A 106713-nucleotide genomic window follows, 5' to 3' on the forward strand; every position below is an offset into this window, starting at 1 on the left:
ACCATCATCTTCTACTGAGTCACAAGTGTTGAAAATTTTGCTTAATTTAGTAGGTCAGGCAACTGAGATTGAACCAGTGAGCTCGGAGCCACACGTAAATGTGTTGTCTTTCAAGAGATAGCTACCCCACTTAGGATCAAGTCCTCGGTGCAATGGGTACTCATGCAACTATACTCCTAAGATACAATTGAGCTTTCGCCTACTCACGAAAATTAAGTCCAAGTCTTGCAATGGGTGAAACTGATCACCTTGACACAAATCACCTTGAACAACCACTTGACTTGGAAGGAATGATCTAGGTTTGAAATGGTTATGAATCCTAAGTTCAGATATGGGTATAGATCTAAACTGCAAGTGAGTATAGATTCAAACAATACCCTAATCTGGATCGCAATTGGATCAGAATCTTAGTAACGAATCTGAACATTTACTAAATTTGAGGTTTATATAGGCCCCAACCAAAGGCCACCAAATAAAGAGGGCTTTTTAGAGGCTCAAAATGACCAGCTTAATGGGTCATGGTTGGTCAAAGCGGTCAGCTATAAAGGCCCGAGCCGTTGGGAATAGAGGGATGCCAAACAAGGTCCCAAATGACCCTGAAAGGTCTAGGAACGACCTTGACTAAGTCAAAAGTCAACAATCAAACTGATAAAAGATAAGGGCAGTTTTTGGACTGTTAAGACCAATAAAGCCCCATGCAAAAACATTGGGCATGGTTTAACGGATCTAGATAAGATCCAAAAAGTTTTGAAGATGATTAATACAAAGTCAAAGCCAATAAATAGGCTAGTCAATGGTCAGTTTTAGACTTGGAGATTAAATTCATCCCAAGTGCTAAAAAGATAAGTCAAAGACCAAACCCAAAGGTCAAAGCCCAAGGTCAAAAATCCAAATCCAAAGTTCAAGGTTAAGGGTCATGGGTCATGGGTCAAAGGTGTAAATCAAAATCAAGGTCAAGTTCAAGATCCAAGAATAAAGTGATGCACAAGCCCAAGATTTAATGCTCTTAAAGGCCTTGCCCTTTAATGTACCACCCCTCTATATAAGGATAATAGGTTTATCAAAATCCTTCAAAGTGGGATTAAACTTTTGTAGAGAACCTTACCCAAAAAACTTAGAGAAAATTAAAAAATAGAGGGAATACATAAGGATAGTTTTGATTCAAAATCCAATAATCCGTCACGTGAATCAAAACTATAGAAGAAGACTCGAGAGATTGTTCGCAAAGATTCAATACATAAGTGAATCTTTTGGGTCTGAATCCCCACATTAGTATTACTTAGTCTTAATCAGTCTGAGATCTCAATAGTGTTAGCTTTGAATTGAGAATCTTAATTGACCTTTTAGACACCATAATATATATTTTCACTTCAAATGATCATACTGTGTCTATCAATATATAAAAGTTGCACATTAAAATTCATGTGTTATATCCCAATTTCATGAGTGCTCTAGAGACAAAGTCTAAGTCTTATAGAAGGTGACCCCTACCTTCACACTCATATAGGTAAGTCTATTAAGGGTGTAAACCTATTTGAAACATCTCAGTCATAATACCTATGGATTTTATTAAGAGTTAAATTTGAACTCAACCTTCGTACATAAGTTTCGAGTACTTGACATCAAGAATGAAAAAATTATTAAGTGCTCAATCTAATCACTTAGAGACTTGTTCTTTCCATTGAACCACTTGACATGGTTTTACCCTTATGATGTAGTTGAGTTTTCATCAACGGTGATTACTTTTATAGACTTTAACACCATTCTTCTCGATGTCTTAAATACAATATCTCAAGAAAGTCCCATTGTCAACGGATCTATTAAGTTTTGACAAGATTTCACATATTCAATTGTGATTACTCCTTACTTGAGTAAACTATTCATATAATTATGCTTTAGACTATTATGTCTAGATTTTTCACTATAATTATTACTTCTTGCTTTATATATAGTTGCTTAATTATCTCAACGCATAGCTATCGGGGGTACTGACTTATCTCCTAATGGTATCTCCATTAAGAGATTCTTTAACTACTCAGCTTTCATACTAGCTGATACTAATGCTATCAATTATGCTTTCATTGTAGAATGGGTTATCATATTTTGCTTCTTGGATCCTCAAGCAATTGCTCCAGATCTAAAGCTAAATATTCAATCACTTGTGTATAATGACTCATTGGGATCAAATTTCAGTTTACATTATTGTACCCTTTAAGTGTAGCGGGTTCTCTCTCATAAAATATTTCATATTCTAGAGTTCCTCTCAAGTACTGCAAGACTCAATATATAGCATCTCAATACTTTTATCCTGGATTGCCGGTATATTGGCTCAACTTGCTCATGCTGAAAGCTATGTCTAGTCTAGTTCTATTCATAGCATACATGAGGCAGTCAATAATACTTGCATACTCTAATTGGGATATGCTTCTTCTAATGTTAATTGGTAGCTTAACAATATGATCAATAACAATAGATTTACAATCATAATGATTATATTTTATCAATGTAGTGAGATTGAGTTAATGCATAACAATTTTCATGTCTAATCAGTTTAATACCAAGTATGACATTAGCTAAACTCATGTCTTTCATGTCAAATTTAGATAATTGGTATTATTTATGCATTCTACATTATTACTCATTAGTATATCATCCACGTAGAGATAAATAATTATAACATAATTACCTTCTACTTTGTTATATATGCATTTATTAAAGTCATGAATTCTAAAACCATATGAGATGATTACTTCATCAAATTTCTCATGTCATTGTTTAAGTGATTGTTTTAAACCATATAATGACCGTAACAGTTTACAAACTTTATTTTTTTGACCTGGTGTTATATAACTTTTTTGTTGTTCTATATAAATTTCTTCTTCTAAGACAACATTAAAAAACAGTTTTGATATCCATTTGATGAATTTTAAAATTATAAATTGATGCCAAAGGAACCATGGTTCTAATAATGCAATCCTACTTACATGAGCATAGGTGTCAAAATAACCAAGTGTGGTTTTTGTTTGAAACCTTTAGCTACAAGTCTAGCTTTAAATTTTTTAATAGAGCCATCAGTTCAAAGATTTCTTTTGAAAATCTATTTGCATCCTGAAGGTTTAAAATTTGGGGGTAAATCAATAAAAATCTAGGTTTTATTTTTTATGATAGAATCTAATTTACTTTCTATAGCTTATTTCGAATATGAAGTATGAGGAGAGGCCATAGCTTCCGAAAAAGAAACAGGGTCTCTATCTATCATATAGAGATGAAAATCAGGATCAAAATCTTTTGGTTTTATTGATCTTCTACTTTTTTAAATTTTAGGATTTTCAAGCTCACAAATTATTTTTTTATGATTATTTTTAATAACTTTTGAAGCTTTAAGTAATTTTAAAGTTAAATATTCTCTAAATTCGGCTTGGATAGATTCTAAAATTATTTTTGTTTTAATATCCATAAACATGTCTTACTATTTTGAGAATATCCAATTATGACACATGTTCTTATTTTTTGACCTAGTTTGATAAATTTTGGTTAAGTAACCTTTACATAAGCAATACAACCCCAATCTTTTAAATAACTTAAATTTGATTTTCTACCTTTCCAAACTTCATACAGTGTAGTGTTTGACTTAGAATATGAAACTCTATTTAGAATATGACATGAACTAAGCAATGCATCACCTCATAGATTATAATATATACCATAATTAATAAGCATTGAATTAATCATGTCAATTAGACTTATATTTTTACGTTTCGCTACACCATTATGTTGAGGAATATATAGACCAGTATCTTTTCTATGTATTCTATAAATTTTACAAAATTTAATAAACTCATTTGAAAGATATTTTTCTATTAAATCTAAAACACTTTATTTTGCAATTATGAAAGTTTTTAACCTCTGCTTTGAAAATCTTAAATTTTTTAAATAATTTGTCTTTTGTTTTTATGAGATAGACATAAGCATATTTTATTAAATCATTAATAAAGATTATAAAATAATTATTACCCTAAGAGTTGGAGTAACTTTTTAAATCACAAACATCATTGTGTATTAAATCTAATAATTTGGAAGTTATTTTAACACTCTAAAATAGTTTTTTCGCAAACTTTGCATTAATACAAACATCATATTTTTTAAGATGTCCAGGTTTGCATTTAAGAATAAGTCTTAAGTTACATATGTTTTTCAAAGACTTATAATTTACATGTCCTAATCTAGCATGTCATAAATCATATATGAGTCAACCATATAAACAGAAGCAGAATCGACTTTATTCATTAGATTGAGCTTTAACAACTCATTGGTGGCATGGCCTTTGGGTACAAACTTGTGATTCTTTGATAGTATAATACTATCAAATTCTATTACAACTTTGAAACCATGAGTTGTAAGCAGATAGACAGATACAAGATTTTTCGTGACGGTAGGTACGCGATACACATTTTGGAGGGTTAAACATTTTTCGAAGGTGAAATGAAGTTCCACACTCTCTTTTTCATGAACTTCAGCTTTATATTTATCTCTCATATAAATCATATGGTCTTCCTCATAGTTTCATATATTTTAAACATACTTCTATCATTACAAAAATAAATTATCGATCCAGAATCTACATATCACCTTTTATTTGAATTAAGCATAAATATCTCACTAACTATAGTCACTAAGTCATCATCGAGTTTACTAGATTTATTGTCATAAAATTTCTTCCTATGTTTGCATTCTCTCACATAGTGACCCAGTTTTCCATAAATATAGCAGGAAACAAAAGTTCTCTTCTTAGCAATAAACTTGGATTTCTTGTTCTTGTTCTTAAGTCCAGGTTTGAACTTTGGTTTGTGTTCAACCATGTTTACCTTAGCATGAACTTCTTTTACTTCATCTTTCTTATCTTGAGATCGAGTTTCCTCCTCGATTCTAAGATGTTGAAGAAGTTGTTTTAAGGTAAACTCTTCATTCTTATGTTTCAATTCATTTGTATAATCTTTCCAAGATGTGGGCAATCTACTAATGATTACAACCACCTAAAATGATTCATCAAGGTTCATGCCCTTAGACTCGATCTGATTAGCCAAGATTTGTATCTTATGGACTTGAGGTAGCAATGGATTATCATCAAAAAATTTGAAATTCATATACTTGTTAACTAAAAACTTATGAATTCTTGCATCCTCCATTTTTTACTTGCTTTCAAGTGCTTTCCACAACTTCTTTGCAGTGCTAACTTCTGAGTAGAAGACAAACAGGGTGTTAGAGAGTACATTTAGTATATATTTGCGACACACGAAGTAATCATACTTCCACTTTTGTCTTCTATGGTTTTCAACTATAGTTTCGACCTCTCGTTCTTCGAGACAGTCCTTCGTGAGAACATATATCACATTTGCAACTATAAGGAAGATGAACACCTTATGTTGCCATAATTTGAAATTGGTACCATCGAACTGAGACAACTTGGATAGATCCTGATTTTCAACCTTTACAACCATCTTTTTATAAAACTGTCACTTGAAAATTATTGAAATTTCTGCTTAATTTAGTGTGTCAGGCAACTGAGATTGAACAAGTGAGCTCGACGGCATGCATAAATGTGATGCCTTTCAAGAGATAGTTGCCCCACTTAGAATCAAGTCCTTGGTGCAATGGGTACTCGTGCAACTATGCTCTCAAGATACAACAAAGCTTTCACCTACTCACAAAAATTTGGTCCATGCCCTCTATTTTGCAATACCAATCACCTCGACATTAACCACCTTGAACAACCTCTTGATTTGGAAGGAATGATCTAGGTTCAAAATGATTATGAATCCTAGGTTCATATATGGGTATAGATCCAAACTACAAGTGGGTATGGATTTGAACAGTACCTGAGTCTGGATAGCAATTGAATCAAGATTTTAGTAATGGATTCGAACATTAACTAGATTTGGATAGCAGATGAATCTGGATTTATATCTGAATTGCAACCAGATTTGAATTCAAACTACAACCAAATTTGGATCTCAGGATTAGATCCAAACTTAAACCGAATCTAGATCTGAAGTACAACTCTAAAACCAAAGAGGAGAGAGAGAGAGAGAGAGAGAGAGAGAGAGAGAGAAGGAGCACTTAAGATAGGAGAGAGGAGAGAGGTGAGGATGAAAAAAATGAAAGAGATCTAAGGTTTATATAGGCCCCAGCCCAAGGCCACCAATTAAAGGCCATAAAGGGCTTTTAAGAGGCCCAAAACTGCCAGCTTAATAGACCATGGCTAGCCAAAATGGCCAATCATAAAGGCCCAAACTGTTAAAAATTGAGGGATGCCAAATAGGGTCCAAAATAATTCTGAAAAGCCCAAGAATGACTTTAACTAAGTCAAAAGTCAATAGTCAAACCGATAAAAGATAAGGGGTAGTTTTTGGATTGTTAAGACCAATAAAGCCCCATGCAAAAACGTTGGGCATGGTCTAACGGACCCATAAAGTTTCGAAGAGGATTAATGCAAAGTTAAAGATACTTGGGGATTAAATTTGTCCCAAGTACAAAAAAAAATAAGTGAAGCCCAAATCCAAACCAAAGGTCAAGGGTCAAGATTTAAGATTCAATAATAAAGTAATACACAAGCTCAAGATCTAATGCCCTTGAGGGATTTTACCATTAAGGCACCACCCCTCTATATAAGGACAATAGGTTTTTCAAAATCTTTGAGAATAAATTTTTGTAGAGAACTCATTACCTACAAAACTTAGGAAAAATTGAAAAAAATAGAGGAAATACATAAGGATAACTTTTAGCCAAAATCCAACAAGAGGCACCCACCATCCAACCACCCAAGTCTAGCTGTGAACACATAAGCATGTAAAAAGCAACATATAAACTTAGATGGATAAAATCCAAAAAGATCAAAAGAAAATTAATGCAAAGTCAAAGCCACTTGAAAATTAAATTTGTCCCAAGTACTAAAAAAATAAGTCAAAATCCAAACCCAAAGCTCAAGGTTAAAAGACAATGGTAAAGAGTCAAGATCAAGGTCAACATCCAAGATCCAAGAATAAAGTGATACATAAGCGCAAGATCTAATGCCCTTGAGGGTCTTGCCTTTTAAGGCACCACCCATCTATACAAGGACAATAGGTTCCTCAAAAACCTTGAACGTGAGACTAAACTTTTGTAGAGAGCCCATTACCCACAAAACTTAAGAAAAACTGAAAAATAGAGAGAGTACATAAAGATGGTTTTGAGCCAAGAAGCATGCAAAAAGCAACATATAAATTGAGAAGGACCTATACGACAACAGGGGCAGGGTGGGGGCACCCTGTTATAATAGAAATCAATGTCAGGAATAGAGGAGGAAGACATGATCTTTTGCTGCAGGAATGAGCTGCACTATCTGGCCTGCTAGAATTGGGCCCCAGTGCTAATCAATTTCATTATTCCAGGAGTTTACTAAAACCTGAGTAGCTTCTTTTTTCAATGACTACAGGACACTTCTCTGTTACTTTTGGGCCTTTGATGACCTTTTTTACTATGATAAAGTATTGAAGTGCCCATTGCTTAATGTAGATGATTCATGGCTTTAGTGAGTCATGTATACCACCCAGTGAAAACGTTAAGAACCAACTACTCTGAGTTATTATTGAGCATTACCTGGCTTACCAACCGAATCATCCACTTGATAGTGTTCCTGGGAGGCCCAATTGAGTGCGCCAAGTTGAGCCAAACTGTTCTTCAAATCTTTCTGCATCATGGTTTTTGGAAAATATTGTGCATTGTGACATAGTCTCAAGACCAGTATGTTGTAACTCGTTGTTCTGCTTGGGTACAACACATCTGCAATTTACTGGCAATGTATATATTTTTTTATTGGCAAACATCTTATCAGCTAAGTTTTATAAGTGAAAAAAGTAGGGAGATAATTTAACCGGCCTATACATGTAAACATGAACATACATACATCCAGGTAATAAAGCTTAACTGAAAAAAGTCAGAAATAACAAAGTGAGGTAAAAGATTGTAACCTCGGAGGTTGCTCTACAACAGTGGCTTTAGTTTTCTTTGACTAATTTTGAAGATGAGATTAGATGGTCTTTGATGAATGATGGTCAGTTTTTCGTCACCTCCTTTTACATGGCATTGGGTTCACCTGCTCCCATCTCCTACCTGGATGCCAAAAAAGGTTTTATGGGGAGGGTTACCATTAAGAGGTTCTCTCCTAGCTTGGCTCATGATTTATGAAAAAGTTTTAATAGAAGAAAGACTAGTGTCGTGGTTTTCAACTTGCCAGCTGATGCTCTTCTTGCTTGGCAAATGAGAAAGATATTCAGCATTTTATTTTGGGAGTGCTCGGTTTCACAGTCCATCATTAGAAGTCCTTGGAGAGATATCAATATTCCCTGGTATGAGCCTTTTTTTTTTCTAGGAAGATGTTGATTGCAGACTTCCTCAAATCTAAAAGTCTAAGGTGGAAGTTTATTTGGTTGGAGTGTAACAAGCACATATTCAAAGATGAGATCTCCAGAGAAAATCAGTTTGTGCAACAGTTGAAATGGTAAATTCTCTGTAGATCATGCAGGAAATGGCCTGGAAAGAATCTGCAATGGATTGGGAGAGACAGGGTGTACTCTGATTAGTTTCTTTCTAATAGGTTCTGCATGTATTCTGCTTCGTTTGTGAGGTGATATCTCATCACCACTGTTCTGTAACTCTGCCCACACAACAAGAACTTTTCTGTTGTGTCTTGACTGATCTTAATAAAACACAGATTTTTTTGTCAAAAAAATAAAAAATAGAGAAACGTGAAGATTAAGATAATTTTCTGTCAGAAGATAAATATTAAGATAATGGGAAGTATATTGAAGAAGAAATGGAGACATGTCACTTCTAGAGAGATTACTGAACTCTGGCTTAAGCAGAACATTATTGAACAAACAAAGGAACAAATTGTTGAATAATATGGAACAATAAACAAGAATAAAAGAGTATCAGTGGAGAAGTTTTATGTTGGTAAAAGCTGGTATCTTAACAATTATTTTGATGTACCCCACTAGGAGTTTTTGGCTGATAATAAGATTAAACACTGTGGTCTTCAATTATTGCTGAAAATTGGATTTTTTTAGGGTGCAGATAATTGGAAGTAACGAGAATAGATCTAGGCCTCCTGGTTTATAGCTGCCTTGGTTTTTACAATTTCAGTGAAGCCAGCTTATCACCACTTTATAAGCATTTAGGATAAAATAGAGGACAACTATACAATATTAGATTAATAAGTGGTAATGATAGGGTGCTCCCGGAGTACCTACTCCCACTTAATTGAAGTTTTAGATTTTTAATTTTCTTGAACTTTTTTTTTGTTCCTCAGGCCCTATAGATATGATCTATAAGCATTGTTTAGTATAAAACAAGTTTAGGATATGTGATTATAGCATATATATTTTTTAAGACCTTTAAAATTCAACGGCTCACAATGTATCAAAATTTCATGACTTAAAAAATCTTATTTTTATGTTAAAAAAACATGATCCAAAGCATGATTTATAAAGTATGTTGAGTACATTCATAAGGTTTGATTGAGAAGATACAACCTACAACCATGATTTCTAGTACGCCGAGCATTACTGATAATTGAATTCTTTTGTTGTCATCTCCATAATCATCATTATTAGCAGCAGTGTTTCTTAATTATGTTTGGAAACTGTACCCCAGGATATGCCATCAAAATAAGCTGTTTCGAATGGAGCAGATCCGGAACAGCTAAATACATGGAGAGCGTGATCCGAAACAGCCAAAAATTGCAAAGCCTCCATCCTGGATCCAATCCATTTGCATCCCTAGCAAGGACCTTCTGCACGTTGTCACAAAAGATACGTACGACCCCGTACTTGACTCGAGTTCAACATGTAAGTTTCAAAAAAAAAAATTTAAGTACAAGGAAATGGTTTTTTTTTAATCAATAAAAATTGTTTTTTTATTTTTAATGTATGAGAATGTATTTTTATTGAAATATTATTAAAAGCATTAAAAATATTAAAATAATATCTTTACATGTTAGCATCGTGACAGCATGTCATAGCGTATCCCACTAGTGTCATCCATGACACGCGCCTTAGATGGCGTGTCAATGTGATATAGCTTGTAGGTACGCCCACAGTAGCAGTGCTTACAAGGGCTCCACTTTTCTAGCTAAGGGTCACTGTGATTTGTCACATGGCATGTGAAGACCATGATTCGAAACCCTAGGGCATAGAGCTGGAAACAGGACAAACTGCTTCTAACTCAGCTTATAAAAAGCTCGTTCAAACTCATGAAATAAGTTCAGCAAGTCAAACACAAACAATGAGTATTAGGCTCAACTTGACTGGTACAGAGTTAACTAACAATAAACAAATTTTATATCATAGTGTAGATGGATGAAGTGTTTGGCTTGCAAGCACTGAGTTAGAGTTCAAACCGTATTGCTTTTTTTTTATATTTACAGGAAGAAACCACCATCAGGATATAAAACTCCACGGGCTTACTCTTGCCCCAAGGGAGTTGCCACGCTTCGACTTAGTAAGGAATGACATTCATGAGATTTGAACCTAAACCACCTTCCTAGCATCCTAGGTCTCATCCCACTATGCCAAACCCCTTTCGGGTTCAGACCATATTGCTTGCAATTTTGAAACAATATATTTATTTTACAAATGAACCAATTTGTACTTGGATCAAGAGTTTTAGAGTTCAATTAAAGAGTCGTGCCCAAGTAGGGTCCAAAATACATGGAAATACACAACCCAACCCAACTTGTACACCAGTTGGGCCTAAGAGTCCAAAAGACGGGTATTCTAACAAACATTGGACGTGGCGGACGTGCACAATGTCGGCCGCTGCATCCAAAAAAGAGCATTATTTTCGTTCCATCTCCTCTGTTACGAAAATAATACGAACGGAAGAACAAATTAAAAAAAATGCCTCGACGGATCCGGTCTATCGTTGCCCTCAGATGCCATGTTGTTGATTGCTTTGGTTCCTTCCGATTTCTTCCATCTGTGAAAGGTTTGAGGATGGCCACCGAAAAGGTTGATCTATCGAACAATCTTGTTGCTGTGAAAGCCCCTGACAATGTATGGATTGTAAAAGGTGATTTAGGGTTTTCTAGAACTGGTTTTTCGAGCGTGCTTGGATTTTTTGTTTTTTGTTTTTATTCATTTCATATGCTTTTCCTAAGGCAAGATTGAGCATGGAAGATTTAAGAATTTATCTTTTTTTTTTTTTGTTTTTTTTGTTTTCCTTTGGAACCATTTGATGCAGCTTTGTTGCCAACATATTTGATCTCTAATGCATGGAGAATTTGTGTTTGTTGGAATCAATAACAATATTATAATGCAAATCAGATTACAATACAACATGATATGCATATAAAACAATTGATTCAAATCGTAATAGGGTTCAAGCATGTCATGTTCAGTTTTAAACCAAAATTCAGACAAGAACAACAGATCAAACATATATATAGAACAAAATAAAAACAATAATAGAATCATGTTAATATTCTGCAATAGGCTAAGACGTATACAATACTCTCCTTAGAGAAGATTTGCTCCCACATATGGTGCAAAAAGGGTATGGCGTCCTTCCCTCAGGATACAATAGCCTCGACGATCTGGATTGGTGCACTTCGATGGTAGATCATCCTTCGAAGACAACCTCTATGAACAACTGCTGCAGAACGCCCCTTTTCGGGAAACACCCACAGGGAAGCAAGAGAGAGCAGGGAGAGAAAAAAAATCGAGAGTCGCTAGCGTCTGTCTGTGTAACCGCAATCCTCTAACCACATTTTATAATCCCTGAACGGGTAAAGAGATCCGTTACCGGTGTTACGAAGTGACATGACCCGTCAACAGAACGATCCGTTATCCATTGCTTATTTTCCTTTATTTAATCCAAATAAAACAATTAACGCAGGATAAAAACAACATTGGACTTAGATAATGGATATGGCCCTAAAGAGCCAATTACCCGAACCCAGCACGACGGGCCAGCGTGGGCGCACGCGTGTGTATGGTAACCATCCCATCTCATCTCCTTGTTCTTTGGAACACGTGATAGAATCTTCATGTAGGTTATAAACCCCACAACCTTTTTTAGATTCTTCAATATGGGACAATTCCACATCATCAAAGTCCAAAAATAACTTCAAAAAGGAGTGGTCTCCAAATTGTTTTCTCCTTTGAATTAATTCATCATCTCTTCTTACATCCAACATTTCTCCACAAATTCAATGAATGAAAACAGAAGAAAACAAAGATGTAAGATTGAGTAATCTGCAACAGTTAATATCATGCTTTCAGTAATGATATATTCTGGTTTGAACCACTACCTTAGTTAGCTAACTTTACCATACATGAACGAAGTGAACTAAAGTCTTGAACTTGAACCTTTGGTATAGGAGTATCCATTAGCAACAACATGATAAAGGTTTTGGTTGTAATCTTTAGGGGCCGTTAATGGCCATGCGCTCGAATCATGTTTCATGAGTGACTTCAGGAATAACCCAATTCCTTAAACTGCGGTCATATAGTCACACTCACATAGGTAGACTTCTTCAGAGATACATTGCTAACATCTCGCCTAAAAGGCTTTGAACCCATTTAGAGTTTTCACTCTTTCTTTATTGAAAGCTAGAGCACATTTCCAGAGTAATCAGAAGAAAAGATACAGATACATAGTATCACATTAAGAAGGTCCTATCCAGTTCACCCTACAGCTTGTTATTACCACATTGAATCTACTTTGTGGGATCTCCACTCAGATAGGTTGAGTTGCCACTATAGATAAACTACTGATGGGTTTCAGTCTCATCCTCTCTCTAGATTTCAAGACTAATGACTTATCTAGTCCTTTTGTTAATGGATCAGTTGTGTTTTTTTTGGATCCAACATAGTCCATAACAACCACTAACTGAGACACCGGTTTTCTTACAGATTTTATTCTGACTTGGATGTGTCTTCTCTGCTTTTTATTATATTTTATGCTTTTGATCTTTGCTATTGTAGTCATATTGTCACAATGCACATATATTAAAAGAATTGGTTTGTTCATCAAAGAAAGTTGCTCTAGAAGTCCCTTTAACCATTCAGCTTCTATTCATATAATATCTAAAGCACAAAGCTCATCCTCAAAAGTAGACCGTGACAAGATGGTCTGCTTCTTTATGTTGTACTCTAGGACAAGTACATTTGCAAGACACCCCTACACTTTGAGGTATTTTAAGCTAGATTTCTTATTTCTTTAGAGTTCAAATGATCTACTATCATTAAGCTTCTTGGGAACTCTATTCAGAATATGGCAAGCTGTATTCAGAGCATCTCCCCACATATAGATAGGTAATCCAGAACTCCCAAGTAGAGCATTTATCATGTCAGTTAGGGTTCTATTCTTTCTTTCTACAATCTCATTAGATTGAGAAAAATATAGAGCAGTAAACTCATGAACTATGTCAATGAATTGCCAATATTCATCAAGTTTGTTAGACGTATATTCTCTTCCTCTATCAAACCTCAATCTTTTAAGTTTTCTACCAGTTTGTGTTTCTACTTCATTCTTAAAAATAAGAAACTTATCAAAAGCTTTATCTTTTGATTTTAGCAGATACACATAACAGTATTTAGTGCCATTATCTATAAAAGTGATAAAGTACTTTTTATGATTTTTAGTTAACACTCTATTAAACTCACAGATATCTGTGTGCACCCAATCTAATATTTCAGAATCTCTAACAATCGTATGGAATAGTTTCCTACATTGTTTTGCTTGCACACAAATTTCACACTTATTAGTTTTGCCTATGAAATATTCAAGAATCATCTTCAAGTTCATCATGCATTTTACAGAATTGAAATTCACATGACCCAATCTATTATACCACAAATCAAATGATTCTATATTGTAAGCAACATTAGACAATGGATCAAAAGAAATATCATTCTCTAATTTATTACTGCAAACATGTTCAACACAAAATTTAAATAAACCATCATTTATATACCCCTTGCCAATAAATGTTTCAGAATGTAAAATAACAACTTTATTACATTTAAAGTTGAACTCAAAACCCTCTCTACCTAGATATGAACTACTTAAAATATTCTTTTTAACTACAGGCACATGGTGCACTCTGTGTAGAGATAGAATTTGTCCTGAAGGAAACTTCAGGTCCACGCATCCAATCCCCAATATCTTTGCAGCCGTGAAATTGCTCATAGTCACAGATCTGCCTGCAACAGCCCGGTAAGAGACAAAGATAGACTTATCAGTCACCATATTGACTTGAGGAGTATCATTTGTGGTCCCATGAGCCTTGACCTTCTTGAAAGGACATTCCTTGGCCCAATGCCCAACCAATCCACAGTTTCAACAAGGTTTGTTCTTTGTCTTTTTCTAGATTTTGGCCTTAGGTTTGAATTGATTTTTCATTGCAGGTTTAACTTTTTGACCCTTGCCTTTAAATGATCTGGTCATCATATTCACTTTAGGTTGTTTAGTTGGCATCACAACTTATTTCTGACTCCTATGCTCTTCATCAATGGCTATGGTTACCATAAGATCATCCAGGGAGATCTTTCCTCTACGGTGCTTGAGAGACATACCAAAGTCTACCCAAGACTTAAGAATTTTTTTCCACGATGGTCATGACTTGAAACTTCTCCGAAAGTTTCATATCAGCCTCAACCAAACTATGAAGCAATAGCAAAAACTCATGTGCTTGTTCAGTGACCAACTTGCCCTCAACCATCTGATATTTCAGAAACTTGGCAACTGAGCTGAGTACTTCTCAAGACCTTGGTCTTCGGTATTATACTTTTTGTCAAGTTGATCTCATAGAGCTTTAGTAGTGGTAGATGAGGAACTGTATACGTCGAATAAAGTGTTGGACAGAGCCAACAGAATAAAACCACGACATATACCATCATTCTCTTTCCACTCTACAGTCGTAGTAACAGCGGCAGGATTAGGATCAGTCTCAGAAACTGAAGGGCATTCGAACTCTAGAACATATAACAAGCCTATAGTCATCAACCATATTTTCATGTGTTGTTAACAACGCTTAAAATTCTGATCAGCAAATTTTTTAGGCATACCAGACATGTCTACTTTCAGTATAAAACTAGATGAAATCGACATGTTTTGAATCTTCTCAAAGACTGTTGGAATCAATAACAGTATCATAATGCAAATCAGATTACAATACAACATGATATACATATAAAATAATTGATTCAAATCGTAACAGGGTTCAAGCATGTCATGTTCAATTTTAAACCAAAATTCAGATGAGGGCAACAGATCAAACATATGCATAGAACAGAATAAAAACAATAATAGAATCATGTTAATATTTTGCAATAGGCTAAGGCGTATAAAAATACTCTCCTTAGAGAAGATTCGCCCCTACATACGGTGCAAAAAGGGTCTGGCGTCCTTCCCCCAGGATACAATAGCCTCGACGATCTCGATCGGTGCACTCTGATGGTAGATCATCCATCGAAGACAACCTCTATGAACAACTGTTGCAGAACTCCCCTTTCTAGGAAGCACCCACAGGGAAGCAAGAGAGAGAAAACAAAATTCGAGAGTCACTAGTGTCTGTTTGTGTAACTGCAACCCTCTAACCATGTTTTATAATCCCTGAACGGGTAAAGAGATCTGTTACTGGTGTTACGAAGTGACGTGACCCGTCAACGGAATGATTCGTTATCTATTTCTCATTTTTTTTTATGTAATCCAAATAAAATAATTAATGCGAGACAAAAAGAACATTGAACTTAGATAATGGATATGGCCCTAAAAGGCCAATTATCCGAACCCGACACGATACGGCGGGCGGACGTGCGCCCGTATGGTAACCATCGCATCCCCTTGTTCTTTGAAACAAGTGATAGAATCACCATGTAGGTTATAAACCCCACAACCTTTTTGAGATTCTTCAATATGGGACTATTCCACATCATCAAAGTCCAAAAATAACTTCATAAAGGAGTGGTCTCCAAATTGTTGTCTACTTTGAATTAATTTTTCATCTCTTCTTACATCCAACAGTGTTTGCATCTGATTTTTAAGGTTTCAATTGTCGTTCTACGATCGTTTTTGTTTAGATGTCCCACAGGGAATTCATGTTTCCTTCCTTTTTTGTCATTTTTTTTGTTTGGGTTATTTTTTTGCCTACGTTGCTTTCGATTTATTTTGCAGTATGAGGTTATGGTGATTTTTTTTTCTATTTGCCGAAGTTTGTGAAAATGACAATCTTCTTGGAGGTATTTGTGATGATATCTTGGCCTTTTATTTTGAACTGGGCACTATTTTTTGTATATTTTACCTCAAATATGACATGTTAAAATCTTATTTGTGATGATATCTTCTTGAAAGTATTTTCATAATTAAATCTAATATTATACTGATTAAAGCATTCATATATAAAAAAATATCAATTCTTTTTTATCAAATGAGCTAAATTTTAAATATTTTTTTGTTTTTAGATCCAATCCAATATCTATATCCGAAGTTAAAATCCATAATAAACATGTTAAAATACTCGTATGGTTAGCTAGCCAATCAGGTCATACATTCTAAAATGAATCCACTGTTATCGAAGTTGTTCTCACTTCATCATCAAACAATGAACATTTTAAACACAGCATCTGAGTACAGTCCAAACAAACATTAGTGGTGAAGTTATTAAAGAAGTCACACCTCTTTTTCTTTTTTTTATTCATTTTATGCAATCTTAAACAAGCCATCAAACGTACCCTAAACCTAAAGGAGCGTGTTTTCTAAAAAGCAATTGCACGAAAGCAACTTCCATCTTGATTACAAAGGCATGAACAAAGTCAAAAGAGGATATACACGTCAAATTTCAACCCAACCCACCTAGATCTGGTCTGATAATAATGGCGCCCAACCTGAAGACGATAGGATTTGGGTTGCGTTTGGGATCCCCTTAGTCTAGGTCGGACCTGTCAAGCAATTAACGGGCCTCAAGTTGGGGTGTCCCAACCCGACCCAATACCCACCCTTGGCCAAAATCCAACTATGTGTGAAACTGTGAATACTTGGTAAGTTCCCAAGTTAGGCTTTGAATTTAGTTTTCGATAGGTTCGAGGAAGGACCCAAAAGAGCTCTTGCAAATCTTACCAAACCCGTGTCACTCATCATGGGACAAGGGACCCAATCCGAATCCATATAGAAGTAACTAGAAGTAGAAGGTTCTATAGTAGCAGGGAGGAGGCTTGGATGGATAAAACCCTCTGGTGCACCATTTCTGCCCTCCTTGTCGTTTCATCCATCGCTCACTGCTTCAAGTTGTTGCATATTCTCTCTCTCCTTCGCGGCCTGAGAGAGAGAGCACCCGCATCAGCAAGGTGGTAGACAAAGAAGAGAGTGATGGCGACAGCTGCAGGGTTCCTTTTCTCAGCTCCCACATCTTCTGCCTCTGCACCCAGAACCAACTTTCTCACACCCACGCCAATCCCCCACAAGAACCCCACCGGTCTCTCTCTCTCTCTCTCACACACACACACACACACACACTATTCAATTTTGAACATTGGTTGGGGTTTGTAGCAGGTGGGTTGCTCAGGTTTTCTAGGATGCCCCAAGTTGTCCCGAGAATAAACGCCATTGTCAAGAAATGGGACCTTTCAAAGGTCTCTCTCTCTCTCTCTCTCTCTCTCTCTCTCTTGTATTGAATTTCTGGTGTTTGAATGGGCAGGTTGTGCCTCAAGCGGACAGGGTTCTGGTTCGCCTGGAGCAGTTGCCTGAAGTATGTATGCTTATTTGTACTTTTCTTGTTTGCAGAAAATCTCTTTCCCTTTTCCTTTTTTTCCCCTTAAATTTGTCTCCCATCTCATCTTCTGGATTGTGGTATAGATTTCTGGGTTTGTGTTGAATATAATAACAATACTTTCTTAACTCGGAGATATAGCACCACCAAGGGGTAGTTTGTGTCATCTAAGCATTCCGTTCATTGTTAGTTTTCGCTACCCTCTTCGCCTTTTCTTTTCCTTTTATCAAGAATTGAGCCCGCGACTAGTCGTTGGTTTGTCGAAAAAAATGTTTTGAGCATGTGCATTTTTACTTGGGGTTTCTCTGCTTTTCTCTTAGACGAATCCTATTTTATTCTTAAGTTGCGGGGATTGCCAGTTAGAGCATAAATGGTGCGCCATCTTGGTTGGTTTGCCTTTTGTTGTATGATAAGGTTATGGCAGTGCCAATCCCTAAGCTTGTTGCTTATTACTGCATGTTTCTTGCAAGCCTCCTAATGTTGTTGGAATTGTGTGTTATTCCTGATTTATAATACTTGAAGAAAATTATTTGTGTGTCATTTGTGATGCCAGCTACTTTATTCTTTCAGAAGGATCTGGCCAGGGATTAGCCCATGGTACACCATGGATGACAGTTTGATAAGAGTAATTGCATCGCATAATTATGTTTCAAACGATCACGGTGTAGCTTGTGATACACCTTCATTGCATTTCTCATGAGGGTATCAATAGATTAGCATAGCTGTTGCAGGCATATGCATATGTTCTTTCACCTTTTGAATAAGGTATAACTATTTTGGTCTGATTTGGAGATACTAACATGTGCTAAGTCTGTGACTTTTCAAAAATAAAAAATAAAAAAAGTGAAAAATCTGTGATGCACCTTCTAGCATGTTACAGCTTTCCTCTTTTATTATTGTCGCTTTCTCTCCATTTCAATGTTCAATCCTATTTTGAATCCCCTCGGTAGTGTACTAGTGCCTAGTTTTGCAAAGCCACATTGACAGACAGTTGTCTAACTGACCTTATAGTTGCATAGAGTTGGTCAGATAATGAGGCATGACCAGGAGAGAGAATTTTTTTTATAGAAATAGAAAGTGGTTCCTCTGACACATGCTTACGGCCTGTTTGATTAGACCTGAATATCCGAATAAATTGGATACTAGCAAAAATAAAAAAACTCTGATGTTTTTTTCCAGATGTTTGGCTATCAAATTTAGATAAGTGAAAATCGGATTTTTTTTAAAAGTCATGAAATTCGTTAATCCAATAGATAGCTGGATTTACAAAAACAGGAACTTTTTCTAATTTTTTTTATCTAAAAACACGGGCTCATGACCCGCCCTACCATAGTCGGTCCTCTTCCTCCCCTTCTGCTACTCTCTCTCTCTCCCCATTAAACCCTAGCCATCATCTCTCTACAGCTCCATTAAACCCTAGCCATAATCTTCAAACCCCAACTTTGATATTCCTTCCCCAAATATGGGAAATCTCCCCCTGAATGGTGGTGAAGACAATTTGTTTGCTGATCCACATATTTTGATGGACTCTTCTTGATCCAATCCCCTAATTTCAGATTTTGCGGTAACCTTGTGTGAGCTTCTGCCTGCTCTTCTCAAGAACGGGATCCAACTTCTATTGCCCTATTGTTGGTTGTGTGGCTTGAGGGATTTTTAGATCATTCCAAGGGACTGAACAAATTTTTTTGTCTTTGGTTCTATTTCATGTAATTCTTGTTATCATATTTCTGTCTTTATTTGCTTTTTCTGTATTATAATCTTTGTTCTGAAAATAATTGAATCATAGAGAGATGGTTCTTTTTTTTGCCCATTCGGTTGATGTCTTCCTTTGGTATATTTTTCTTGTAGAGAAGAATAACGCCAATTAAGAGGGGAAGTTGATAAGCAGAGAGAGAGAGAGAGAGAGAGAGAGAGAGAGAGAGAGAGAGAGAGAGAGAGAGAGAGAGAGTTTCATATTTTCAAATGAATAACCAAACAGTGAAAATTTTAAAATCTGGATAATTCTTTCCAGATTTTCAGGTTCATCCAAACACTATATGTTTCCTGAACTTAAAAATCCTGAAGTCTTAAAAATTTGAAAAGCAAAAAACCAGAAAATTTAACTTCTGGATTTGCTACCAAACAGGCCCTTATGGTAATTAGTAAGAATATTCTTATATTAAATTTTTCTGTCTGGAAACATTGGAAATTTTTCATGAGAAAATTTGGTTGTACATTTTAATTGGTAAACTTTTAAAGCATGTACCTAGCCTTATATAAATATATAAGAAAGGATTATCCACCAAGATGAAGGAAGGAATACCCAAAAAGGCTATAACATGAAAAGTAGATGGTTCTGCATGTGTATGTTCCCCCATTTGAAATGCTTGATCATGCAAAAGAAAGGTCCCATCGACGACCTACATGGTTGCAGAAAATCTTCAAATTTACTTGCAATTTTATCAGCTGAAGGTGGAGGTATGGGGGCAGCTTGTTTTCAGTGATGGCAGCACTTCTTGTAGTTTGTTAATATGCATTTTGAAAGTCTTGGAAACATGGAAAATGAAAATGGGATTAGCTTTGATGCTTGCCCTGAAAAGGGAGGATGAGGGAGGGAGATGAAGGTATAATCTAACTGTCTGTATTCTTACCAACTTCTGGATCACAGTGTATTTCCATTCTTTCATTTCCTGGTTGATTGCATTAGATATCTGCTAGTTGTTTGAATATAGAGGCCTTGATATGTATATTTACTCTTGTCTCATCATTGGTGTTTTCTTTAAGAAAGTCTTGCTATGTTACTTCTTTTTATACACTTCATAACCCCAGTGAAGTCTGATATAGTGGTCCTTGAATACTCTCATATCACTGCTATTATAATTAGTTAATTACATATCAGTGTGGAACTGAAAGATCCATCTGTGCCTTTGATGGGTCAATTTGTGTATCAGTGACCAACATTAGCGTCAGTTTCCATTTATGCTGATCAAATTAGTTTTATGATGCAGAAATCTTCTGGTGGAGTTTTGTTGCCAAAATCGGCTGTCAAATTTGAACGGTACCTTATGGGTGAGGTGAGTCTTTGAAAAAGGTTAAAATTTCTCTTTGATAGAAAATATTGAGGGTTCATTTCAGTCTCCTTGATTGTATCAACAGGTTTTGTCTGTTGGAGCAGATGTCACTAATGTTGAAGCTGGCAAAAAGGTAAGCCTAGCTTTTGTTAAATAGTTAGCAGAGTAGTAGACGTCATTTCAATGTTGCCTGCACTCGAAACTCAGATAGTGGTGACTTGTTGAGTCAATCTCACCTGTTGAATTAAGTTGAGATGTTTCATTAGAGTAAATCTGGACACTGGAACTGGACTTTTATAGTTACAGATGAAAGGCGAGCTTGCAGTGCACAAGATGCAAATACGTATGTGACATGTTAGGTGGTTGAGTCATGTGTAGGTGATATGGCATGGCATGAAGTGAAGACTGTTTTTTGGCATATTTTTCCATCATTCATTGTTTTCACGAATTTCTTATCTTCTATAATGATTTTAAGTTGAGACTAAAATGCTAGCTTAGGCTTGCTGAATTTGAGTCTTACCTTACCTAGTCTTTCATATCTTTTCGTATACATGAATATCAAATATATAATGTTTTGTGTGGAGATTTTTGAAGTTATTGTAACCTGGCAACCTATCCATAACTGGTGGTGAGAAATACTAAATTATGTAGTCAGTTTTTTAACCAACAAAGCTTTTCTTTCACTTGCAGGTTCTCTTTTCGGACATCAATGCATATGAGGTCAGTATGCTAGTGTTTGAATTCTCAAACCTGATTTATAGCTCAGGGATTGAACCCGCTTGGTTGTAGCCATCAGCAACTCAGCCCGATTCAATTACATTGATTATGATGTTTGTTCAAGCCCTAAATTGCCATGGATTCAAGCTACTTTTTTTCTGAGTCGCCCAGATCCATTGGCTTTCTGGATTGAACTAAGATTTTTAATGTGCCAATTCTTGAGCAATGCATGCTTTTTACCAACTCAACCAACTTGCAATTATCCCAATGTTGTTCTCCAGTTCATTAACTGATGTGCCAAACTTTAGCAATTCTTGCTTCTTAGCAATACAACCAACTTGGAACTCCCCCTTGAGGTCTGCAGCCACGTCCAAGTACATTACTGGTTGCCGGAGGCCCGAGCAACCTGTGCTTGTTGACAACCACACCAACTCTTTGGGGTTTCCCATTCAAGTCTAATTGATAAATATCTGTCTGACGATGTCGCTGGTTTCGAACACTTGTCCAGGATGCTTTGCTTCTGGTTGCTATCAATGGAAGTTGGGACTGGGTATTTGATGGTTAGCTTGTTTTGTGCAGGTGGATCTGGGAACTGATGCCAAGCACTGTTTTTGTCGATATGGAGATCTATTGGCACTGGTTGAGTAGGCATGTGACCGCTCTGTTCCAAGGTGGCCAGTAATTCGTTTTCTTAGATTATGTGATCCTGATGAGTTCCGGATTATGCTGTTTTCCCTTTTCCGTCGTCTGAAAAGTTTTGTATGGAGCGTAATTTTTGATCCACTATAGCATGAACAGTTTTCATGTGGAAATCTCTCTCTCTCTCTCTCTCTCTCTCTCTCTCTCTCTCTCAGGTTGCAGTGGTGGGGGTGGCTGTTTACTGCTAGAGGGACGATAGAAGAGCAAGGTGGTGCCAACACACTTAAGGGTGTCAACGGGTCTGGTTTACCCGGACCCAACCTTAATCAAACCCCATAGGGCCTGGTGATAAATAAGATGACCCCATTAAGACCCAAGTCCAGACCCAAAGGTCCTAATACATGGACCCAGGTATACTTTGTGAAATTTTATACAAGACCCAGACCCAACCTGAGTTCCAATTAAGACCTGCAATTTTTCAATGTAAAAGTGATTAAAAATATGGTTTTACTGGGTATGGTCCAGGTCGGGTTCATGTAGTTCTTATGGGTTTCAGGTATGGTTTTTTTATAATGGACTTGATTAGATCCAGGTTCAGACCCGATACCATACCCAAAAATTGGGTCCAAGTCTGGTTCCACCTGGGTCCGAACCAAACCCTACCAGTTGAGATCCCTAATCACACTTGAGAAAGCTCAAGTTTGAGAAAGTTTTCTTCAATTTTATTTGTTTAGGCAATCTGGGGTGGGCAGAACACCCCCCCAACACATACACCAGTTATCCAGCCGTACCATTGGGTTTCGAACCTGAAACGTCCCAATACAAGGTGACTTGCACTAGCTGCTCTTACTAGGCAACTGGAGTCCCCCATGGTTCAGGTTTGAGAAAGTTGGGGCATTCTCAAGTGAGAATCACGATCGCAGCTTGCACTTTATCATGTTTCTAAAAACTCGAGAAAGTGACGTGAGCGTTAACTAATTATGACAGCGCAACGTGCCCGTAATGAGAATGCAGGAACAGACGACCATGCGTGGGGTTTGGTGCAGTGGAATGGGGGCTAGGCCGTTAGGCAGTCTAGGTTCAAATCCCATGGGCGTCACCCCTTACGCAAGCCAAACCGTGGCAACTCCCTTGGGGCAAAGGGTAAGCCCACAGAGTTTTATGTTGCTATGGGAGGCAGAGCCAGCACAACTAGGTCTGATCCCGAGGGCAGTTTCTCCGTGTAAATATAAAAAAAAAAAAATCAGCTTATAAATTAAACTTTTTAGTTCGATCACCATTGTTTGACGCTCAGCATGACTTTTAGATTTGTCCTGTTTTCCTCTGAGCAATCGTACTGTGTCCCATATTTACAATAGCAATCAAGGCACAACATAACGTGAGCCACTGATGGCGTGCCTGCCACTGTACATGCAAAACAAAGCCTCCTTTGTGAAACTGACCAAGGGCCATATGGGCTTGTCTAACTTTGATCGTGGATTCTTTAATAGTTCCCATTATGGTTAATGGCAGAAACTTAAAAGCACAAAACAACTTAGTTTGATGAGCCATTGATATTAGTTTATAGAATTGATTTACGATTCATCGTACTGTAGTCTGAGAAATAACTCTTGTATAAAACAGCAGAATTGCATAGACCCTGTGTAAACGACTCATCCAACGTCTTGAGGTTGAATCCAGGACATTTCCCCATATAACCTTGCAAACTAGCAAACCAATCAAAACAAACATGGCTAAGATAAAATGAATATGGTGCTTTGATTAAAATAGCATCACCAATAGTACGATGGGTAACTTACCAAGGACACTAAGGTAAGTTTCGAACATATGCACTTGGATCGATGCAAGAGTTTAAAATGGTAACCAAATTCAAACAAAAGTAGCTAGCTGAGTGCCACAACCAGGACAGGCAAGCCTTAGTTGTATATGTAACCCGATTTCTCAATCCAAGACAGCCTAGTTGCATCTTTATTGGCATGAATCTCTTTATTCTCTCACACACACATGCATGCACGATTGTAGACATGCACCAGGCTTGACAGAGACCCAAACTTGAAAAGGGCAAAAAGCAAGAACAAAACCAAAATCTATGAACATATATTTATATAACAAACCGTACCAAGTAAAAAGGGTGCTGGTGGCTTGGAGTGCAGGGAGCAGCAAGAATACACATTCTAACAACTTTTTTACCTAAACACATTTTGGAGTATGAGGTTTTGTTAAAAGCCGAGCAAATGGGGCCAGCCTGCCCTGCCACAGCAACTGTACATAACTTTCAACAACCATGGCTGCTCGCGCGACTGTAAGGCCGCCAGCACAACCCATCACAGCACTGCATTTATAGACTGCCTCTCATGTCTCCGCCTGACATATCCAAGACTCAAAGCCGACCATCTTCTGCTCGTCCAAGAGACCAAATTGCAAGCTTATGTTTATATATGGAACATGCTCACTCCCCCCTCCGCACATTGGTAATTCTCAAAACAACAGAAAACTTTCAAGTAGGGTGTGGGGTTATCCTTTCTCAGCTCTGGCTCTGCTGATCGTGGCTTACCGCGTTTCCATCTGCAAATCTTGAATTGCTGAGCCTGTCATCCAACTATACGGCCCACTCCTAGTTGAGAGAAGCAAATGAACTCGAACAGCGGCATCACAGACACATGAATGCAAAGAAGCAGACATGTCAGCAAAACCAAAAGGCTGATCTCAAAGAGTATAACCCATCTCATGGTCAGGCCCCATGTTGGCTCAGCCATTGTAGTGGAGTTTCTGGTTTTGGCCGGTTTGGCCCTGCTGCTGTGCAGCTTGCATGTTTACTGGCTGGCTGTTGTACTGCGTGAAAGGCTGGGAGTAGAGAGGATTCATAAGGCCCTGCAAACAGCTCCCGTCATCAGTCATAAATCTGAGAACTCTGCTCATCGAGTAGACAACTTCTCACAAGTCACATGAAAGCCCCAACAATGGAGCCACCGATTAAGTAATGAATAGTGGCTTCCACTAATGCACGTAATATGAAATACTTTCATTAGCAATACAACCAAGTTTGTGCTCAAGCCTCAATCTTGAACTAATGAAAAATACCAAGTTGAATATCGACAAGAGTACTATACAATACCTGAGACTGAAGAGGTCCAGGTCCAGCAACTCCAAACTGAGCTTGGGAGGAATCATCTTGGGATGGATCATTAAAGCCAACTTGAGTAAAAAGACCCTGTGTTCCATGAGACATGTAGTCCTGTGAAGATGTAGAAGTAATGCAAAAATAGTTAGACAATAGACACACATGTTTGTTGACTCTACAATACCAGTTTACGGCCTTGCCAGGGATGGAAAGAGAATATATATATATATATATATATATATATATATATATATATATATATATATATATATGTTTGCTGGTATGAATCGATATTTTCATAGTTTTTTTGTAAATCTAACCATGCAGATGCATTCGGCGTGGTCCATTTGCTAGGAATCGACTGTTAGATCATCGTAATTGGATCAAGAAATGTGATTTTTATGCTTGAATATTTATGAAAATTCTAATCCATTGATTTTCAACCTTAAAAGATCCTTCTTATACATCGTAATCGGATGATCCAAGAGTGTTTCTATAAAACCAAGTGTCTAGATCACATCCGTACTGTGAAATTTTCGAAAAAAGGAAAAAACCCTATGAAAATCTTGGTTCATACTTCATACCAGTAAACATATTTGGTTAGTAAACATATTTTAGTTACCCTATATATATACATATATATATGTGTGTGTGTGTGTGTGTGTTTTAATCAGACCCATGTCGTTCCTCTTAAGCCCTCTAGGAAAGCCAAAGAGGCATGTCTATGAAAGTCCTCATGCATAGGCGGCTCTCCAAGCCTGGAGCTTGGTCGGTTCAACCCTCCTTCCTCTAGGGCTGGGTTGATCTAACTCGGGTGAAGTTATTTTTTTCCTTTTTTCCTTCTGTCTTCCACACTTTGAAAGCTAAGCCTGATAGCCCAATACAGTTTCAGGCCTGTGATGGGTTTCTATCCAGCACGGTTTGGAAATGGAAGCCCCTCTATTAAGAAAGAAGTGGTTCTCTTTGCGGTGTCCAACCGCTCAGAGTCCGACCACTAATCTGTTGTATGCTTGTGCGGCCAGTAAACCACTTTTGGGGCCCTATCTATTTCATCTCTCCTGATGGAGGTTCTGAAAGAATTCAATGATGATGTAGCCTCTCTCCAGAAGGCCTATATATAATGGTAACCATGATACCATATGGTGGTCACACTAAGTTGCAAGGATCTAGCGGACACATGTCAGATCCAACCATACAGACAATACTTGGTGAAAAAAGAAAAAGTGTAGATTCATCGAACCTGAGTGATGAAGTCATTTCCAGTTCCCAAATGAGAATAACCAGTCTGTGAATTCTGATTCAAAAAGCTCCCAGGAAACCCGCCTTGCGTCCCTTGAGTGACGTAATCAACACCATATGCACTTTGAGAAGCCTGAAGCAAAATGCAGAACAGAAATCAAAACTTGAAAACCAAAGTCAAATTGCAATAGCCAAGCTAGCATTTCAGTCGGAAATGAATGACAAATAAAACTACTAGGAACCTTACCTGCCACATGTTGCATATCATAATTCAAGAATCAAATATGCAGAATTTCCATCAAATCTGGTGGTTTTGCCATCATAAACAATACTAACATTCAACCAATATTTTTTATCTATGAAGAAAACGCCAACTTCAGGAAGCAGCCCCCTTACCCCAACCAACCAAAAAATAAAATAAAAACTAAAAAATAAAACGAAAAATAAATGGAAAAGAAAACGAAAAAAATCGCTTATAAGGCCCCTTATTTTATTCAAGATCATCCATAGCCTTATAGTTTCCATTCTTAGAATGTATTTACATTTATTTTTTATATTGAACCAGTTAAAAGCTAAGTCACAGGGATTCGGCAAAGCAGGTGCCGCACCCGCGTCGACGCGACGCGGGTGAGCGTGCGGGTGCGGCACCCGGTGCGGTCAACACGACCCTGGGTGCAGTCAACGCACCCAGGATCATTTTCGTTCAATTTTCGAATATAAAAAAAACATTGCCTGACCAAAAGGGATGCGAAAGAGGATTAGGGCAAAATTTTTTTGCCCTGATCCTCTCCTCTCCCACGCAGCTCTGCTCTCTCGCTCGCCTCTTCTCCTCTCAACGTCTCTCAGGGGAGCCCGACGACACCTCCTCCTCTCCCGCGTCGCAGACCTCCGACGATCGCTGGCGTCAACCACACCCGCAACCTCGACGACGCCCCGGAGCCACCTCCTCCTCTCCTCTCAGGTAACCTCTCCCTCGTCCCTTTCCTTCTTCTGATCTTCCCTCACGTTGTACCCTTCACTCTCTCTCGCTCTCTTGTTGGATCGGCAGGGAAGGGGCCGAGCCTCCCTCACTGCTCCCTCTGATTTCAGGCCCTGCTTCCCTGTTTTCGGCAGGGAGGAGTCGAGCCCCCCTGCTCCCTCTGATTTCAGGGGAGGGGCCGAGCCCCTCCCTGCTTCCCTGTTTTCGCAGGGGAGGGGGTGAGCTCCTCCCTGCTCCCTGTTTTTTCGACAGTCAGGGGTGGGGCGAGGCCCCAACCCTTCCTCCCCTCTTCGTTTTCCCTGGACGGGCAGGGAGCTGGGCTCAGCCTGACAGACCGAGCCTACCCCTCAACCCTCCTTTGTGAGTCGGAAGCCAAGAGCTAGACTCGATATTATAAATCTTGAATGTCTGAATAATTGATTTTAATATAATTTTTTTTGTGTTTTCAGGACAAAAATGACGGATAAAGGGAAAGGACTTGCGTCATCCTCATCCCCACATGCGAGTTATGCTGCTAGTTTTGTTGATAATTGTAGTTGGAGTGATGATGTGAGACCACTATGGGTACATGTAGATAAACTTGCAAAAACTGAAGAAAGATGTGGTGGAAACAAGAGATTTCGATGCAAGCTCTGTGAAAGAAATTTTGTTGGGTCTTACACAAAAGTGAAGGCTCATTTGTTGAAGATACCAGGACATGGCATTTCAGGATGCAGAAAAGTTAATGAGGCAATGCGAAAAGAATACAAGAAAATACAAGAAAAATATGAGAAGAAAAAGACAATGCGTGATTCTTGTGCAATTAGTGTGTCATTTGGAAGCCACCAAGAAGATGCTGAAAAAAAAAAAGTCAATGTAGGAGGTAGAGGAACGATACAAGCAGCATTCAATACATATGGAAGGGAGGATATGGATAGAAAAGTAGGGAGGTATTTTTATTCTAGTTCACTCACATTTAATGTGGCTAGAAATCCTTATTAGAATGATTTAGTAACATCTTTGGCAAATTATAATTTGAGTGGCTATGAGCCTCTAAGCTCAGAAAAACTACGAACCACACTTCTTGCAGAAGAGAGGGCAAATGTGGAGAGGTTGCTAGAGATTAAAAAATATGCATGGGAGCAAAATGGAGTTTCTATTGTTTCTTATGGATGAAAAGATATTCAAAGGCATCCACTATTCAATTTCATTGTTTGTTCGCTTAGTGGCCCAGTATTCTTGAAAGTAGTTTATGCATCTGAAGAATATAAAAATGCAAAGTATTTGGAGGGGTTGTTTATAGCAAGGTTTTAAAACCCGTGACTCGGGACTCGACTCGTTCTTTATTGACTCGTGACTCGGCGGGTCACCTCGGTGACTCGGACCGGGTTTTGTTAACTTTTGATTTTAAAAGAAAAACAATTTATAATTTGTCTCAAACCATGTTTTTCAGTAAACAAGAGATCCTTGGGTTGTGTTAAGGCATGTAATCACTCAAACTGGGAGAGAGATGTGACTCTTTCTTAGGTTGCTTTTGAACTGATAACAATTGACATCAACTAAATTAGCTTGGTTTTTGCTTGTATTACTTCCTGGGTTTGTCATTTTCTAGTTAAACCATTCATAGAGAGCAGTAGTAGCATTGAAAAATGCATAGGCTGATCTCTGCCAGACTATTTCACAGGAATATTCCCAACTTACCAGTTACCCTTGTGTCATGCCTCCTTATACTTTATTCTTAATGAAAAATTGAACAATGGCATGCCATGTGTCCTTTTTGTTGTCCATGTGACCATATATAAATGTACATCCTTGACAAATGATCAAAGGTCATTAAAAGCAACTAATGGTGTAGCAAAAAACTCTAGGATAGCCTGATAAATAGCCTTCAAATTTCTTTTTTAGACAAAGGACTATGGAGTAAGTTGAAGAATAACTATGGTGTAAGTTGAAAAATATGAAATTAAGTGGCATGACAAAAATTCTCGAAAGAGATGCAGCATATAAAATCCTGGTTGTTCACTCCCAAATAGAGCTAAAACTCTTTTCCCTATGAACACTGGCTCCTAATGTTGTTTCTTATGAATTAGCGGGATTTTTGTATTTTGATGGTTCTGTGCATTGTCAAGCAATCAAGAACTTATGTGAAGCTCTGTTGACATTTGTCTTATTGGTAGAAATTTATGGAAACGTTACGAATCCTCTCTTGAGTGACTTCTAGCTACTGGCTACCACAAGGCCAATTACCAGTTTCCAACATATACTTAGTTCCTTAATTTTATGCTTCTGATAATACATGATGAATATTATAGTTGATTATGCTATGATAGTGATACCTAGTACCTGTTACGAAGTTAAGACACACAGGGAAGATCCAAGAGCACACATACCACAAATCCAATGAGCACATCAGTCCACCAAATCAGCCAACACAAGGACCACTAAGGACACACTCACAAGAGACCCTAAGGGTCTGTCCAATCAATCAGACAGACCCTTAGAACATAACAGACATAACATATGTTCTGTCTATAACAACCGTACTTCATCCCATGTTTGTTTCAACTCAAATAAAAAATCAAATTTCAAACATCCCAGAACTCGCCCGAGTAAGGCCGAGTCAAGCCGAGTGAGGCCCGAGTCTTGGCAAGCCGAGTTTGCCTTGCCGGGTTGACTTGTTGGAGGGTCGAGCCGAGCCGAGCCGAGTCAGCCGAGTCAACGAGTTGACTCGGCGAGTTTTAAAACCATGGTTTATAGAAGTCATAAAAGAAGTGGGTGATCAGAAAGTAGTACAAATCATTATAGACAACGCTCTAGTTTGTAAAAATGCAGCGTTGAGTTTGAAGAGTGAGTACCCTCACATTTTTTGGATTCTCTATGTAGCACACAGCTTAAATCTGCCCCTAAAGAGCATCTGCAACCCCAAAAAAGAAGAAAATTCACAAGCATATGCTTTATGTTCATGGATTGAAGATTTAGAAAGAAATGTCAAAAGCATTAAGAATTTTGTTGTCAACCACCATCGTGCTAATACTATATTTAATAGGCATTCTAACCTGAAATTATTTAAGGTCGTTGAAATACATTTTGCGTCCATCATTGTTATGGTAAAGAGGATTAAAAAGTAAATAATGCTTTTGTTAGCATGGTAACTGATGAAAATTGAACATTCTATCGTGCAGATGTCAAGGCTCAAAAAATTAAAGAATTCATTGTTGTTAATGAGTTTTTGGACAGAGTGATATACTTCAATTTACGCAACCTATTTGGGAAATGTTAAGAGAAGTTGATAAGGATGAGCTCATGCTTCATAGAGTTTATGAAATATGCGATAATATGATTGAAAAAATATAAGTTGCAGTTTTCAAGCATGAAGAAAAAAATCCTGCATTGGATGATTCAGAATCTTTTAACCATATTCATTTAATTTTAGTTAGAAGATGTGATAAGAGCAACACTCATTTGCATTGCATGACACATTCTCTTAATCCAAAATATTATGCAAAACAGTGGCAGGCAGGTAGGTGGTATTGGTCGTGTCTTCTAAATTTAGACTCGAAGCTATCAAGACATAGAAATATGTGTATAATAAGACTTTTTCCATAAGCATATCTTATAAATCAAGTCACACAAGAGTTTGAAAATTTTTCATCTTCGAGATCATATGGACAGGCATTACTCGCGAGAGAAGAGGATAATATAGATCCTACCATATGGTGGCCAACATTTGGATCGAAAACACCTCTTCTCCAACGTCTTGCATTAAGATTGTTATCGCAGCCTGCTAGTTCATCTTGTTGTGAAAGAAATTGGAACACATATTCTCAAATCCACAACATGAAGAGAAACAAACTCAATAGCAAGCGTGCAGAGGATTGAGTATATGTTCATTAAAATCTTCGACTACTTTCGCGAACCAATGATAAATACAGATACTAATTTGCTCTCTTAGTTATTTGATTATTTCTTAGTTTTTCATTTAAATGCACTTGTATTGTATTTAACATTTTTAAATTGGGTTTGTAACACAGACAAAGAACATCCAAATTTTGGGATGTAAACCCAGAAGAGTGTAACTTCGAGGGAGAGCATGATTTCAACATGACAAACATGGATTTATCTGAGCACAGTCTTCCCTCTAATGATGCATTTGATGATGATGAAGAAAATTATTAAGATTCATTAATTCCTCATCATATACATTGTAGGATATACTTTTGGTATATGTAAACACCCCAAATTTTCCACCTTCGCTCACAAACCCTTTCCTCTTGCCACTGGGACCCGCTCTCTAAATCTTTCAGGAAACCAGTTGGTCGACATCTGAGCCAGGGCTAATTCAGAGCTCAAATTTTATCCCAAATTCAAATAATTCAAAATTCAATCTATTTTGGCTCAAAACCAATCATTAATTTTGCCTTCGAACAGAAATGTTCAATTCTTTGTCTCCACCAGGGGTTTGGGACTTCAAATCTCATTTTCTAATCATTTCACATCATTTCATGTCATTTCATTGCATGGCATTTCCGAGATTCAGCACTCTGGTTCTTCAAAATCTTCAATCCAGATTCGAGTTTTAAAACCCTATTTCAAAATCAATTTCAAAAACCTGGGTTTTTAGATCGATATTTGCCTTTTGTTAACCCCCAGGATCTTATATTTCAAAATATTTTTCTTAGAAAGCGATCTGGATTCATTTTAAACTCAATTTTAACTTATCTTAATTCTCAGATGAGACTCATCTAGGTGGTGTCACTTCTAGATCCCTTCTTTAAATAAAAATTTCTCAAATTTCAGAGTTTTAGTTGACTTAAGACTCTGCCTTTTCACCTTTTTGAACCTTTTTAAAATTTTGTTTTGGTTTTAAGTCAGAGGCAGTCCTATCCTTTGTCCATTCCATTCATTTTGGTCAAAATCTCAAAGTTTCAGTCAGACTGCGACTCTATCACAGAGTTTCAGTCGGATCAGGACTTTACCTTTCACTTCTGTTTTTACCTGTTTTCAAGAAAATCTTTCAAAATCTACCGAAAGAAGTCAAAATGCTAGGGTTTTAGTCGAATCAGGACTTTTTTTCAGAGTATCGGTTGGATTAAGACTCTAACCCTGACTTCATTTTTTTTTTTAGAAAACCTTTCAAAAACTTCTTTATTTATCTTTAAAATAATCGAATTTCAAAATTTTAGGACATCGTTGTAGAGTTTCAAAATTTTAGGACTCTGTCCCAGATTTCTAGTCGGTTCAAAACTCTACTCTGATTTCATTTTTTTACTTTTATTTTACTTGTTTTTCGAAAATAGACCCAAATTTCAAGAGTTCCAAAATTTTAGGACTTTGCCTCAGAGTTCCAGTTGGTTCAGAATTTCATTTTGATGTTATTTACTTCTATATTGCTTGTTTTCCGAAAATAGACTCATTCTCAGAGTTCCAGTTAATTTAGGACTCTATTTTTTAGTTTCGAAATTTCAGGACTCTAACCTTGATTTCATTCTTTTGTTCATTTTTATTAATCTCTATAAAGATCTTTCAAAACATCTTCGTTTATTCTTCAAAAACCCAAAATTAAGAGTTTCAGAATTTTAGGACTTTAGTCAGTTAGTTGGTTTAGGACTCTGTTTTCAAAACTTCTTATTTTCATCTAGTGATTTCAACTTTGTTTCAAAACCCTTTTCAGTCTTTATTTTAACTTTTTCAAAACCCTAACGTGGGGCCCACACAGTTGGCGCACATCTAGAAGAGTTTCGATTCAGTCAGAACTCTGGTTGATTCAAAACTTTCAATTTCAAATTCATTTTATTTCATTCCCGTTTGAAAACCTTATTTTTAACCGTTTATTTTCAAATTTCAAAATCGTTTTCTGAAAAAACAAGTGGGGCCCACACCAGGCGTCGTCACATTTGAAAGTACTTTGGTTAGCTTAGGATTAGTCAATGTTCTAGTTAGGTTAGAAGTTTAAAAGAGTCAAAATTGATTTTAAAAATCCATTTTCACTTTAGTGTTTTTAACTTCCAAATTAAAAGTTTTAAAAACCAAATGTGGGCCCACAGTAGGTGGCGCCACATTTGAGTTAGTTTTAATTCAATTGGGACTAAATTAGGTTAATTAGGGTCTAACTAGACAGGTTGAAAAGTCAACCCAATTAGGAAAAACCGACCCCCCTAATTAATCCAATTACGAGAAGTTTTAGAAAAAGAAGAATCTTTAATTGAGAGTTTTAAATTTTTTTATAAAGTGGGTGCATAGGATTAATTTAGGACTCTATTTTTTAGTTTCGAAATTTCAGGACTCTAACCTTGATTTCATTCTTTTGTTCATTTTTATTAATCTCTATAAAGATCTTTCAAAACATCTTCGTTTATTCTTCAAAAACCCAAAATTAAGAGTTTCAGAATTTTAGGACTTTAGTCAGTTAGTTGGTTTAGGACTCTGTTTTCAAAACTTCTTATTTTCATCTAGTGATTTCAACTTTGTTTCAAAACCCTTTTCAGTCTTTATTTTAACTTTTTCAAAACCCTAACGTGGGGCCCACACAGTTGGCGCACATCTAGAAGAGTTTCGATTCAGTCAGAACTCTGGTTGATTCAAAACTTTCAATTTCAAATTCATTTTATTTCATTCCCGTTTGAAAACCTTATTTTTAACCGTTTATTTTCAAATTTCAAAATCGTTTTCTGAAAAAACAAGTGGGGCCCACACCAGGCGTCGTCACATTTGAAAGTACTTTGGTTAGCTTAGGATTAGTCAATGTTCTAGTTAGGTTAGAAGTTTAAAAGAGTCAAAATTGATTTTAAAAATCCATTTTCACTTTAGTGTTTTTAACTTCCAAATTAAAAGTTTTAAAAACCAAATGTGGGCCCACAGTAGGTGGCGCCACATTTGAGTTAGTTTTAATTCAATTGGGACTAAATTAGGTTAATTAGGGTCTAACTAGACAGGTTGAAAAGTCAACCCAATTAGGAAAAACCGACCCCCCTAATTAATCCAATTACGAGAAGTTTTAGAAAAAGAAGAATCTTTAATTGAGAGTTTTAAATTTTTTTATAAAGTGGGTGCATAGGGTCGACCCATCATAACTTCCTCTCGCCTTTCTTGCTCCCTCTCTCTCCTTCTTCAAGCCTCCCCATCAAGCAAGACCTCCATTGTTACAGCAGCCCAAGGTAAGGTTTTATCTCGTTATTCTTATGGATTTTATTAGTTTTATAAGTTTTTTTTTATTACTTCAACCATTGTCGCCCTTTGCACGTTGATTTCAACCATGCTTTCCACTCGAGAATCATGAAGGCAATTCAAGAAGATTATCTAATGTTGTGTGAGGGTGATTACCACGTTTTTAATCCGTTAAAATAGATGGGATTATTGCTTTTTTTGTTTACGGAAAAGAAAAGATGAGATTCGATCCCTCTATGGATCGAATCCTTCATTCAATGGCTAAATCGAATTCCAACTGTGTTTTCCCAGATTTTTTTATTATTTCATATTGCTTATGTTTGTTTTACTTATTCAAGCATCGAATCCAAATTTTTTGTGCTATTTACAGATTTTTCTTTATTATTTTTCACGTTTAGATTAGAGTCATTCATGCTTTATCGATAATATGTGAATCTCGATTCTGGGCATGCGGGAATGGCGTTATTTATGTTCATTTTTGTGTCATTAAATTCTGATTTTTTTAGGGTTAAACCGTGCATGTGTCAGTGATTTTCCATAAAAAATCTGGATTATTTTAGAATTCGTAACCCTGCTAAAAAATAAAAAACCGAACTCTGATTCTGGTACCGTGAGAGCGTTGTACAAAATCAAGTACGCTTTGTCGAAGCGATATCTCCCTCATCAGAGATCCGATCGACGATTCATAAGTTGCAGTGTGTTCATTATGATGTCTAGTATATCCTGTGAAAATTTCAGATTTTTCCATGGTTGTTTGCTACTTTTACTCTGTCAGAAATCAAAATCTGTTTCACAGTGATCGTTATGCATCGTTTAAGCCCTAGACCAACTTGCGTGAATCGTATTTCCCAAACCGAAGATCCGATAGATGATCCGTAAAAAGTCACGGATTCAGCAGCATGTATAGTTTTATCAGTGTGATTTCTGTAATTTTTTAGCATTGTTTTCTATTTTTATTTGAACCGAAATCAGAATTGTCTTTTCTGGAGCTGTTACGTATTCGTCAGAATCAAGCGTATATTGCCGGAACGATATCTCCCTAATCGGAGATGCTTTTTCCAATATGTAAAATGAATTTTTTTTGTTAATCTATCTAGTTTCTCTCTGTACATTTTTACAAATTTCTATGGTGGTTTGATACCCGATTCGGGTCTGACATTGTGACAGGCACGTGCCCGCGGGCAAAACCGCATATTTTCATGTTTTTATTTAATTTTCATATCAAAATAATACCAAAAATATTTTTTTTATTGCACTTTAATTTCAGGGTTATTAGAAGTGTCCATGTCGATTTTTGTGAATTTTGAAATTCATTCGATGCATTATTTAGTTAAATCATAAAAACAGGATGCTCAGGGAGTCCCGATTCAACTGAAACACGGCCGCAAACTGATATTTTTATGATATTTCAATTTTTTTAGGAAAAGCTTTATATTTTTAGGGTTGAATCATGTTCATAATCATGCTAGGGTGCTCCACACCTGATTTGGTGTTGATTTGAATCTGTTTGATCCCTGAATTAAAAGTTTTACAAAAATCTTTTCTGGAAACCCTGATTTCAAGGCCATAATCTTATTTTCAGGGGCATTCTGGCTATTTTTTCAAAAATTCTAAATTTCAAAGTTGTTTATTTTTATTATTTATTCAATTATGCATCATCTTTTATTATGTTTATCTCAAGGAAACATGGAAAAAGGCTTATATTTGGATAAATCCCTCAATTACAGATATTGTTGGATAAATCCAGAAAAGCCGACATATCTTCACTAACAAGTTTACTAGTTTTGCAGGGACACTTAAGACTGTATTTTCTTTGTTTCATTTTCTTTATTTCAATTTATTATTGATGTAAATTGTAAACTTTGGAATAAGAATTTAATTTTCTGCTTAGAATAGGGTTGCAATGCATATAGTTTATTTAATTTCGATAATATAATTGTATGATGGATGATGATTCATGCATATTCAAATCCATCATGATCTACAGGAATGGCACGTGCACTCGCTTCTAAGAAGTTAATAAACTCAATTGAGTTCGTATTTGTGGCCATAGTCAGAATACGAACAATATCCAAATTTATCTTCTTTTAAGCCACAAATGACCTACACTCTTTGGCATTTTCAGAAATCATTGCATATTCTCAAAAGTTTTCTAAGTATTTTCCCCTTTTAAAATCAAATGAGATATATTTATGGCATATTCGTGGCCATAGTCAGAAATATGTGCTTAGTTTATTTCATCTAAATTCTATAAGGCACAAAAAATTCTTTTATCAATGATTTTCCTCAAAATTTCTTCAAGAAAATATTTTCTCAAATTGCATTCATGCATCATTTAGGTTAGATCACATCATGAAAATATTTCACAGGGCCACACGCCCATCCTTTGGATCAATTCCAAAATCAATTTTCTCAAAACATCAGGATTTTTCAAAAATCAATTTTCCTTTCTTCAAAAATACTTTCCCAATGCAATTCGTGATTTTCAAAGTGTCCTTTTTTCCAAGTATTCCAAGCAAACATCATGTTTTCAATATGTATTTTTCTAAAGTTCATAGCACATGCCTGATTCTTTGTGCATTTAGGAAATAAAACATTGATTTAGACAAGTAAAGTAAAGCACATGATAGCTCCTTGGTTCGATTACGATTGAACCTCGTACTGACAGGCGAGTCTCATTCTTCGAAATTATCCTGCATTTTAAAACGGAGGTGAGTTATTTTCAAAATCTTTTCAAAGGTCAGTTTGACTTGCAAAAGTAAAATTTTGCAATGATAACAGTATGTAATTTAGTTCTTTTCAGTTTTACTTATTTGATTGATATTTAGGTTGATTTATGTAATTGCTTTACTTATTTGATTGATATTTAGGTTGATATATTGCATGCATAATGAATGATATTATGACAATGTTAACGGTTAAAACTTCAAAATTATATATATAATTTTTTACATTTTTGCCCTGCCGCACCTCCGCACCCGCACCCATGTGACATAGGTTAAAAGGCATCAAATTATTTGCAGTGAAAGCTAATCAAAAGAGTATTTGCCTATAAATTAAAATGGAACATCAATTACAAAACAAGGCATCCACGCAACTAATTCATTTATCAAATCTACATTTGAATAAATGTCATTCCATTTGAATAAATGTCATTCCAGGGTTGATGTATCAAAAGCATGTTTTTTATTTCCTTGCTTGATAAGTTATACACGCAAAAGTTAATCATCTCAATAGTAGAAAATGGACAAAGGAACCTAGTTTTTTTTTTAAGATTTTGAAAATCCTTTGAAATGTAATAAATAAGATGATGCACACTTGGTATCAAGTTGGAATAGGCTTATTTCACTGAAACCAAAGCTGCTGACAGCTAATTTTTGAAGTCTCAAGACTCTCAATCATTGCCTATGAGAGTGTATCCCGCACTGGTTTACACAGATACATTCGGGAATTCCATTCATACTCACTTTTCCAAAAGATTGTCATCTTCAGGGAAGGGTAAAGATCGATAAATGGACAAAGGAGCATCCCTTGAAATGTAACAAATAAGATGATGCTCAATTGGTATCGAGTTGGATTAGGCTTCATTGAAGCCAAAGCTGCTGACAGCTAATTTTTGAAGTCTCACGACTCTCAATCATTGCCTATGAGAGTGTATCCTGCACTGGTTTACACAGACACGTTCGGGAATTCCATTCATACTCACTTTTCCATAAGATTGTCATCTTCAGGGAAGGGTAAAGATTAGGAATAGCAGATGGGCCGCTATTCAAGATATAGGAATTCTAGATGTAATCAAGCTACCAAAAATGGCAACGAGATCCAGGTTTTGTAAGGGTCTAGAAGGTGTTTCCAATGTAATGTGCAACGACCAGAAAAATAGATCTTGAGAGGAAATATAGGCAGCAATTTACTGTTTGCTCCAATTTCCTTGGCCTTTTGAAGTTGCCCAAGTAAAATCAGGTGTGGCAACCAACCATATTTTGTTCTTACAGACTGTCATCAACACCTAGGGTTTTTGCAGATTAGTTTAAGATTCAATTTTTTCCCCATTAAGCAGAACAGAGTGAAAGGGTGACAAGGAATCATCCCAAAGACAGGAAAAGAGATCAAGAAAACAAAACAAAAACAAAAAGGGAAAAGAGAAGATCATGAGTGTGGAGACAAGCTTGCTCTCAATCGATGTGATCTGATCCAACTTTTATCTTGTCCGACCATTTGATCTCAGCCCATGTCTTAATTTGTTATTTGAATACATCAAAAAGATCTACTCTGCATGATGACAAATGTTGTTACATTTTTTAAATATAAAAAATTGTCACCATTTTAACCATTGTTTTTTTAATGGAAACATATCATGACCTTTTGAAAACGGCATGATGTTTCTAAATGAAAATATCATAATTTTATCATATAATATTTTTCTTTTTATCATCCAAAACTTGGAGAAATTGAATTTTTATAATCACATATATTAACATGAGTGCATGCTTATCAAGCCCAGATTGTTTCCTAATAACCAACTTATTCAAAGGAACAAAAAATGCAAAGCAAAAAGAAACTGATTCAAACTCATAGTTTCCCCCAGAAAAAAATCACATGGTTATTGCATCAAAAAAGAAAGGCCAAGGAAATATTTATAATCAATCTTTATTGCAGTTATTTCTGTATATGTATATATAAGCGCATTCATATCTAAGTATCTTTGCAACTACTGGAAAATTTGAGTTATAAAAGTCACTTGAATACATATGATGCCATAAAAGCATCTAATTAAATAGAATCAAGCCTCTCCGTGGCCAGAGGATTAGACCCAGCATGAGTACAAGAGATCCACCTCACAAAGCAACCAAGAAAGTTGAACCAAATTACCATAAGAATTTTTCAGCCATGACCAGAAGAGATTGCACCCAAAAAAACAAAGTTCAGTAATGATGACAGTTGATGACTAAAGTACAGTTCAAACAGTTAATGAAGCAAGTTTAAGAAGAAATCTACATAAATAGAAAGCACACGCACCTTTAACTGCACAAGGCATAGAAAAATAAAATAAAATAAGTAGAAAAAATGAGCATCTTATACCTGAGTTGAGAAATCAGCAACATTATAAGCAACATGAGATCCTTGACTCTTGAAGTCATCGCCAAAGAAATCCTATCAAAGCATGATGCCAGGAAATAAATGGCAACTTCCTGCTAAACAAATAATTAAATTGAGAATAGCAATGCTAAGTACCTGAGACATTCCCCCAAGAGAAAATCCATCACGAAAGCTCTGATTCAGTCCTTGAACTGGGGGTACCTATTAACCATACAAAAATAACCTGACTCAGCAGTCCTACTTCAATTGAAGCATGAAAACTGGGTTCCAATAGATAATCAGACAAACCTGACTTAATAATCCACTCTGGGATAGTGGTCCACCAACAGAAGGCTGACTGTTTTGGTTATCCAGAGAAGGGAAATTGAATGAAGATCCAATATTTCCAAGAGGTTGCGGTGATCCTTGCTGATGAGAGAGATGACCACCAATAGGACCACCAGCATTTCCACGTCCAGCACCAAAGCCCCTATTGCCAGCCTGAGGAATCTGAGGCACAGCTCCAACAGGTCCATGAACTGCACCACGGGTTGGAATAGCATATGGTTGTGTGTGGGGACCTCCTGGAAATGGAGGAAGTGGGATGCGAGTAACAGGAAATCCCCCAGGATGCAAGCCTGGTTTATGGTTTCCATTTGGTGGACCAAACGGCATATATGAATGGCCTGGTCATACAGGAAACTACAAATTAGAACATTTAATGTCAAAATAAAATATAAGAATATAGATGGTTTCCATAAGAGACCAGTCCCTCGACAATTTGTGATGGTTCAAAGTTTTCATAGTGGTGATCCAGTTGAGTTTCAACATGGCTCCTTATGCTAAAAAACAATATTGTGCAAAGCATATTATAGCACGTAGCAGGACCTCAGATCTAGATTTACTTTATCATACACTATTGCAGTCATGACAGAGAAAATAAGTTAAGATTTCAAAAGAAAAATCTTTAAAATTTTAAATATGCTATTTGAGTACAAAGATATGTAACTAACAGCAAATAACACCTGAAATCAACAATAAAGATGGCTAGAATTTGTGATAATAACAAGATAGTTGGTTCATCCAACACTGAAAAGGGCAAGAAAATATATGGCAAAGTTGGAAAAGACACCATGTGAACCTCTGAATATCACTAGCTAAATGTTTTCACCAAATACTGCAGAGGTGACAATGAAATGACAGGTTCTTTACCACAAAATGCATTTCCTTCCTCCCTGCCTCCTCATCTATGTATGGACCCACATTTATTGTGGTATGTGAAAGGAAGAATCTAACAATTTGGCTAATGACTCAGAAAAACTCATACTTGAAGCTGGGAAACAAAAGGCAATTAGTAGGTACACAAGCACCACCTGCTAAATAATAATAAAAAATTTAGTATTAAAATATTTCAGTTGAAAGAATTTTAAAACAGAGAACATATAACCCAGTAAAGCATCATCTTTCCAACAAATTTCTAATAAAGAAAACTATATTGAGAAATCAAAAGGAAAGGAAAAATAAAGTAAACTCAAATGTCAGTTTTCCATGCTAAGATTTATGCAACATATAGATTCATATTGATCAAAGTGAATGTTAATCGTAAAAGTCAGAAACAACCACAGAAAATTTACCTTTGCTACGAGCCCCTCTTTTATCAGAATTGGGGCCTGAAGATCCAATAGGTGGAAAGTTATCACCAGGGACAGGTGCTGGCACGCTGGCAAAGATAAGTCTGCGATCATTGTAGATCTGTTGCACAACATTGCACAAAAACATTGAGAGAGGAATTCTCCAGTACCAATAAAAGCATTCCAGAAAGACCTTCCCTATTCAGAGTTACTAGGAAACTTCAATATTCAAGAAACAGCAAAGAAACACGGGTAGCAAACCTTCTTTGGCTTCTGGAACTGAACCATACTTTGCTTCAAATTATTTAAAGGTCCTTCCACCAAACACTCATGCTCCTGCAAGCAAAAAATAACTCATAGCGATCATCAATATAAGCAAAGGGTCAAAGTGTAAATCTATTTAAATTTGATTGCTAAAGCAGCGCTCAAAGAACCCATTTGAAAAAAAGTGCTAACCTTGACCTACATGTATTACTTCCCAAACTTCCACTCCAAAAATAAAAAAAGTCACTATATGTGAATATTCAACCCATACTGCTAATGTATAACCAATTTCTAACCTATGTCACATGGGTGCGGGTGCGGGGATTTGGTACTTCCAAAAAACCCGGGTGCAGGGGTGCGGCAGGGGCAAAAATGTAATATATATATATATACATATATATATAAGGGGGTCGGGGGTTCCCCCAGCGCGGGTCCCGTTCCCTCACCATTAATGCCCGTCATGATAACCCACCGTACCGCCCTCTTGTCAAGTCCCCTCACGTCCCCTGCCCATTCACATCGCCACCCTACCCCTTTGTTGATCGTAGACCCGCTTCACGAACTCCCTCTCCCCTCTACTTAAACCCCGCTCCCATTTGATCTCTCTCTCTCTCTCTCTCTCTCTCTCTCTCTCTCTCTCTCTCTCTCTCTCTGCAACTCCCCTTCTCCTTCGCACTCGACGTTGGTCGGAACACCACCATTTGCTGCCACCGCACGACCACCTCAGTCCAACGCAGCCTATATCCACCTTATTCCTCTATTTCACGACACACTCCATCGCCTGAAAACCCCCCTTGAGTGTCGCCGCCAGCATCCACCATCTCCACCCACTGCACTGGACCCGACTGCTCTCTTTGGATTTTTGGACGCCAGTCCCAGCCAACCCGATGTCACCCACTGCCATTAACCGGACACACCACCGAGCCGACCTCCTCCCCTATGTCCTCTGTTTTTCAGCAAGGAGGGAGGCGCCCCATCTGTTGCTTTTCTCCTTTTGAGATCCCGCCGGGCAACAGAGAGGTCGGTGCCCCTCTGCTGCCTCTGTTTTTTCGACAGACCGAAGGATGCCGCACCTCCCTGCCTGCCCCTTTTTTTGTTACGGACGTCGAGGCTGCAGTGTCGCCGTTGTAGTCCCTGTTACCGCGCAATAGTACCCATCGACGTCGAGGTTGCATCCTTTTCCTCGCACGTTGGTCATGACCCCCGCTGAGGCCATAGCCCGGCCAGCCGAGCTCACGCCATCGTCGTCGTGACTATCTCCGTTTGTTGACTAACAGGATACTCCTAGCTGCACCTCAGCCAAGAGCGGGTCGACACCCCCTGCTGTCGCGGCCACCGTACGGCTGATGCCTCAGGATTCATGAACCTCAGGCATTGTGCACCACATCGGAACCGCAGGCGTTGCCTTGCGTTTCACATCATTATTGCTCTGGAGTGTCTTCACCGTATTTGGATCATTGGTGGACACATTTACTTTCGCAAATTTCAAATTCTGTAAAAAATCTACGCTAACTCTCATATTTCAGATTTTTTTTTAAATTCCGCAGCCCATTTGGCAGATGTTTTTTAAAAAAAAAATCAAAAAAATGGACCGAAATGACCCTGGGTGCAGTCAACGCACCCAGGGTCGGGTTGACCGCACCCGGTGCCGCACCCGAACCCGCGTCGAGTCGCATCGACGCGGGTGCGGCACCCTGCTAGCCGAATCCCTGTTACATAGTTTCTAACAGATAAGACAGTGCACAAATGAAGAGCAGAACACGCACTACATTACTATAAGGTTAACAGTTTTCACTTGAATGTATAGGATCACGATATACTCGCAAACATGATTCTAAGGGCAACATCAACATGTGAAAAACCTACACACACCCAGATCATGCTTTAAGGCATAAGGTTGAGACATGGGCATGCAGCATGCTCTTCACCCTCATGGCTTACATCCCAACCTGTCAACTGGACAGATATGGCCTGGCTCCATCATGATTCAGATCTGATAGGACCAAGCCAAGGTTTAAGCATAATGTAACAAAGTCATGAACCAGATCTGATAGGACCAAGCCAAGGTTTAATCATAATGTAATAAGTACAATAGCTATTCAGGTCAGCCGCACAAGGTCCAAGTAGTATATGTCCCCTTGTATGGTTTAAGGAATTCCATAGTAGACCCAGATGAGATCTGATATTTTCCAATGGAAAAAATGCAAAAAAAAATGAAATGTCAGCTGTTCTAATTTATGCCATCTATATTTGGACCTAGGTGGGATCATGCCTATGCTAAGTCTGGTCATAGACACAAATCTAGACCCATAGGGGCCTGTGCAGATCCAACCTATTAACATTCCTAATATCTCACAATTAAGAACAGAACAGTTTCATTCTTGCAGGCTTTCTAGCGTTGCACATTTAACATTTCCCCTCCAATAAAGTTGAAACACACAATAATCTCAAATCATTCTTATTGAGTATCAAAAGTTTGTCAAGTTTGGTCTGAACCAAGGTTGCCAGACTAGGAAGCGGGAAACGATACGGGAAGCGGAAGCGATGCATTTTAAAATGTATAGGAAGCAGGAAGCGAGGAATAAATTATATATATATAATTGAATGTGAACCAAAATGAAACACAAATAAAAACTAAAATAAAAGTGACTAATATTAAATTTCATGATTTTTAAAAAATTTAACAAAATCTAAAAATGATGATTACCAATTTAGAGAAAGCACGTGGAAGTGAGTGAGAAGAGTGAAAGAAAACAAATAAAAAACATGAAAAGTTGAGTAAGAGAACATATAAGATGAATAAATGAAGTGTGTGGAAAGCGTTGGGGAATCGAGGTTCTCATCAAGTTTCGGAAGCGAGGAGTATCGCGCTTCAGAAGCGAGTTCCGGGAAGCGAGCTTCCCACCTATCTAAGAAGCTTCCGGTAACTCTGGTCTGAACAGGTTATCAAATGTTAGATTTAGTTTTCGCTCATGTGTTCAAAATAGCCAACTTACTATCTTGGTAGGCTTGACCAATGTCATAATATAATCAAAATTTTGGGACAGATAAAAACAATGGTCAAATTACACTCATACAATCTTACTTGTAAAATAGTTCCTAAACATCTACTTGATTCAATATTGAGATACCTAAATAGAAAATAAACCATCCTGAACCCATACTAAAAGGCTAGATCTAGCACTCGTTAACCTCATTTGTGCAAAAAGCAATCCAACTTAAGTTGGCAGGGCTCCCTAGTTGGATGGATGATTTAGTCATAATCAACTGGAAAATTAACTGGATCCCAAATCAAAGACCAAATCATTTAAACAAAATAGGTGCAGCCGGTAACAATCTAAGATGCACCCACCACCTTAAAACATCAGTAAACTGAATACTGGCACTACAAAAGAGTATTGTCTGAACATCTTCCTCAATGCCACAAAATAACATAAGAGAACACCCCGTCAAGTTTGTTTTTCATAAAAATAGCAAATTAGGCCCTGCTTGGAAACTCGGCATCAGAGGGCGCTGGAGTGGATCTGGGGAATACCCAGCGCCACAGACTGTTTGGGGAGTATGGAAAAAAGGAAAAGAGGGAACTGGGGTGGCATTTGCCACTTCCAGTTCCTCATTTCAGCTACCACCTTAATGAGGTGGTAGTTGCCAACTATCACCCCGGTTCCCATGCCGACAGAGCTTCCGGCTAATCCAGTTTCTCTTCCAATACCCTTCCAACATTGTAAATGCAGCATTAAAGTGGCATTCCAAACAGGCAACCGGTTGGAAGTGGTAAATTTCCATGATAGTTATACCAATGGCCCTAAAAATGAGCATGGATTTGCCAAAACCATGAGAACTATGGATTCCGTATTTGCATCCTTAGCTGACACTGACGCCGAGCTTCCAAACAGGGCCTTAATGTTGTTTTCTCAACATGTTCATAAGATCACGAAGGATGGGAGGCAATGAGAGTCAACATGATGAAATGTGAAGGACCCAAGGTTCAGTCTTTGACAAAAGAGTTGAAAACTGGGCTTGCGTAGCGAATACAATTAATTAAGCAGTTTCCGCCCTTTACATCTTTTCTGTTATACGGTTTGACAAAAGAGTAGGAAATTCAGCTTGTTGAAGATACAAGCCTCAAGTTTGCAAGCCACATGACTACGACTGATTACAAGGCAAACCACAAGTGAACTTGAGAACCTGAAGTCATTGTAAAATTTAGAATTTTATGATTAATCTGAGATGCAAAGATAAAATTTGAAGCAAGTTTGTAGCTTCAGGAATGCTATGAGAATGGGTGTATCACCATATGCCTGTCTTATGGCATGAGCGTAACAGCAACACTTTTACATATTTTGTTATTTTGAAATCATTCAGAGAATGATGGATCTAGATACAGTATGTGCATCAAAATTTGATAATTGTTGAGGAAATGCCATATTTTTATTTGTGTGTAATACCCTTCAATGTATCTATTTGTACATGCATTCCATATTCAGGGTATTTTCGGAAATTAGCTTACCCACTACTCCACTAGATTTTGCCTTGTAGTGGGTTCTATGGGGGTCGACCCCCCTTTTTTCCTTTTTATATGTTGTAACTCATTTGCTTTTCTTTAATGAAGCTCTCTCTTCATTTCTCTCTTTATTCCTTCTTTCTTCTTCTTCCTCTTGTATGTGCAAACTCCAACATGCTATCAGAGCCTACCGAGGAGAGGCTCCATTCTTGTTGATGTTGGACTGCACACATCCCAAGGTGCTGACATCAGCATCGACTGTACAGCTGCTCAGATTTTGTGAGTCTGAGGTAGTAATCTGATAGCCCTTGATTTTAAAAGTCTTGGGAATCAAGAATCATCCTCATCGGCCAGGTATTGGATTTTTGGGTGATTTTTGAAATATTGTCTGGTTGTCGAGTTTTGTTGGACAAGTTTTGAGAAATCAGTTGATAGTGATTGTATCAGTGGCTTTTGATCTTGCGAAATGGCTACTTTTGGGTTGTTTTTGGTAGTGAACCATGTTGGAAGTGATTTAATAAGCATCTATGGAGTGTTTTGTGAGTTTTGTTGAATCTTTGTGGAGTTCTATAGGGATGGTAACTTTTTTTGGGGGGTATTCTAAGGGTATCAGCTGTTGTAGACTGCTCTTTTGTGTTGCTGAACTTGTGGTTGAGTGATTAGGGATTGTTTGCTGTGCATCTAATCACTTCTTGCTGGCTGGTTGTCACTCCCACCTGGATGTCGTTGGTTTTCTTTTGCATATTGGCTTGGTTGTTTTGGTAGTAGTTGTACGGCAGCATTGTAGTTGGGGGTGCTGCTGCGTATTATTGAGCATAACACATCACCTTAATGGTATTGTGCTATTTTGGAGTGTGTGGCACTTGTTTATTTTCTCTTATAGTAGTCAGCATTGATAGCAAAGGACTAAGGGGCTTTCTTGATGGGACTTTAATGAAAGCAGTATCAGTTAATGCAAGAATTGAGAGCATTAAGACAGGGAGGCAAGTCAGTTGAGGAGTATCATTCTGAGATGCAACTACTATGGGATTCGCTGACCTTGATTGACAACATAAAGAAATGTGAGACGTGCAAGAATTGCAAGACTTGTTTGGAGGTAGAAATGCAATCCAGGGAAACAACAAGAGTAATTGAGTTTCTTATGGGATTGCACTCTGAGTTTGATAATGTCAGAAGTGTTTCATAGAGTGTTCCTTCCTCAAGTCACCCAAGCTCTTTCTAAAAACATTGTTGAGAAGACTAAGATAAAATATCTTCAGTCCTCCTCCGGTGATTCTATTATGGTGGTAGCGAGACAGTCTAGCAGTTTTGGTGGGTCAAAGATGGGATTCCTGAAGTATGATATAAGTAATGTGTGTTGTCATTATTGTAAGAAAATGAAGCATATGAAAAAGGCATGCCCTGTATTGAAGAGGAAAAAGAATGAAGATTGGAGGGAGTACTGCAGTGTTTGGAGTTGCAGGGGGAGAAAAGAATGTGGTAAAAGAAGAGACTCATGTTCCTATTGTAGTTTCCACTGTCACTCCTGATGCATAGGCTTTTGTCACTTCTAGACTTGATCAATTAGCTCAACAAGTCCAACAGCTTCTTTCTTTGTCTGGTTCTTCCCGTTCTTCTAGTTCCATTGGTACATCTGGTTGTGCCTATGCAGGTATTCCTATGTTGACTTCGGGATGGTTGATAAACTCAAGAGTGTCATATCATATGACTGCAAATGAGTCTGTACTAACTAATTGTAAACTATGTAGTGGTGCCTTTCACACTGCAGATGGTTCCTTGATGCTTGTTTCAAAAGTTGGTTCTATTACCCTTGAGTCTAATCCTTATGATAAACTTAATGATCCCGAAGTATTTCATGTCCCTTCTCTTGCCATGAACTAGTTTTATGTTGGTAAAATTAGCCAATATAATTGTGATGTAACCTTCACTCTTGATGGTTATTATGTACAGGATCGATTGTCAGGGAGGAAGAATGGGATTGAGCATAAGCGAGGGCATCTTCACTTTTTGGATCAGTTGGACCAGAGTCAAAGGGAAGATGATGAGAATAGAGTTGGTGTTGCAGTTTTGGATTGTTCAGTGTTCTAGCACCAACGAATAGGTCATGTGTGAAGTTTAGACTTCAACTTTTGTTATCTTCCGGTCTGCTTGGATTTTCTTGTAAGCATAGTCTCTAATGATGTAAAGTGTTGTGAGAGTTGTAGGTTGTCTAAGAGTCATGCGCTCTCATTCAGTCTAAAGGAAACCAAGTCTATGAGTCCTTTTGAAATAGTTCACTCTGATGTATGGGGTTCTTTTCCTATAGTGTCTAAAGGAGGATCCATGTATTTTGTGAGATTTATAGATGATTTTATCAGATATAGATGGATTCATTTTATAAAAAAGTCTATGTGTATGTTGAGACTCAGTTTGCAGCAAAAAATAAGAATCCTACATTCTGACTCAGGGAGAGAATACATGAGTAATGAGGTACAAGAATTTATAAAAAAGTCTATGTGTATGTTGAGATAAAAGAATTGTGCATCAAAGGTCATGTCCTTACACTCCATAACAAAATGGAGTAGCGAAGAGAAAGAAGAGACACATATTGGAGACTACCAGAGCATTGATATTTAACAGTGAAATGCCTAAGGAGTTCTAAGCAGAAGCAGTGACAACATTTGTACATTTGATAAATCAAATGCCTTCTAAGGTAATTGGGAAAATCTCTCCTCATAAGAGACTGTTTGGGACAGAACCATATTATGATATGTTGAGGGTATTTGAAAGTACATGTTTTGTTCTTGTTCCTCATCAATTCAAAGACAAATTGTGTCCCAAGGCAGTAAAGTGATACTTTATAAGATATTCTGAAGGATAAAAAAAGGATATAAATGCTTTGATCATGGAAGTAGGAAAGTGTGTACCACAAGGCATGTAGAATTTCGGGAACACGTGACATTCTACACTAAAAAAGAGAAAGAAAATTATGGAGTCTACTTTGTCCTTTTTGGTGCCCTTCCCCGATATCCTCCAAGTCGATCCATGAGTCAACATCCTTGTTGCCTCTCGTTCCTCAGGTGCGTAGGAGTTCTAGATCTTTTGTTCTTCCTTCTAGATTTGTTTCCTATGATTCTTTTTCTACTACTCACTAAGCATTTCTAGCTATGATTCAATTCTATATTGAGGTTGCGTCAAATCCAAAGTGGCAAAAGGCAGTGGTAGAGGAGCTGGAGGCTTTGGAGAAAATGAAAGCATGAGAGTCGATTAAGCTGCCAACTGGGAAAAATGTAGTTGGATGCAAGTGGGTGTATAAGATCAAAACTAAGGCATTGAACGATATTGGACTCGTCTTGTAGCAAAGGGATATAGTCAACAGTAAGGGATAGACTTTGTTGAAACCTTTGCACCTATGGCTCACATGACTACTATTAGGACCATGCTAGCAGTGACTGAAACAAGGGGATGAAAACTGTGGCAAATGGATGTGAAAAATGCCTTTCTGAATGAGAATTTGGAGGAAGAAGTGTATATGGAGCTACCTCAAGGAATTGTTGATAAAGAAGGCAGGGTGTGTAGACAGAAAAAAGCATTGTATGGGTTGAAATAAGCCCCAAGGGCTTCGTTTGAGAAATTCAATGTTGCAGTGGTGAGTTTGGGATTCAGACAAAGTTATCATGAGCCAGCCTTGTTTGTGACATCTTCTGATAAAGGCCAATGTCTTCTTTTGTTTTACGTAGATGATATGATTATTTTTGGTAATGATAAGGCAATAATTGCCAAAGTAAACATGAAATTAGCTCAAATATTTAAAATGCCAGAGCAACGATGACATAATGCATGGTACCATTGAAATATCCGATAATCCTCATAACTGCTGCCAAATGAGAGGATCTAAGGACACTCATGAACTGAATCGCCACATCAATTGCAAACATAATATTTGGCAGCAAAATGGTCAAGTAAATCAAACTCCCAATTAGTTGCCTATAAACTGTAGGATCATTGAGAAGTTCACCAACAGTATGCTTTAATTTGCAATTAGCTTCCATAGGTGTATCCACTTTCTTTGTATCATTTGCAAGTCTTGGCTTCCCAATTAATTCTACTGCATATTTGTGTTGAGTCAACAAAAGTCCTCATATGAAGTTGGCAATCACAAGACCCAAAAAATATTTTCAATTTTCATAAATCTTTCATTTCAAATATTTGAGTTAATTATCAGATATGATTCTTTCGGCTATATCACCATTGGAGTTGAAAGCACGCTGTGATGTAGATTTTAGGGGAGTTGCTTAGGATAAGCATTCTACCTCAATTTCATGTGTGTTTCTAGGAGAATCATTAATATCATGGAAGAGCAAGAAGCAACAAAGGATTGCTTTGTCCATTACTGAAGCAAAATACCGTACAATGGCTAAGTGATTGCAGAAATCATTTGGTTGAGGTGGTTATTGCAGGACATGAGAGTAAACATAGACACGACAACTACTTTGCATTGTGACAATCAGAGTCCTATTCATATCGCCAAAAATCCAGAATTTCATGAGAGGACTAAGCACATTGAGATAGATTATCACTTTACTCGTTAGGCATATCTGAATGGAGTTATATATTTGGCATATATTGGAACTCAGAACCAGATAGCTTATTGTTTTACAAAAAAATTACCATTGAAGATTTTCCAATCATTCTTGTTGCTTGGGTTGATTGTGTTCTCATCACCTCAAGCTTGAGGGGGAGTGTTGAGGAAATGTCATATTTCCATGTGTGTAAAACCCTTCAATGTAACTATTTGTACATGAATTATATATTAGGGGTATTTTTATAAATTAGCATACCCACTACTCCACTAGCTTTTATCTTCTAGTGGGCTTTGTGGGAGTCGACCACCCTTTTTCCTCTTTATATGTTGTAACCCTCATTTGCTTTTCTTTAATGAAGCTCTCTCTTCATTTCTCTCCATGTTCCTTCTTCCTCTTGTATGTGGAAACTCCAACAATAATAATTATAATCTTTTGTTTATTCCAGCCATTGTGTGATCCCATGACCGGTCCTTGCAGAGATTCCAAGGCCTTGTCATTTCTATCGCTATGTTTTACTTTTTCATCTTTCTTTGAAATGCCACTTATTTTCCTTCCCCTAAGAATATGTTTTCTTCAAACAACCTTCCATCTATTGGGCTCTCTTTCCATTAAGAGAATGATGGATCTAGATATAGTATATGCATCAGAATCTATGTAGTCAAAAGCGTCGACTAGGCACCTAGTCGGGCTAGGCGTTAGGAAACCTAGGAATCGGTCAAATTCCTAGGTTTCACAAAAAAGGGTACCTTTTTTGCCGAATACACGCCTAGTTGGTGCCTAACCTACCCTCACCTAGGAGTGAGGGCAGTTTCTTTTTATTAACGATAACATGCGGGAAGGGTTATAAATCTCTCTCTCTCTCTCTCTCTCTCTCTCTCTCTCTCTCTCTCTCTCTCTCTCTCTATCGTGCGCCTCTTCTTCTTTTTCTCTTCCCCTTCCTCCACCTATTCTTCATCTCCTCCTCCTCCCCCCCCCCCCCTTCATCTTCTCTCCCCCTTCCTCTCCCCCTTCCTCTTCTCTCCCAGTCTTTGTCTCTCTCTCTCCCCTTTCTTCTTCTTCTTTCTCTCTCCCCCTTCCTCTGCCTCTTCTTCTTCTCTCCCTATTTTCTATTGTAATTGCTCCCTAGTTCTGTAACTTCTTCTCTCCCTGTCTTTGTCTCTCTCTCCCCCTTCCTCCGCCTCTTATTCTTCTTCTTCTTCTCCTCTCTCTGAATTTTACTATGCTTGATGATAGCGATATCTTATACTTAAGCATTTTTTGATTAATTTTATTTTAAGAATTCAGATTATGTTTAGATTGCATAGCTTTTGTTGATGTTGACAATTGTTTGCTTGTTTATTCAATTCTTCTTAATTTTTGGGCATGTTTTGTAATATAACATGTTTACTATGCAACTATGCTTCACGATAGTGGTATTTTGTACTTTGTGCATTTGTTGATTAATTTATGTTGGATACATCTTAGATGTTGGTCCTAATAATATTTGGGCAGATTGTGTAATGTAACATGTTTACTATGCTTGACAAAAGCAATATCTTATGCTTTGTGCATTTGTTGTTGATTAATTTTACGTTGGATACATGTTTGGCGTTAGTTTTAGCACTTTATTTTAGGAATTTAGATTATTTTTAAATTATTTGGCATTTGTTGATAGTTGTTAGTTGTTTGCTTTGCTTATTCAATTGTTTTTAATATTTGGGCAGGTTTTGTAATGTTCAACATGTTTGTTTGTTTTCTTATTGTTGATTGATTTTATGTTACATACATGTTTGTTACTAATTTTAGCAGTTCATTTGCAGATTTTTTACATATACATTTTTAATTACGGTACCGACTAGTCCACCTAGTCCCGCCTAATCTTTTTAGGGGTCCACCGAATAGGCACCGCCTAGTGCTTTTGACTACATAGATCAGAATTTGATAATAATTATAATCTTTTGCTTATTCCAGCCACTGTGTGATCCCATGGGTGGTCCTTGCAGAGATTCCAAGGCCTTGTAACTTCTATAGCTATGTTTTACTTTTTCATCTTTCTTTAAAATGTCTTATTTTTCTTCCCCCAATAATATGTTTTCTTCAGACAAAACCTTCCATCTCTTGGGCTCTCTTTCCATTAATGAATCCTAACAAAACAAAAGTTGAACAAGGCTGTTGCACCTATTAAACACTGATGTGCTTGTTGAACCCATCATTGTGCCAAACACCAACAGGGGAAAGAACTTGCATGCAGGCCTTTGCCAGTGGTGCAACCTCCCACATTGAATCTGTGGATTTCTCAGCTACAATTGCTGTTTTTGCTTTATATGGATGCTTTTATATCAAAATCCAATTCCTGACATGCAAACTACAAACCCTAACTGTGCCATAATCTGAACCAACCTAGATATATTAAACTAGCACATCACCACTGGAAGATTCACCCACCTGTCAGACTGAATTTACCATGTCAAAGGCGGCTCACTGTGCCAAAAGGTGGACATGCCAGTCACCTACATAGTTGCAAATCTCAATAGCTTGTGATAATAGATGCTTTCTATGAATAGACAAAGTAATGAAATGAAGAATATACATTGCATGGATCTGATCAAGGTGCAAGTCAACTACCACCCAACAACTAAACAGACAAGTGGAAAGCAAGAGAAATGCAGAACAAGTGAGTTTCTAATGGAAGACATGTAACTTTAGTGATTAAGTTTATATAAGAGGAAGATAACAGCATGTTTCGCACGCAACAAATATAGAAGACAGACTTTTTCCATCGATTAACTGGCTAAAGCACATGCAACAACAGTAGATATGACATCCAAGTGAATCTATGAAGTATGAATTAAGCCAAGTGTACAATAATACCAAACCCCACAATGTACAAATGAAGTAGAAATTATTTTCCAAAGAATTAGATCAAGATGATAAAGAAAGCCAAAATCAAATGATTTTAAGGCCTGGGCCAATTAAACATAATAATTCAGTGTGACAGAAATGAGGCACGTTTAAGTACAGAAACTTTCATAAACACCAAAAGAAATGTGCATACAGCATAAAACAAGATACCTTAAAATGGGTCAATAAGCTGTTCCACAATGGTTGCTTGCTCAAAACCTTAGGGTTTCCTAAAATTACAATCCCATAACGAGCCCGAGTAAGAGCGACATTTAATCTACGTGGATCATTCAGGAACCCAATGCCCTGTGTAATTGTTAGCATCAAATTGAAAAAGGTAAGCTCCACAAAAAGCAATTTGCAATGACAGATCAAGACACAATCAGCTATATATAGCACACTCAGAGAGCATTCTGTCTATATAGTATCCCCACATCTGACATAAACATCTAAAGCAGTTTGAAAATGATAGTCGAGTGTGTGCATGTGCACACATGCATGTGTATGTGTGTACGGTTAAACTTACAGAATTCCATTGCAAGTGTTTTTCTTGTAAAGCACCAACTAAAGTACATTTATTATTTCATAAGATGTACAATACATTTATGGAGTTGGTCATTTGCAATACTAAGGAACCTTTTTCAAATGTTAAATTGAATGTAATTTACATCTATAAAACACCATTCACTGATTGATAATCCACTACAATGAATCAACATACATTGGTTAGAACTATAGAACAATCAGACATACTGTTTATACCTCTTGTAAACCAGTGTACAATTAAGTTACTTTTATCCTATGTCACACGGACTCGGCTAGGGAGGCACCGCACCCGAGTCCACACGCCCTGACACGGGTGCGGAGACCGACTCGGCCCGGACTCGGTCAACGCCGAGTCGGACTCGGCCAACGAGTCAAGGCCGAGTCCGTCCACATTTTGGACTCGGTCAACTTTGACCGAGTCCAAAAATGTCCATTTTTTAGGACAAAAAACAAAAATCATTTTTATATATCTTTTTTTGAAAATATATATATAACCAGACTGTGCAATGCAGATTGTGCAACTGCACAGTCACAGACTGCACACAGTCTGTGCAACTGTTAACATATAAAGTTTAAACATTTGAATGACAAAACTAAACAGATCACAAAGATGTGAACGCTATAGTAAAAGGGTCATTTCAAAAATTGGACTAGCACAGATTATCGACTATTTCACAAGGTCATAGTTTCAAGTTGTTTTTCCTTTAACCATGGCCCATAGATGTGTTTACCTTAATTTTAATTGTTTACTAGAATTATTGTTATATATATATATATAGCCGAGACCCCGTGTCCAACATTTTTGAAATTGCGCCGCACTCGTGTCACACCTACACCCGCACCCATGTGACATAGCTTTTATCAAATAACAAATATAAGCTAAGTCATAGGGATTCGGCCAACCGGGTGCCGCACCCGCATCAACGTGACGCGATGCGGGTGCGCGTGCGGGTGCAGCACCCAGTGCGGTCAACCAGACCCTGGGTGCAGTCAACGCACCCAGGGTCAATTGTGTCCAATTTTTGGACAAAAAAATGCCCGATGAAAAGGGCCGAGGGGAGGAGGATTAGGGCAAATTTTTTTTGCCCTAATCCTCTCGAGTTTTCCTCCTGAAGCCGATGACGACCCTGATGCCGACACTCTCCGATGACTCCTTCCGAACTCTCCTCCTCAAGTACTTGCTCTCTCTCTCATCTCTCTCACTCGCTCTCCGTCACTCTCACTGTCTCTCTTCTCTTTGTCTCTCTCACTCACTCTCTGTCTCTCACTCTCATTGTCTCTCCTCTCTGTCTCTCACTCTCACTCGACCTCTGTCTCTCACTCTCACTCGCTCACCGCCTCTTCTCTTTGTCTCTCTCACTTGACCTCCATCTCTCACTCTCACTGTCTATTCTGTTTTCCTTTTTTCTTGTTCTTGAGATGGATTGTAATTGAGAGTTCATTCAAAAAATCGATTTTCATCGATTTTTTCATATGGATTGAGTTTTACGGATCGTTGATGGGTTTAACTCTTCTTACATTATAATAATGTTGGTTGCCATGACCTTATTGGTGTCGTTTCTTTTTTCATATCCGAAGATGATATGTTGTTGAGGGTTTACTTTACAAAGTAGATTATTCTTTATTTTGTTTTTGTTTTTTTTTTGTTTTTTTGTGAACTTGTGATTTTTTCTATGGTTGGTGATTCATGTGGGAAAGATAAGAGCGCTAGTTTAGCATGCTTTAATAGTTCTTTTTGTGTGAAAGAAAACTGTTCTGAGCTGCACTGTATAGTCTGTGAGAAATTCACTTTTCTACTTGTTAATTTTGGGGCATATGAAACTGTGTTATTTTTTTCATTCTTCTATTTAATGTAAAGGTTGTCTTGTGTTCGTGAGGAGTGGCTTTGCTGGATTAATATTCTTTCTATTTTGTGGACTTAGATTTTTTTTCTCAATAAATGAACCGGAGAGTTTTTTTTTTCTTAATAAATGAACTGGAGACTGATTTTTTTTCTTAATGAACGGAGACTTAGAATTTTTTTTCATAATGAATGAACTGGACACTTAGAATTTAGAGGTGTGATTTTTCTGATTTTGTACCTTTTTTATAGATTTTGTTTCTGTTATTGATCTTTCGTGGTTGTTCTCTCTCTCAAGTCTCAACGAACTTTTTCGGAAAAAATATCATTTTTTTATTGTGCATGGTTTTTATTCACTGACTTTGCTGACTTTTATTGCTTTACACTCAATGTGGTTTTTACTTTTTTCTATTTCTCATATATCTTTGTTTTTAGTTGTCGTATTCTGATTTTAATATAAGTTATAATTTTTTTTGTGTTTTCAAGACAACAATGACGAATAAAGAGAAATGACTTGTGTCATCCTCATCCCCACATGTGAGTTTTGCTGCTAGTGTTGCGGATAGTTGTAGTGGGAGTAATGATGCGGGGTCACTATGGGTACAACTAGATAAGCTTGCAAAAGCTGAAGGAGGTGGTGAAAACAAGAGATTTCGATGAAAGTTCTCTAAAAGAGATTTTGTTGGGTCTTACACAAGAGTTAAGGCTCATTTGTTGAAGATACCAAGACATGGCATTTAAAGATGCAAAAAAGTTGTTGAAGCAATGCAAATACAAGACAAGAAAATACAAAAAGAATATGAGAAGAGAAAGACAATGAAAGATTCTTGTGCAATTAGTGTGTCATTTGTAAGCCACCAAAAAAATGCTAAAAAAAAAGAGAACGTAGGAGGTAGAGAAAGAAGAACGATAACAGCATCATTCAATACATATGGAAGGGAGGAGATAGATAGAAAAGTAGGAAGGTATTTTTATTCTAGTTCACTCTCATTTAATGCAGCTAGAAATCCTTATTGAATGGATCTAGTCACTTCTTGGGCAAATTGTAAATTGAATGGCTATGTACCTCCAAGATCAGAAAAACTACGAACTATACTTATTGCAGAAGAGAGGGCAAATATTGAGAGATTGCTAGAGATTAAAAAATATTCATGAGAGCAAAATAGAGTTTGTATTGTTTCTGATGGGTGGACAGATATTCAAAGGCATCCACTAATCAATTTCATTGCTTCTTCGCTTAGTGACTCAGTATTCTTGAAAGCAGTTGATGCATCTGGGGAATATAAAAATACTGAGTATTTAAAGAGGTTATTTATAGAAGTAATAAAATAAGTGAGTGATCAAAAAGTAGTACAAATCATCACAGACAACGCTTCCGTTTGTAAAACTGCAGCATTGAGTTTGGAGAGTGAGTACCTTCATAATTTTTGAACTCCCTGTGTAGCACAGGGCTTGAATCTAACCCTCAAGAAGGTTTGCAACCCTAAAGAAGAAGAAAATTCACCAATATATGATTTATGTTCATGGATTGAAGAATTAGAAAAAAATGTCAAAAGCATTAGAAAGTTTGTTGTTAACCACCATCATGTTAATGTTATATTTAATAGGCATTTTGACCTGAAATTATTGAAGGTCGCTGAAACACGTTTTGTGTCCATCATTGTGACGGTGAAGAGGATTAAGGAAATGAAGAACGCTTTAGTTAACATGAAAACTTATGAGAATTGGACATTCTATCGTACTGATGATGATGCCAAGGCTCAAGAAATTAAGAAATTCATATGATGAGTTTTGGGATAAAGTCGTATACTTTCTTCAATTTACGCAACCTATTTGAGAAATGTTGAGATAAGTTGATAAGGATGAGCTTATGCTTCACAAAGTTTATGAAATGTGGGATAATATGATTGAAAAATACAAGTTGCAGTTTTCAATCACGAAGGAAAAAAAACCTGCATTGGATGATTAAGAATTTTTTAATCATATTCATTCAATTTTAGTCATAAGATGGGATAAGAGCAACACTCATTTGCATTGCATGGCAGATTCTCTTAATCTAAAATATTATGCAAAAAAAGTGGTAGGAAGGTGGTATTGGTCGTGTCCTTCCAAATTTAGACTCAGAGCTATCAAGACATAGAAATATGTGTTTGACAAGACATTATCCAGAAGCACGGATTCTAAATCAAGTCACCCAAAGAGTTTAAAAAATTTGCATCTACGAGATTATATGGACAGGCATTACTCACGAGAGAAGAGAATAATATAGATTTTATCACATGGTGGTCAACATTTGGATCAGAAGCACCTCTTCTCCAACGTCTTGCATTGAGATTGTTATCCCAACCTGCTAGTTCATCTTGCTATGAAAGAAATTGGAGCATATATTCTCAAATTCACAACATGAAGAGAAACAAACTCATCAGCAAGCGTGCAGAGGATTTAGTATATGTTCATTCAAATCTTCAACTACTTTCACAAACCAATGATGAATACATGTACTAATTTGCTCTTTTAGTTATTTGACTATTTTTTAGTTTTTTATTTAAATATACTTATATTGTATTTAACACTTTCAAATTGGGTTTATAATACAGACAAGGAACATCCAAATTTTGGGATGTAAACCCAGAAGAGTGTGGCTTAGATTTATTTGAGCCAAGTCTTCCTTCTTATGATGCATTTGCTCTTTTAGTTATTTGACTATTTTTTAGTTTTTTATTTAAATATACTTGTATTGTATTTAACATTTTCAAATTGGGTTTATAATACAGACAAGGAACATCCAAATTTTGGGATGTAAACCCAGAAGAGTGTGGCTTAGATTTATTTGAGCCAAGTCTTCCTTCTTATGATGCATTTGATGAAGCAGAAAATTATTAAGATTCATTACTTCATCGTCATATACATTGTAGGATATACTTTTGGTATGTAATTTAGTTCTTTTCTGCTTTACTTATTTGATTGTTTCTATAATATATTTAGGTTGATTTAATTGTAGTGTTAGTTTTTACGATGTAGAATAGAATTGTAAATTGCTAATTTGATTTATTGCATGTATGATGAACGATATTATGATCATTGTTATTTCATTAGTGTTATTGTTAACTGTTAAAACTTTAAAATTATATATATATATATAATTTTTTATATTTTTGCCCTCCCACACCCTAGCACCCAAGGTTTTTTAAAGTGCCACATCCCCACATCCGCACCCATGTGACATAGAATATAAGTATTTAAATGCAACATAGGGAGCCCCAAAGGGGTTTGGTGGAGTGGGATGGGGCCTAGGACGCTAAGAAGGCAGTCTAGGTTCAAATCCTATGGGCATCAATCCTTGCGCAAGACGAAGCATGGCAACTCCCTGGGGTTAAGGTTATTGCGTAAGCCCACGGAGTTTTACGCTGCCAGGACAGTTATCGTAAGTACGGCAGGCAAAGCCAACACGGCTAGGTCTCTGATTCTCGAGGCGGTTTTTCCGTGTAAATATCAAAAAGAAAATTGCAACACAGGGCTCTAAATGAAATAAGGTAAAAATAGTGCAGTTACTAAAGATTATGGGATTTTCCCATTTCAACTATCATATTAATGTTAAAATATGTATGTGTATATATATTATGCTATGTCACATGGGTGCGGGTGCGGGTGCGGGTGCGGGTGCGGGTGCGGGTGCGGCGCAATTCCAAAAAATTTGGACACAGGGACTCCGCTATATATATATATATATATTAAAAAATATATATTATAAATATATATTTTTTAAATATTATAATTATATATATAACAATAAATTAACACATAAATATTGTAAATTTTAAAGCAAAAAAAAGCAATTCTTAACAACACAAACTTACCAAAATATAACACATAAAGAAGCTTGTGAGTGTGATAAACAACAAAACTTATCATAAATCTGCCTCATCGTCTGAATTAGAAGGAAGAACAGGATCGAGGTAGTCCATGTTGAGAGTATGTAAATTATGTTCTCCCTCCAAGTCAAAATCTTCTGGATTTACATCCCAATTCTTGGATGGTCCACAACTGCATCAAAAAATCACTATATTAGTATCTAACTTAAAAGTTAAAACTTTGAATACAAATATGAAATATTTAAATACAAACTTTGAATACAAAGAAAAAAAAGTACCTATACTCTTCTTTGATCCGGCGAGAAATTAATCGTAGATTTGAGTGAACATATACCAAATCCTCTGCTCTTTTACTGGTGAGTTTGTTTCTTTTAATGTTGTGAATTTGAGCATATGTACTCCAATTTCTTTCACAACAAGATGATGTAGCAGGTTGGGATAACAACTTCATTGCAAGACGTTGCAGATTTTGTGTCTCTGATCCATATGTTGCCCACCAATTAAGAGGATCTTCCTCGTCCCTTGCCACAAGTGCTGCTAAAGAATCAAATCTTCCAGTAGAAAACTTGTCAAACTCACTATTTACAACCTTAAACATGTGAGGATCATTAAAAATTCTTCCCAAATATATCATTCTATTTCTTGATATCTCAGGATCTTCATTTGGAGAAACACGACCAACACCTGCTGTCAACCATTTTTTTGCATAGTATTTTGGATTGAGAGAGTGTGTCATGCAATGCAAAGGTGTATTGCTTTTATCCCATCTTCTCACTAAAACTGAATGTACATGATTGTAAAATTCTGAATCATCAAGTGCAATATCTTTCTTCTCATGTTTAAAAATGATACTTTGAACTTTTTCAATCATATTGTCCCACATTTCATAAATTCTATGAAGCATGGATACATCTCTGTCAACTTCTCTCAGCATTTCCCAAATAGGCTCTGTAAATTCAACAAAATATGTAATTTTATCCCACCAAAAATCATCACAGATGCATTTTTTGATAGCTTGAGCCTTGACATCATCTTTAGTACGATAAAAATCCCAATCTTGATCAGCCACCATCATCATCAATGCATTCTTGAGTTGCTTAATTCTTTTTATCATAACAATTAGAGAAGCAAAACGAGTTTCAGCAACTTTCAGTAACTTGAGATCAGAATGCCTATTAAATATAGAAAGGGCATGATGATGGTTTACAACAAAATTTCTAATATTTCGAACATCATGCTCTATTTCCTCAATCCATAAGCACATTTCATGTGCATGTGCATCATCTTTTGATGGATTGCATATACTCTTAAGTGCCAAATTTAAACTGTGCTGCACAAGGAGTCCAAAAAATATGTGAATATGTATCTTCACTTGCCAAATTCATTCATGCACGACTGCAAACTGGAGCATTGTCAGTAATGATTTGCACCACACTTTCTTCACCCACTTCTTTTATCGCTTCAACAAATAATCTCTTTAAATATTCAGCATCTTTATACTCTCCAGATGCATCAACAGTCTTCAAAAAGATTGGCCCATTTAGTGAGTAAGCAATGAAGTTTATCAGTGGTCACCTTTGTATATCAGTCCACCCATCAGAAACAATCGACACTCCATGTCGTTTCCATGCAAATTTTTGGGTCTCTAGCAAGTCTTCAATTCTATTTTTTTCCTCTGAAAGAATGACTGTTCTTAGTTTTTCTGAACTAGGAGGCACATAACCACTCAAATTGCAATTAGCCAAAGATGTAATCATATCTTTCCAGTATGGACTTCTAGCTACATTAAAAGGAATTGAGCTAGAGTAAAAGAATCGACCAATCTTTTTATCAATTTCTGCTCTTGCCATGTTTTTGAATGACGCTTGTATTGTTTTATTGCTTTCCATCTTTCTTTTCTTTAAAAGCTCTTCTTGTGTATCACTAGCAGTAGGAAAAGACAAATTAATCGAATCGCTTTTCATCTCTGCAATTTTCTTCTTTTCAGCTTCCTCTTGTTCTTTTTTTAATTGCTTTAACATGTCTTTGTCAACCCCAAAACATGCCCTAATTCCTTGACCACGAATATGCAAAAGATGTGCTTTCACACGCGTATAAGAACCTGTGAAAACAGTCTTACATAGATTACAATGAAACTGCACATTCCCACCACCACCACTACTAGGTTTTATCCTATGTCACAGGGATTCGGCTAGCAGGGTGCCGCACCCGCGTCGACGCGACTCGACGCGGGTGCGGGTGCGGTACCGGGTGCGGTCAAATGATCCTGGGTGCGTTGACCGCACCCAGGATCATTTAAGTCCATTTTTTTTTGGATTTTTTTTTTAAAAAAAATTTGCCCTATCACCTATGCTGCAAATTTTTTTAAAAAAAAAAAACTGTTGACAGCAGCTGACAGCAGCTGTCTGTCAGCTACTGTCTGTCAGCTGTGACAGCAGCTGTCAGCTGGCTGACAGCAGCTGTCAGCTGCTATTCTTTTTTTAAAAAAGCAGCTCTGTCAGCTGGCTGACAGCAGCTGGATTCTTTTTTTAAAAAAGCAGCTCTGTCAGCTGGCTGACAGCAGCTGTCTGTCAGCTGCTGACAGCAGCTGACAGACAGCTGCTGACAGCAGCAGCTGACAGCTGCTTTATTTTTTAAAAAAAAAAGCAGCAGACAGCTGCTTTTAAAAAAAAATAGATTCGTAAGGGAGGGGAATCCCGATCCCATATATATATATATATATATATATATATATATATATATATATATATATATATATATATATATATATATATATATATATATATATATATATATATATATATTGACATTTTTGCCCCTGCCGCACCCCCGCACCCCCGCACCCGGGTTTTTTGGAAGTGCCGAATCCCCGCACCCGCGCCCGCACCCGCACCCATGTGACATAGGTTTTATCTCTTTTGTCACAAGCCTCCAAAGTGGTTGAGAAACATCTAATTCAGGGTTAGAACTTGAACCAAATGTATTGACACTACCGCTAGAACTCGCCATTATATCTGAAAAGTGAAAACTGAAAAGAAAATAATTAAATAAGTAAATAAAATAAAGTTAATAAAACAGGGAATATTGGAGGGGTCGAGCCCCTCTTCTGCGAGCAGAGGGTGCAGGGAGGGGGGTCGAGCCCCTCCTCTGCGAGCAGAGGGTGCAGGGAGGGGGACCGAGCCCCTCCTCTGCGAGCAGAGGGTGCAGGGAGGGGGGGGCGAGCCCCTCCCCTGCGAGCAGAGGGTGCAGGGAGGGGGGCCGAGCCCCTCCCCTGCGAGCCGAGGGTGCAGGGAGGGGGGGCCGAGCCCCTCCCCTGCGAGCAGAGGGTGCAGGGAGGGGGGCCGAGCCCCTCCTCTGCGAGTAGAGGGTGCAGGGAGGGGGCGAGCCCCTCCCCTGCGAGCCGAGGGTGCAGGGAGGGGGGCCGAGCCCCTCTTCTGCGAGCCGAGGGTGCAGGGAGGGGCCGAGCCCCTCCCCTGCGAGCCGAGGGTGCAGGGAGGGGGGCCGAGCCCCTCCCCTGCGAGCAGAGGGTGCAGGGAGGGGGGCCGAGCCCCTCTTCTGCGTGCAAATGGTGCAGGGAGGGGGGCCGAGCCCCTCCTCTGCGAGCAGAGGGTGCAGGGAGGGGGTCGAGCCCCTCCCCTGCAAGCAGAGGGGGGGGGGGGGGGGGGAGCCCCTCTTCTGCGTGCAAAGGGTGCAAGGAGGGAGGCTACGAGCAGAGGGTGCAGGAGGGTCGACATACCTGACGGAGGGGGAGACGGTGGCTGCCTGTCGCCGGAGTTCGGATCGTCGGCGTGGGTGCAGGAGAAAGCTGCAGGGGCTGAGGGGGAGAGGCAAAATCGAGAGGGTAAGCCCCTCTCCCTGTCGATAAACCCCTTTTAGGGTTCGGCTGCCAAAAAAATTTGGATCTGGGTCGGGTTTGGACCCGACCCGACCCGGATCCAAAACATAATTTAAAACTTGAAATGGACAATTTTGGACTCAGTCAATGTTGACCGAGTCCAAAATGTGGACGGACTCGGCCCGGACTCGTTGACCGAGTCCGACTCGGCGTTGACCGAGTCCGGGCTGAGTCCTAAGCCGCACCCGAGTCCGCACCCGAGTCCGTGCGTGTCGACGCGGGTGCGGCAACCCTTTAGCCGAGACCGTGTGACATAGATATTATGTATAGTGTTGTAATAGATAATTCCCATCAGCGGCATTTTTGTCTTTTTACATTTGTAATTAGGACCAACGTTGTAAGTATTGTATCCTTACCCGTATCGGTCGGTCCCAAAGTAACATTGTATTGTATCATATCGTAAATGAATCATAAATTTTTAACAAAAAAATTCCAAAAAAATCACGAAAAATCAGAAAATTAGCAAAAAATCTAAAAAAATCATATCACATGAAACAATGATGAATTTCACAAAATACAACCATAAAATCACATATGAAGCATTTATGTCTCCATGAGCATCATGGCATGCATATCTCATAAGGAAAAAGTAAATTGTGAAATAAAAAACAACACTAAGCTAACAAGTCATAAGATCCATAAAAGTGCATGTTTACATAAACATAAACAAAATCCCCAAGTGTTTCTCAATACTTAAAAATTTTACATAACCAAATTTTTTTAAGTTCAAACAAAAATGAAGACTTCTTCTTGCAAGAAATCAAGCCCTAAATCATTCTCAAGTTCTTTTGAAGTGGACATAAACTCACCTTAAGGAGTTTTCTTATATATTTAAAGAAAAAACCGAATTGAGTGCAACATAAAATGCATTCATTGTGTATCATAAGATACACCCTGTATCGGAGTGTTACAAGTTATGTATCATACGATAAACCCGATACAGGTACGATACACACCTGTTTCTTGATACGGGTGTGTATCGTATCCATTAGGCCCAAAGTTACGGTACGTATTGTGCTATATCGTATGATACAGTACGATACAACACTGATTAAGATTGTTCAATGGGAACAATTTTGTCATCTTTTTACTTTTCATATTTTTTTTCATGTTTCATAGGGGTTCTATTGTCAAATGACCATAGATTCATTGGGAGCAATCCCAACGGCTATAATTATAGTTGGTCTTAAGCCTTGTGCTTTTTGTGTATAAATAGGGACTACTTGTCCTCATTCAATGATATGCTTTCCTTAAGCATTTTATCAATAAAAGATTACATTTTTTACATTTGTGCCTATGTCACCGAGGTACGATTACGGGTGTAGGTGCGGGTGCGAGTGCGAGTACAAGTGCAGAGGGTACGACAATTCCAAAAAATGTGGGTACGGGGACACGGCTGTATATACATATATACAAACAAGTCCAAATCTTTCTTAGCTTCATTAACCAGGTTTGGACTTGTCCAAACTTGGTCAACGAAGACGGGTGCTATAAAAGGAGAAAAGGTGTAGCCCCTCTTTCCCTTTTGTTTTTGTTTTTTGTTTAATCTCTCTGTCTTGCTCCCCCTCTCTCGCACTTTCCTCTCTGTCTCTCTCTCTCGCTCCCTTTTCCCTATGGACAGAGAGCGAGGGTTTCAGAGAGGAGAGAGAGAGAGAGAGATGGGTTTATAAGGTGGGTCAGGACCCAAATGGTCACGCCCCTTCGACCTTGGTTCTTAGTTGTCAAAGGTTGCGCCTAGGCGACCAGGTTTGGGCAGTGGGGCCCTATATTAAAGCCTAGGCTCCACCTAGGCTGGAGATCGCCTAGGCTTTTTTTAGAGCCTAGGCCTTTTTTTATTCTTATTTTTTGAAGATTTTTTTTTGAAATATCACTTGTTTTCTTCTTTGAGGAGGAGGAGGAGGAGAAGAAATGTTATTTGTCTATTGCATGTATTATGTCTATTGTTGATAAGAAGAAAACATATTTGTTTATTGCTTGTATTATGTCTATTGCCGAGAAAAAGAAGAAGACAATATTTGTTTGTTGCTTGTATTATGTCTATTGATGTTAATTTTTTTGTATGCATGATTTTATTTTTTGTGTATTGTTCTTCACATTGTTAAATGTATTGTTTGTTTATTCAATTTTTAATTTATTCTTAATTTGAGCAAGTTAAGGTTATGTAATATAATTGTTTTATAGTGTTAAACAACATATTATTTGTCTATTACTTATTGTTGATTGATTTTATGTTGTATACATGTTTCTTATTATGTTTTTTTTTTTGTTTTTTTATTTGGGGTACCGCCTAGACCCTGCCTAGGCCTTTTTAGGAGCTCACCACCTAGGCTCTGCCTAGCGCCTATAACAACTAAGCCTTGATTTGACAAAGGCAAAATTTAAAAAATGGACCAAACCCGACCCGAGGCATACCGATACTGCATCATGTCCCCGTTCTTGCATCGATGCAAGTATGGCAAGCAATTTGTCGTGTCGCGGTGACATAGATATGTGCTCACTTGCATTACCCTTGTTGGCTCTTTGTATTGTCTCGTAGTAGACTTGTGCTTGTACATGTGTTTGTATTCCCTTAGTGGCTTTTGATTCGCACTTTCACTCGTTTCGTTGTGATGGAGAACCACCAAAAAGGAAAGAAGCTTTGGGAATATGCGATGGATTCCTCAATTTTAAATCGGATATTTTTTTTAAATAATTTCACATGATAATCAAAAATCAATTTCAAAGCAAGATTTTCAAACTTATATCTGATTTGGGTAGAGAATATTTGTCCAGTGAATTTCAAAATTATTTAAAACAAAATGAAATTTGTAATCAAAGATCTTGCCCTAGAACTCCTCAACAAAATGGGTTAGCAGAGTGAAAACATAGACATATTATGGAAACCGATAGGACCCTACTTATTTCTAAAGATATTCTAAAAAGTTTTTGGATGAGGTCATTCTAACATTAACTTATTTGATAAATAGAATGCCCTCGTCATCTTTACAAAATATTTCTCCATACGAGAAATTATTTAAAGTGACACCCGCAGGCGATCGCAAATTTTTTGTTGTAAATGTTTTGTGCTTTTATACAAAAGAGATAAGTTATCCTCAAAAGCCAATGAATGTGTTTTTATTAGTTATGGGGATAGTTACGGGGAAAATAAAAAAGGGTATAAATGTTTTGATTTCAAAAATCACAAACTTTATGTTTTTAAGGATGTGACCTTAGAAAATGAAAATGGTTTTGACAAAGATAATAGAAAAGAGGAAGTAAATCACCAAGAGAAGTTGATAATACTTTTGACAATTATTTGAATAATGATGATGAAGCCTTAGTTAGTGATGATTGTGAACATCCTAATGATGAGAGTGTAGAACCATCATTAAGTAATGATGATATAGTTGAAAAACCTACTAAAGATATACAAGTATATACCCGACGTGAGCAAATAAACCCACAAAGTGCATTAGAAAAATACTCATAATTCTCTCGTAGAAGAGACCTCACTTAGAAGATCAAGCCGAGTTTCTATTCTACCAAATAGGTTTGTATCTTATGACTCTTTATCACCAAACTATAGAGCTTGACTAATAGCACTACATTCCTATCATGAGTGATTACATTATAATGAAACAAAAAACTTTTCACATTGGATTGAAGCTATGAATGTAGAATTAGCCCTTAAGAAAGCCAAAACCAAGAAAGTAGTCACCTTGCCTTTAGGGAAGAAAATCATAGGCTATAGATAAGTATTTAAGGTCAAAATCAAGAGTGATAAAACTCTAGAGAGATAAATTCAAGTTAGCAGCCAAAGGATATTTCCAAGAATACGGAATTGACTATGAAAAAACTTTTGCACTTATAGCTAGGATGACTAGTGTTAGGAACCTCATTGCAGTTGCCTCTATCCAAAAATGGCACATATATCAACTAGATGTGAAGAATGCATTTCTCAATGGAGAATTAAATGAGAAAGTTTATATGGATCCTCGATCGGGATTTGATATCGAAAAAGGTAAAACTCTTAGACTTTAAAAGGCCTTGTATGGTCTTAAATAGACTCCTAAGGCACGGTATGATAGACTTAGTAATGTTATAACTCATTTGGGTTTTCATTCTTGCCATATTGACATTGATCTTTTTGTCAAAAGTACAGTTGATAATGTTGCTAGACTTTACTGTATGTAGAAAATGGCAAACATGGAGTTAGCTATGTCACATGGGTGCGGGTGTGACACAGGTGCGGCACAATTTCAAAAATTTTGGATACGGGGACTTGGCTATATATATATATATAGTGCTCAGTCTGTGACTGTGCACAACACAGTCTCTTTATATATATATATATATATATATATATATATATATATATATATAAGACATTTTTTTAGTTTTTTCACCCTAAAATTAGACGAATATAGACTCGATCAACGTTGATCCAGTCCAAAACGAGAACGGACTCGGCCTCGATTTGTTGACCGAGTCTAACTCGTCGTTGACTGAGTCAAGACTGTGTCCTAAGCCGCACCTGTGTCAGGGCGTGTCGACTCGGGTGCGGCGCCTCCCTAGCTGAGTCTGTGTGACTTAGGGAGTTAGTGATATTGAAAATGTATTAAAAAAATTTTGATATGTTTGATTTGGGTGTTTTAAGATAATTTTTTAGGCATTGAAGTTGCTTAAATCTCCCAGAGGGTATATTCTTTCTCAAATGAAGTTTGTTGTCGATATATGTGTTAAGTCTGACATTTCAGATGGCAAGAAAGTGGACTCCTAAAGTGGTCGATGCAAAATTAAAGATGGAAAAAATTTCGAAGATCCCACACTTTATAGACAACTAATTGGGTCACTCACTTGTCTATCACCAAACCAGAATATAGCTCATGTAGTTCACTCAGCTAGTTAGTTTTATCATGCTCCCACCATCGTGCACATGAGTGTTGCATTAAGGATTGTTAGATATATAAAGAACTCCATAACAAAAAGGTTTTTCTTATCCTTGTCTTCATCTTTAGATTTACTTGTTTATACTGATGTAGATTGGGAAGAAAATACCAATGATAGAGTCTCAACCACTAGTTTTTGTGTCTTTGAGATTCGTTGATTTCTTGAAAATGCAAGAAGCCGCAAAGGTCGCATTGTCATGCACTGAAGCTGAGTATAGAGCTATGATTACAACAACCATGGAACTTGTACGGCTAAGGAATCTTCTCAAAGATACGAGGGTAGTCATCTCAAACCATTGGTGTAAGTATTGTATTGTATTGTACGATACGTAATAGTTACTTTGAGCCTAATCAATACGATACACACCTTATCGAGATATGGGTTTTTTGAGATATTTTTTTGAGAATTGATGTTGCCTAGTCACCCAAAGGATATGTTCTATCTTAAATGAAACTTGTTGCTAACATCTGTGCTAAGTCAGGAATTTCATATGACAAGTAGGTGAAAACTCTTGAAATTGTAAATGCTAAGTTAAGGCTTGAAGATGGAACAATGCATGAAGATGCTACACCATACAGACAACTGATTGGATCACCAACCTACCTTCACCAACCTACCTATATCATCAGACCATATATAGCTCATGTACTTCATGGAACAAGTCAATTCCAGCACACCCCAATCATGAAGATTGTCAAATCAGAGTTGCCAGTCGGGGAAGTGAAAGCGGTAAGTGATTCGAGAAGCTAAAGCGGTAAGCGAGGCACTTCCAAAATTTTAAGTAGGAAGCACGGGACGACTTAAAAGTGGACCAAGAATCGTCTCATAAGCGACCTAAGAAGCGAATCGGAAGCGACCTAGGAAGCGAGGGGGAAGTGAAAAAAGAGAACAAAGTAAGAAAAATAAAAAACACAAAAAACTGAAAAAATAAGGGGAAGTGAGGGGGAAGTGCGCTTCTCCTAAATTGGGAAGTGTGCTTCCCAATTTTTTTGGCGCTTCCCAACACGTTTCGAAAGCGTCACATGTCGTGCTTCGGGGAAGCGTGCTTCCCCAAGTACTATATCGCTTCCGGTAACGCTATGTCAACTACATTAAAAATTAAATAACTACAAAGCTTTTCTTACCCTCATCCTCATCCTTAAATTTAATTGCTTATACTAATGTTGTGAAAAGCGTTGAAGCAAAGCAAGGCATTCCACCAAAAACTGAGGTGAGGCGTAAAGCATAAGCCTCAATTTTTTTAAAAAAACTTAAAAACAACTAGAAAATATCTAAAATTACAAATAAATAAATAAAAACTTAAAAACAACTAGAAAAAATATCTAAAATTACAAATACATAAAAAAATGCTTCTTCCTCTTCCTCGATTCTTATTATTATTATTATTATATTATTATTTTACTACTATTATTATTATTATATTTATTATTATTATTATCATCATGCCTTAGGCTGGCATCTTGAGGTGCGCTTTTAACAACACGGGCTTATACTGATGTTGATTGGGGAGGAAACCCCAATGATAGAATCTTAACAAGTGGTTTTTGTGTCTTTTTAGGGGATTCTTCAAATTTATTGGCGATGCAAGAAGCAGCAAAAAGTATCACTGTCTTCGGCCAAAGTTGGCAACGACAACAATGAAACTTGTGTAGCTAAGGAATCTTCTCAAAGACATATGAGAAGTCAACGCCAAACCTTCGAAGATGTGTTGCAATAATAAGAGTGCGATCTATGTCACATGGGTGCGGGTGCGGGTGCGGCGCAATTTCAAAAATTTTGGACACGGGGACTCGGCTATATAAATATAAATATAAATATATATATATATATATAACAATAATTCTAGTAAAGAATTAAAATTAAGGTAAACACATCTATGGGCCATGGTTAAAGGAAAAAAAACTTGAAACTATGACCATCTGAAATGGTCCATAATCTGTACTAGTCCAATTTTTCAAATGACCCCTTTACTATAGCATTCACATCTTTGTGATCTGTTCAGTTTTGACATTCAAATGTTTAAACTTTATACGTTAACAGTTGCACAGACTGTGCAATGCAGTGACTTTGCAGTTGCAGTTGCAGTTGCATAGTCTGTGACTGTGCAACTGCATTGCACAGTCTGGTTATATATATATTTTTTTAAAAGATATATAAAAAATGATTTTTTTGTTTTTTGTCTTTAAAATGAATATTTTTGGACTCGGTCAAAGTTGACCGAGTCCAAAATGTAGACGGACTCGGCCTCGACTCGTTGACCGAGTTCGACTCGGCGTTGACCGAGTCCGAGCCGAGTCCGAAGCCGCACCCGTGTCGGGGCGTGTCGACTCGGGTGTGGCGCCTCCCTAGCCGAGTCTGTGTGACATAGAGTGCAATTTACATTGCGAACAACCACACCTTCCATGAGCGTACAAAGCACATTGAGATGGGTTGTCATTATGTACGTGATGAATATATGAGAGAAACTATCGAGTTTTCGTATGTTACATCAAAGTATCAGCTTGCAAATTTCTTCACTAAAACTCTTCCTACACCTTGGTTTATCTTCCTCCTTAACAAACTTTCGGTGATTACAACATAAGTTTGAGGGGAGTCTTAAAATATGTAATATATATACATATATTTATATATTTATGTATATATATATATTTATTTAGAGTATTATAATAGGTAATGCCCATCATGGCCATTGTCTTTTTACATTTGAAATTAGGTATGTCCAATAAAGACAGTTTTGTCATCTTTTTGACTTTTTTTATTTTTTGTCTTTTTCATGTTTTATAGGGGCTCTATGGTTAAATAAGCATAGAGTCGGGCTCCCAATGGCCTTAAGCCTAGTGCCTTTTGTGCATAAATAGGGACTACTTGACTCCATTCAATGATATGTTTTCCTTAAGCATTTTATCAATAAAAGTTTACATTTTTTACATTTGTGTTCGCTTGTATTAGCCCTTGTTGGCGCTTTGTATTGTCCGATAGTGGACTTGTGCTTGTTAGGTACTTTGTGTTTGTATGCACTTAGTGGCATTTGCTTCACACTTCCGCTCATTCCATTACAATTACATCTTTCTTAACATTAAAATGATGCAGAAACATATATTTTTTTAAAAAAGTTAAATTTTTAAATCACAGGTGTAAACTTTTTTATATAAAAAACGAAGATTTCTTATTTAAGTGAAACACATACAAAAATGTGTTTCACACACAAAGTAAATAGGTTTCTCATGTGATGGGAAACAATTTTCTCGCTCCATGGGGAACGTGTCTCCCATGAGTTTCTGACATATTGGGTTTCACATTTCGGAAATGGGCTCCCCACATGCAAATAGAGTTTCCAATAACCATGAATCAGAGAATGGATTGAGTAACAAAATTAAGATAAAAGAAATGGAATAATGAAATACAAAATGAACTAGAAGAGACCCAAAATTAAGGTTCAAAGATGCACCTGATGCTCATTGCTCCTAACACAAGATAATATTATGTAATCCTTCTCTCTTCCTTGGAAAGAGTCAACACTAGCAACCTGCAGAAGAAATGTGTGCCTGAATAATAAATTTCCACAATAGCTACAAACAAGTTCGCTTTTCTAATGTTAGAAAAAAGAAACAAAACCTCAATTTCTTTGTATAGCTGCTGTCTAAGAGCTCCATTCCTTGACATGTGATTCACAATATATGCCCGTTGCCCTTCGTACGGTGTTATTACTCCGATCTTACAATTGTAAAAAATAATAATAAGACAGTTCAGAAACACTCAAAAAATAATCAAAAGAATCTGAGAATGATAAAAGGTAGAACGACAGCCAGTGCAACAAATAAAGAGAGCAGAAAATTGGACCTGACTAGGAATTACTCCACTCCTCAAGAACGTAGTGACAATCTTTTCAACATTTGCAGCCTCAGTCCTGTTTAGATAGGATGTTCCACTTGCACTTATCTCTTCTTGGCCCATCTAAAGGAAATATATTTCAAGCATTAAAATATATAAAAGCATTAAACTAGAACTAGAAGGCACTATCGTATGAAGTTAAAGCATGATACCAAAAGGAATTGATGAAACTAAGGTGCTTCACATCCATGATACCTGAACATAGAAAAACATGGGACGGTTGGGAACCGGCCATGGAAAATCAATTCCAGGTGACTGCCGTTCATTGATAGTCACCCCATTTTGGAGAGTACCTTCATAAAAGCTGTTGGATGGGAATTCCGACAGTGAAGGATGCATACGGTATTGAACCTGCAATCACATACTAGAGTAAAACACTAACAGAAACTAGCCTTGAACACAATTCGCTTGCCATATTTTCTAGATCTCCCAACATATGTAAATGCCAAAAGTGAACATGAATGACAAAAGCAACTGATCTCAATAAGCCTGAATGGTCCCATACATTGTTTAAATGAAACTGAATGTCAGATTTTTTTAAAATTTAAAAAAGATGATCGCTAATATGCATTTTACCCTACAACCACCATATCAGATATTGAATATAATCTCTAATATGAATATGCTTCTGCATGTTAATAACCAGAATGTAACATGTAATTTTCCACATTGCCCAAATATTTATTCTAAACCACCAAACATGCTAGCCAATCTAGACATTTAAGCATTTGTTAGATTATTTCTTTTTTCTTTCCAGCCAAAGCCAAAGCGTGATGCAAATAATGATTAGCATACAGAAACTCCATCAAAAGAATCACCTGTAACCTAAATGGCTTCAGCCCAAGCAGCACAAGGCGCTCAAAAAGTGATTGTGCAAGACCAGCACGAGCTGCCTTCTTGCACATGATGACCGGACCAAGCTGGCAATGATCTCCAACAAGAACAACCTATTTGGAAAATATTAGAAAGAAAAAATCAGTAGAAGTTAAAATTTCTGAGAAAAAAACAGCATTTACTGAAGTGGTTCAAGAAAGAGTTACTAGTTAACATCTACCTGCTTCACACCAAGAACCAGAGGAATGAGGCACTCTGGTTCTGTTGCCTGAGTAGACTCATCAATAAGAACCTGACAAAGGATTCAAAATGTTAGGAAGCACACGACAACAAAACTGTAGATAAAAATATCAAAATGCAGCTACAAACCTGCCGAAATCTAAAATTTGCTAGGCGTGGATCACCAGCACCAACACAAGTGCAACAAATGACATCTGCACTCTGGGTTATCTCTCTCTCGGTTGCCCTCTTGAGAGCCTTGTATTTTTTCTCATCACTGCTGGAAAGCTCTCCTGTCGAGAGAAGTATTCAGTACTAAACTTGATTTTAGCAAGACAGCCTAGCTAGAAAACAATTTCATAGGCGGTAATAAAAATTTAGCTTCTAAAAGGCAATGGACAGGAGAAAACAGGTGTTCACAAGCCAAAATAGCTCAACCAAAAAACTTTCCCACTATCATTTTGAAGTATTAGAAATGGAATATCATGAAATTTGTCCAGTATTACCAAAGACACAGACTGCATATACAATTACAAATGCAAATCGGTAAAATAACACAACATGAAATAGCGCAAAGCTGATATGGTAACACACCCACCTACATGGCCTAAACAGACGTTACACATTTCGCTTTTAAAGGAATTGTATGATCATACACAACATAACTAGCAAATAACGACATAAAAGCGATATTAGAACTCGATCGCGCACACACAAGGATGCATGCAGTACGTCAGATGACATAGATGATCTTAAAAGTTCTTTGCACCAAAATTTGGAAAAGAGCATATATGGAATGGCCAAATAAGATAAAAATAAGATATTTGAATTTTAGAGTGAACTTCCCCCCAACTGAACAACTATAGATATAAATTTGATATAAATTACGGGTTCAACTACCACAAAATTGGTCCATGCTTTTAACATCATAGGGTGCTTTAAGCAAAAGTGATTGGATTCAATCTACTATACCTTGCTCATCCTTCAGTTGCTGAAGTTTATGAAGCTCACTCTTTTCAGATGTATCAAGGTGTCGGACCTGGCACAATTAAGAAAGAACAAGAAACTTAGTTTAGGAACAGAACCTAGAAAATGCAACCAATCAAGACAGGGTTGCATATTATCAAAAAACATATTCCCAAAAAATGTCAACTAACGGGAATACCTGATAATGCAGTGTTAAATGTTCGACAGGTGAGCTTACAGCTTCCCTTGATTTTGCACAAAGCCTAACAACCTGAAAAAAATGACTGCACATAACTACCAGAATTTCACATATGTTCGCCAGGCAATAGTAACAATTAAGCATCAATATGAAACAAAAAACACACAAGCCACTTCACCTGACTTGAAACTGTACAGTGACAAATGAATAGAAAATTATTCCTTGCAGAAAAAAAGTCATCCTTACGGAAAAAGATGAATAGGAAATGACGTTACAAACTAAAAAAACAACCTAAAAACTCAACACCTCATCTCAACCCAGAAAGAGCCAAATTAATTTAGGACTTTACCCTGGATAAGAACAAACTAAATCCCATTGCACCTGAAGAGGATTTAACTCAGAAAAGTAGTCATTAATCCAAACCCAGTAGTATATGACCATTATCTGACCAACACGGATTTTGAACAGCAACAACAGGACATTATCTGACCATAACAAAAACAAACTAATAAAGCAACAAATTGACAGGAATCAGGTTATCATAAGAAAGAGTGGGAACATGATATTCCATTGTGACTTGGACTCAATTTGGGACCCAAATTATATCCATGCTAAGTGGGATCCAGAGCCTACCAAAATCTTGTCAATCCTTGAGATGAAACTGATATGGTCGTGAGTCGATCAATTTTTCACCAAATCCATCAATTCTGATTAAGCCCTTCAAGTTGAGATGTGTTTTAATCATGTCTAAATCCTACCTCGGTCTATCACTCTAACCAAGCGGGAAAAAAAACTTGACAAAACATTTAGCACTCTTTTTTAACTTGCAGACCACCAAGTCTTTCAGAAGCATAAAGCCAAGTTACCAAGACCCCATTTTCAGCATATAAATAGGAGGAAGTGAACAATTATCTTTCAAAATTCATACAGGGAAAACACAAGGAAAACTTTTTATACAAAATAAGACAAAAGAGGAAGCAAGGAGAACCAAATCAGAATAAACTGATAAAATTATAACATGAAAAGTTTTTTTGGTCAAATAGAGATGCAAGGATACAACGGAAGCAAGGTCAAAGAAGCATTCAAATTCCAAAACAAGTCATGTTACTGGCCTTAAGACACATCTGCCACCATATTGTCCCCCTCTATGGCCCCTACCAATGACCATAGTGTCTTCCAACACCTCTCAACCCCTCTACCCTGCACAAACATTTGAAAATTTTGCATAACCCTACTCCTCCCATATAAAAGCAATAGGCTCCCCAAAGTACCAATATTCTAGATAGTCATTGACTCATCACCAGCAAGTAGACAGAAACATCCTCATTCCAGGAAGGTACCTATAACCCCAATACCTATGTGGAGAATGGGTCTACAATCAGGAATGCCGAGCCAAGATAGCCAAAAAAGGCACAAAGATGAGTCTCCCTGTAGATGTCTTTGAACAAACAACTCAAATCAAACAAATTAGAATTCAACACCAACTTGATAAGAAAACGTTCATGCTCTAGGAGACAGAGCTAGAGGTCCTAGACTCACAGTAGTAAGAGAGAAAGGGTCTATAATCATTGAAGCTAACAAGTTAGTGGCAAGATAAAATTGAAAGTCAAGCTTCAGAACTGCACTATCGGTTGTACACTAATGATATCTGATAAAAAAGATTTCCCACCACCTTGGTCCACCAACCCCTCCCACTAAAAAGTTCACCTACAAAATTACACCCTGCAATGTAAATCCCTTCGCATGAAGTCATCTATGGATAGACATGATGACATGCATTAAATGCTATTGCTGTTTCTTACCTTCTAGTCAACATTTTTGGCTTCTTTCGCATTCAATTGGATCAATTTTTTCTTGGCCTCTTGATTTAAGGCCACAATTTTTTTCCACAATCCTAATAGTTGCTTTGGAAAAACAGTTTTTCATTTCAAATGAGAATTGAACAAACTATGGGAGTCATATCATCCATCTAATCTATATATAATTTCATTATTGGTTACCGTAAAGGTGATAAATGATGATAATGTGACTATAAATAAACCTTGCACAAGCATATCATGCTATAAAATTTGTCAAGAGAAAGGGATGATTTTAGAAAATTAAGGAAATAAAATCATTTCTTGCAAAAGCGCGGGATGTAAATAAACTTAGTGAGCATTACTCTAGATCATAGAACTTTATGACAATAAGTTTAAATCTTCACAAATCTGAATTTGGAGTAAGGAAACAAATAAAGATGTGCCATGCATCTGAGCACTGATATATATAAAATTTGAAAATCTATTTCACATATAGAATACAGAGTTCAGTTCTATGGAAGATAAGCTGTACAACAAAAATACATTCTATTACTTCAAATGAAAAGAGAGGGCCATCATGCAAAAAGTTCCTGAAGATCTCGTAATAAAATCACCTTTTCCATATTAATTGCAACAAATGGAGTTTTCTCTCTATAGCATCCACAGTGATGCTTTATCGCATGCTGCTGCTTTTCTCTTCATAAGCAAAAAGAAAATATCTTATTTCACATTCATGCAAACTCCAACCCTCACATACATGTCGAAAGGGGAAAAAAGAATTTGCATGAAACTAGATAACAATGTATATGATGCTTGATAAAAAGGCTGCCTGAAAATGGTAACTTCAACAAGCTAAGGAAGAACTATTCAGTTAAAAGGAACAGGAAATTCACTTGGATACAAAATAGAAGTCCATCAGCAAAAACCAATAAAAGAAAAATGTCATTTTCAATCAACCAACAGACGTTAAGAAGACAAACGCAAAAAAAAAATCAATATAGCAGCAAACGGATATCAATTTCTTCAAACACCCCCACCCCGCTCCCCCACCAAAAAAAAAACAAGAAAGAAAACAAATAGAAGAAAAAAGGATTGCAGGCATTCAACAAAGAGCACATATTGAATGCAAAGAGAAACACGTTAATGAAACAAACATCTTCAACCATCTGGCATAAAGTTTTGAAAAACAAAGCAGACATGTCATTACCTTCAAACCAGTTGCACTGATCTTCTCAGCGAGCTGATCAACTGCCACATTACTTGGTGCACAAACTAAGACCTAACATCAAGTGCATATCAACAATAATTAGAGGAAAATCCAATATAACAAATTAGGCAAACCAAAGTGCCAGGATGATAATAAAATATATAGGACAATCGCTTACCTGACCTTGCCCTTGTTTGGCCATGTGATACACAATAGCTGCAGAAGTTACAGTCTTTCCTGTGCCAGGAGGACCTTGTATCAAACTGATTGGCTTCTGCAGAACACTCTTAACAGCAAAAACCTGCGAGTTGACAAGATGAATCTATCATCCAGCATTCCCTTCCTATGAAAACTTCAAGCTTTTGAATCCACCTTAAACTTATCAGCAGCAGAAGGAAACAAAAAAACAAAAAAGACAGGAAAAAGGAAGCATGACTGTCAAACAGATACACCAACACCTCCTACCTCACTGGCATCTTCTAAGAAAAAAATAGTACATTCACATATCAGAGGATGAACTAAAAATAAAGGAGATCGGTACCACATAATAGAAAACAAGAATGGCTGGTAAAATAAACATGTGGAACATACAGAAGACTGACCAACATGGACATTGGACAAAAATGGTGTACCAAAGCAGGATCTTTTGAAGTAAAAAAGAGAACTATTATCACTATAAAAAAAAACATCAGGATTAAGCAGACTATTTCTAACATAAAGCACAACTACCAAAATAAACATAACCTAAGTCACATGGGTGCGGGTGCGGGTGCGGGTGCGGGGATTCGGCACTTCCAAAAAACCCGGGTGCGGGGGTGCGGCAAAAAAAAAAAATTTAAAAAAAAAAAATATATATATATATATAAAGGGTCCGGGTTCCCCGACACGGGTCCTGGGCAAGGCCGTTCTGTTCCGGGCAAGGCCTAATCAATACCACCACCAGCTAGGCTCACGTCACTTTCTAGCAAAATAATTAACTGGCCGGGCATGGCCTTGACCTTAGCTGCCCGCCCTTTCCCCTCTGACCCACAAACCTCATTTCACCACATCAAGTGCTCACATCATTTTTTTTATTGTAATGGTTATAAAGAAGATCAAACCAAGACCCATTAGTTTAATTTAAGTAGAATATCATTGTATCTACTTGGTCAGGATGTAATTACTCGGGCTTTAAAATCACCAGTCAATATCTTATTAGTTTTGACCTCTATTTCCGTGACCGTACCGCCTCCAGCCATCATTTCTACCTTTACATTTTTAGATTTCTTTATGACATATAATAAGATATTTGGAGATTTTGTGTTTTGTGCTTTTTCCTTCTGGAAGTGGAGGTGAGACTAGTTGGGGGCAATTAGTTAGTGCATCACGTGAAGGAACTTTGGTTAGAGTCCCCAACCCTGGTTGGGTGCAACACTCTAGACATGTAAAGGGTTAGTGTGATGTGATTTGAAGTAATAAGGGGCAGCAGCGTTAGCTTTACTAATTTGTCCCAAAGGCCAAATGTTGGAAGCATGGGAAGCAGCGAAGGATGAAAGGGGGAGATTGGTTGCGCATCAGAGACCGGGGCAGTAGTAGTGCAGGCACAGCAGGGAGCTTTGCAGGCGCAGCAGCAGCCTTGGCCGTGAATGATTCCGGTGAAGAGAGGGAAGGTATTAGTCCGGCGCCTCAAAAGCTGTCTCGCACCGATGCGTTCCCCTTTAGGATGCCTCCCTTCTCCCGTTGTGACAACAGCCCCACCTTTTATAACAGTGAGGGCAGGTCGAGCGATTTATACGATGTCCCCGGTGGTGCAGTTGCAGCGGGAGCTACTGCAACAAGGACTCTGAAACCTTTTCCTATTGCCTTCAAATCCCCAGGTATCAACTCTAAAACAACACCCCTTCCAAAACACCCTTTGCATTTTTCCGGCACCTCTGATTTGTCCAAAGAATCACCCTTGTACCATTTCATAGGGCAAAATTTAAAAAAAAAAATCAAAAAGATGTATCAAAATGACCCTGGGTGTGTTGACCGCACCCAGGGTTGGGTTGACCGCACCGGGTGCCGCACCCGCTCCCGCACCTCATCGCGTCGACGCGGGTGCGGTACCTGTCTGGCCGAATCCCTGTGATATAGAACATAACTGAGCAAAAGAGATCGAACCCATGACATCCAAAAGTAGCTAAAATTTCAACCCATATATTATTGTGTATGTTCATAGGTGGCATGCATGGATTTGGGGATTGCAACACATAGTAACACACAATCAAATCAAGAAGACCATAACAACAAGCCTTGTAAAGTTGTTATACAGACTCCTTTAGCAGTAAGTAGCAAGAATCAGCCACCAGCCCTATTACTATTGCCAGAATCCACAACAGGCATGATTGATGGGGATACTTTAAAAAAGATGGTGTTTTTAGAGTGTCTGAGTCTTGCTACAATCAGATGACAGTTGACAGATCCATGAAGGAGATTTTAACATCACAAAATAACACAAACACACATTACATGAGACAAACTTCACAGGAAAAAGAGTCAAACAAAGAAGATACTTATACCTGTGATGCATTTAAGTCTGGAAGGCCTGGAGCACCAAAGCGACGAGGCAGTGTGTTACGAACCACCTGAGACTCAACCTCATGGCCCAACAAGTGATGATATATGTACCTACAATTGCAATCAAATTTCATAGGGCGTCAGCATCAGATCTACAATTGCAAATAGTTTCTGAAGACAACTGAAAAAAGAAGCCACCAAGATAAAACCCCACATTGATATCAAAGAAGTTTGACTCAACAAAGTACGAAAATGCATCCAAATAACTAGTGCAAATGGAAAAAAACATGTCAGCCAACATGAAGTGATCAAAACTGCAGATGAAGCAAAAATCACAATGGATACCCTACATGTATTGAACACAAATGGATATTAATAAATACATACAAAATATAACAAAGAACAATTTAGTGATTTACAAAAACACTCCCAAGTTTTGACATCTTTACGACCACACTTAACGTTTAAAAATTACATTTAACAACACAATATTTGATAGTATCTATGTCACATGGGTGCGGGTGCGGGTGCGGGTGCGGGTGCGGGTGCGGGTGCGGGTGCGGCACTTTCAAAAACCTAGCGTGAGGGGTGCGGCAAGGGCAAAAATGTAAAAAAAAATTATATATATATATATATATAGATTAATAGATATAGAAGGGGGTCCAAAATTGAAACTTCTAAATAAAATCATTTAAAACTTCAAAATATGGGTTTAATTTACACGTTGGACTTTAGGTGACCTTATCCTATTCTCAATGAAAGCTTTTAATTTCCAAGAATCTAAATAAAATCATTTAAAACTTCAAAATATGGGTTTAATTTACACGTTGGACTTTAGGAGACCTTTCCTATTCTCAATGAAAGCTTTTGATTTCCAAGATAGATTTTAGGAAACAGTTTTCCATTATCAACACTTTCCAAAGCTGCCTTGTTGAGAAACTCGTTTTATGTTTTTGGTGGATGAGAGGAAGTTTTATTACTATTAAATGAGAGAGAGAGAGAGTTTAATGAGAATTTATTCACTTGAAAATAATGTTGTTCAATGCATTTTAAATGAATTTAAAGCAAGGGTCTCTTTTTTTATTTTCCAAAGCAGATTTTTTTAATCAAAAAAATGGACCAAAATGACCCTGGGTGCGGGTGCATTGACCGCACCCAGGCTCGGGTTGACCACACCGGGTGCCGCACCCGTGTCGCGTCGACGTGGGGGTGCGGCACCTGTCTTGGAGAATCCCTGTGACATAGGATAGTATGTATCAAATAGGCACCTGAGAGCACCTCCATTAGCTTAACCATGGTTTGACAATGGTTAATGACAGAAAAAGACCCATTTACCATTCAATTCACTTTCTTGTATGCTGGGCTCCTCTTTCACCTTGCTTTTTCTGCAGATTTCACCACCAAATCTGATAAGTTCTCCATTTTTCAGCTTATCTCATGCCTAAATCGGATGAGATTTTCCATTTCCCGGCATATCTCACCCACAAATCAGATGAGGTCCCCATTTCCAGCATTATCACCCTAGAAATCAGATGAGTTTTCCCATCTTTGGCACAGAAAATGCCCAAAATGGACAAGCATTTCTAACAGAGAGCAATTGTACAAAACCACAGTTAAAAGTTAAAACCCATAACCAGAAAGAGACAATGAAAATAATGGCAACAATGAAAGCAGTGGAAGATTTTTGGGTACTGCCTGGTGGAGGATTAGGGATGCAAAGAGCTCTGGTTCAATAGCCATTCCGCAGACAACTATTTTGACGGTACATAGAAAAAGTTGCTAATACGCCAAAACTTGGCCTCACATCTTCCCCCAATAACCCTGATTTACATCTCTCCCCCCCCCCACCACCACCACCACCTAAAGCCCTATTTGTCTCACAATCTTCCTCCAAACTCACCAAAACTCTCATCCATTCCTCCTTTTGCAGTTTCTGCCTGCGATCACTTTCTCATTGAAGATCTTTAGGGCTTGAGCTCCCTCAGTGGCCCTCTCTGTGTTGAGGTTCATTTGCTGGTATCCGGCGATACGTCGGTTCGCTTTTCATTGTCCATAGTTATAGTGAAACTGGCTTACATGCAAAAGTGAAATGGAGGATATTTTGGACATTTTGTCACTTAAGGGTATATGAATAATTTTAATAGGAAGATGATGGTGTCCATCACCTACAGTCAACTGAGCGATCATCTGAGATTAACCTTGCAAACCCATACAGTTCAATGTAATTTTTGAGATGTTAGGCATGGATTTGTCAATATGCAAAAACTTGAGCATTTATTACTCATTAAAACCACATCACATTTTTAGCACATCTGGACCACATTTGTGAAGGAGGCTACACCATATTAAGAATATTACGCTTATTTGGAATTAAGCATATCATATATACATATACTTTTGACTGGATGAAATTTAAGGATAACATTGTCCTTCTAGATACATTAACAACTAACATGCACTACTTCAACGATAAGCTGGACATAAGTTCAATCCACATTCACCAAACAACCATACTATAACCACAGTATACTTGATACTAAAGTTGCAGACCAATGAAGGTCTTCACATTAGACAGTAGCAGCAGGTCATTTCTTCTAGTCAGACAAAGCTTGTAATTGAAGCCATTCATGACACAGACATGTCAAGCATAACACAAATGGCAAACACTTATTAGGTAGGTGAAAAACATCTTTTGAAGCAATGAGTGATGGGAGGAAATATGGAAATAAACTCACCCGCTGACACTTGTTTCATCAACAGCAAAAGTCTTCATTGCTCCCTGCATACGATCAAAGCTAGTGCTCTTCCAAACAAAATCTACGCTGAAACCATGGTTGACATCAACCGGAACCCCCTAGAAAATATGGCAATGTAGTCCACCATGTGAAACAAGAACACAGCTGCACCAATTTATTCCAAACATAGAGCAAAACTCAATGCATACCTGACTAGCCCGAAGCTCAAGAGCAACCTCCTCTTGTGCAGTCATCTTGATCTAAGACAAAAATGACTATAATTAACTTCAAAAGAATTTGAATAAATGATAAATACTAGCAAGTCAATACCAATTCCATGACAATTTCTCATTTGCAAAATTAGATAGCAAAATCAATCACAGAATCAAATTATAGATAAAAATGCTGCAGAACAAGACCTACCACATGCCCCACAGACTGCCAAGCAGGATGGGCTGCATCACCGGAGTATCGCAATCGCAACTCATCACCAGGTACCAAGCGCAACTCATTATCTTCCTGTTGCAATGCGAGATAGTTGACAAATTGTCAAAGATAAGGTCACAGGACAATGTGCACAAAGAGATTGAATAGCCCACCGCCAAGCCAGAAAAATAATATTAAAAAAAGTAGATAATATTAAACAAGAACACTACCTTTGGGAAGATGAAGTATGCAACACGCTTCTTGTTAAGGCCAATGTCCCAACGAATAGTAACATTGCCTTTACTTTGTGACTCTTTCATCATCTACATCAAAATCATGGGCAAGTGCAGACAAAAATTTAACTAAAGTCAAGATTTCTTGAAGAAGCTGCATGCTAGTAAATGAAAATGTTAAAGTTTTGCACAGTACAATTATCCAATATAAAAGAATAAGCCTTCAAGCGAAGAATGCTTGAAACAATATTGATCAGAATAAATGAGATCAAATAAGTGAAAGCAAAAAATTAGGCTTAGTTCATACTTTATCATAATCTGCTTCCAGCTTTACAAGCGGTGCAAAAACGTTTTGATACTGCAAAATGGAGGCCACTTCACAAGTCAAATTAAGATGAAACATTCCAGTAATTGGAAATAAGAATGAAAAAATTGGCATCCAAGTTACAAAGATGCAATGTCTATAAAAGGAATTGGCATTAACGCTTCAAATCATTATAAGGAAGAGGAGAAGGAAACCTATTAAAAAATATCAGTACATTTTTAAGCTTCAAATTGCATTCAAACCAAATATATCAAAAAAAATACAGCGATTATCAAGGTGTATCATGGTCACCCAGATACCTGGTAAGCATCTTCGTACTTGAGGGCCACAGGTTGAGGTTCATCATCCACACCAGGTTTCTCTAGATCTTCAAGAGAAGCATCAGGATTTGTCTTCCAAAGTTCTTCAACCTTGTTTATTTGTTGAGCACTGATTTGGCGTGCTCTCAACTGCTCCTGCTCGGATGGAACCTGGGAATAACACTAAACGTTAACAACCATATCACGTGCATCAAATACATAAAAAAAAGTAAACAAAACCCCAATGAAATGTTTGACACCCAAATAGCCCAGAAAGAAGGAAAAGCATACCTTGACAAGCCATGGAAGGAAGCATCTGTCATCAATAAGCGGGCACCACTGACTCAGGTCCCAATTCATATCTTTCAGTGCATTGACATTCAGGCAAGGCTCCCTACATAAGAGAACCACAACACTCTCTGTCTTGGCAGAAATAAACCCTAGAAGGAATACATTTCTACAACCACAGTTATAGCATTCAAGGATGGTTTCTCCCAGTGGGCTGTCCTTGTGAAGGCAGACCTCCTTGTGTTTTGCTCGAACCTGTCATACATGAAAAAAAAATGTCAAACATAATGACTGAAAAAATATAGGAACCCAAAACCAAACCAACATTCCATGCTGAAAAATGCCCCTTTCTCTATAGGACAGGAAAGCATAACTGGAACTGAATATTCCATTCAGTGCACATGCAAACAAATAAAGTTTTCCCTAGCCATACATATGAAAATTTTCTCCACCTCCATAGGTGATGAAAATTTTCATCTAGCCTCATTTGTCGTTACTCTCTCCTCACTGCATCCCTCTCTCTTCATTGCTGGAACTTTGAACTTTCATCCGCATGCTCTCCCTTCCTCTCCTGTCCCAACTTGATCCACTATTACAACCTCCCCTTATCTATGCCTCCCTCCCCTTATTCCTTCATTTGGTTGTGCGATGATAGGTAGAAGCTACTTAGGTTTGCCATTGGAACTAGGGATGCACACTGAACTGAGCCGGCTCGGCTCAGCTCGGGCTCGTCAGCTTTGTAAATGAGCCGAGCTTGAACCTGTGTATGACGCTCGGACGAGCTATCGAGCCGAGCTTGAACGGCCTGTTGAGCCCGATAAGGCTCGTCAGGCTCGGCTCATTGCAAACCCAATATATATAATATCTTTGCAAATAAATTCAAAAGTGCATTGTTACTGTTATGGGTAGGCCGTTAGTCTTTATTCAGAACGTGTTGGGTTCAAATCTGTCTTTTGCGCCTTTTTTCGCTGAGAATTTTTAGTATGTATACAATTTTTTCAGTGATAATAGTCAAAAGACATGCTTTGGCTTAATGGTGGGTCACTTGGTTAACGTTAAAGAGGTCGGGGAATCAAATTTGTCCTCCGCAAAAAAAATTACTATATCTTGTTGAAGCTCGGCTCGTCTCGAGCTCGGAACCGAGCAGAGTTCGAACACTGCCTTACAAGCTCGGCTCCGAACTTGAGCCGAGCTTGGACAAAGTCATTTTGAACTGAGCCGAGTTCGAACAGCCCAGGCTCGAACTCGGCTCGTGTGCATCCCTAATTGAAATTGTCATTAAACCCAAAAAACCTTAGGTTTAGGTAAGGCAAGCAGAATCAGGTTTTGAATTACTTTTGGTTGGATGGAAATCGCTGGGAATAGTTTTCAGGTGCCAGGGGAACAAGAGATAGAGATGTCAAGTGTCTTGATCGAAGATGCAAGGTCCCCATAAAAGCAACCATCATCAAATGCTCTCTTCATCACAATGATGATGGCAGCACTCCTGATTCACCTCTGTCTCAACCTTGCTCTGTTATCAGGACGTCTCTTATCTCTTCATCATTTCAAGTTTTGGCCCTTTTGGGTGATTGCAATGCATCGTCACTTTCATTTTCATGAATTCTTTTAACCCATATTGAGGTCAATACTTATCGGTTCTAATATATGAATGATGCATGAAAACCATCTAATCATTTAACAGATGATAATTTTCCATGAAAAAAATTCATATGATTTGAAACAGCTAAAAAACATCCAGTTGAAATTTTCTGTCACAGAAACAAAGGGAAATTTTTCATAGGAAGGTTTGTCAGATGACTACTTTTCATATGAGGACATCTCTTTTCCTATGAAATATGCAGTCCATAAGCGCACTAAAATTGTGGAAATCCTCGAAGCTTTATAACAAAAATATTTTCAGCCATCAGTTTGGCATCTACATAGTTACATCTAAGTATTCAACTTATGTTAATGGACCCAATTCTATCGTTTAAGTGTTCCTCAGTTTTCTCCTTCGAAGTGCATAGTTTCCTTCTTTTCAGACTACCTATAAAAGAAACAATCCTTTCTATTCTGAACTTATGGTGTCGTATCTAGCTTGTAATTGGTTGAATTCAGATATTCTGCTATTTCCTTTATTGCAATTACCTAATTCTAGAAAACTGTATGCATCCAAACGCACCCTGAGATGACGCGAGTGAACAGGAGGGGAGAAAAAGGAAAACCTAGGAAAGCACGCACACAGCAACAATGGTAAATTCTCTCCAAAGACAGAATTGCATATCTATCAAAACAAAGTATTTGTTCCAAAAACCCTAGAAAACAGAGTAAGTAAGGTGAAGGAAAAGAATTATAAGAGGTTTATATTTCATCACACAAACGAACAAAAAATAAAAAGGAGAGAAAAGAAAACAATAACCAACCAGATGATTAACGATATGAGACCCGGACGTGTTGCCCCTCGAGTTGCAGAACCACTTGCGGCACGACGGCACATTGCAGCGGACCACACAAGCGGGGTTCTGCACCCCGCAGTACCGGCACGCATGCTCGGTGAAGTTCCCTCCCTTGCCGAAGTCGAACCCCTCGTCGTCCCCCGTCTCCTCGAAGTTCAGACCACTGATCCCCGCAGCCAGGGCATCCGCGACCCCCTGGCTAGACCGCCTGCCCTTCGTGCTGGCAGGTCCAGGGGACGACGACACCCCAGCGGCAGCAGAGGAGGCGACATCTGCAGGCAGATCTCGGTCATTTGACTCGCTGGTGGCAGCTGCGGCCGCTGAGAGGTGGGGACCGTCGGGGGACCAGACGGGCGCCCTGATCGGCTGGCTGAGCTCCCTGAATTCGGGGTAGTCGTAGTCGTCGCCCTGCGTATTGAATTCGAGGAAGGTGTAGGCATCGCCGGTGTCTGGCTGCGATGCCGTCTCGTAGAGGTTGGGAACCACGGGCTGCGCGGCCATGGGTGACGGAGAAACCCTAGCTCCCTTTCGTTCTCCCCTCGCAGAGGGAGTACCCTGATGCGTTCTGGACGCTGGAGTTAGGGTTAGGGTTTCTACGCCCTACGGTTTTCAGAGAGAAAGAGGGGAAGAGAAAGAGAGAGAAGAGGGGAGAGGGCCCTACGGTTTTCAGAGAGAAAGAGGGAAGAGAAAGAGAGAGAGAAGAGAGGAATGTGAAAAAGAAGGAGAGGGGTGGGGCGGAAATTGATCGAGTGACGAGTTAAGAGAACTAACCGCGGTTAAACCCAAGGTTTCGCTCATGACGTTTCCGTTAACCGGATGACCGCTTATTTTATCTCCTGAACCTGACCCGTAGATGAACTGAAAGGTCAAGTTCCGTAATTTCATGCCGGTGATGCAGAAAAAACTATCGGATCTCTGGACTACATGGTCCGTTCTTAAGATTGAATACTGACATAATCGTTCAATCGGATGAGCACTTGTTTTACCTGTGAACCCTATTGATATACTAAAAGATCAAGTTCTGTAATCTTGTGAGGGACGTAAATAGTTTGGATTTGGGTCTGATGTATCCAATATCATATCCAACTAATTGGAGACGGATTCGGATGAAAAAAAGGATAACACCATATCCGACTAGACACATGTAACCGGATTTTGGATTTGGATATCGGTCGGATTCACTAATGAAAACTTAAATCAAATGCAGATTATTAATTAGACTATGTTTTCTTTATCGGAGTTGGGATTCGTGTTGGATGAAGGATTAGGTCCAACCCTTTGATATCCCTATTTCTTGCGGGTGACGAGGAGCAAGACAACTTGAACAGGCATAGATAATTGGTGGATTACTTTGTTTTGGATAGTATGACTTTATCTTCCTACCATTTTACATATTTTACCAAGTTTATTAGAGATTTTTGGCCTGGATATAGATTTAATTATCAAGGTATATCTAAAATCATGAATTTTTGTTTTGAATATAGATCTAAATATCAAAAAATAAAAAAATATCTTAATTAAATAAAATATGATTCAAAGCCCTAATCATAAAAAAAAAAACTCTAATCAAATTAAAGAAAACCTTAATCAAAAAATTATAAAAAACTTTAATTTAAAATCAGATTTTTTGAGAAATGATTAATTTGAGAAAAAATAACAATACATATAGTTTTATATACAAAACAAAAACCCTAAAATGCATATTCATATTCATTTTATATAAAACCTCAAAAATGCAAAAATAAATAAATAAATCATATTCATATGTTTATACCAAAAACCAAAAACCAAAAGAACAAAAAATAAGAATTCATATTTATATTTTTTATAAACAAAATATAAAACCCTAAAATGCAAAAAAATAAATAATAAAAAAACATAAACTATAAGAAAATAAAATATAAATTAAATATCTAAAGCCCTAATCAATAAAAATAAAAATCAAAGAAAAAACTATAATCAATGGAAATCAAAGAAAAAACCATAATCAATGAAAATCAAAGAAAAAATCTTAATTAAAGAAAATACAAAAAAAAAACTAATCAACAAATAAGTGCCCAATATCAACCTGAAGATAATACCCACCCAATATCAACCTCAAAATAAAATAAAATAAAAAAGAATAATAAGAGCGAAAAAGAAGAAGAAAAAGGAATTGGGAGAGACAAAGAGAGTGGAAGAAAGCCTTGTTGTCAGCCTCGGCGCCGCCCCCACCTCTGCCGGCCCCTCAGCCTGGCCGCTGCCTCACCTTCGCCGGCCACTAGGTTTGGCTAAAACACTGTTTGCCCCTCCGCCCATATGAACGTTGCACAGGAGAAAGAGAGAATGACACTCCCGTCAAGGTGGGTCTCAATTTTTTTGTAACTTTGTTCCTCTCATCTCGGTACATTTCTTAACAAGGGGTGGAACGGTGTTTAAGCCATTTTTTGAATGCGGTGGACGGTGTTATGCACGTTTGCCGCATCCTACGTTTGTTAAAAAACATGATCCAAGTGGCCGTGGCGTCCCGTGGCGTCCCGCGCGACTTAGAGGGACTGGTCGAAACAATCCCTTAAGTTTGTGGAAGAAAGCACTGACCTAGTCTAGCAGTTGGTTTTAACTTGAGCTATGTGTGCTAAGGGTTGCAGTGTTGAGATATATCAGAAGGATACGCCATTTAATATCCCGTGTCTAGTGATACACCACGCAACATGTCATGACACGTTCAATATTATTTTAATATTTTTAATAGTAGTTTATTATTTTTAATAGCATAACTATATATTTATTTATATGTATGTTTATAAGTATGTTTATATATATTTATATTTGTATCTATATATATTTATAAAGTGGTGTATCTTTTGGACCATTTATCTCTCAAACTGACCAATACTCCTATAGAAAGTGTACTCGCATGTGTGTTTGTTCAATAATATCTACATTTTATTTAGTAGAAAACATATAAACATTTTTTATGTTTAGATTTGTTTTTAAGTCAATGATAAAAATCAACTATACTGAAAACTTATTAACTTAAAATCAAGAATTTTTGTTAAATTGATTTTATCCAGTGCATGTTTTTTAGTAAATAAGCGATGATAAACACATCTACATGTTTGGATTAAGAAACCACTTGCACAAAGGCAAGGGGGGGGGGGTTACATTGATCGTAAGTACGGCAGGTAGAGCCAGCGCAGTTAGGTCTCTAATTTTGGGGGTGGTCTCTCTCTCTCTCTCTCTCTCTCTCTCTCTATATATATATATATATATATATATATATTTTTATATTTATATTTATATTTATATGTATATATATTTATATGTATATATATAAAGAAGTATGGGGTGGTCTCACGTTTTTCTTGATGTGTATGTCAGTTAAGGATGGAAAAATCAACAGCATCCTACATAATTTTTTACTCTAAAAAAATCATATTTTTACATAAAAATTATGGTCTAAAAGTCGATTTTCACTACTGCGACCATGTTGAACACATTTATGGGTCAAATTTGGTAAAAAGAAAAAAAAGAAATCTCCTTCTAGCAGTTTTCACTAAGGTGTCTGGAACCCATTAGGGTAAGCTAATATCTTCTTACTTTAAAGACAAGCTTTGGCCAACTTTTTTCTTTTTCTTTTGTCTTGATCATAATTAATGCCTGATACAGACTTCGACGATATTTAGAATTTATCTTCATAAATTCACATAGCATGAAAATTATGATAAATTTCATTTATTGATTTTCAATGTATTGTGACAATTTTACATCAGTTTGATGTCATTTATTTGTTGTTTAGTTTTGCAGTGCTCGTAATTTTCTTTATTTATTATATAGTGTTTGTTCATTCTTAGTGTACTAAGAATTTTTTTGATATTTTTATACAAAACAAAATGTTAAGCTATTCTGAAAATTTTCTTGCTAAGAAAATCCGGGAAATTTGATCAGGTATCGGATAAATCCTGATTCATTGGCATCCCTAAGCTAATAAATTACATATAGTCCGGATTCGAATCTGATTAGACCAGCTTTGGCCATAGCAATGGGCGAACCGGATCTAAACCGTTTACATCACTAGCCTTGACTAATGTTTTTTTGCTTTTTAAATGGTGCAAGGACCAGACGTCCAGAATCTCTTTTTCTTTCTTTTTGTTGGGTCTATTTTCTTTTATTCTTTATTGTTGTTTGTCTGTTATGTGGCCCCACTACAGACCAGGTTTGGGCTTGTTTGCGGGGCCCAAGCATGATAAGATCCGGATCCACGCTCAACCTAGCATACAACTAGGTTGGTTCAGCCCTGGCTGCAAATTTCCTTTTTTTTTTATGTAGGTCCATACCTGGTTCAATCCTTTCATTTCATGCATGCAATGTTGATTGAGATTAGACCTATGCCCCAAAACAACTAGGCCAAGGCCAGCAATGGCCAGACCAGACCCGGATCCACATACAATTTGGATCTTGTGGGTTTGATCGATTAGCAAAACAGAGTACCTTTCTATGAAAATCGTCATGAGAAAAAGGTCGGCCCACATGGGCGGCACATTTTCTTGCAGGATGTGGGATTTTCCTATGAAATCCTCCTTTCCCCAAGCTTTTGTGAAAATAAATTTGTATGGAAGGTCCACATGGCCTGGTTTTTTCTCGAAGGGTGATCCTCTTCGTTCCTATCGGATCCCGAGTTCTCCTTCGCCATCGACACCTCTTTTTCCATCGCCCCCACCACCACCATCCATGATAGCCAGAGTTAGACGAAAGAGCTCCACCGGCCAAGCAGGAGGAGGAGAGCTTGCCTTCGTCGCTTCTTCCTTGCCCCCGCTCGAAGAAGAACGTCTCCATCTCCGACACCATGCCGAAGGAGAACGTCTCCATCTCCCTCATGCTCCTGTCCTGCGACGTTCGCCCCCATCCAGACTCCTCCGTCGCCTCCTCCTCCTCTGCAACGCCCAGTCGTCATCGGAAGTTCTAGTTTGGCACCTGCCAAAAGATCTTCCCCTCCTACCGAGCCCTCGGCGGCCACCGTGCCGGACATAAGAAGTCCAAGGGTAGCTGTGCTCTGGCTGGACTCGACGACCTCCCTGACCTCTCTGGCGATGAGAAAATCCATGAGTGCCTTGTTTGTTTCAGGATCTTCGGGTCCGGGCAGGCGCTCGACGGCCACAAGAGGGAAGACACTGTACTCGATCTGGCTGTAGTTGTCAATTCAACCTCGATCGTCTCTGATGGGGAGTTCAACGATCAGGAGAACCCAAATTATGCTTCCGAAGTGGGATTTTCCTATCATTTCTTGGTTGCCCATACGGAATTTGCGTCAAAAAATCGGATTTTTCTGCTAGCTCTTTATCACCAGCGTCTCTGATCAATCCATTCGGTTAATCAATGAGGAGGGATCGATCATGATGGTTAACCAATGGGGTTCAAATTCATTTTCTCAAAAAATTCGGCAAGAAACTTGCATGCGGATCATGTTTTTGGCAAACTCATCAAGATTCGTGCATTACCCACAAGAGTTCCGGTGGACATTGATCTTAGGCAGACAAATCGGATTTTTTTGCTAGCTCTGTATCACCAGCGACCCCGATCAATCCGTTCGGTTGATCAATGAGGAGGGATCGATCATGATGGTTAAACCAATGGGGTTTGAATTCATTTTCCTGAAAATTTCGGCAGAAAACTTGCTTATGGATCGTGTTTTCGGCAAGCTCATCAAGATTCCTGCATTACCCACAAGAGTTCCGATGGACATTCTGTGTGGTCTAAGGCAAATAAGTTGGAGTACTTTGGCCCATTATCCATGACTTTCCAAGTTGTTCATCATCAAACAATGGACATTTGCAACATAGCATTTGAGTACGGTCCAAAGAAACATTAGATTTGAAACAGTTGTTACGAAACGAACAGAACCAATGTTTTTCGTTCTTTTTGTTCATTTTGAACAACCCTAGACAAGCCCTCAAACATATCCTAAAGAATGAAAAAGTGAAAAAGAGGGAAAACTTTGCATATGAAAAGTTTTGATATCATAATTTTTTCAAATGAAAACTTTTCACTTGTTTGCGTAGCATGAGAAAAATAAAGTAAAAAATTGATAAAAATAAGAGAGAGACCTGAAATTTGTGGTAATGTGAGGAAGACGAAGGTGGAGAAAGCTCTTGTTGTGGCAGCTCATGGAATGAACCATGTTGTGGGTAAATGATTGCCCTAAAGCAAAATGAATTTTTGATAGGAAAATTTTTTCCACCCCCTTCACCCAGGTGGAGATTTTTTTTTATAAAACAAAAAAACTTTTATTTCAAAAATTTTCTCCTGTTTGGAAAAGTTGAAAAAGTTATAATTTTTTTTTACTCACTTTTTCTACTATTTGTTCACTTTCAAACATGCCCTTAAACTTGTTATCACAAGCCCCATGCACATGGAATGTGCCATTTGCGTATTTTGCAAGAAGAAAAAATCCTAGTTAAATAAAGAAGCGTGCACATGCACTATTAGGAAGATAATAGAAAGAATTGTTGAGCAAAGGTCTTGATGAAGGCAAAAGGTTTTAATGATCATCACCCATTTAATTCTTAGCTTTCTTTGTACGCAAGTAATTCCTGCTTTCTCAAAAGAATGAGGTTATATTCCCCCAACAAGAAAAAAAAATGTATGAGCTTATATATTTTCACCCTTGTCTGTTTCTAATATTAAGTAAAAAATGAATGCACCACCTAACATCAGACGAGCCACTCCAACCCAAACCCAAACCCAAACCCAACTTGCTTTGTCGCATTGGTACTAAAAGTGTGCCAAGATTGCCCTAAAGGCTGCTCTAGAGGAAGTATGAACCTGTGGTTACCCATGTGGTCAGAGTGATTCTATGTCAAGCTGAAGGCCCAACAACTAATCCTGTTGGCACATGGGAGCTGCCGTTGCTTTATTACGGTTGGGTTACTCCAGGCTGGATGGTCATGTCCTAAAAGAGTTTTACTTTGCAGGAAAGTGAGCCAATTAAGTGTCCTAGTTCTCGGTGAAGGCTCTTTCATCATAAAAAAAAAGGGAGTATGGACCTGGGAGAAGGGATTTAAGGGTTGGATGATCGTAATATTCACGTTATTAGTGCTATCAATGCTAAAATCCAGCTGAACACACGCAGTTTCAGTTATCTTTTAATTTAAAAATTGCTGTTTTTATAAGACTAATTTTCATCAAAAAAATTGGCCCTTTCAATATAAACATCTATTCTAATATATATATATATATATATATATATATAAACAATATCTAGAATTGTGAAAATGCTTCATGAGTTTGACAATAAAAACTGAATTTAATCGTGTCCTTTCAATGAATGTATCCTGCACGTCTTGTTAGGAATAGACATTAAGGGGTCCTTTGGTTGCCTCAAATTTGAGATCCACTTGACTTTCACATAAATATGTTATGTGAAGGTTAGGAGGTTCGCATGTGAAAGAAGAGATTCACAACATATTTGTGTGAACATCAAGATGTTCACATAGGGTAAAAATATCCTAAAAAATTGAGAATCAGAATTTAAGGCATGGGGAGGAATTCAACAAATTGTGAGGTTCCAAAATCACACCATTTTACAAGGACAATACAATCTTTTGTCATTAAATTATCTATACCATAAATCTATGAAGTTGATAAATCTCCATTTGTACTAGTTGATATAGTTATTATTAACAGTAATGATGTTCTCTGTGTAGCTAGGCAGTGATGAGTTGCTGCCAAAACTCATCATCTAAACTATGTTGAGGTAGTTTCTTTCTCACAAGCATTCATTATCGTTAGGAAATCTATGTTAGAGTACACGATATCCTACCCGGATCCAAATTGAAGAGTAAGATCCATCTGGAAGATCAACCCCACAGAGAAGTCCTCTCACACAAGGAGTCCAAGAAAGCAGGACTCCAATATCAAGAAAGATATAAGAAAACAAGTCTCATAAAGAAAGTTGATCGAGTTAGCAACCAAGAAAGAGTACTCCAAAGACTCCCCTAAAACGTGACCTGATTCTCTTTCTACTCTTTAGAGCCATGATTTATGGCGACTGTTGTAAATTCTTATATATATCAATGAAAGGCGTCCTTCACCATGTGTGTTGAGGTGAGGATTATCGTGGACGGAGGATCATTTAGATCTGAACCATGTAAAATCATGTGTTATTATGTGCTTGTGTTTTTGTGTGACATGCATTTATTGTGCTTGTTTATGGTATCAAAGCTCACACCTGAGCATGATGACATCTTCAACATCATCAAGCAAGAACACATAGTTGAGCATGAACACAAAGCTAAATTCTCTCTTATCCGCTCCGACTACTTTGCAGTATTTTTTAGTATCAAGTTGTTTGCGTATGACTATTTATTGTGGGAATCTCAGTTCATCCAACTATTGATTTTGTATAATTTATATGGATTCATTGATGAATGAAAACTATGTCTAGTCAAGTTTATTCTGCAAAATGAAAAGCAAATACTCAATCCTGAATTTGTCAAGTGGCAATGCCAAGGGCAATTCCTCCTTAGCTGGCTTATCTCCTCCTTAATAAAACTTATTTACAGGTAGGTTGTCCGTTTGAGAACCTCATCTGAAGTATGGGAAGCATTGAAAGAGACCTATGTTGTCCACTCTCAATCACAAATACTACAGTTAAAAAATCAATTGCATACACTTCAAAAAGGAGAAAAAAATATTGTTGAGCTATTCCAAAAAGCCAAGTCCATTACCTACCAATTGGCAATGACATGCAAGTATATTTTAGATGAAGACTAAGTTTTGTTTATTCTACGAGTCCTGAGTATGCAATCTTCAGGGTCTCCATGTCCACTCCTATCTCAATAAACCAACTTCATAGTATGCTACTATCAGAGGAAGCTTATATAGTTGAATCTACTGGTCATGATGTCATTCTAAAAACAACTCATTCCAACAATAATTTTAATAACAATATTGGTCAAGGACTTCATAGAAATTTGCAGCAAAGAGGTCAATTTAGAGGCCGAGGTCATGGGCATCAAGGTGGACAATCCTTTAATCAATAGAACAATCAGGGTGTTATCTACCAGTATTTTAAAAATTTGGGCCACAGAACTTGCCAATGTCGTCTTCTTAAATGAGAGAATCCTTCATCTAATTCATCGCTCATGACCTACCATGCATATACATATAATTATTCAGGTGAAGGATGATTTTCGAATTCAGGCATCTTATCATATGATACCAGAATTGAACTCTCTATCTCTTCATTCTGATTATCAAGGCAGTGACACCGTCAAAGTTGGTAGTAATATAAGTTTGTCTATTTCTCATATTGGTGAATCTATATTCTCTAATTCTATAACTAAATTTATTTTATGAGATATACTACATATTCCTCAAATTATATAGCAACTATTATTTATTCAAAGATTTACTCAAGATAACAATGTTATTTTTTAGTTTCACTTATCTCATTGTTGGTTTAAGGATTCGGTAACAGAAAGAAATACTTTGAGGAACGGTCAAGAGTGGATTGTACCACGTCCACCTGAATCGCAATAAGGAGGCTCACATAGGAGAGAAAACTATTGCATCACAATGTCATTGTCGGTTGGGCAACTCGACATTGAGAATCGTTCAACAAGTTATTTTCAAGTTTAGTTTACCTTTTATTAATCAAATTGATTGTAAAGTGTGTGATGATTGCCAAAGAGGGAAGCACCATAAACTTTTTTTTATTGATAGCTTGCATGAGATTTTTAAACCTTTAGATTTGATATATGGAGATGTGTGGGGGCCAAACCTAGATTTTGGTACTCAAGGGTTTAGATATTACATCAAGTCTGTGCATGGTTATTCTTGATTTACTTAGATATTTTCATGAAAAATAAATCTAATGTGGCTACTATATTTTAAAAGTTTAAATCACGTGTTGAAAACATTGTTGGCATAAAAAATAAAGTTTTTGCAAACTGGTGATCACAAAAATTTAAGGCCCTTGATTCGTCCCTCACAGCCTCTTGGATTGGATATTGCATTTCATGTCCACACACCCAAGAGCAAAATGGAACGGTTGAAAGAAAACATCAATACATTATCGAAACCGACCTCTCCCTCATGGTTCATGCTCATATCATGACCCAGTTTTGGCTTTACGCCTTTTCAAGCTTTGTTTATCTAATTAACCATTTACCTAAACCTAATCTAATCCATAAATCCCCACTTGAAAACCTATTCAAGCAACAACCAAATTACACCTTTCTAAAAGTTTTTAGATGTGCCTGTTTTTCTTATCTCAAACCTTACCAAGAACACAAATTAGATTATGTATCCCTATCATATTTTTTCTAGGTTATAGTCTCAATCACCATGGTTAACTATATATATAGTGTTTTGTCATTGTGTTTTGTCATGTTATTTTTTTACAAAAAGTCTTTTCCTTTTCAAAGTAAGAAGCCTATTTCTCAACCTATCCAGGAACCTCGTCCAATTTTTGTCCCACTGTCATTTTCCCTCCACTTTCTTTGACTATTGTGGCCTCTCAACCTTTCTATTTGTTGTTGAATGTGTTACCTCCCTCCTCTCCCCCCCTCTGGGCTGAATCCCTTTGTTGACGTTGGGACCCCACCCTTAGCTTTGCCCACCTTAACTTTTCCTCCTCCTCATCTCCCACCTCTTCAGTGCACTCACCATATGATTACCTGTGCTAAAGATGGAACCCTTAAACTGAAACTTTTTCAAGCCACCAAATATCCATTGCCCATTGATCTTCTTTCTAAATTATTCACCAATATTGAACCTATTACCTTTAAACATGCTCGAATTCAATTTCATTGGCATGATGCCATGCAAATAGAGTTTTTGAACTTGCTTAAGAATGGAACTTGGACCCTTGTCTCTCTTGCTATATGCCATAATCTTATTGGATGTATGTAAATTTATCGTATTAAAAGAAAAGTTGATGGTTCTTTCGATAGATACGAATCCTGCATTGTTGCTAAAGACTTTCATCAAGAAGAATGAATTGATTATTTTGAAACATTTAGTCGCATTGTGCAACCTTCTACTATTCAGGTTATTCTTAATGTGTCTCTCGGTCACTATTAGCCTATTTACCAACTTGATGTTTATAATGCCTTTCTACATGGGTTCATTGATAAAGAAGTTTACATGGATCAACCTCATGGGTTTTAAGATCTCCACTTTCCTAACCATGTGTGTAAGTTCAATAGAGCTGTTTATGGACTCCAACAGCCCCCTTGGGCATGGTACCAATATCTCAACACTACCGTTTTGGCTAATAGTTTCATGAAATTATGGACAAATGCTTCTTTTAATTTTGCGGAAGCCAAATTTAACTGTTTATATCTTAGTGTATGTTAATGATATTCTTGTCACTATCAGCTCTTCTTCATTTATTCAATCTCTTAAAGTTTTTCTTTGAAAGATCTCTGTCTGTTACATTTATCTTTTGGGCATTGAAGTTGTTTACACTCAAGATGGTCTCTTACACTCACAACGTAAACATGTCCTTGACATTTTATATCAGATGTCTATGCTTGGTGCTAAGTCGATCATCACCTCTATGACTCCTTTTGGACAATTGACTTATGAAGGCACATCTTTTCGTGTTTCTACCCTTTATTGCAATGTGGTGGGTGCCATCCAGTATGTGGCTGCACAATAACAAAGAAATCATGTCATCCAGTATATGCATCAACCCAGGGGTGTAGCTAGGATTCATGTGAGGGGGGGGGAAACAGGGGTGCAGCAAAAAAAAAATTTATTTGTGTGATAGTCGGGGGTTCGGGGGCAGCGGCCCCGAAAAAAAATTTTTTTTGAGATAAAATAAAAATGGCTACAATTATTAATAAAAATCTATTTCATATGGACAAATCAAAGTATTTGCTGCAGTCAGGGCTGCGCTAAAAAATGGATAAAAATCTATTTCATATGGAATCAGGGCAGGGCTAGGACTGGGCTTTAAAAAAAAAAAATTAACTGTTTGGGGAGGCAGGACTGGGTTGTAGCCCAGTCCTGCCTCCCCTTAGCTACGCCCCTGCATCAACCCACAATTGATTATTCGGTCATCATGAAGCGTATTCTTGGTTATCTCAAAGAAAATATTAAGTATGGATTACTGATTCCACCATCCTAATCAGTCGCTCTATCAGTTTTCTTAGATGTCGATTGGGATGGTTCTCTTGACGATAGAAAATCCATGTTTGGCTATGTTGTCCTTCTTGTTCCCAACATTATCTCTTGGAATTCAAAGAAACAACACATTGTGTCCCATTCCAACACAGAAGACGAATATAAGGTTATGGCCAATGTTGCTGCAGAAATTGCTAGGTTCATTCTTTATTTCGAGAATTTGGTGTTCTAGTTAGCTCTCCGCCTACTCTCTGGTGCAATAATGTTTTTACCACTTATTGTTAGAACCTGACCCTAGGGAGGAACAAATTTTATAAATGGGCCTCGAGAGGGCAACAAGAGGGTGTGTCTTAAACATAAACAGGTAAAAAAAGGGAGCGACAAGCAATGTTGGGGGAGAGAGTCATCTATCTTGGTCAACTACATAGTGAAGCGTGAGGTGGATGAGGGGTCGACGACAAGGGAGGGAGCAAAAACATTCCCTTCAAGTTGATGACGGGTGTGGAAGAGAGGCGGAAGAAAAATATGTTTCCTCAAAGAACAAGAATACAAACCAAGAACGAAGCTTAGAAAATCATTGAATAAACTTCATTAAGAATAAACTAAATAGGATACATCTATATATAACTTTACAAGAGGACAAATTAGTAAAAGTACAAACACACTCACACCCTTGATGGGATTCTAAGAGGCATCCAACCATAGTCCCAACCTGGATAGGACTGTAATACCTCTAAATTTTTTAGATTTTATTTAAATTAATAAAGAGGAAATTTTGTCTCAATTTTAGATTTAATTTCTAAATAAGAAATAAAAGTGAATGATAGGTTTAAATTGAATTTCAAATGAATTTAAATCTATATTGAATTTAACTTGAAACTAAACTCTATGCAAAATTGAAATTTTAGTAGAATTTGGAATTAATTTCATGAGAATGTGAATTTGGATCTAATTAAGTTTAAATTAAAAATCGAATCCAACATTTAGATTTGAATCTCAGATAGGTTTGAAAATTTATTTTGAGTTGAATATGGATATACGTATAACCCAAATTGAATTGGATCCAATCCAAATCAAGGTTCAAATAGGAAACTTAGGTTAGGAATTTAATTTGAAAAATTAAATATTTAAAATCTTTTTTGATGGCAAGTAGGATCCCAAGGGTGGCTGCCCCCCTCTTGTGGGCCCTCCTACTTTGATAGAAAATTCTATATAAAAAACATAATCTACCTAAGATATTGTTTTAATTAAAAAGATAATGTAAAAATATTCTAAAAAGTTAAAAGAGACCTAAGGGAAAATATGAATCCTATAAAATAGGCATGTGGAGGGATGCCCCCTCTTAGGTGGGCCCCTCCCACATAATAGGGAGCCCACCTTAGGTGGACTCGACCTATTTGAAGCAAGAGAGAAAGGGGAGAGTGGATCGTCCCCCACTCTTCTTCAAAGAAATAAATATAAAAAGAAAAAAGAAAGAGAGATAACTTACCTTGAGAAGGTCATCAACATTGGAAAGTTGGTGAACCTCTCTCTCTCTCTTTCCCTAATTGAGGACTCCACTTGGGAAGATGAAATCCCATGTGGAGGGCCTATATAGAGGGGAGCATCACACACCCCTCCCTTTTCTCTTAAATCTCTCTCTCTCTCTCTCTCTCTCTCTCTCTCTCTCTCTCTCTCTCTCTCTCTCTCTCTCTCTCTCTCTCTTCTCTTCTCTCTTTCTCCTTTATCCTCACGAGTGGGAAGAGTCTCCATTGAAAGAGATCTAGCAGGTATTCGGAGGAGTACGAACGACTAGGGAGTGGATCCATTTTTGTATAGGAGACATCAACCCACACATTTTCGGTTTCTTGAATCAACCGATTTTTGGAACAACTCTGGTGTAACATGAACCCTGATTGGGTTCCCGATGTAAATCTGTATATGGAAAAAAATGAAAAATCAAAGAGAGAGGGGGAACGTTGCAGAAGATGCGTTCTGAATGTTAAACCTAACATAATTTTTGCTGCAAAACAAAGTGAAAATTCATGTTAAATAAAAAAAGAAAAGAAGAGAGAGAGAGAGAGAGACGAAAGAGGATCAACATTATCACTCATGAAGATCAACAAAATGTTGAACCCATGAACCCAACAAAATAGAAAACAAAACTAAAATATAGAAAAACAAAAGCAAAAGGAAAAGAAAAAGAAACTACAGCTAGCTAGCAACAAACAACAAAGCCAAGCTCAACCAGGATCCTCTGGATAAGAAGGAACCACCGATGAGTGAACGTTGTTCAGACGGAAGGAGAGGTCTCTAAGATACATACGTAGAATCGCGTATACATCAACCAAGATTTTATGGACAAGATTGTTAAGGATGACCGGAATTTGACGGAAAGTAGCATCATTGTGTGCCATCCAAACAAACCACCAAGTAGTAAGCAACCATGTCTTCCAGATCAGTCTCCACCGCTTGCAACGTCTAATTTGCAACGTCTAATTTCAATAGGGCCTAGGAGCAGATCAAGCACAAAAGACTCCTCTATAACAATTATGTTCGGAGATCTCCACGTGCTATTAAATAGGGCCACGAAGATTGGGCAGGACCAGAATAAATGAAAAATAGTTTCTTCAGCAGCTTGACACAGCACACACCAACTTGGGAACTGAAAGCCCAACTTCTTTAAATAACTGTGAGTCTGAACCCTATCATGCAAAATTAACCAAGCCAAGACCTGAGATCTTGGGGTAGGGCCCTTACCCCATAACGCACACTCAGGGAACCAATCTGCCCCTGGGGAGAGCAACGATCTATACACTTTATGGGTGTGGAACGCACCATTTGGTGCAATAGCCCAATGCAACCACTGATCATAATTACTTGCATCCCCAATTTGATCTCTGAAGGACGACAAGGCTCTCAGCCACATGCTTCGCAGAGAGAGAGAGAGAGAGAACCTGCATAGCATGGGGACAATGCAGAGGATGCATTCCTATATTGAACCTCGCATCATTTTTTGCTACAAAACAAAGAGAAATTCATGTTAGATAAAAATAAAAGAAAAAGAGAGAGGAGTTCCTATTTTTCATACATCTTGTTTGAAGCTGTTACCTACGGTGCTTTTACATATACTTGGACCTCAAAGCCCTCCTTCCTTTGTTGCAGTAGGCTATGGCCTCAGCCGTTGAACCCTTCAACTCTGAGACACCAGTCACTCACTTCAAGGCATCAGCATCATCACCAGCTGAGACACTGTCAACACACTTCCAAATGCTTCACCATCACTTTCAGCCCTACTTCAATGCTCTTTGGCCATGCTGCACAGCAGGATGTTGCTCAGCTTCTCTGTCCTGAATGGCATATATAATTACCTTGAGAAGCCATTCATCCGGCTTGGAAGTTGGCACACTGCCATCATTTCTAACCTTCTCCATGCATTGCTCCCCAACAACAACATGATTCGTGATACTGTCAGCTGCATCAGCAATTTAACCCGGAATGCATGCATGGCTACAAAAAGCAAGCTCACAAGCAGCAGCAGACATAGAGAAGAGACTACTGGGGATGCAGTTAAGGATACTAGTACTGATTGGGTGGAGGACCTGACTAGTATTTTGTTGATGCCAATTGACAAAGGAGGAGTATCCTGACAGAGATTATGAGTGCAACAGACGTTTACCAAGCAACTCTCCTGAAGGTGTAAATATTTGAGCAAACGAACCAGGCAGCACCATACAGGCCCCGTTCAGACCTTCCTTTGTTTTCCTCTATGCGTTCAACTGGGTCGGGGACAGTAAAACCCAATTTCGAATCGGGTTTAAAAGTTAGATCTAAACCCGACCCATTCAGATTCAGGTTCGGTTATAGCTTCAAAATATGAACCCATACTGGTTAATGGATTTGGATATGTATTGAGTCAGGTATAATCGAATCGAGTCTTGAATATGCCCAATTTTTAATCGGGTTCAAGAATTAAACCAAACCCATTTTTATTTGGGTCTTTGAGTTACGATATGATTGAAAATTTTGAACCATATGAGTTTAACTGGTTCGGATATGATCGCTTGGGGTCTTAACGCATTTGGGTTTCAACTCGAGTCACTATATTCTAGGCATAGTCACCCCCTAGTCAAAAATTAAATATGTAAATTAATGGAATTAGCTATTTATTAAGATATTGGTGAAAAATTAATAGCAAAAAATAGACTAACAGAATAAAATGATAGTAAAGTAAAACTTTGTTCTGAAGTGTGGCAGCAGCCCGTGGTTAGTGGTTAGGGAGAGGGTGGTGTATGTTCTCCCCCGATGATTCACTGAATCCCACGTCTGTGTTCGGGGGTCCGAATGAGCACCATGTATGTAAGCACATGGGGCTCGTATTCCCGTGTATGTTGACATCACTTAGCATTGTAGTCTGGTGCGGTTGCAAAGACTTAAGTACTCTTTCTTGCTATTCTTGCCATAAAATGACAGTTTGAGAAAATAACAAAAATGTTCTTCATTCAAAAAAAGGGAAACAAACGGTTCAAAAAAAGGACAAACATGTCCTCCATACAGAAAGTCGAGGATGATGTTGACTCTTCAAAGTCTACACAGCGAAACAAACCTTAGTCGACGATCCGATGGTGATCCGATGAAACGATGATGAGCCGACGATCCGATGGTGATCCGGCGAAACGAACATGAGCCATCAAAAATGTCTGTTTGAACTTTTCGTCGTCATCTTCTTCTTCTTCATTCTCCATAAAATACTGTAAAACCCTTTCTCTCTAGAGAAAAAATCAAGGGAGGCAAAGAACCGACAATCCGATGGTGATCGTCATCCTCTTTCTACTAGCAGTGGCCGAAATGCTGCTCTCGTCCAGCGGGCAACCGACTGCGGCGGCTTCTCCTCCGCCTTCGAGGGACACCTACAACAGAATCTTCCTCCACTACACCTACAACGGAGTACAGCCTCCGGCTTCTCCATCATGAACCTCAAGACTGCCATCGGGCTGGCCGGCGACTATAACCTGATCATGGCGAAGATCGTGCTCAAGGGGGCGGTGTTTGACATCGCGATTTATAAAAATCGCGTTGCACAAAAAAAATGGCAAATCGCAAACTCGAGTAGTGATTTATGAAAACCGCGTAGCAAAAAAATAAATAAATGGAAAATCGCTATGTGATTTTTGTAAATCGCTATATCGAGTAGCGATTTACGAAAATCACGTAACGAAAAAAAATGGCAAATCGTAAAATCGAGTAGCGATTTATGAAAATCGTGTAGCAAAAAATAAATAAATGGAAAATCGCTATGTGATTTTCGTAAATCGCTATATCGAGTAGCGATTTACGAAAATCACGTAGCAAAACAAAAAAAAATGGCAAATCACTATGTGATTTTTGTAAATCGCTATATCGAGTAGCGATTTACGAAAATCACGTAGCGAAAAAAATGGCAAATTGCTAAATCGAGTAGCGATTTATGAAAATTGGGCAGTGAAAAAAATGGCAATTTTAGTAGCAATTTACGAAAATCACAAAGCAAAAAAAAAAAACAGAAAAATCATGGAAAATGGTGTTACAAAAACCTCGAGCAAGAAATAACCGAAGGAAACATGAGCACCACAATTAAACAAAATACTTTATTGCTCTTTTTCGATAGTTACAAGAGGGAAAGAAAATAAAAAATTTATACAAGGCCCCAAAAAAATTTGGTCCGGGGGGAGCCCCCGGACCCCCTTCATGTAAGGGCAAAAACTCTGAATTAAGCTCCACAACTCATCAAGTTGAATGATGCTACCCACGCCAGGGGGAACCCCCAGACCCCCCTCTTGTAAGGGCAAAAATTCTGAATCAGGCTCCACAACTCATCAACTTGAACGATGCTACAGTTAGTGTGCAGGTCAGTCGGTGCTTGATGGAGCAATGTAGGATCGTCTGCTGGATGTGCACAAAAGCAGAAAGAGAAGGGAGAGAGAGTGAGAGGGTTGATGTTCATGGCCTTCTCCAGGGGGGATTCCTTTCTCGGATAATCCTGCAATGCAGAGACTGGGTCTTAAATAACCATCTTCGGGGTACTTAAGTCTTTACAACCACTCCTTTTCTAGAATCATCATTGTTTTTGGCACCAATGGAGGAAAGGGTACTTAAGTCTTTGCAATCGCATCAAGCTCCAATGCTAAGTGATGCTGACAAACATGGGGATACAAGCCATACATGCTTACATACGTGGTGCTCTTTGGGACCCCCGAACATGAGATGTAGCTACCTGCCCTGTTCGGGGGGGAGGGGGTAGACATATAACCTGCTTCGGTGGTTAGGTTACGTAGCAACCAACACTCCAACATTTTATTATTATTATTTTAGAGAACACCTTTGGAATTAGGTTAATCTAGGGATGTCAATGGGTCAGACTTGGGTAGGATCTAGGTTTACCGAGTCTGACTTAATCATATCTGAATCAGATGGAAAAAGATAAAACCAAATCTTGATCTGACTAGCTTAAAACCCAATATTTATACTTAATTGGGTTCAGTTCTTGGTCGGATTCAGATTCAGGTTTCAATGCAAAAGTCAATACCAAATTCGATTTTTAATTAGATCTGGATTTAGCTGATGTCGGGTTACATCCAATCCATTAACATTTCTAGGTTAATCCATCCCTTAGCTTCCCCCTTTTTTTAGGGAAGGAAGTTATCATAAAAAAGGAAACCTAGAAAATAGAAAATAAACTGAAAATAGAAAACCCTTGCTAAGCAAAATGATTTGAACCAATTCTAATTGTGGTCAGGTCTCAACAGGTCCGGGTCAGTTCATGTAAGAAATATGTTTAGGTCGGTTCAGTTTTACATTATATAGAACCATTTGGGTCAGGTTTCGAAACGAGCCGGGTCTAAACAGGTTTAAGTTTAACTTCATTATAGCCAAGATCCGACCTGTTTTATCTATGGGTCTAGATTTTAGACCCGACCCGAACCAAACCCATGGGTTTATGGGAAACCGGGCAGGTTGGGTCTAATCGGTTCTGGTCGGGTTTACCCAACCCAACAACCTCATCTTTACAAAAATATCTGGCACAATCTTATTAATTGAACAACAAAGAAATCTGCAGCTTGTCAGAATGCTTGCTCATGGCTTAAGCTTTAAGTTGAACAAATGACGATAGATGAGAGAAAACAGCAGTGAAAGAGAATGATGAAGGGGTCACAGATTTAATTGGCAGCGTTGATTATTATTTTTTTGTGGCAACACTTGTCCCAATTGATAGCCGCTTGCATATGATCTCTTGGAGAAGACTTGTTAACGGGTCAATTTATCACTAGATCCAATTGGGGATACCCCAACATAATGATTGGTACAAACATTGGAGAACATCTTTCTGATTGTTACCACATGTAATGATGTGAAGTGTTATCATTAAATTCATGCTGTGGAGAACATAATTTGCAGTGATTTGCATGATTGGCAAAGAACATGGAATTCTTATTTGGGTTGCATGCATGAACCCACGGTATAGCATTTTAATACCTTAAAAATTCAAAG

General features: G+C 37.7%; 2 protein-coding genes across 5 annotated transcripts; one reads left to right on the top strand and one right to left on the bottom strand.

Annotated features, from left to right (window-relative positions):
• Positions 1–17224: 17224 nt before the first annotated feature.
• Positions 17225–22385, top strand: LOC149819080 (10 kDa chaperonin 1, chloroplastic-like). 4 transcript variants are annotated; one of them, XM_089984067.1, is made up of 7 exons: positions 17225–17512; positions 17590–17669; positions 17735–17785; positions 20794–20859; positions 20942–20989; positions 21547–21576; positions 22153–22385. In XM_089984067.1, exons 1-7 carry the CDS (start codon positions 17407–17409, stop codon positions 22219–22221), a joined length of 450 nt encoding a protein of 149 aa, XP_089840193.1. In that variant the 5' UTR covers positions 17225–17406; the 3' UTR covers positions 22222–22385. The 4 variants fall into 4 exon arrangements, with proteins under 4 accessions (XP_089840193.1, XP_089840192.1, XP_089840194.1 ...); XM_089984066.1 differs by having other exon boundaries at positions 17236–17512; positions 17587–17669; XM_089984068.1 differs by lacking the exon at positions 17735–17785 and having other exon boundaries at positions 17273–17512; positions 17587–17669.
• Positions 22386–24288: 1903 nt separating this feature from the next.
• On the bottom strand, positions 24289–87796 carry LOC149819081 (regulator of nonsense transcripts 1 homolog). Its single transcript, XM_089984070.1, has 29 exons — positions 87064–87796; positions 84662–84913; positions 84371–84541; positions 84054–84104; positions 83744–83836; positions 83511–83606; positions 83297–83347; positions 83088–83206; positions 80355–80463; positions 77993–78115; positions 77815–77886; positions 74809–74880; positions 74616–74682; positions 73794–73936; positions 73645–73716; positions 73409–73537; positions 72786–72941; positions 72540–72653; positions 72315–72413; positions 72148–72225; positions 53789–53923; positions 41666–41740; positions 41408–41525; positions 40083–40459; positions 39930–39995; positions 39777–39848; positions 26574–26705; positions 25328–25447; positions 24289–25083 (listed from the first exon to the last, which is right to left on the bottom strand). The coding sequence occupies exons 1-29, from the start codon at positions 87595–87597 to the stop codon at positions 24961–24963; spliced, it is 3819 nt and encodes a 1272-aa protein (XP_089840196.1). The 5' UTR covers positions 87598–87796; the 3' UTR covers positions 24289–24960.
• Between the last annotated feature and the right edge of the window lie 18917 nt (positions 87797–106713).

The sequence above is a fragment of the Nuphar pumila genome, chromosome 13 (genome assembly GCF_984573655.1).
Source record: "Nuphar pumila chromosome 13, dmNupPumi1.hap1.1, whole genome shotgun sequence".
In the NCBI taxonomy this organism is placed as follows: domain Eukaryota; kingdom Viridiplantae; phylum Streptophyta; class Magnoliopsida; order Nymphaeales; family Nymphaeaceae; genus Nuphar; species Nuphar pumila.

Excerpts from the sequence above, each read along its gene's own strand:
- LOC149819080 (XM_089984066.1), top strand. The coding sequence starts at position 17,407 with ATGGCGACAGCTGCAGGGTTCCTTTTCTCAGCTCCCACATCTTCTGCC. Across the intron at positions 17,513-17,586 it reads CCCCCACAAGAACCCCACCG|CAGGTGGGTTGCTCAGGTTT; the intron begins GTCTCTCTCTCT and ends TGGGGTTTGTAG. Across the intron at positions 20,990-21,546 it reads ATGTTGAAGCTGGCAAAAAG|GTTCTCTTTTCGGACATCAA; the intron begins GTAAGCCTAGCT and ends TTTCACTTGCAG.
- LOC149819081 (XM_089984070.1), bottom strand. The coding sequence starts at position 87,597 with ATGGCCGCGCAGCCCGTGGTTCCCAACCTCTACGAGACGGCATCGCAG. Across the intron at positions 84,105-84,370 it reads AGTACGAAGATGCTTACCAG|TATCAAAACGTTTTTGCACC; the intron begins GTATCTGGGTGA and ends TCCATTTTGCAG. Across the intron at positions 72,414-72,539 it reads GTGGAGTAATTCCTAGTCAG|ATCGGAGTAATAACACCGTA; the intron begins GTCCAATTTTCT and ends TACAATTGTAAG.